Source organism: Pelodiscus sinensis, chromosome 4, assembly GCF_049634645.1.
Source record: "Pelodiscus sinensis isolate JC-2024 chromosome 4, ASM4963464v1, whole genome shotgun sequence".
Lineage (NCBI taxonomy): Eukaryota > Metazoa > Chordata > Testudines > Trionychidae > Pelodiscus > Pelodiscus sinensis.
The window spans coordinates 113,358,176-113,480,071 of record NC_134714.1 but is presented as its reverse complement, the minus strand read 5'-3'; the positions used below and the strand labels follow the sequence as shown (position 1 = coordinate 113,480,071).

The 121,896-nt window shown below is 41.9% G+C and overlaps 3 protein-coding genes and 1 long non-coding RNA gene across 8 annotated transcripts; 2 read left to right on the top strand and 2 right to left on the bottom strand.

The window, feature by feature from the left end:
• Nucleotides 1-2,811: 2,811 nt before the first annotated feature.
• Nucleotides 2,812-6,070, bottom strand: LOC142829232 (uncharacterized). The gene is made up of 2 exons (XR_012903654.1): nucleotides 5,931-6,070; nucleotides 2,812-3,083 (listed from the first exon to the last, which is right to left on the bottom strand). It is a non-coding gene; the product is annotated as an uncharacterized LOC142829232 (long non-coding RNA).
• A 3,739-nt stretch (nucleotides 6,071-9,809) lies between these two features.
• UEVLD (UEV and lactate/malate dehyrogenase domains) lies at nucleotides 9,810-30,603 on the top strand. 4 transcript variants are annotated; one of them, XM_025189837.2, is made up of 12 exons: nucleotides 9,810-9,834; nucleotides 11,133-11,217; nucleotides 12,967-13,032; nucleotides 15,410-15,573; nucleotides 16,835-16,970; nucleotides 18,956-19,080; nucleotides 19,719-19,824; nucleotides 21,903-22,073; nucleotides 23,089-23,262; nucleotides 26,316-26,400; nucleotides 27,082-27,205; nucleotides 27,966-30,603. In XM_025189837.2, exons 2-12 carry the CDS (start codon nucleotides 11,205-11,207, stop codon nucleotides 28,131-28,133), a joined length of 1,332 nt encoding a protein of 443 aa, XP_025045622.1. In that variant the 5' UTR covers nucleotides 9,810-9,834; nucleotides 11,133-11,204; the 3' UTR covers nucleotides 28,134-30,603. The 4 variants fall into 4 exon arrangements, with proteins under 4 accessions (XP_025045622.1, XP_075784228.1, XP_075784227.1 ...); XM_075928113.1 differs by lacking the exon at nucleotides 9,810-9,834 and adding an exon at nucleotides 9,842-10,056; XM_075928112.1 differs by lacking the exon at nucleotides 9,810-9,834 and adding an exon at nucleotides 9,842-10,072.
• A 2,941-nt stretch (nucleotides 30,604-33,544) lies between these two features.
• TSG101 (tumor susceptibility 101) lies at nucleotides 33,545-78,129 on the top strand. 2 transcript variants are annotated; one of them, XM_075928110.1, is made up of 10 exons: nucleotides 33,587-33,762; nucleotides 38,665-38,749; nucleotides 40,673-40,738; nucleotides 41,389-41,552; nucleotides 43,182-43,308; nucleotides 50,857-50,923; nucleotides 56,743-56,837; nucleotides 71,546-71,748; nucleotides 74,820-75,059; nucleotides 77,797-78,129. In XM_075928110.1, the coding sequence occupies exons 1-10, from the start codon at nucleotides 33,721-33,723 to the stop codon at nucleotides 77,884-77,886; spliced, it is 1,179 nt and encodes a 392-aa protein (XP_075784225.1). In that variant the 5' UTR covers nucleotides 33,587-33,720; the 3' UTR covers nucleotides 77,887-78,129. The 2 variants fall into 2 exon arrangements, 1 of the variants encoding a protein (XP_075784225.1); XR_012903653.1 differs by lacking the exons at nucleotides 74,820-75,059; nucleotides 77,797-78,129 and adding an exon at nucleotides 58,781-70,378 and having other exon boundaries at nucleotides 33,545-33,762; nucleotides 71,546-71,683.
• A 2,890-nt stretch (nucleotides 78,130-81,019) lies between these two features.
• LDH-A (L-lactate dehydrogenase A chain) lies at nucleotides 81,020-94,152 on the bottom strand. The gene is made up of 8 exons (XM_075928111.1): nucleotides 93,998-94,152; nucleotides 90,103-90,238; nucleotides 88,905-89,022; nucleotides 85,757-85,930; nucleotides 85,021-85,194; nucleotides 82,814-82,931; nucleotides 82,170-82,293; nucleotides 81,020-81,801 (listed from the first exon to the last, which is right to left on the bottom strand). Exons 2-8 carry the CDS (start codon nucleotides 90,226-90,228, stop codon nucleotides 81,637-81,639), a joined length of 999 nt encoding a protein of 332 aa, XP_075784226.1. The 5' UTR covers nucleotides 90,229-90,238; nucleotides 93,998-94,152; the 3' UTR covers nucleotides 81,020-81,636.
• Nucleotides 94,153-121,896: the final 27,744 nt, after the last annotated feature.

The window sequence follows — 121,896 nt, the reverse complement described above, 5'->3', positions numbered from 1 at the left end:
AGACGTAGCCTATGAGTCTTATATGACTGAGGCCCAGTCATAAAAAGCAGTCTTTTTCAGCACTCCCATGTTACCAGACTTTTTAAATGTGGTACTGGAAGCCTGCCAAGGTCAGTAGCATGTGCTGAATGTTCAGAGTAAACAGAATAAGAGCTGGCTTGCATTTCAACTAATGTATCAATATGCACCATGCTATGGTACTGTCATCACAATCGGTTGGGGCATGGAATTAGCTACTTGAGGGGTGTGTTTTTAAAAAAAATTATAAAAAAATATAAATAAGGAACTTCGTAGAATAAAGCACCTTTGCAGAAAATGTTAATTTCCCCAATTCCTATTTCCTGTCTTTATGCTCCAGCTAGGATTCCATGGTAGCGCTGCTGACGTGATGCATTTAGTTGTCGCATTTAGCCTGTTCAGTCTGGATGGTGCAAGTTTTATTTTAATATTCTGTGGAAGTAAGTAGGTGTGTCACAAGACTGGCACTGGGACACCGGGCATCTTGAGATTGTTTAAATCCAGCATTGGTAGTCGGCAAAAGTAGTTTATGAATAATGGCGCTGAGGCGGTAAAATATGTAGTTATAGTCCTGTCCAAAAGAGGCAGTATAGCATCTGCCACCTTGCTGAATGCCCAGGACCAAGAAAGGTCAAGCCACAATGGGCAAAGAGATTGACCTACCCCTTCTTAGAAGCCAGTGCTGCTGCTGCCTGTATTATCCTGTTCTTCATTTATCACCAAGACTTAATTCTCTGAGGCTGTCAGTCTGTCCAAATTTAGATGTCTTGGAACATCAGTTCTATTGCTATTAGCTTAATTTGGACATTATATCACATACCAATATAGGGCAGAGACTCGTAGAAAAGTTTATCTCAAGGACACTACTAACACATTTCCTATAGTTCTAAGGGTTTTTTTGGATACATTTCATTAGAGGATTCAGTTTAATATTGTGAGAACAAAATTAAAATATGATGAGGATTACACCTTTTCTTTTTTGCACAGTATGAAACAATGAGTTTTCAAGACTGATAGTTTGAAAGGGGGCCTCAACAGATAATGTGTTCTGGACTAGTTCAGCAGTTTCCTAGGCCTGATGGGCTTCTTCCTCAGCATCTGAGAAATTGTAGCTCATGTGCCTTACTTTTCTACCCATCCCTGATCCATTACATATTCCTTTCACAGAAAACACTTCTGAACTATAAAGGATTGACTGGGTAAAATTCAAACCTGATTTTTTCCATTATCTTGAATGTGGGCAGAGCATTGGTATTCTCAAACCTTGTAAACGCACAGCTTTAACAAATGTTCACTGTGAACAGGGCAGCAATTCTTCTGAAAACATCTAACAATTCAATAATCTAACTTCATCTTACATTGTTCTTCTGTACTTTTGTGCATGCGAGAAGGTGAGCAATGGTGTTCTGCGCAGGTTTAGACTTGAATTTGTTGAAAAGATAGTTGCAAAAAATAAGCAAAGAGCAGTTGAAGGCAAGAGATGTCTGCCCAGTAAATATCAGTCATGTGTATTTAAAAGAATCCCCAGGTGTTTCAAATGTTTTCTAGGTTTTGGAGTCTCCCGAAGTTGGTTCATCAAGGACTCGTGACCTCAAAGTGCTGGAAACTCTGGCACCTATTCAGCATAGCATTTAAGCACAAGTAGTTCTATTGACTTCATCAGGACTACTCCTGTGTAAGTGCTTTGCTTGATTGGGATCAGTGTGCTTTAGTACCTTAAGATTCTATCCTGCAGGGTAAGTTTTCCTCACCCCTATTTTCTACATTTAGAAACCACATATGAGCTTGCAGTTGCTATCAGGGCTGGTACCCTAATACAAAGCTAAATATTCCCTCAGAATTTTGATACGAGAAATTGGATTCTCTCTGAATATGTCAAGTCCATATGGAGCCCCCAATCTCCCACGCTCTGTGGGTCAAGGCGTACTGGAGCATAAATAGGCTACTACCAAATGTATGGTCCAATTTGGTAAATGTCATAGTCATGAGATTTTTAAAATAGTAAATTTCATTATTTCAGTTATTTAAATCTGAAATTTCATAGTATAATTTGAGGGGGTCTTGACACACAAAGGAATTGTGGTAGTGTGGGTTTATTATTGGAGGGGTTGCAGTATTGCTGTTCTTAGTTCTGTGCTGCTGCTTTCAGAACTGGGCAGCTGCAGAGCAGTGGCCCCTGGCTAGGAATGTAGCTCTGAAGGCAGAGCCACCAGCAGCAGCAGTTCAGAAGTACGGATGGCATTACATAGTATTGCCACCCTTACATCTGTGCTACTGCCTGCAGAGCTGAGTCTTCAATCAACAGCTGCCTCTCTCCAGCCACCTAGATCTGAAAGCAGTGTAAAAGTAAGGGTGGCAACACCACAACCCTCCTAAAATAATCTGTAATGCCCTACAACTCCCCTTTGGGTCAGCACTCCCAATTTGATAGACACTGATTTTCTCTGTAAAATCTGTATAATATAGGGTACAAGCATACAAAATCCCAGATTTCATGGGGGAGACCAGATTTCACGGTCCATGACATGTTTCTCATGTCTATGAATCAAAGTGCCCTTTCATCATTTTCCATCTGTGTGTGGATTTATTTCATCCGTGTGTGGAATAGTTTTTTAATGTGCACGAAGTCATAGAAACAAAAACTTGTCTCTGGGTATGTTGCTAAGCATCTGGGCAGCATTTGAATCTCTCCTGAGCAGCCATACAAGTGTCCAGCTTACAGGAAAAACTGTGAATTTGGTAAGGCCCTAAGTATATGTCTAACAGCTAGAGCAACTTTTACATAAATTATGATACAGTGGCATTCAATTGTTTTATGTGAAGCCAACAATACGAACAATATGCTTGAGCATGTTGAGGACTGTTACTTGTTAGTCACTGGACACAGCCTGGATTTTTCTTTAAAAACAAATGATGATGTACATCGGTGTGTATTTAGCTGCAGAGCTGCATTTCTAATAGAATGCTCTTGATACCGGTAATAACTCTGCTTTTTGGTCTGTCAGTTGCTGGACTTTCAATTACTTCTTGCGTGAATCATCTTTCTTTTTCCAGCCAGAATTAGTCTATAAACAAACACACAAGGTAGTAAACACACTTGGGAATTAATAGACACATATTCAGTTAAGATAGTGGTTTTCAACCTTTTTTCACTTGTGGATCCCTAAAAAATTTTGAATGGTGGTCCAGACCCCTTAGGAGATCTTAGAGATATCTGTGAATTCCCAAAGAGTCATTGAACAACAGTTGAAATCCCAATTCTGTGGTAATGACAACCTTTTACGGACTAGGGATGTAAGCAACCAGTCGACTGTCTGATAAGCAAAAGCTACTAGTCCCTTGACAGTGGGCAGGGAAGGCAGGAAGGTAGTGGGGATTGGGCATGAGCCAGGAATCAGCTGATTCCCGGCTTGCCCCAGTACCAGATGCTGCTCCTTCACTTTTACATTTAAAAATCAGAAGCCAAGCGGGAGGGACCTGGTGTGAGTGAGGACAACTGATTCCTGGCTTGCGCTGGCCCTCCTGGCCCCCCCCCCTCTTGTGCACCTGCCTTTTAAATGTATTAAGAGCTGCAGTGGGGTTAGGCAGAGCTGTGGCTCCCCACTTATCAACTAATGGATGGAAAATCCATCGCCTAGTCGATTAATTGATTAAACTAAATTTAACATCCATAGTAGGGACTCAGACATAGTCTGCAGACTACAGGTTGAAAACCTCTGTGCTAAGAGTTACCATCAAACTAACCTGGAACCAAATTCAGAGATTCTGGAGTGCAAATGAAAATTCTCAGATGGGGTAAATTGGCATTGCTCTGTTGATTTCAGCGGAGCTGTAGATATTTACATAAATTAAGGGTCAGGGCTGTAATTTTCATGTGTACTCTCTTCCTAAAATGGTTTTCAGAAAGCAACATGTCTGTTGGCATATGCTCCAACAGAGCTCCCTTCCTTAAATCTGAATCTGCTCTAACTGCCAGAAATGAGCAATTGGTAATGATAGCTAGCTCATCAGATAAGGTAAGAAATTTAAAATAAATTAATAAATCACCTGCTCCACTGTATAGTAGAAAAAATGGGGATCCCTACGTAATATTTGGAGTACAATGTTAGTTTGTTTGCAAGATAGTCACTATTAAGGAGCGGATAAAAGAAGTTAGATGGGATTATGACCTGTTGAGCATTAAGGTAGAACCTGTCAATGATATCTAGATAAAATCTTGCACCATAAAGTTCAGGTATGATTTTGAATACCCTAGAGTTTGAGGAAGGTATAGATTGAGTTCAGAGTCAATGCAAATTGAAGCTTCAGTGCACACTTAGTCAGTGAATGTAGCCTTCTATTTCATTTCATTCACATATTGTGTTCAGGAAATAAATTATGCAAATAGTAGATAATAGTATTACTACTCTAGTCTCTATAATCATAAATTCAGAATATTCTGGAAGCCTGTGCCTATAAACTCAAAAATGAATATTTCAGAGTTTGCTAACGTAGCAATAAGAGCATTTATAGCTACCAAGGATTCTTGACTATGTTTATTGTGAACCAAAGATTACATTATTTTAACTGCACAAGATTAGAACAAGCATAGGAAACATTATTAAATCCATACACTATTGCTATGAGCTAAGAGTCCTGGGACGCAAGGTTTTGAAATGTTTCTTAAAATAAAACTAATTTCATAGACCTTCTCCAGTAAAAAAAAAAAAAAAAAAAAAAAGTCATTCCATAATACTAACTAGAGGAACAAAGATACAGATAACACCTATCTTTTAAGTGCAGGTGTACATCAGTTCTTGAACCTTATATAGTGGAGTATAATTGAGTGAGCTGGAAACTAAAACAGCTGGGACTCAAGCTGCTAAATGCCTTTAAACTGGTGGGCTACTGGTGGCCTGAAAGCCACATGCAGCCCATCTGGGTTCTCTGTATGGCCCGAGACACATTTTGTGTACTGTTGCCCACATACAGGGTTGCCAGATTCCAGTGATTTGCATCTGCATAGTTTTTTTCCTGCCGGTATTACTAACGTGACACACACTTAAATCAAGGGCATGTGAAGTGAGGTGCTTGCTGATTGACTTCCTCCTCATCCAATCAAAGCGCTGCTATGGTTCAATCAGCACAATCCACAAATTCCAGGTACACAACCATCTTGGTTACAACAATTTTGTGGTCCACTGAGATGGAGGGCCACTTGTGAAGGTTGCCGATCACTGCCTTAAAAGTTAAAATCAGAAGAATCCTGAACTCAGTAAGTGTCCATGTAGACAGCCAGTGAAACTAGCAGAGACAGAGTGCATTCAGCTACTGAACACCATAATCAACCTGTTACATTCTGCACTGTTTTGGTTGCACACAATGGAATGCTTTGAAGCAATCTAACGTGTCACAAAAGGCCTCATACACTGTGCTTCTGAATCAGCTACCCAGCGTATTCTAGAGGCATTGCCAAATGCCACCATTCTTCACACCCATGTTAGAAAGAAATTATTCAAACTGTTATATTAATTCCCTGGGTATAAATGGTAGTTGGCATTTCAGGAAACTCCTTTAATTCATTGCTGCATTATGTACAAAGGGCAGATTTTAAAGCAGCTGGTCTTACTCAAAAATGCTCCTCATTCAAGATTGGCTCTAAAGTGGATTATTACTTCCTTTTCTATCTTATCTTGGACATTGATTCATGGAGAAAATTGGTTATCATTGCTTCTTGAACTATCTAAATTTATACCCGCTAGAAGAGATCTGCCGCCTCCTCTGCCAAAACCAGAGCTTGAATTGTCATCTAGTGAAATGTGCAGAAATGCTTAATATCTGGCAATATGGAATCTGTTAGCACTATTTGTGATCTATTTTAGTATGGAATGGCTAACATTTTGCTATAGGTTCATATTTGGTTTTATACTCACCCAACCTGATGACTGGTGAAATTTCTCCTTCAGTGACGTTCCCAAAACAAAAATCATCCAGAAGACTACAATCATTGTTTAATCCTTCACAGGAGTTCCTTACTCAAGATGCACTGCTTTTGCCAGACACGTGTTTTGTGCCAAGTGGTTGAAGTAGAAATGCCAGTTCTCAAAGAACTGACTGTATGCAGTCCAGCATGTTGGTTTTATGTGGCAGCTGTACAGTTAAGGACTGTGCACCTGAAGGGAACTGTACACTGCAGTAGATTGTGACACAGTTCATTACATAACAGTTGCCCAAAAAGCATGAAAAAACAGAATAACCTCAGCAAAATAAAAGCAGTGGTGGCTAATTTTGTATATGCTGTAAAACTGAATGGGTCCTTTTCCCTCATTCCCTGTGATCTTGCCCTTTCCATATGTCATGATCATTCAAGAATGCACAAAATACCTGATTTGCAGGGAGATTCTCTTCTCTCTAGGAATCTGTTACTATGAAATTACTTATAGTTTAATTCATTGATGTACTTGTTTACTCCCTGTAATAGGGAACTGGAGGGCGGGGGGGGGGGGCAGGAGGAGTAATATGTCTTCAGTTAGGGATGGAATTTGTTGGCATTTATATTGCAGACCTCCATGCAGATTTCCAAAGGTGGCTTTCAGTTTGTGCTCAGAGTCAGGGGGTTGGCTTTCAGAAAGACATGCTTCTCTAATAGCTAACAGATCCATGGTAGTGTAATATCAATCAAAAGCTTAGGACAAAAGAGACATCAATACTTGGAAAGGAGTCCATTTTTATTTACATATGTGTAACTCCACTAATGTTACATATTTTTTCAAAAAATATTGTGATATGGTACAATCAACCCAAAAGAAAAACTTTTTGAATGGCAAATATTTTTAATTGTGGCCTAATATCTTGTATTCACTTTCATAACAGCTAGATGCTACTGAAAGGCTTAGTCTAGCAGAAGAGCATCAACAGAAGTATTAATTTTGCCAAGAGGAGAACATTCTCTTATTCGAAGGACTGATGATCTTCCTTAATTTTGCTCTCTTTGTAGTCTTTGATTTTCAGCATAGGAAACTGCAGTGTAAGCATTTGCTATTCTTGGCTGCAACTGTTATCAGCCAGCAGGTGTTTGGTTCTCTGTAACTTATATGATCCATCACCCCATAAGAACTATCTGTGGTATCTGGGTTATGTATACTGGGTGCTTCCTATGCAGCATATTGTTGGATGCAACTTTCAAGGAATCTAGGGGGAGTCTGACCTTGGAGCTTAAAGTCTATGAGAGTCATTCCATTGACTACATTATCCTTTGGATCAAGCCCATAGTCCTGTCCCCAAAGTAGTCTACAATACAGAAAAGTGATAACTAGAAAAAATGGGGGTGCAAAATACCTCTTCTGCGATCTTTATATTTACTTTCCTTCAAATTGCTGATAACTAGATTTATTTTGGCTGCAAACATTATGAACCTTGAACTTACGTTCAGTTGGACAATGCATTGGGAAGGAGATGGACTAGAAGATCTACATTCATTCCATTTATGTTTTTATGATTCTATGGAATGGCTTCTGTCAGCATTAAAAAGGCATGCTACTTAGGGATAAAACAATCTGATGAATAGCACTCTTGCTCAGACAGTAGAGCAAAAAGTAATGAGAAGGAATAGACTTCAGTTTCAAGTACAGGATAACAGCAACTGTTCCAGAAATTAGTTTTATCACTAAACAGAAATGCACCAGAAGAATTTTTTGTGTAAAAAAAGATTTTTCAAAAAGAGGCTATGTCAACATTACAAAAAAAGTCGGAAAAAGATACACAAATTGCGAACCACAATTTGTGTATCTTTTTCCACTTTTCTTCTGAAAGAGGCTTTTCCAACATTTGGCCCATCTATACAAGGCCAAATGTTGGGGAAAAAAAAACCCTCTTTCAGAACATCCCTTCTTCCTTGTTGAACAAGGTTAACAGAGATGCCGAAAAAATGTCTGTTTTTCCTAATTTTTTTTCAGAAAAGCAGACTTGTTCCCTGGACATGGTAGAGCTTTTCCGGGATACCCAGAAAAGCTCTGCAAGAGAGATATATCTTCATCCTGATTGCACTCTCAGATATCTAAATGATTTGATTCTGCCCTAAGATAGTCATAACAAATCCTCAAGTTATTTTAAGATTTATCCCTCTACTACTAATCTCAGAGCTGCCCCTACAGCATTTGACTCTAACTCACTGTACTTGCTTACTGTGAGAGATGCAGATTCTGCGCCTGTTAGCAATTGTTCTGTTTTCTATTGATGGTGTAAGATATGATAAAAGGGTGTTATAATTTATGTGGCGCTGCTATACAGTAGTACTCTACAGCCAATATCACTGTCCTTTCTGCCAGAGGCAGAATAAAACATTTTATCATTAGAAAGTGTTCCTGGAAAACACATTAATTTTTATGTAAAAATATGAACAAGAAATTATGGGTTGCTTAGCAAATAATGAAATGGGAGCCTGTTCAAAGCATAGCAACATCAGAGATGTGACATGAGAAAGATGAATGGAAGGGTAAGCATGAAATTAGTAGCTATGTGAAATAAAATGGTCAGCATTTTTGCAGGGCCTTGAACATAAGAAAATAGATTTAAAGCTATCTGAGGAGAATAACAGTGAAGGGATACAAAGAAAAAGTAATATGGTTGAAATAGATAGTGAAAATGATACGTTTAGGGGTAGAATTTAGGATATGCTCTGGCATCAGAGTGGACAGAGTAGCAATAGTCAATGTAAGACTTGACCAGCCTGTGGATTCATTTAACAGTGATGACAGAGAGGCATGGATGGGTTAAGGGTCTGTTATGGATCCATGTTAATAGTTAATATTATATTAATCATGTCTACACATAATATTTTGGGAGGCAAACAAGATTTGAAACAGTTGCCTTTTTGGGTAAATTAAGTACTTTATCACCACAATCATTATTCTACTTCTATTCTATTTCTATTCTAAATATGCAATACTGGAAGGTACTCAGATAAATGAAGGGTTGTGGCTAGCATCTGTAATTAATTGTTTGTTCTATTTCATTATCCTCAGGGAGATGTGTATTCAGCAGTGTATTTTCTGGTAGGGTGTTTATTTGTTCTGGGGATGTTTGCTTTCCATTATGCATACAGCTCTGAGATTCCCCCTGTAAGTTCTTATATAAATAAATGGAATAAATAACCCAAACCACTTTTCATCTGAAATATTGATAATGTGGCCTCTAGATAGATGTTTTTACTTTCTGAAGTTGATGGGTGAATGCATTTTTGAGATATGCAAATCTGAAATCTTTATGAAAAGTCTTCTGTTTTTAGCATGAAACACAGCTTCCCCTAAAAACTATAATTGTATTCAGTTGGCCTCAGTGACAACTACAGCACTGAATCGTATGGGGGTGGGTGGGAAGGTTGGATTGTTAATCAGGAGTACATCACTAGGAATATTTGAACCTCTGATTATTCCACACCCTCCTTGGTGGCATTCAGAAAGCCAGTTAGGTGTCTGGAAATCAGTTTCATAAGCAGCAGAGCATTTCAGGACTGGGCTGCAAGGAAGGCATAAGGCAAGAAGGTTTTTAAAAACAAAACAAGAAGTGGGTGACTGGCAAGGCGTATCCTGTTATGCTGGCTGCTCAGTGGCAAATGTGGTGTTTGCTGTCCCTTGGTGGCCAGGTCTTTGGCTGCGCTCTGACACCAGCTGTTGTGGAGGGCTATTAGCTTGGGAAAACAAGGAGGAGCCAGGCCTGTGGCACCTTACAGACGAGCCGATTGACGTGGGCATGAGCGAGGGCTCAGCTGTGCGGCTAAGAGCCGGGGGCGTGCACCCAGGATTAAGCAATGTAGCAGGAACACGCACGGGGCTGCAGGTAGCCGGCTGGCCTTTGGGCGGCGCTGGGACAAAGGCTGGCGGTACGGGGCGCGCAGGCTGCGGGACTGGAGAGCCCAGCCCGCGTCCACCCACCCACCCTGAGTGCCGGGCCAGGGGGTGGAGCCGGCGGTTTGGCTCCTGGCAGTTGCCGTCCCGGCCGGGCGTAGCAGGAAACGCGGGAAGCAGCCGCCGCCATGGAGTTCTCCGAGGAGACGCTGAGGTCGCTGCTGGGGAAGGTGGGCGGCGCGCGCCGAGCTCCTGTCCCCTCCGCCCCTCCCGCTGGGGAGCGGATGGCGCGAGCCGCTGCCAAGCCTGACGGGAGGGCTGGGGGCTGTGCGGCTCCGCGAGCCCGGCAGAGCGCGGGCATTAGCGGGGCAATCCCGGCTCGCCCCGAGTGGCCCCCATCCCGGCTCTACCTTCCCCTTCCGCCGCGCCTCCGGGTCTCCCCTCCCCGCCTGAGCGCCCCGGCTCGCCCTTCCCCTCAGAGTGCCCCCCCCCCCACACGCCTCCGGGTCTGTGCCCCCCCCCCACACGCCTCACGCGCTCCCATTCCCCCTGAGCGCGCCCCTGGCGCTCTCCTCAGCCCCCCGAGTGCCCCGCGTTCCTGGGTTGGGGTGTCCGTCTAAATTCAAGTTTCTCACAGTTTGGAGCAGAGTGTTTAAATCCTGGAAGTGTGAACAGTCCCACGTTTACAAAACGGTGGGGGGGGATAAGCGGTCTGGGGGTTGGAAGCTATGGAGTGGGAATGGTTCAAAGGAAGTAGCTTGAAGGCGGGTTTTGCCAAAGGCATTCGTGTTCCTCAGAATGTGGCTAACTTCTTAAATAAAAAGTTGGGTTTTTCCTTCACCCTCAACTCAGTGACTCCATAGGTTTTGCTCAACCTCTCTAAAGTAATTCACTTCTGGGAAAGATACTAAACACCACATTTTAATCCAAAATACTTTTTTCAGACACTTTCATATATTTGTGAGGAAATTGTTACGAAAACCCTTAAAAATATAATTGGTTCTGTGAAAGCCAGTATAGAGTTTGCTGTTAGCAAACAATATAATTATACAGCTTCATCTTTTTTCAAATATATTTTACAGACATATAATTGCAGATGTTGGTATTCAGATAAGATTATGCATCCTATGGCCCAATCGGTTTCAGAATTGATTTTTAATGTCAAATCTATAGGTAATCCCTTAGCTGTCTCTTTCTGCCTTCTCTTATTCTTCCGCACCCATCCTGTCCAGTTTAATGAAGGAGGTGGATCTTTGATGTTGAAATATCCTCTTTTTGTTTTGTGTGCAGTATAAATTCAGGGACCTTACCATAGAAGAACTGAAGAATGTTGTTAAGGTCTACCCAAACTTCAGATTCTCCATGGACACGTACAGTAAGCATCTGATCTAGTTATTTTTTATTGTATCTTTCAGCGGTTGGTTGATTGTGTGGAACTGTGCCTTTTCATAAGTTACCTATCTACAATTTAACTTATCTAAATTACTGTAATTTTCAATTATCTTCCTAGCTTTATATCATGTGGCTTTTATTCAGGAATTCATTTCCTACAGTATTTTTTGTAAGTTAATGACACTAAGCTGAGTGGTTTTTTTTTTTTTTTTAAATGAATAAACTAACACATTGGTGATTATACAAACTGATAATTTCCTGGATTCCATATTACTTTCTCACTTTAGCAAGTTTTAAGCATAGTTGATGAATTTACATTAAGAGTAAGCTAGAAGAAATGTCTAGGCACACCAACTTTAGGCCAGGTTTATACTAGGAGGCAGTGTTAAACTGAGGCAGTGGTCACCAACCAGTAGATCAGGATCTACTGGTAGATCTTGGAACCTTTGACAGGTGATCCTAAGAGGTTTGACCAGGAGGCTATCAAGTGCTAGCACTTCATCTGCCCCTCTCAGCACTTCCATGCTGCTCCTGCCCTCTGCCCTGGAAGTGCCTCTCACTCCTGGGAGCCTCTTGCTTGCTGTGCAGGGCATAGGGAGAAGAGGAAGGGGGGAGTGCTGATGTCAGGGTGCCCCTCCCTCCACCCTGTTCCCCGTCTCCACAGAGGGGGGCAGGGATGGAAAGAGTTTGCTGGCTGCTTTTGGGAGTGGTGCAGGGCCAGGGCAGAGGTGATCCTGCCTTAGCCACTCAGAAACCATCTGTGGTAAGCGGTGCCCAGCTGGAGCCTGCATTCTGAATATTGACCCCAGTCCTGAACCCCTCCAGCAACCCCAAACTCTTGCCCCCAGCCTCATTAAAGTGAGGATAGGGGAGGGAGGATGGAGTGAGCAGGGGCAGGGCCTCAGAGAAGGGACGGGAAGGAGGCGGGGCCTCAAGGGATGGAAAGGAGGCGGGGCAAGGGTGTTTGGTTTTGAGGTAGATCCTGGATTGTATTTAAATTCAAAAAGTGATCTTATGCTTAAAGGTTGGAAACCACTGAACTAAGGTATTTAACTCCAGCTCTGTGAGTAGTATAGTTGGAGTCAACATATCTTAGTTTAACTTACTGTGGTGTCCCAATGTGGTGGGATCGATGGAAGAGTTTCTCTCCTGTTGACGCTCCTTATTCCTTGTGACCCAGTAGAGTACTGGAATCGACAGGAGCATGATCAGTGGTTGATTCAGTGCATTCTTACTAGACCGCTAAATCAGCCCTCGGGCTGGAAGCAGCAGTGGCTGGAAATCGACCCTCGGAAGAGCAATCTCATGGTGTCTAGGAAGGCGGTGGGGGGACAGGTCCTGTTCAGGTTTGGGGGGGGGGAACAGGCGCCACTCCCGCCGCTTCCTGTGCACCCCCACATGCGCAAGGCCCTTTCTTGAAGGACACAGGCAATGCTGGGTAAGTCTCTAGTAAAGAAATTAAAAAGTAACATTCTGTTTAAAAAAGTAGCAAAGAGAAAGGTGACCTGAGTGAGTTTAATTACTTACTATGTGCAGTATATACGTTCAAGAAATAAACCTGTGATTAAATATTCACATTTGCTGGTAAATGTTCATTTTCAGCATGCATCTTAAAGTTGGAATCAACAGTTATTTAAAGGTGGAATGAAGCACTAATGGGAATTACTTAGAATATTGTATATTTAAAAAAAATCCTCACCCCACTAAAAAAAAAACTTGTTCTTGATTTCAGCTTTCAAAGATGGATCCCTTAAAGACCTCTTGAATTTTAGTGGCACTATTCCAGTGAAGTATCAGGGTAAGGTTAAGAACTAATTGACTGTGTCGTATACCAATGCCAATTACAATAGTAAGACATTATGTACATTTAATAGGGATGTTCCTGATTAGTCCCATTAAGCTTGGAAAAGGCTTTAATTTCATACACCCAAGATGGTAGAAATGTTGTTTCCTTTGCTAAGGTGCATGACCTGAAGAGTCTCCCGTAAACCACATAAGAGCTGGGTTAAGACTTTTCTCTGACTTGGACGGTGCTTGAAAAATCTACTTGCTTTGGTCTTCAGTGTCTTGGGTCAAATCTTCAGTATCTTTCTTTTGTTTTTTAACAGTAATATCCACATGTAAGCATAGTATGAAATGATCCAGTGCTGGCTTTCTAAAACTGCAGGTGGACAACTCCAATGCCTCTGATGCTGTTCAGAGCTGGTCAAGCTGCAGCAGTTGCTTAATTGCTAGAGCAGAGGTAATCAGTAGGCAGACCCTGTCATGATTATGAGGGTTAGCCAGCAGCCTAGGGGTTAAGGGGTTAACTACACCTAGCCAGGTGGAGTGACCAGTAGGAATGTAGGTGGGACTTTCAACCTCGGACAAAGGAATTTGGTTTTTTTCCTTTGTCCTTTTGTCTCTCTGGGTGAGTTCTCTGCAGCTACAGAGAGGGACAAGCATGTCTCTCTCTCTCCAAGACACCATTCTTCATTTTCTGTAAGTAGGGTAAAGTTTAGGTAGTTTCGTTAGGTTATTGTTTTAAGGATTGGGTATGAGATCTGAGATCTGGCACTGCTTAAAAGATGTTGTGGCTTTTCTTGGTAACTAAGTTCTAGGCCCATGGAGTTCCTCCATGAGTATATTTTGTTACCTCCCTATCTAGTCAGTATGTTTGCAACAGGAATATTGTTGTAATAATAAAAGTTCTTCTTTTCTTTTTATTAACCTGGCAGTGGTTAATTGTGTGCCTTGATTTTTATCTTAGGGGTGAGATTTCCCAAATGATCTTCCCCCTGATTTCTTTATCAATATTTGGGTGGTGGCAGCGGAAGTTTTATTCCCAAGATCTAGGTTTTTAAGATTTTGGGGGAAGTCTTATACCAAAGCCTGGTAGATAAGGCTTTGGGGTACACTTGCTGGCCCCCACTTCTGCATTTATCATGCGAGAGTGGGGAAGGAGCCATGACAGACCCCAGGCCAAATATGGACCCCCAAACTCTTTTGAACAGATCTTGAAATCTTTATTTACTTATAATCAGTAAATTTAATCAGTGTTATAATTTTAAAATTATAGTATCTTGAGTCTGGGTTATACCTTGACCAAGAAATTTGGATCTAGATAAAAAACAATGGACTACTGCAGTCTGTAGGCTTGTTACTTTTTCAGGTTTCATTGCTGCTATTCAGACTCTTTCAACCAGATAGGACACTAAGAATCTGGTCAGTTTCACTCTTGGGGGGCAGGAAGAAGCTATGAGGAGCAGCATAGCTCCAGTGGCTGGAGTGGAAGGCAGTTGCTAGGAAGCCCTGGGATGAGAGGGGGGGAAATGGAGAGTAAAGAGTGCTCTTCTCCTTGCCATCAGCCAAAGGGTTGGAGTGAGAGTTCATTTCTGAAAATATTCTAAGTAAAGTTGATTAACAGTTAAATTCTGTACACTAGTGTTTTATTCCTTTTCGTTTCTGGGGTTAAATTGCTCAGGTTGGCTTTATTAGTGGGGATGGCAATGTGACTCTCTTCAAACAGGATTACATTGAAAAGGTCTTGGTTCACATTAGTTTGTGTCTGGAGTGTCTATGCAGGGTTGTTGTATCCATTGTAGTCCAAACTGCAGGGCACTGTAGATGCCCTAAACGTGGACCCCATATCCTAGCTTTCCACATGTGAGCTCACTGTGTAGACAGGCTCTTTCCTAGATTTGCTCTGAAATAACTAACTACATATTAGAAAACTGATTTACTTAACTAGGTGAATGATTGTGTATTTGAGCCCGTAGTTCTCATGCTGGTGGGTATTGTTAAAAGTCTTTGTAGGGTGTGTTTCAATATGCAATATTCCCAGATAATTAGGACTCTTCCTTGAACTTGTAGTTTTTGAAGTCTAGGCATGGAGCACTTAATATATTGATTCTCCTCATTAGCTCTTTGTTTCCAAGGTCATATTAACCCTAGAAAAGTAAATGGATTGCTGTAAGAAGCTCCTTTGATCAAGTTCTGTTTGAAATCCTGACAATTATAAAGCTTTTTTTTAATCTGATACTTAATATAGCAGAGTTGGTAGGGATAGTATAAATCATTAGCATAAATAAAGCAAATCAAGTATTATCTTTTAAGGAAAACACAACACACAATCATGATTTCAGTATACCTTTGAAATGCAGTGGTCATAATGCTTTTTGTTTTGTATCTAACAGGTAATTCCTATAACATACCAATTTGTTTGTGGATTTTGGATTCTCATCCTTTTGCTCCTCCCATTTGCTTTCTGAAGCCAACTATGAACATGGAAATCTCTGTGGGAAAACACGTAGATGCACATGGCAGGATATACTTGCCCTATCTACAAAACTGGAGCCACGTAAGAAGAAAAATTCCAGGAAGAATATTTATATTACATAAAAATTATGCTCATTTTTTTTCCTCTTCTACATTTGTTAATCTTAAATGTACAGTCAGTGAATATGCAGAGAGAAGCAGGAAGTTGTTTCCATCTAAGCAGTAGCCTTCAATCTGTCCGATATTACAAGGAAATAATGAGGAATAAAAGGGTTTAAACTTTTCTATTAAAGAAAAACGCTAACCAGTGATTGGGTAAACAGAGGTTATATTTATCAAGTGCAGTTTTTCAGTAAAATTACAGTAACTGATATAATTGTCTTATCTCTGGTATGGATATTATTGCACTATGGAGATTGTTTTTTGGACTTTATATACTAATCATTCCTAGAAAAAACAATTTTAGCTGCTAAGTGGATTTCTTTTATCTAATTCATGTATTTAGTTATGATACTGTATCAGAGGCTATTTCTTATGTCCAATAATACTTCAAACAACCAATTGAGTTGGTGTGTGCTATTTTTGTTCAATCCCTAGATTCTCCACTTGTCTAATCCACATTTCCATTGTTAAATATTTACATTTGTATTCATAAGTTCTTAAAAATTAAATGGAAATGCAGGTTAAACCTCTAAAATCTGGTACGCTCTGGTCCAGCAATATCTGGGGTCCAGAAGGATTGAGGATATTGCTGGACCAGTGAGTCCCAGTTGGCCAAGTTTAGGAGTTGCGCTGGTACTGGGGAGTGCAGCCCCAGCAGCAATGGGGCTGACACGGGGAACACGGCACCGCCTGGGCCAAAGGCAGCAGGGCTGGCACCCGGAAGTGCAGCCCAGGCCGGGCCACCACAGCGGAAAGTGGAGCTCCAGCCCGGCCAGAGGCAGCAGGGCTAGCGGCCAGGAAAATAGCCACTGGTGGTAAGGGCATAGCCCTGGCACTGGGCAGGAGTGCAGCCCCGGCAGGGCTTGGGGGGCAGCGGAGCTGGCAGCTGGTTCATGGTTTGGAGGGGAGCCTTAACTTCCCTTGGTCCAGCAAACTCCATGGTTTGGGATGGCTCAGGTCCCGAGGGTGCTGGACCAGGGAGGTCCCACCTTTTTATTAACGGGGGTGCTACTTTTCCTCAATCTTAAAAATTGGTTTTGGTGTGAAAGGTTGGTGTTTATAGTTTGGATAAATTTATAGTGACTCTTAATACCTGTCAATAAATAACTGCATTTTATGGGCATGCTGTTTATGATAGCAAGTAAAGATTGTACCTCTTCTCATATATGTATTTATTCCAGCCGAAGTCAATTATTGTTGGATTAATCAAAGAAATGATTGAAAAGTTTGAGGAAGAGCTACCTCTGTATTCAATACCATCTTCTGACGAAGCCAGGCAGTTAGAACTGCTATCTTATATTGCAAAGATAACTGCAGGTATGTACTTTTCTGCAGATCTGAATCAATATCCATTTTGTCTCTGATTTTAGCCATTTTTTATCTTTTTGAGATGGCAAATAAATATTACTTATAACGTGTGTTGAATATATTTTCCTAGAGTTCGTTATTTTTCTTTACCTTAAATGTACCCTTTCGGAGGTCATAGCTGATTTACGTGTTCTTACAGATAATGATGCTATATGCATTATTTGTAAAATGAAATTTTGCGTGCATCATTCAGTATAGTGAGAACCATTATATTATCAAGAGTATTGAATTAACAGATTGTAATTATGAAATATTCAATTTGTGCAATTTAAAACCATCTTCCAATCTTTTAAAAACACTTTCTGAAGTAGAATACATTGATGCATGTACTGTAGTAGCATCAAAGGGTTTATTATTTGGTTGCAATAGCTGGCAACTGTAGGCACTGAGAATGTACCAGAGGGCTTGCCTACATGGAGTAACGCTGCAGACTAGAGGTGTGTTTCTTAAAACATGTGGTCATGGATTCCTGCTGGTGTGTCCTCAGGAATGTGACCTACAGCTTAGTGAGCTTTTTATGTTCATACTGTTTGAAACAGCGCTAACATTAAAGAGCATTAGGGAACCCTAGGTGCACACCATTGAAGGTCTACATAGACCTTTGGAAGTGCAACACTAGTGTCTCTTTTAGAAATCCCCCTCCCACATTGTAGTCCACAACACTGCTTCTTGTAACCAAGTGCAGACACTGCAAACTCCTGTGGAGAGAAAGTTCTTGTCTCAAAGATCTTCATCTAAACAAACAAAATGGACAAAATGTCTGAGGGGTAGCTGTGTTAGTCTGTAACTTTAAAAACAAGTAGTCTTGTGGCACCTTAGAGGCTAACAGATATATAGGATCATGAGCTTTTGTGGGTAAAATCTACTTAATCAGATGAGTTGAAGTGAAAATTGCATAATCCAGAGCAGGGCTGGAAAGTATGATTGTGTACATGGTTGAGGCTGACCTCATCAGTTAATGTTCATGGTTACATGCAGGTTCCCTGTATACTTGGGGAGCCAGGTTACATGTAGGCTCCTGGTGCACACCAGCTCCCTGGGAGCCTGTCCTGTGCTGCTGCCTGTATATCAAAGGCAGTAGTGTGGGGTGGCAGGTGGGAGCTGGTATGTGCGGGGAGCTGGCTTCCCCTGCACTGCTGCTCTGATACAGAGCTGCCTGCCACTCTGTGTGTAACCATGCAACCACTGAAGTATTCAGCAGTTACATGGTTATTTAATTTCATGCATTTTAATACTCCTAATCCAGAGTTTATATAGCAGCCAAAGCAGTTTCCTGACAATTGTAGGACCCGTGTTAATTAAACTAATTGAGTAGGCTGGATGTGTTCAATTAATAGAATTTGATGTGAAAGTGTGAATGTCAAAGGCAGGGGAAGTTGCCTTTGTAATATCTAAACCAATTAATATCTTTATTCAAACCCAGGTTGACGGTGTCCATTTATCCATTGTCGCAGAGTCTATCTGGTTTGGCCAATATACATTGCTGGCACTTGGTGGCATTTATCACATTAGAGGATGTGTAGTTTTACGAGTCCGTGATGTGGTTTATGTGGTTAGCTCCTGTGATAGTATCGCTTATGCTGTTATATACAAGATGGACAAAGAGTAGCAGGAGAAAAAGGTGTACTGATACTATATTAAATGAGTTGCCCCTACATCACACTACGTTTCAGTAGCAGAGATGAATGGAGAGTTTAGGGAGCATGGTCAGTAGACAAGGCATCTATTTTTGTTCTTTGCTTATGAAAAGTTTAATTTAAATGTGAACTGTAAGAATATAATCTTGTGGAAAAAATGTCTTGCACAATGGAAGCCTTGAAAAATTAGTTTCTATAGCATGACCAATGTATTGGAGAAGATAAAATAATTTTGGTTGATTAGACTCAGGCATTATCTTTCATATATAGTAGATAGTATGGTATTTTTAATTTTAGGTGAAACTGACATGAATTCAAAGACTATGGTGAGTGGACAGAAAAGAGATGGAGGCGTTAACAAAGTTACTGTGATTGGAGCAGGAGATCTCGGCATTGCTTGTGTACTAGCAATTGCAGCAAAGGTATTTTCTTGTCTTCAGTAGAATCTATTAATATTGTCTAGTGCTGACCCTGTAATGCTATTTCATCTAGCTCTTAGTATTTAACACACACAAACAATCACTTAATTTTAAGTACTTTTAATAATTTATGATGCTGCTTCTACAGTTTACTTTTTTCCTATTTAAATATATTAAAAGTAAATTTTACACCTTTCAAATGTAATCATCCTTTATGGTGTCTGACAGAGCTGTTAATTATAAAACATTAAGGGTGAACACGCAGAACACACAAATTTGTAGTACAGGGGTATTGTCAAGGCTGTGATCTGTACTGTGGAGTCCTCTGAGTATACGGTATTTCTGTATTTGCTCAGTAGTCAGAGTTTTGGCCTTTACTTTGAATGTTGGGTGCAGCACTTCTTAAGGGGAGGCTGTTTATGTGGTTTAATATACTATTTGGCAATGAAACTACCAACACAGTTGTCCAATTTTCCATTTAATATTACATAGTCATTGGTGGCTTTGGTTTGGGCGGCGGGTTTTTTTGCAACTCAATTTGCATCTCTTTTACAGTGAGATCAAATCTCAGAAGCATCTTTATCAGAATAAACTGTGTTTTTTATTTTGCTGCATGAGTTAAAATATATGTATGTGTACAGGGTGCTGCAGACCAGGTGGTTCTCATAGACCTCTCAGAAAGTACAGCAAAAGGAGGAACAATGGACCTGGATATCTTTAGTCTGCCAAATGTAGAAATCAGCAAAGGTACTTTTTTTTTTATATATATACAGTAGTGGAACATACTACTGTATGTTCCAGTATTTTATTTTGCTGTATAGTTATTTAATACTTTGAGAACTTGATCACCAAAAAGAGTGATAGAAACATTCATTTTTTCAGTCATTAAATTCATTATGGGTCTATAAGCACACATTATCTTTTTTTTTCACCTAGAGAAGTGGTGTCTGCTGGTTCAGGCTGTTATATGCTGGTATCATGGTCCAGGGAAGTTTGTACTCCTCCTCTCTGATACTGTGATCTGTTCTGGTTTTGTAGACTTAGCTCTCTTGTGATATCTATCTGCATTTAGTTCATTTACTAGATATTTTGTAATATACTTTTTAGTGGCTGTGCATGTTCCACCTCAAGCCACTAGAACAGACTCTTCAATACTGCGTCAGTGTTCTTGATGCTGGACTAAAAGAACAAAAGACCTCTATGTGAAAGGAAGAAATGAGGATAAAGATTTCCCCCAGAATCTGGGGTTATAAGGATGCAGTGGTCAGGCACTATAGTGAAGGCCCCATTCTAAATACTACCTACATGGGGTTGGAAAAAGAAGACAATTTCTTGTTTAGAGATCCAATTAAAAATGGCAGGAGAAGGATGCTTATTTTTACTACTTAGTTTCTTAGGAAGGTATAAAGAAAAAAACATAAATTAATCTGTGGTAGAAATGTCCATTTTGTTAGAGTAGGAGACTGGGAGCTCAGATTTCTGGGCAGCAAGCTCTGTATGATCTTGGGCAAACTGCAGTTTCTATCCATAAATGGGGATAATGTCAACCTCAGATGGGTTCTGTGAGTTGTAACCAGGAAGTCCCCAACTTACGAATGGGTTGTGTTCTAAAAGTTCTTTTGTAAGTTGTTTGTTTGGAACTTGGAACACATTTTCCCAGAGAAACAATGTTATAAATGGTGGTTAGGTTCCCAGGCAAGCCCATGAAAGCCTGTTTTTTAACCCATAATGTAGCTGAAATACTATCTGCAGTGAAAAATAGTAGAAAACAATACTATTGCCATACTAGTAACTAAACAAAGAAAAACAATACAATTGACTAACAATTTGTTTACCTTGAATGCTTGTGGAAAGTCAGGTTTAATTAGAGTATGAGGAAGTAGGTGCAGATTCTGTAGGGGATTTCGGGGCACTTTCGAGAGGTTCATGGTATTCATTCCTTTGGGGCACTTTTCTTAGTAAATGTTTCTAGAAAAGCTTGGACAGTTACCATCTTTTTCTCAAAGTAAATTTCCTTGTAACATGTGAGGGCAGTGTTGACCACTCTGGAAATTCAGGCAAATCTTGAGGAGTTGGGGTCTTGCTCCTCAGACAATGCCATGGCCTCCTCAAGCATCCTAAAGCCCCCCACCTCCCCTGTGGGCTCAGCACCAACTAGGGACGCTCCCAACCCCATCCCCTTGCTGGCTCCTTCCACAGGCTGTGTTTGGGTGGCAGCAAGCAATGTGAGTGCGAGTTGCAGGACTCTGGAGGAGCAGGGAGCAACAGGTAGCTGGAAAGAAGTGGTGGTTTCCCCTTCAAAGCGCTATTCACTCTGGTAGGCTGTGCAACTTCCCTCTGCTTTTCTGGGGGCGCTTGCACTGTTCGTGGCAACTTGCACCTCCTACTTGTTCCCCTGAGGCTATAGCAAAGCTTTTTCTGTATGTGCAGATGTTTGTAACTCTGAGATTACCTATATAAGATACTTTGGAATCTTGGATTAGAAATACTGTAGAAGGGTACAAAGTACACTTATATAGTAGGAAAGTTCCAAAACAAAGCTCTGTGTATACTTGCAACACAGTAGATCAGGGATGATGATACATAAAAAATAGCCTTTTCTGTCTCCCTAATTCAGTTCTACTGTAGGAAAAACTTAAAGGTCTTGTGGCAAGACAAACAAAAGTAGTTATGTGGTGAAGTAAACCTATATGTATTAGGTTTAGTGTGGGTTATTTAAAACATCTTTGTGTCAAATCTGCCTTGACATATCTAACTTGATAAAATGAGATTTTAAAAAACATCCTCAATTTCTTTTAAAAAACATCCTCAATTTCTTTTATCAGATTTTTCTGCTTCTGCTGATTCAAAAGTGGTGGTGCTCACCGTTAATTCTCTGGGTAATGCTCAGTCATATCTTGATGTCATTCAGAGCAACGTGGATCTATTCAGAGGAATCATCCCAGCAGTAGCACGTTATAGTCAAAATAGTGTGCTACTTGTTGCATCTCATCCAGGTTCATGGGTATTTTACATGTATTTGATCTTGTTTGTCCCTATACCTGATTTGTTTCTGATCTATTTAAAGACTACCCTGTTTCTTGGTATATTCTACTGAGCAGGGAGCCAGCACTCTTAAATTCTAATCCCAGTTTTGAGATGGACTCCCTCTTCAAACTTGGGCAAGCCACTTTATCTGTGTGTTTTTCTATATGAAGAGGCTGTTGGTAAGATGTTGTCTTAGTCATAGTTTACATAAGGGTGGAAAATTAGTATTTTCATGTGTTTTGTTTTCTGTATAGTTTTAAACCTCACTTTGTCTAGAGTCTTATGATATGTCTATCCACTATAGTCAGAGTACCTTGCAAATGTTTTTAGTGTAAAGATATCTCTCTCTCTCTCTCTCTCTCCCCTCCTCTCCCCTATGCCTTAATAATATAAACATGCAATAGGATCAAAATTTCTGGTGGATAGCCCCCTATGTTACCAGTAAATACTTTGCCCGTTTGTTTGGAAACACTATCATAATTCCATGATTTTCTGTCAGAATACTGGGTTAATTTAGTTGGGATTGGTCCTGCCTTGGGCAGGGGGCTGGACTTGATGACTTCCTGAGGTTTCTTCCAGCTCTGATTCTATGGAAGGAAGACATAGACGTGAACCTACCCCTTTCCCTCACACTCAAAACATGTTAATATTAGAGCAATTGGAAAGAGAACTCTTTGCTTCATCCAAAAAAGGGAAGGAGGGGAGACATTTACCACATGTCTACATTTTGACATATGAACTAAATTTTGAGAAGGGATGTTGCTGTTTTGGAGCGGGGAGGGAGAGTTTTATTTATTTTGTGACTATTTTACTGGAGCTATGACATTTATTTTCAAAGCCTGACTCATTGTTTTAGCTGTGAGTCCTGTATGTTTGTTTTGAGTTATAAAATGTTCCTGCTCTTGTTTCTTGTGAATGAATTATAGTTTACTGTTTTAAATTTTGGGCATAATTGTTTTCAACATACTTTTGTCCCATGTTTAGTGGAAATAATGACACATGTATCATGGAAGCTGAGTGCATTTCCTAAAAGCAGAGTTATTGGAATTGGTTGTAATCTAGACACTGAAAGATTCCAATATATTATTACAAACTTGTTGAAAGCACAGACCATAGGAAAAGAGGCTTGGATTATCGGCGAACAAGGGGAAGGCAAAGGTAAACTGATGCATGATTATGACTTATGGGCATATGTCCAATGTTCTGGCAATGTACAAAGATGTTCTCTGTGCGTTCCCAAATGGGGAGAAATGTACAGAAATATAGCTTTGTTCATGTGGTATAACGCTAAATTACGTTAAAGATGTTGACGGAGGACGGGAGGGCTGTCAGTACTTCAGGGAATATCATGGTTTTCAGAGGTGCTGTCTCCTAGTTCACATGGATGTTCACAGTAGCTGTGTTTGCTCAACTCCTTTGCAAACTGGCTGTAATTGACTTCCCAAGGTGCACAGCAGAGACAAAAATGGAGCCCAGAAGTTTTGGATCTCAAAGAAGATAGAATTAAGTGCTCTCACAGAAGTGTATTAGTTCTGTTTTAGATTCTCCCTACATTTAAAAGAAGTGATCTATGAAGGATTAAGTAATTAAGAAAACAAACTAGGCTCTTTATCTGGTCTGCTTAAATTTCTGTTCCACATAGAAACATTACACTTAATTTAATTCATGATTGTGCAGCACCTGTTCCTACACAATGCAGCTACTATTAAGTGTCAGGTTTTCCCCCTCTTAAATTGAGTCCTGCTAAGGAGGGAATTTTCTTCAGAGGAGAATTACCTCCCTTTTCCTTTCAAAGGTTGTCCTCAAAAAAATAAAACCATTTAAAAAAAAAAGAGAGAAAAAGAATAGTTAAGTTAAAAAAAAAAAACTATATAAATTGAGAACTGTTCTGTAATGGAGATTTGAGCATATATGAAGAGTGGAAATTGCAGCTAACCTTTGGGATGGACTTGCTGCCTGGATGTTATGTCTAATAAAGGGGGGAGAGAAAATACATTATTTCTTTAGAGTAACTTTTAATCTGTTTTAAAATCTCAGTAACATTTTTCTAGTGTATCTTTCTGACTCATAAAACAACTTTCACTATCAGTGTTTTCATTTTATGGGTTCTTTAAGTCATGACTTCCAGCTGAAATACAGACTCATTTATAAGAAAGCAATAATAGATGTAATCTGTACAGTAGGTTTGTCAGTCTTCATGAATCGGGGCTCTGTCACACTTCAAAGTATCCTTGATAGCTTTGTTGTAGTACGTGGCTTTTCAACTGTCATGCCATTCCCAGATTTCCTTCCATGTGTTAGGCTAAATAATAACGCATTGTGTTTGAATTTCAAAGAATTGAAAACATTATACCACATTGATGCATGCTGGCTCCCCCTGTTCTCTGCCAGTCATGATTTATTGAATCCACCTAACTTAAGGGTGAGAGAATAGCTTTGTCTCCATCCATGGTCCATTCATTACTGAGGGTCTCTGCTGAAAGTGAGTATAGTAGTTTTTGTGGTTTGGTGTGCTGGTGGGTTTTTTTTTTTTTTTTTTTTTTTTGGATAGCTCTCCACTAAGAACCCAATATTCACATATTGAGTTCAGGATTGCTTTTCATTATGCTTGCCAAATCAAATGAACACTACTATGGAGGATGTATTTTCCACTGTTACTTAACAGCTAGGGTGTCCAATCAGTTTTGAAGCAAACTAGCCACACTCAACCAGCCAAACAGCCACATGTGACTAGTGGCTAGCATATTGGACACTGTGGCTTTACAGCAAAGTCTGAGGGGAAAGTATTTATAACCAAATTTTGCAATATTTGGCCTGAACATAAAGGTTGTACTCAGATCTGTTTTTTCTTTTGACCGTATTCCTATTTGAAATTGATAGACAGTGGGGAGAGTGGTTGATGTTTAAGGGAACTGGTAATAAGAGTATGGACCTGTCACCTCTAAGTTACTTCAGATCCAACTTGAGTTGACAGAAAATTGACATGTGTAGCAACAGGTGTGAACTGAATGGGTCGGTTTAATCCTCTTCTTGGTAGATACATTTATGTGTGATTTTTGGTAACAGTTATTGTCTCTCCTTGTGAGCAATTTCAACAGAGATGAAATGGGAATGGAGACTGACCTAGCCTCTTGCTCTTAACGTTAGTCTCTTTAGGGCAATGTTACTTAAACTTTTTAAGACCGAGGAACACCAAACAATTTTTTATGAGGAACACCAAGGATTTTTTTGTTGGGGGGGGGCGTCGCCTGCCCCTTCAAGGGCGGCCATTATAAATTCTGTTCTCCGCGGAACACAGTTTAAGAAACACTACTTTAGGGGGTTCAGACATGCTGACAGAACCATGTGACTAAACTTGAGAAGCTATTTCTTGTGCTATATAAGTGGAGCCCTGCAAATCTGTGGATATTTATCTGCTTTATATCTACAGGTATCCACATCCATGGATCATGGATTTGATGCGGATACAGTTACCATATGCACGCAGGGCTCTCTCTAAGGCTGTCATTCCAGTAATACTCATCAGCCTTGTACATGCACATGCACACTCACCTACCCTCATAACATCATTATGTGTTAAGGGATTGGGTAAAGACATCAAATCCAAACATTTTAATTGTAGGTAAGGCAATAAAAGCATGTAAAAATTTTAAGGAAGGAGAGTTTAAAAAAAAAACCCTTAGAAAGGGAATGCTGAGAAACATTAAGATAAAACATGTTTTATTTAACCTGTATCCCTTCTCTCTTTGCATTAAAGCTTAGGATATCATCTTTAATACATGTGTGGGGGGGTTGTTTGTTTGTTGACAACAGGAGCCATATTCCATCATTCTACATAGTGCACTTACTTAATGCATCACAACAAATTATATTAAATTCTTATATGGAGTCTTTTTTTTTGAACAAGTGCCTCCAGGCAAGTTCTGCCATAGATTTTATAACTAGAGCCCTGCGTGCATACAAAATTGGAATCCGTATCTACAAAAATGATCTGCAGATACCCGCATCCATATCTGTGGATATAAAACAGATAGATATCTGCAAATTGGCAAGGTTCTATTTATAACCTCAACAAGACACCAGCTGAGTTCAGAGCCTGTACTAGCCTATGCTTCAGAAAATCAGTTTAAAATGTTATCATTCCAATATATTATGACAAAAGTGTTTTGTGCTTTGTTTTGTTTTTGTTTGTTTTTTTTAATTTTATGTAGTACCTGCATGGAGTGGTTCTAATTTAATAACATATCAAACTGAAGGAATAGTGAATCATAATTCTCAGGAGCAGTTGGCTAAGAGGTAATACTGTTACAACACTAAACTTAGATTCACATCATCCTGTTCCCATAAGTTTTTGTTTTGGTTTGGTTTGGTTTTTTTTGCCAATCTGCAAAATTCAGAATTTCTGAATAGTCTGACTTTTCTTTACTTCTCGTCTGCATTTTTCACGTCACCAGTATTCCTGTATACCTTGAGTATACAGGAAAAGTGTTTTTAATAGCTAAATACAATTAAGTGGTAATGTTACTAGACTAAATGTGATCTCTGAACTGTTTGCCACATTAACACTAAAGGCCTTGCCTCAGCATTTATTTGATGCAGTAAGCTAGGCTGTTATTAATACATGACACTTACTTAGTATCTTCCCTCTGAGATTCTCAGAGCACTTGATCAGGAATACACTGTAGTGAACAGGGTATATATTTAATATTACTTTTTCCATGGAAAACAGGAAAATGTCTGCCATGATAACTTTGTATTAAGTTAGCAAAGTTTGTACCATTTGCTGGAGGAATTAAAAAATGGTGAAATTTGTAGAACTGGGGGAAATAAAGCACTATTTTAGAAAGCAATTTCTAGAAAACTAGGAGAATTCATCTGGTATGTATGCAGTACTTTGTGTGCTTGTGGAGATACTGTATGTTGAACAAAACATGGGTAACTGAAGAAATTTCTAAACCCACATTTTTCTTTATATAGAGCCATGGAAGTTCTTAAGGGAAAAGGTCAAAAGTCCTGGTCTGTTGGACTGTCAATAGCTGATCTGATTGAAAGTATACTGAAAGATAAAAGAAAGGTTCACTCCATATCAACTCTGGCAAAGGTAAATATGGTATTAATTTAATATATTTTTCTATTGTGCTTTTAATCCTATTACTCATGTTAATTGTGGACAAACATAGATCTTAATCCTGACCAGCCATTCTGCAGATGCACAAGTTAAGTTTTCATACTTTAGGCACCTAGCTTTTAGGATTCGTCTGAAAATGAGCAAAAGTCAATTACTGCCCTCTGTACTGGACTTTCAAAATATAAGCAGTTGAGAGATGCAACATGTGCAGTGCTGTTCTCAAGGCTGTTAACAGTTAGTTTTGGCAAAATAATAAACATGTCATGTTTCCAAGTGCTTGATGTTGATGCAAATCTCTGCAAGAGCCAAACATCTTCAACTCCATTTACAAGAATATGATGTAGATATTCTCATTACTATATTTGTTAAATCAGGGACAAACTTCTCTAGTTTCTGACTTTTCTGATCATGGAAGAGAAGATATGCTTATATTTGACCAACCAGAATCTCAGACTGAAGTTTAAACTTCATTCTAAAAAACTATATTAAAGCTGTGTTTATTAAAAACAGCATTGAAACATTTTTCTGTAGTTAAAGTAACTTTACTTTACAAGGCCTGTGAACATCCTACATAGGAATTAAGCTGTGCTTGTAAGCTAAACAAAGCATATCTTGTGATGAATTATCCTTCCTAATTTGAATTGTTAATTTACTATTTCATAGTGGGCATGGGGAATGGAGATTATTGAAGTTGGTGGTTCTATCCACATTCTTTTTGTATTCACTATTTCAGGGGTGCTGCAATATAAACAGTGAAGTATTTTTAAGTATGCCATGTATTCTTGGAACAAATGGAGTGATTGAAATTATCAAAACACTGACGGAGGATAAATTGGTGGCAAAGAAACTGCAGAACAGTGCAGCATCAATTAATGACCTTCAGCAGCAACTGAAACTTTAAACCCAGTGAAATCATGCTATATCTGCTCATGAAAATGCTGGGTTTGCTAAGGAAAAAAGGTTCCCTGGTAGATACAGGTTTCTTCACACACAAGAATGAAAAGTTTTTTGTTTTTTTTTCTTAAGACTGTAGTTCTTGTTTTCAAAATGAAGAGGATAATGTACAAATGTTTCGTCAATTTAATTAATTTTTTTTATCTGTGTACTTTCACTAAACTATGCACCATATAGGCCTTATTTTCATGTTTACAATTTTTCAATTGTGCCCTTTGCTGGGTCAAAGTGGTTCTAAAACTGACTTAACAGTCTACCTGCAAGTGTCTCTGATATATGTAGAATTTTAGGTTGTGCAGAGCCAGCACAGAAAAGCTGCCTCCCTGACTTCCTTAAGTGTAGATGGCATGACTAGAGCACAATTGCATTCCAGCTAGTCAGTGCAGTAAAGCATAGACTATAAAATGATCCTTGTGCTAAGCAGACACAGTAGTGGTAGAGCACTTTATTGTTTTCATGTAATGAACTTGACATTAGCATGCTGCTAGAGAAATTTGGAAAATATTTTTAATCATATACCTTCCAGCTTGAGCTTTTGGGCATTGTATATGAATGCTGGTGTATGTTCATTAAATTGAGCTTTTTTCCTAGAATTTTGCTCTAACAGATTTGTATTTTTACAAATAGTTAATGTGCTTTCAAGTGGTGTATTAGAAATAACTTTCTTGTTTTAAAAACGAGGGTACTCCAACAATTAGAGTATTGGCACAGATACTGAACATAGTGGTGAGGTGTTTGGTACGGAAGTGGGAATGAAGGACAATCTGACAATTTAATAATATAGAAGTAAATAGAGATTAGGGGCATAATTCATGGAAAATAGGTCCTGATTCAAAGCTCACTGGTGTCAGTGGGCTTTGGATCAGGGTCATAAGGAATAAAGTGACTAAGCAGGGCAACTGAATCTGAGTAGGGAGATACCTATAACTGACAAGATTTGAGAGGTGTACAGAAAAAGCAGTTTACTAGTGTTTAAAATACACCAAAAATGAATGCACATTGGTGCAAATGATTTTATAGACTTCCTAAATAATCTTTGCTTGTTCATTGTGTTAATCTTAAAGAAAAGTAATCATCTTGTGAGTGGACATCAGTATTTAATTGAATACTAATGATACCAAATACAGTGTATAGGAGAAAATGTATACCCAACACTTAAAAGTGCTGGTATATATTTCTTAGAATACCTTTGAAGCTTTATGTTGGTAAAGACCCAATATACTGAATGAGTTAGATTGATGATACGCTTGCTTGTGCCTTATATTTATTGGTACCTTATAAAGGGCTCATTCTTGAAGGGGCTTAATACCCTCCACAAACTTTTGGGCCTGTTGGGTATAACTTAAAAGTCCATTTTCCATTGTGATCCAAGAGAGCAATATTTAACCCATTAATTTCAGTGGGAGTTGTTATGCTGAGTGACCTCAGGATTGAGACCAAATATAGCAAAACTGCATTTTTTTCTTAATGAGACCACTATTCATATTGTTTTAATCAGTGATGTTGTATGAATAGTGATAGAATAATTGAACTAGTTAGTCAAAAAATTGAGCTTCGTGCTCTACCTGGACTTGATTTCTTTTTAACTTATAAAATCTTCCTGAAGGAACAATAACTTTTTTCCTTAAACTGTTGTGCATTTAAAATTGTTCATAAAGAGGGCTATGCTTAATTAGAAGCAATCATTTTTTACCTTAATGTTGTAATATATTTTGTTAAAAGCTGCAGTCCTATTATAATTGGCACCTTTTAGGATATATGGTACTTAGCACTCATAATAATTCAGAGATGGAGTTATTTTTAAACATTAAATGCCATTGTTCTAAAGTTTTCAATTAAGGGATTGCAGCTTTAAAAATACATTACATGGCACTTTAGATAATTTCCTTCCTATGAAAATATAGTCACATTTAGATTAACAGCACTAAAAGGCATCTTATGACATGCATTCTTGTTCTTCAGAAACAATTAAAAAAAAAGTGTGTTTTAGATTAATGTTGATATGTTATCTATATACTGTACTTTTGTTCAATTCTGTTTTAAATAATGGTTCTCATGACTTGTGGTTCTCAAGGTCTCATGCTTTTAAATGAATTATTTATATGAAGGCAGTTTTTGGAAAAGTTACCCAGAAATGCAGTAGACTGTTGCAAGACTATTAGTGATAATGTGCTGTCTAAGGTACTATACCAAAGGATCTCAACTAAAACACATCATGCACCAAGATAATAGATGTTCATTAGCATAATATTAGAGTTGATGTGGTATACTCTTTGATTTGTAATTAATACGTTAATATAACAAAATGCCATTTGTAAATACCCTTGTAGTGAATGGGAGAAATATCTTTTTGCTTACTTTACAGCTGTCAGCAATACAAGGTGAAGATTAAGCGTAATAAAGGATGCAGAACTTGATATGTATGTGGTCTGTGCTATATTAATCTCTATTCTGTCTTATAAACAGATGTCTGTGTGTAAAATTACACTTGAGTTTACAGGGGTTGTCCCCCTGGTTTTTCGCTTTTGGCTTATGGCAGGGATACTCAATAGGCGAACCATGGGCCTAAGCCAGTCCACCAGATGCTATTGAACAGACCCTAACATCTTTTTATTTACTTACTTTTTTCTCCCCTCCTAGCCCAAGAAATTAGGACCTTGAAAAAAATAGGCTACCCCAATAACAGCAAGGCCCAGTCTCTACTTTATGGTATGTAGTAATGTTGTGGCCCATTGCTGTCAATAGTTTATGGGTACCACACAGAGAAGCCCTCTTTTTTTTTTTTTTTTTTTTTTTTCCATCACTGCACCACTGAGAACAAGTAAAGTGGACTTGTTGGCGGCATTGTTCCCTTTGCAATCTGTGCTGTGCTGTGCTGCCCCGAGGGTGAGGCCCAGTCTGCTAGAGATAAAGTGGGGAGATGCACTTTAAGAAAGGGGATGGAAAACCTATGGCCCAGATCCAGCCTGCAGCTTTATTTCACCTGTCTTGGGGTAAGTCTATGCATCACAGGTAGGAAACCCGACCCTGGGCAGCCCCGCCCGCCACTGGATGCGTACGTGCCAGTGGCATGTCCCTGTAGTTTCTCTGATCACCCCTGTGCTTATGGGCTATGTGTACTGCTCCCAAGTGCTGACTCCGCAGCTCCCTTTGGCCTGGAACCATGGCCAACGGGAGCTGGAGGGACAGTGCATCAAGTACCCTGGCCTATAGCTTGGGTGTTGACTAAGCACAGCTCCTGGAAGTGGCTGGCAAAGGCAGGGCCGGCAGAGGACCTGCCTTATCCTCACTACTCTACCAATAGGGAGCCCCTGGAAGTACACACCACCCCACTGAAGCTTGTAGCCCAGTGGTCCCCAACGTGGTGCCCGTGGGCACCATAGCACCTGCCGGGGCATTTATGTGCGCCTGCCTAGTGACCAGGGCCGGCCTGAGACATTCTTGCGCCCTGGACCCCCAGCGCATGTGCGACCCCTACCCCCGGGTACGCAGTGTGTATGCAGCCCCACCCCCACCCATCCCAGCAGCCCCAAAAGGTTGGGGTTCACTGCTGTAGCCCAAATCTATTCCTGCACTCCAGCCTCCTGCTCTACCCTCCCTCTCAGAGCCCGCCCCCTAACTCTTGCCTCAGGCCTGACCCTCAGCTGGCAACCTCATCTGCGCCTGCCTAGTGACCAGGGCCGGCCTGAGACATTCTTGCGCCCTGGACCCCCAGCGCATGTGCGACCCCTACCCCCGGGTACGCAGTGTGTATGCAGCCCCACCCCCACCCATCCCAGCAGCCCCAAAAGGTTGGGGTTCACTGCTGTAGCCCAAATCTATTCCTGCACTCCAGCCTCCTGCTCTACCCTCCCTCTCAGAGCCCGCCCCCTAACTCTTGCCTCAGGCCTGACCCTCAGCTGGCAACCTCATCTGCTCCTGTATCCTAGCTCTCTGCCCCAGCCCAGAGACCCCTCTACCCTGAATCCCTCACTTTTGTCCTACTCCAGAGCCTGCAGCTCCTGGCCTGAGCCCTTACTCTTCTCCTGCCCCCCCATCATTACCCAATCCTAAGTTCTGCCCCCCACACACACACTCCCCACTTCAGACTGTTCAGATGCATAATGAATTTGGTTGTGTGTGTGTGTGACGGGGTGTGGTCACAGATGACCCCTTGGGTGCCTCCTGGGGTGCTGACATGGTCATTGCCACTCGTCTTCCTGCTCTCTGGGGCTCCTCGCTGCCCGGGTCCTGCTGAGCCAGCTCTGCTGATCTCCCCCAGCCAAGGCCCCGAGCTGAGGTCCTTGCCCCCATCAAGAAGCAGTACAGACCCTGAACTACTTCCGGTCCAAGTAGAGTGCAGTTTAGGGCCCAGCCTCCTGAGAGAACACTCTCCAGAGGGGATCAAACCACTAAGAATTAGGTAAGCTCCCTTTAGCAATGAAGGGGGAATGTGCACACTGGTTGCCCCTCCTCCCCAGGCAACAATTGCTTACACTGGGTTTGATAGAAAATAAAAAAGGTTTTATTAAGTTGAAGCAGTAGGATTTAAGTAGTAATAAGTGAAATAGGTTACAAATCAAATAAAACTGCTTGACTAATTCTACATTGAAACCTCTGAGCAAACTTAAACTCACCCTAAAACCTCTTCTCCAGCTGTACTCTAAACCAGGATTCTCCTCCCCACCCTGGGATCTCGGGCTCCTTCCTTCAGGTGCAGCTCAGCCAAAAGACCCAGGCCTCGCCTTTCCTATTCCTTTTGTTAAGGAGTAGAGGCCACTCCTTACCAACTACTGCTCAGGCTTTAGGACAAAAGATTGTTTAACAGTGGCTCATCTAGAAGTTGCAGGTACCACCTTCCATAACTCCCATTCACGCATTTGAAACTCACAAAGTATTCCCAATTCCATCTGCCTAATTTTACACATGCACATGATACATACAACAGAGTCAAATAAACAGAACCAGAAGACCATGACATGAAGATTGATGGGTTACATGAAATAATTTGCTCAAACCACCTTTGAGTTATGTATAGTCATGTTCATGAGTCCATGTCATATGGGGGGGGGCACTCCATCCCAATGTGCACCAATAAGGAGATGAGGGGATGCCTCACTTCCAGGGTGGTGCATATAACAAAATTCATTCTGCACTTGGACAAAAAACAATTACAGAGCGCGCAGGGCTGGAGACTCTTTATTGCTGAAGCAGGCTATCTGCCCGGGAAACGTTCAAAAGCGCTTCGGCCGAGCCACGCCTAAGCTAAACGCCTCCCTGTAAAAGGGCCGCCCCAGACCACTCTGCGCTTCTCCCAAGCTCAGGCGCAGCGGCACGATGCCTGCGCATATCACATGACCTTTCCACAGCGCTCCGGTCACGTGCCGAGGGCCCGCGTTCGGAAATGACGTGTAGGCCGGCGGAAGTGGGTCCTGCCGGAAGTCAGAGCGCTGTGGTCTTCCTGTTTATGCAGGAGGAGGAGCTGCGGGCGCGCGACAGGCCGCTTTCTCGTCTGTGCGGTGGCAACGGCAGCCAGCTAGCGGGGCGCGGCCGCTATGGCGGTGTCCGACAGCCAGCTGAAGAAGATGCTCGCCAAGGTAAACGGCCGCTCCCGAGACTCCGCTGCCTGGGAAGCGCTCGCCCCCTACCCCCCCGGCCTGGTCTCTTCTGGGGCCCCCATGAACCCCTCACAGAACCGGCTGCTTTTCCCGGTCCGCTCCCTTCCCTGCCTGTTCCCGTCCTGGGCGTCGCGCTGGGGCGGGGCCGGGCGAGACCCGCACCGCCCGCCTACGAGAGACACTTTTGGGGGGCGGGGGGGCGTGGCCCGTCTTTGCGGGGCGCTGCACGGATTCTTGCTTGTGGGGCCTCGTTTCCTGGTGTCTCAGCGAGCCCCTTGTCCCCTTCCTCTGCTTCTGCCACCATCCCTCGCCGAGCGACAAGTCTGTGTAGGTCCTGCCGGGTCGTGGCTCCTGGGGCTGATGTAGGAGTCAGCAGAATGCAGCTGCTTTGGCTGTGTGTGTCAAACACTGATAGTTGGGAAAACCACCCATTCTGCCTGGGACCTAAGCGAACTTGGTGTTAGTCACTGGTAGAAAATAATTGGGTCTCCGTCATGCATTGTGCGTGGGCTCTGAGCACTTCAGTTTGACATTGGTTCAGACGTTACCCTCTTGTTAATCTTCTGAACAAGCCATAGGCTTAAACTGTGGCTGAGCAGTCAGGACTCCAGCTCACCTTGAGCAAATCGTTTTTACCTTTGTAGGTCCATTTTCCTGTAGTGCTTTATTATGTTCCTTGGCTGAAAGACCTCTAAATAAATGTAGACTATTAGAGTGGTAAGTGTAGCGGTATGACTATTTTTAATGGGACACCTAGTTGTGGACCTGAGTGATTTCAGTGTGTAAATGTGTATGCAGTTAATGGATAAGCCCAGGCTTATGGGTTAACCAGCATGATTACACACACCTACCTCTCTCCCCGCTGCCTTCTCCTCCACCTCCTGCTTCCCACATAGGCAGCAGCACAGGGGGAGGGGGCGGGCAGGAGTCACCTGTCACTAGGGATGTAAAGGAGTAGTTGACTACTCACTCCCCCACCCCCTTGCTGCCTCTGTATCAGGAAGCAGGAGCCATTGCTGGGGAGAACCGGCTTAAAACATGGTTCCCCCCCCAGCACCATCTCTGTGGTGCCACACATCCCTGCCCCTGTATCAGAGATGGGGAGGTCAGGGGCTGCTCCGTGGTAGCGGTCCTTGTGCACGGGAAGTCCCAGATCCCCCTGGAACCCGCTGTGCACACAGACTTCAGCGCGAGCCGGAACTGAGCCAGGCTGCCTATCAACTAATTGAGTAGTCAATACAAATTTTTAAAAAATTGAATACTCGATTACTTAAATGCCAGCATTTTAATATCCCTACCTGTGTCTGATAGGCAGCAGCACAAGGGTGGGGAGGAGTTCTAGAGATTCTTTCTGATCCTTTATTCAGTCTGGCAGTTATTTGAAAGGACATAAAATATTAAATCAAAAACTGCTTATTTAATACAGATTAGAGTGAAAAGGAAAGGATGCAAACATTACATAATTGCTAGATATAGCTGAAAGTAATTTGAAATTAGACATAGTTGAAAATAACTCAAAATTGGGCAAAAGTCCATCGTTGCAGAAATCAGAATTAATTCCCCTCAAATATCATTCTTTTGTATGCAGTGTCTGTCAGACTCTCAGTATTTCAATTGTCTTTAAAAATTGCTTAAGTGACAATTGCAGCATTTACTCTGCTAACACCAGTAGCCAACTTAATAATTCACATGCCTGTTCAAAGCAAGAAATGATAAATTATTGAACAACCAGAATAATAAAGCAATCACTGCAACAATATTCTTTCTAAATGTAAGGAGGAAAAATCAAATTATTGCCAAAGTTCACTTTTCTGTTTGTTGCTTAAAAAAAGAACCATTTTCCATCAAATATGAAAATGTCAATCCAGAAACTTGAAATTACTATCGAGCAATATATTTTGGAGTGATTTAACATTCTGAATTAAATTATAAGCCTTCAACCAGAATTTGTTGTTTTAAGTACAAGTCAATATCATTACAATATTTTTCTGCTTGATAATAAATGTTTTCTTCTGTCTTCGATGAAAATCTAGGATTGAAATGTCAAGTTATTTCAGGCATAAAAAAATACTATACACATAACACCTTCAAACACAAGTCTCACAACATTTAATCATGACTGTTATATTAATAATCAGCTATTATACTGAGAGGCTAAATGATGTGATTGGGATCATGCAAGAATAAAACCCAAAGTTCTGACTCCTAGTCTTTGTACTTGTTAGCAGCCCTCTTCACATGAAGCTACCTCTTCCTTTCACTGATGATGCCAAGGTCACTGAATTTGCATATTATGGCAGGTAGTGTGTTGGTCATTTTATGACAATTCATCTCTCTTGAATTAAACAGACAAATTGAAGACACTTTTAGTTTTTACTGTTCTGGATACTAAACTCAAGGGTGAAAAGAAAAAATTCAGAGTCTTTCCTCAATGTCTGTTCTCTGTGGTTCAGAGGGAAAAAATTCGAAGGTCAAAGCTTCTTCACAGAAAAGCTTGAGACTTAGTTGTGAAATGAATATCTCTAGTCTTGCAAGATATGATTCAGGGTTGTTGTAAGAGCATTCTCTTGTTGGATATAAAAAAGGGTGATCGTTCAGTGTGGATATTTGTATAAGTAGTTATAGGGCCAGAGAGATCCCTTTGGGTTAGATACAAGTTTGGTACTCAGGGACTATATTTGAACAGATTTGAGACTGCTAAATATGAGTAGTATTCAGTCTGTGCTGTTGACACATGGGCTCTGAAACTTTTTTGAAGTGTTGACTTCCCTCTTCCATTTATAGTTGCAGGGATACTGCCCTCACATCGATGCTTATAACATCCTTGTAGCAACTACTGTAAAAGTTCACATAGAAAAATATTTGGAAATAGTGTATTTTTACCTGTCCTTGTGCAGGTTAGCAGTTACAGATGACACTAGGGTTGTTAAATATCAGTTAATTGATTAGTCGATTAACCTCATGAATTATTGGTTACTTGACTATTTTATAGTTCCTCAGGGTGGGGCTAACAGCCAGTGCGCTGTGGCCCCACTCCCAAGGAGGCACGTGTCATTCTGTGCTGCTGCCAGGCAGGAGCTGGTCTGTGATTGGAGCCAATTTAAAAAACAGCTCTTGAATTATATGGGAGCCTGCCTGTTTCTACAGGTCTTCATGACATCTGTTTTTCCCTGCTGCTATGGAAGCTGGTCTACAAGTGTAAAGGAAATGGTCCATGAGACAGCAGTACAACTGCTACTGTTTCAGCTTAGTATGCTTCTGGAGACTGGAACTACCTGTACCCTTCCCAGGCCCACAACTTGTTGACATCTGCTTGACTTTATGGGGAGAACACAACCTTGCTTCCACTTGCCATTATGCTGAGGTCACCCTGTCTCCACATTATCTCTTCTCTATAGGAGGATTCCTCACACATGCTGCTTAGACACTAAAAAATAAAACACAAAAATACTTTTCGCTAAGTTTCAGTCTTCAGTATAAGCAGCACTACTGAATCCATGCACCCTAGCACTCATTGAAAATTATGCCACTCACTGGCACAATATGAAACTCAAGGCGGGGGATTGGCAGAAACATGTATCTTTTACATGTTGCTTTTAAAGCAATACTGCTGCGATTACCACTATGTCCCTGCACATAAATATATTTTAGTAGCAAAGAGCATTTGCTGTCCCATTAAAAATTGTGACTATGGGCCATGATTACTTTCCACATAAGTTTGTATGTTTTAACAAATATTTCACATTCCACTGTTGAAACCCTGTTCCGTATTTCTCCAACCCATGCCCCAGCAGCCCTCCAAGTACACAATAGGGATGTGAATAGTTACCAGGTGATGCTTACCAGTTGTGGTTAACTGGCCACCCAGCTGACTGGAGCAGCTGCATGGCTGGGGCTGCCACACCACAAGTGAGAGGTGCTCCAGCCTGCCATGCTGCAGCGTATTTAAGCTAACTGCTTAAACATAACATTTAACTGGTTAATTGATTAAACGAGATTTACATACCTAGTTTACACCAGGCTCCTTCCCTCTTCTCCTCTGTTAGCACTGTCTCCCCCAAGCCTTTGCATGGCATCTGCATTGTCGTTTAAATGAATTATTATAATACTCATAATTTTCTATAAATTTCTAATAAGAAATCTTTGTCAAACATTTCCTTAATTTTTGTGTTGCCTGTATTGTTACATATAGTTGGTGACATTTATTTTGAAATAAATTACCAGAATAATTAAAATCAGCATGATTATATTGTGTTGACAAAATTCCGCATATTTTGAAGAATTTTAAAATATTGTGTGCAGAATTTTTAATCTTTTGGAACAGAATTCATTCAAAAGTAGTATGCAATCCCCCTAACGCACTGTAACACACAACATTTAGAACAGCATGATTCCCAAAGACACTGCGGATTGCTATATCTGTGATGCTTGTATAGGTTGAAAGAGTTATTAAAACCACAAAGATGCTTTTTAGTATTTTCCCATTAATTTTTCTTTGCTTTTGTTATGTTTGTCTTTGTACAACAAATAAAAAGGCCTTAATAAGAAATGTAAACTTTTGTGGTATTACTTCATATACTGGAAAATAGATTTGATAACTCATGACTTTTCCACATGGGACAGTTTTGATTCTATTCTTCTGATTTACAACTAGTCTGAATTTTAGCCATAAAATTACTTGCATGTTTTTTGCAAATTAGAAACATGGGCTTTTTAAGGCTGTCTGTTTTGACTGTTATAGGTAACTGCTTCACTTAGAGCCTTGTGAATGCAATTTTTGACCAGTTGTTTTTCCTGTAGACAGTGCATGGTAGAATTTTACAAAACTTATGGCTTTGCATCTTATAGACTGCATAGGCATTAAATGCTTTTGTTTTTCAGTATAAATACAGAGATCTCACGGTGCAGGAAACCACTAGTGTTATTACCCAGTACAAAGACCTCAAACCTGTAATGGATGCATATGGTGAGTTGAGCATAAGAAAATCTTCTATTCTGTTGCTGATTTACGTGTGTAGTGTATTGTCATGGCATTTCTTCAGCTTTAAAGTGCACAAATAGTAAAAATTAGTCGGTAACTGGTACCTTAATCTGGTAATAAGTTTTTACTGTTTTATACTTTAGTAAATAGCAGTGAGGACTAAAACTAGACTATGGAATTTGAGGTTCTCTGGATAAATACATTCTTTTGACTGGATCATATCTGCCTTGGGCAAAAACATGCCAATAGAGACCTCTTGTTGAAAAAGAAATGTACAAAGGAATCTTTTCCCTTTAATGTTGACAATAAGTGCTTTGTTCCTCAGAGCTCAGCTTTTGTTTGATCCTATGGAGAAGTGGTACTGTTGTGAATTGCTCAATAGTTAGTCTGTTGTTCCCATAGATTCCTCGATAGCATGAAAATTCAGCTCCATTGCACTACAGGTAGAACCTCTCTAGTCTGGCACCCTCAGAACCTGACAGGCATGGAACAAGAGAATTTGCTGAACCACGGGAGGCCAGTATTGTCTAGCAGCATTGCAAACACTTCCCTTCCACTGGGCTTTGCAAGATGTTTAGGGATAAATTAGAGCTAAATAACAGCACAGAACAGTGAGAGTCAGGACTGGCAGCTGTAAACAAACTTTAGGGGATTGTGGGAAGTTGGCCCCACCCATGATAAGTGGACATGTGGCTAACTAAAATCATGCTGGTGGACAGATGTTGCTGGACCAGAGTGTGCTGGTCTAGAGAGGTTCAACTGGTATAAGATGGTCTGATTGCTATATTTATTTAAAAAGAACAGTGTGTGGGAAAGTAGTTTCAGAATTTTTTGTAATGCTTGTTATAAATATTTCCTATCAGTGGAAATTTCCTTTCATTAACTTTTTTTTTTAATACAACCATTTATTGCTACCATTTATTAAATGTGAGAGAAATCCAGGGAACACTTCAGGAGAAACTTGTTTGAAGTTTGGAATTAGTTAATTTCTGTATAGAAGATCCAAATGAGGGAGTAAAGAGTCACTGATGATCACCGATAACTTCAATTTGGAGAAATATTCAGAGATCTAGAACAATTAAAAACAGTTAAAGTTTTAAAATGAAAAAAATGCAAACCAGCAGTTATGGAGAAGTAATCTAAAACATTTACCAGGGAGAAAGAACCTGAAATAATCCTGAAAGACTGAGAGGAGAATGGAGAACAGACCTCTTCACGTGATTTTTGTATTATAGTATGGTGTTCAAAATGTCAACTCCATTTTGAACTCTAAATGAAAATGATTGTAGCCTGCTGCATAGCAGTACTTGTTCTTTTCTAAATTGCTTTTTAGAGCTTTAACCCTTAACAGGGTTGTGTGTCAATTTATATGGCTGCATTTTCATATTATCCGTGGGGCTTTGAGTTTGAGACAGCCCTACATTTGTAGGGAGATGTGATTTCCCCTGTTCTGAGTCTAAACTCTCTTTTTAAAAAAACGCCACTCTAGTTTATATAGTTGCAAGGATGTCTTTCAAAATGTGAACAGAATGCAAATTCAGTGCACTGATGTTTGTATGCATCTATAGACATCCTAAAACAATGGTTCTAAAAGACACAAGCTAGTTATGAATCTCAGCAGTGTGAGAAATCTGAAATATCGAGCTAATGTACTTAATAAGGATGTGAATGGGTAATCGAGCTATTGTACTTAATAGGGATGTGAATGGGTAACCTGTTAACCAGTCTTCCCCATCTCTAAAAACAGCTTTATTTTTAGATGTTAATCAGTTGTGGATACTTAGCAATTTATAGATATGTGATAGTTAGAAAAAGTGTGTTTCTTCTTTTCATATAAGTCACATAGGCTTGAGAAGATTTATGTAACTTGAACACAAAGCTAACTCCACAGTATGTATTGTCTTTCAGTTTTTAATGATGGCTCATCCAGGGACTTGATGAGCCTCACTGGAACCATTCCTGTGCCTTATAGAGGTATGCATTATAGCTTCCCTTTGTTTTCAAATTACCTGGACAATTGTTTGGGCTTGTAGATTGTTCAGAGTTAATAATCACTATTCTCTTGAAAACTTTACTGTTATGTAACATTTTAAAAGCTTTGTTTGTTCTGCTGTGCTGTGGAATTCTAACATAATATGCAAGCTATACTTATTTCATGGTTGTATGAATATTCCGCTACTCTACATATCTGATAGTAGGCTGCAACATCATTACTTCACAGGAGTGCTACTGTCAGCATTCAACAACCTTTTTAAAAGTTTGCTTTTGATTTCCTAATCTGGTAGCCAATTGATGGAGAGGGCTGCAAACAACTCACAGATGGAACTAAGGATAATTTAGAGATGGGGACTTGCAGTGTTTTGGGCATGTGTAAAAATACCTTTAGTGGTAAATTATAGTCACAGAGTGTATGGCTAAACCAGGAGCTCCTTGTTAAATATGTAGTTGGTGAAGCTGAATTTAAATACCCATCCGTCAGTGTAATTAAAATCTTGGTTCGTACATTAATTCTGTCATCTGAAGATAATCTAGTCATGAGTAATTATTAGTAGTTTAATTTAAAATTTTCAGGTCAAAATGAGTTGAGGAAGAATAAATTGAGATCTTTTAAAACTTTTCTTTAGGTAATACATACAATATCCCGATATGTCTGTGGCTACTGGACACCTACCCTTTCAATCCCCCAATTTGTTTTGTTAAACCAACTAGTTCAATGACTATTAAAACTGGGAAGCATGTTGATGCAAATGGAAAGATATATCTTCCTTATCTGCATGAGTGGAAACATGTAAGTATAATTAATCTGAAATCCTTCAAACTGATTACTTTTGAATTCCGTTAGATTATCAATTTTCTTAATTCTAGTAACTGTTTCTTTGAGTCATAAAGCACTGGTAATTTTTTTTAATGAACCATCATGTTGCTGGAAAGTTAGTTGACACTGAATGGACATAGGATTGCAGCTTTTAATCAGAAACTGTTATCTGAATATTTACTTTTACTGCCTTAAATTAATTCTGTATATCACTTTCATTGTTAGCCTGCTAGCTATGCCTGCTTAATGACAACTTTTTAGGCTACTTAAGAAGCACAGCATTGGTGTTGTCAGAAGGGGAATGTATTTATGTGCCTGACAGGTTTGATTGGAAATAGATCCTTGAGAGACCAGTAGAGAGAGTACTGAAGGCAAATTAGGGATTTTCAGGGATGTCCATGAAATAAAATTATGGCACTAACTTATGTGAAGGGAAACGGAGAAGATGGGCTGTTTATAGAACAGTCCTAATGTTTAAACCTTAACAGTCTATTGAAAAAGATTATTAAAAATTGACATTTGACAGCTTTGTCTTTATAACTTGTTTATGTTCTAAACTCCTTCAGAGAGCACTTACACTGTTTTCAAGCCATGTCTATAAAACAGGATTTTCACATTGAAAGTTTTTATTTAAGGAACAACAACAAAGGCACTCTAGGAAATTCCTGATTTATGTGTAAAAGGAAGGGCAACATTTAGCATATCCTCACATTTCTGCTCACCTCTGATACCTCTTGGGTATTTGTCCCTTTTTGCTCATTAGTATTCAGCTCTTGCTAAGGAGAGCACTTCACTTACTATTGAAACTTCTAGCTGTTGCCTTCCTGGGAACAGTTGCCCTCCTGGGAATCCCGCTAATTCAGCTAACTGGTTAAACATTAGGTCAACTTAATGTTTAACTGGAATTTACATCCCTAATTTGGAATTTGCCTAACACTGAGCTGCTAATTGAATATAATTGATCTTTTATGCTATTTGCATTGAAAATGAGGCTGTTGAATACAGGATGCTGCTACTCCAATAGTGATCTTAATCTTCATTTGTTTTAAGAGAAATTATGTTGCGGACACACATTTTCTTTTTGTATGATATGAATTTTAGTCCATCTGAAAGTGGAAATATAACTGGAACCAGTTAGTGCTGGTTGGTGCACTGGGGAAGTTTATGCTCAACTCCTTCATGGCCTGCAGCAATCTATTGTGCTGTGCGTGTCAAAATTGCATGTTACGTGTGTAGAAACCATTAGAATGTTTAGTTCTGTGTACTTAATTTTCCTTACCTGGAGGTGGTTTGGTTTTGAAAATAACTAAACTTTTTTTATAGTAGTTTTAATCTTCTTCAGTCATTATAATAATGTAATTCACATGGAACCATATGTGGTCCAGAATTTAGCTCTATATCAGCAGTACTCAAGCCGTGTTTTCTCTTGATTATTTAACAAGCTGACTAACTGGGAATCTACTAGACTGGGTCTGTAAATAGGAGGAAAAAATATTCAGCTGACCAGTAGTATGTGATGAGATGGTAGTAAGTTATTGTTAGGCAATTAAGCTATCCTTGGTACCAAAAAATCAGCAGCTTTTTATCCGCTTTCCCTCATAGCCACAGTCAGACTTGATAGGATTGATTCAAATTATGATTGTGGTATTTGGAGAGGAACCTCCAGTCTTCTCTCGGCCTACTGTTTCAGCACCCTACCAACCATACCAAGCAACAGGACCACCGAATAGTAAGTGATGTGCATGTATATATTTTAAAGCATTTTCAATTAATTAACAATTGTGTTTGCTGCCCTAGGCAATATTTTGTCAGATGATTTATTGTATTATATTTTGTTGAAAGTTGATGCCCCAGTTTGTCACACTTGTAGCTTTTTGAATTACGACATTTGTCTTTTGGCTATGACAATATTTTAATAGAAGGAAATGTATTATCATATTACAGTTGAACTATTAAGTTTGAGTATGTCTACACGGCAAAGTTATTTCGAAATAACTGTCCTAGCGTCTACACAGCCAAACTGCTAGTTCGAAATTAAATCGATATAGTGGAGCGCTTATTTTGAATTTGGTAAACCTCATTCTACGAGGAATAATGCCAAATTCAAAATAGCTAATTCGAAATAAGCACTTTGTAGATGCTTATTTTGAAATAGGGGGCCTCCAGCCCTTCCCAGGGTGACCTGGTGGCCACTCTGGGCACAACCAGGAAAACTTCCTCTCCTCTCCCCTAGCCCCGGAGCCCTTAAAGGGGTAGACTCTGGCCATAGTGCCTGTTCCAGCTCTAGGCCTGCCAGCACAGAGCCAGCAGTCACTGCCCCTGACCCAGTGGCCCCATCATGAGCCAGGCAGTCAGTGCCAGCCAGCCCTCCACTGCTCCCCGGGCCCAGTCCCCCAGCTCCCAGGAGCCTGCCAGGGGCCGGAGAAGGCAGGCACCTTCCTGCTCTAGTGCAGAGATCATGGACCTCATTGAGGTTTGGGCGGAGGCCTCTAATGTCCACAATTTCCGCACTAGACACAGGAACATAGCTGTCTACAGACGGATGGCTGCCAGCCTGGCTGCCAAAGGCCACATGCGCACTCAGGAGCAGGTGCACATGAAAATAAAGGAGCTGTGGCAGGTCTATGCCAGGGCCACAGGGGGCAGGTCCCAAAGAGGGGCAGACACTTGACCCTGTTTTGACGCCCTGGACCTCATCCTGGGGGTCGGGATGGTCCATGCCACCCCAGGGGTCATCGGTCCTGGAGCAGACGGCCCTGACCAGGGCATGGAGGAGGAGCGCCAGAAGCTGTAGGAGCCCAGAGGGAGAGTGCCACGCAGTCAGGACCTCCCGAGCCGTCCCAGCAGGCCCGTCACCAGTGTCATCCGGGCAGGCAACAACATGTGAGTGCCACTGTCCCCTTATTGGGGGGTGGGGAGGGAGACCAGGGACCGCACACATGGGCCTTGCTTACCACAGATCACACAGCAACCTGTGCACGTGGCCCCAGCTGGCTGCCACACAGGGGTCTTGGTCTGTTAGCTACATGCGTGTATGAAGAGACATGACATGCTCCTGACCCCGGGGTGGGACACAGCAGGACACCCTCCTTTCACAAGGCCATTCTACACAGAGGCAGGGGACATCTCCCCTCCACCTCACCCACACTATACACAGCACAGGGGCATGGGTGCGGTCTCTGGGCAGGTCCCACTCCCAGGGATAGCAGGACGTTCTGAACATAGCCTGTGTGCAAGCACACTGGCTCTGATGGTGCAGGGAACCGTCATCCTCACCTTGCAAAGGGGGGCTGGGCTTCACCCACTGTGTCCCCAGGGATAATTGACCACTTCTCTTGTTTCCCCACAGCCACACCAGCTGCGCGTGCAGAGCGCACCACCCTGCCTGGGACTTGCTCCCGCACCCGAGGGCTCTGTAAGACCACCTGTGCAGTGCAGGGGTACCGACAGCAGCACCTGGGGGCACTGTGAGCCCTCACTGCTCCCTCCAGAACTGGGTGCAAGAAGACCTGGAGCTCCGGCAGGAGCAGCTTGCACAGGGCCATGCCATCTGCCAACACCTGCAGGCCCTGGTGCAGAGTGTGCTGCCTCCTGCTGCTCCAGCGCCAACTGCCTTCCCAGCTACCACTCCTCCTCCCCCTCCTGCTTCTCCTTCTACCTCCTCACCCTTCATCCCCTCCCCATCCCCCCAGGGACGCCGAGGCCCCTGCATCTGTGGTACTAGGAGACAGTTGGCCTGGCGTGATCCGCACCGCTGAGCCCTGAGCTTCCCCTCCCCCTTGCTTCCCCCTTCCAGCTCCCTCCTTCCAGGTTTCCCCCTCCCATCTCCTGCCTCCTTTCCCCAGTCTCACCAGAGTTTCATCCCCCCCCCCCCCCCCCCCCAACCCCTGCCCCAGTTTTGTTAAATAAAGACAGTTTGTGTTTATGGAAAAATGTGTATTTTACTGTACATCAGGAAAGGGTTGGGGGGGGGGGCTAAGTGGAAGGATGTGAGGGAGGAATGAGGCACAAGCCCCCAGTGGAGCAGACAGGGAGCCTTAGTGCTTCTCAGGGTGGAAGCTCTCCTGCAGGGCCTCCTGGATGGCGGCCTGCAGCAAGTGCAGCTGGGCTCACAGCAACGCATCCAAGAGAAACCCCAGAGTGCCCAGGGGCAGCTCTGGCTCCATGTTGCAGAGTGCTGTGATGTCCTGAGTGAGGGCAACCAGAGCACGCCGAGACAAAAATGCTTTGCTCTCCCTCATCGAGATAGACAAGCAAGCAGGGAAACCTGAGAACTGGCTGTCCGGGCAGAGGCCCTTTATGCACAGACCTCAGTTAGACTCAGGCAGCAGCCACACAAGGTAATTCCTGACCTGGTGCCCTGCCAGAACTGGTTCCGGCCAGCCTTAAATGTGATTCACAGTCCACTTAGTGTGGACGCGCTATTTCAAAATGCATTATGTGTAGGCATGTTATTTCAAAATAACTTATTTCGAATTAACTACAGCCACTCCCAGAGTTACGACCACCTCCACTTACAACCATCCGCACTTACAACCAAAGCGGTCGTAAATGCAGATCCGAGTTATGAACGGCAATCCGCGCTTACGAACAGCGCGGTCGCCATGTAACTCTACGTGATCCGAGTTACGGACCAAGTGTTGGTCCGTAACTTGTTCGAATCTCGGAGAACGGCTGTATTTCAAAATAAGTCTGTAGTGTTAGACATACCTTTGACTGCTTATTGTCATTTGTAAACATTGCCAGAATTCATTCTTACCTGATCCTTCCTTTCTCTGGCTGCCTTATTTGTGCTTTACTAATTTTCTGTCTTGACGTCTGTCCGGACTGTTCCCCACTCTGGCAAGAGAGTTTTAAAACCTTGACCCAACAGGCACTGGTTACAAAAACTTCCCCCCAGGATTACAATATACAGATTTTGGGGAATCACTGTCACAATCAAGAGTTTTTTTTTTAATCCCTAAAAACCTAAAACCAGGGATGAAAACTTGAAACTACCCATATTCCATGTTCCCAGATTCTGTTGATTTTCACCTTCAATTTTAAAGGTTTTTTTCCCCCTCTCAACTATTTTCCTTTTTTCAACCCCATTTTAAACTCTCTTACTTCAGCACAGAGTATTTTTAAGAGAGGCTTTCTAAACTGTTTTGTAATGCTGTGTCTGAAGGATGGTGTGGGAAAGTATGCAGGCCAAATATTTGTCCGAAAGACGATCAGGCATAGGACGGAGGGGCTAGATGAGAACAACTAAAGAACAATCAAACCAAAGGCACAATTGAGGGGGAAGAGATTAAGAAACCAAACCCATACTTGTTCATCTAGTGGCAGTGTAAAAGTTCAGGGCCAAATTTAGTTCCATGTGAACCCTGAAGTATAAGACTGGAGATGTACCTAACTTCTTTGAAAATACTATGGTTCATATCTCACTTGAGTGATTCCTCTACACTGCTAGAAGAATAATATTGATTTCAGCCTTACGTATATTTTTTGGGAGGGGAGGTAGAGGGATACAAAGTAAGAACTTTAAACACACACAAACACAAGAAACATAAGTGAAAGAAATTTAGAGACAATAGGAACACAAAAATTCATACCATCTCATTGCAAGGGGGAATTACAAATTATTCAAAATACATTGCTGAGGATATTAATAGAGGATCCATGTTCAAAGGTCTAATGTGGTGGGTTGTCAGGAAGTTGTGCAGAACTTTACATGACCAGAGAAAGAAAGGAATAAACAGGTGAGCTGGAAGAGATTATTGTTGGGAGTACGTGGTCCGTCTCTATCACCAGCATCCTTTATTCTACCAGATTCTATGGCCCTCTGCGGTGAGCTCTTGTTTTGGAGATTTTTTTTCTTCACCAAATTGGGACACTTAGTTGGTCATCCATGGAGTTCACTGGCTTGGACTGTTGTCAGATGAGCAGGACCCTACTAAATTCATGTTCCATTTTGGTCAATTTCATGATCATAGGATTTTAAATCTGAAATTTCACAGCATTATAATTGTAGGGGTCCTTATCCAAAAAAGAGTTGTAGGGTAATTGTATGGGGCACAGCCTTCAGAAGTGGGCAGCTAGAAAGTGGTAATGAATGCTGTGACCTCCCTAAAATAACAGTTTCCAACCCATCCACAACTCCCTTTTGAGAAATGCTGGTCTCCCCCATGAAATCTGTATAATAAAAGGTAAAAACACACAAGACTAGATTTCATGGAGGGGTGGGGAATCAGATTTCAAGGTCTGACACTTTTTTTGGGGCCATGAATTTGATATGCTCCTGCAGATAAAGCGTTGACCTTCATTCCTTACAGCTTCTAAGGAACCAGCTCCCCTCCACACCTACTGTGGAACTGGTAGCTGAAGCATTGCCACGAGCAAGCACATGGTGAACAGATCTCTTCTACTTGAAGCTGGCCTAACCAACATACCTGCTGCAGTTTAACAGGGCATATTCCTGGTTGGTCAAATCAGGCTTGTTATAGAAGACTGCAAACATAATAGGGCAGCAATGGTGACTTGGAGAAGGACATTTCTAGCTCAGAGAACAAAACAGGAGCCTTATAGATGAGTTGAGAGTAGTGACAGCATTTCTAGACACCCCTGACCCACAGCACAACTCTCTCCCAAACCCGCGGTGTATTGTGCTCTTTACACCTTTTCTGGGTGCAATCTGCATTTCCTGATTTTCCAGCATTTGAATTTGGGGAATTTAATTTTAGCGTACTGCAATAATGATTTCTACAAGGGTGAAACTCAGAAATTACCAATGCTATTTGGATCCTGTCTAAACATGAAAGCTTATTCTTATGTCATTCTGCTTGCTCAGTCCTGGCTCTTGTCAGGTCCAGAAGCCCCTGGCCCTCTCTCCCCCCCACATACAGCTGCCTCTAATAGAGGCAGCATTGAGGGGGGATAGATGGTGCTGGGGGGAACTGTTTTTTAAGATGGCTCCCCCTAGCACTGGCTCCTGCTTCCTGCTGCCTCCCCCTTTGCTGCCTCTGATACAGAGGTAGCAAGGTGGGGGCGGGGAATGCAAGTAGTTGATTACTTGCTTATATCCCTAATGTATACTAAGGTATTTGAAGTGTATTTCTTTTGGTAAATATGTACCTGCTGAAATTTTCTGTGGCTACATGTTCATATGTTGGTGGGGGAGGCAGTTCAGCAGGGACGGGTGCACATGAGGAGCTGTCTTCGCCTGTGCATACTGGCTCCCATTTGGCCCCTTCACTTGCTGCCTCTATTAGAGGCAGCAGCATGGGAGGGGGACTGCACGTAACTGTGAAGGTTAATTGATGAGCTCAGGCTCATCCGTTTACCATTTGCACTATCACTTCCCTAATATATAGATGAGCTCCCATAGTTTGAAGTGAGAAGTTGTAGTAGCACCTCTAAGATTAGGAGACTCCATGCATTTGGTGATCCTGAATTCCTTGGCAGTTTCTCTGCTGTGGGTGAAACTGTTCCAGTACTGATTCCAGTAGTGGGGAAGCTAGTCATAAAATTAGACAAATAAATGAACTGATTTCTCTCCTGGGTTTTCTCTCTCGTATTCCATCCCAACTGTACTGCTCTGAATCTTTCATCAGCTTCAAGACTTAGCAATACGGATCTGAATTAATAATTTAGCTTCATTAGGACATCCCCCCAATGCAGTTACAACAGAATGCTACTCTTAAGCATAACTTGGCAATAGATATTTTAACTCACTTAAAGATGTGTTCTCAAGTCTGAATAAGTGAAGCTATGTTGATTTCTAGAACATATTTAATATTTTGTGGTATTGATAGTGTCTACCTTGAAACAGGAATAGACAATGGCAAAAATACCCTTAAAATGCAAAATGTGGTTTTCCGTGGTTACATGTTTATATGTTGGCGGGAAGGCAATTCAGTTATGCATAAATACAAAATTTCAGTCATGGTATTTTAGATATAACTGGAAAATATGGTATATTTACTACTTTCTTTTTTCTCCACGCCTACTACTAGATCTGGTAAGACATTAGAAACTGGTTTTCAAGATAGCATACATCAGTCACCCCTCCTCTTCCCATCCTCTCTTCAAAAGTTTTACTTTTTTAAGCTGAGTGATTGGATTTCTCATAGGTCAGTTGGCAGCATTGATCTATCTGTAGTAAGATAATTCAGAAACTTGAAGATCATGAACTGTTCTAATTTTTGACAGGTGTCACTGCAAGTATAGAGTTATTGAAGGATATGAACTGTACTATGCTTAAAAGATGCAATTGTCAACTTAAATGACTAATTTTGCTGAAAATTTAGAACCTGCTATCGTTACAAAAACCGTCTCAGGCTACTATAATTAAATAAATTAGCAAAAGTCACTTGGTTATAGTTTGTTTCACTGGGGCAGCCAATCTGTTTTCTCACCAGGTGTCTGAGAAAAATCTGGACATGTTGTTTAAGAACTTGTGTATAAGCACAAGATGTTTTTGGAAATTAGATAATTTCAAAACATTTGTCAGCAATACACTTCTAATCTTGCTTATTTAGTAGTAATTTTATTTATTTATTTAATATTGGAGATTGCCTATCTCCTAGAACTGGAAGGGACCTTGAAAGGTCATTGAGTCTAGCCCCCTGCCTTCACAGCAGGACCAAGTACCATCCCCGACAAATTTTTGCCCCAAATGGCCTCCACAAGAATTGAACTCACAACCCTGGGTTTAGCAGGCCAATGCTCAAACCACTGAGCAATATTTCTGAAAGTTCTCAGTGCTCAGAAACATGCTGCTTAAAAATTTAAACATAAATTCTTAGTTGAAATGTTGAAAATTTGACTTGTATTTTCGTATTTTCGTTATACCTCTATTGTAGTTGTCTTTTTTAGTATACTGGCTGCATGTGAAAGAATCCTCGAAATATTTCAGAATCTGACTTAAAAAAAAAAATCAGACAGGGCTAGTATGCTGCCTTGAGTGTGTTGGATACAGCTTTCTTTTAAGGAAACTCTTTATCATCCCTATAATAGCTCTGTTTAAGTACACTTGTTGCATTGCCACTAAATAATCTGGCCAGCCGTTGTTTTGTAAAACAATGAATTTGCATATCGTTATCTGACTTTTGTCAATTTTTAAGCCTTTTGTGATCTATAAACATTGAATAAATATGGGGGAAAAATCTAACTTTTTTTTTTTTTGTTTTTTTTTGTTACTGACATTTGATTCCGGCATTTTGCTATGTTCGTGGTGAAACAGTCCATTAACAAAATCTTGAAAAGTAAAATTGTACAAAATTATTATTTTGTTTAGCATCCTACATGCCAGGCATGCCAAGTGGAATCTCTCCCTATCCACCAGGACATCCTCCTAACCCAAGGTAAGTTATGCTTTTAATTAAATCGCTGATGGGTTGCTGTGATGGTTCTGCTTCTAAGAATTCCACACCCCATTTATATCTTCTATTGTTGGAGATTGAGTCCTTGGACTTACTTTAAAGTTGTTTTGATAGCGGAGGGAAAACTTAAATAGGGCTAAACCTTTTTAGTGCTAATTGATCCCAATATATAATTGTTGCATTTGGTTAGAAAAGTCTGCTTACTACAGTATGTTCCTTGCTGAATTATTGCTGCTTTTGCAGTATATAAAAGATTAGTTTTTATAAAGGCAATAAGGTTTTGCCCGGTATCAATTCACACAATTGATCACTGAAGTAAGAAATCATTCTTTATTTAAAACTCTCTTCCAGGCAGATTTGGAGTACTCCTTGTTTTCTTCCCATTCCCCTCAATCTTCACTCTACAAACAATATAAAATTAAAATGAATCATGAATATGTTATTCCATATAAGAAATGTCTGTAATGTTTTAATGGTTCTTAACTATAGGAGGAAAAAGTAGGTTACGCATCAGTGTAGTCTTCTGAAAATGTGCTAAACATTAAAATTCCAGTTTTCAAGTAAATCTGTTTAGATTGTGACAGAGGTAATACACTAAGGCTACGTCTACACTACATGCTTCTTGCGCAAGAAGCCTTTTGTGCAAGAGTTTTTGCACAAAAACTTCTTGCGCAGGAGCATGTCCACACCTCAAAGCACATCGTAAAAGCCATGAGCTTTTGTGCAAGAGATTGTCCACACTGCATGCACACTGTTGCGCAAGAAAACTCTGATTGCCAGTCACGGAATGGCCATCAGAGCACCTGTGCTTTTTCCCATAGTTTGTACACTTGCCTTCTTGTGCAATAGCTGTAGAGCTAAAAGCAGTTATGCCTCAGAAAAGGAGGTTTACCTATGGCGGAAAAAGCCCTCTGTTCTGCTGTTTAACTGCCCATTTAATTGCGCAAGAGCTCATTTGAGGTGTGGACACTCTGCAGGTTTTTGTGCAAAAACCTTGTAGTGTAGATGTAGCCTAAAACTTCAGCTAACAAAGAGCTCTCTAGCTATCTTATGATGCCTTTCTTACCTGGTATTTATAGCTGTTAGTATAAGTAAAACTGGATACCTGGAGGATTTGGTGATTGAATTTTAAAAGAAAATTGCAGTGATTACTTCTGTAAACTTTAAGAATAAATATTGTTAAATGTGTTAAAATTATTTTGAAAATTCATTCTAAGAAATATGTCAGTGTTCTATATGTCCCTAATTGAGTATGGTACTAGTGTTAATAAACGTAGCTTGAGAAAATCAGGTTTCACCCAGTAAATACATTTCAGAAATGTGGGGTTAACACAGACAGGAGGCTTTCATAGTTTTTGTAAAGCCTATTTTGTTGTTTGAAATTTGTAATCTAATACTTTATTTTATAAACAATTTACAGTATAGCCTTACATTTTTGAAAGTCTCCAGCCTTTGCCATTAGTTCATATGCAGAGCATTGCTGTTCGTTTCCCAAAGCAGTGCATTTTTTGTGACAGTATGCCCGGGATGGTGTACCAGCACCTCTTTTCCCATCATACCTTAATTGAATGGTATTCCCCTCTGGCTTACCGGCAGCTATTAGCATTTTCCTGGGGCGGCTTGGCTCCCAACGGAAATCCACTTGGAACACATGGCTTTTAAAGGGGCCGCAACTGCCTTTTGTTTTGTTTTTGTGTGTGTGTGTGTGTGTGTGTGTGTGTGTGTGTGAGAGAGCGAGCGAGAGAGCGAGCGCGAGCGAGAGAGCGAGCGCGAGAGAGAGCGAGAGCGAGCGAGAACGAACGAACGAACGAACTTTGAGCCTGGAGTGTCAGTAACTTTTTTCTTACCAAAAAAAAACCCCCACTGTCTGAAAGTGTCGTCTAAATCTAACTTTTTTGTTAATTATTCATTGTTACATAAAACAATTTAAATATTTAATGTTTTAATTAAATGCAGGGATTAGGAAATTGTTCATTGATATAAAATCTGCACTTTGAGTATTAGCCAAAGTGCATTGAAGTAAATGGACACTTAATATGATTTCTAAGGGCTTTCATTCACAACCTGCTTGTGCATGGGATGGCTTGGAATGTAAACCTTTGATAAAATGCCATGCTGTCACTTACCTTGCATCAATTTGGGCAAGAAATACTTGGTTATTTTTATTAATGCTCTGTTTGTATTTCCTTTTTGTCTTGAAGCAAGTGATAGGCTGCTTTTACTGTAGAGAGTAGTGTAAAGTCTCATTATGAGGAGCAGGAGACCCACGTCACTGCTTCTGGCAGACTTGAATTTATTTTTGACTGATACGATGCTCTTATCCAGTGATCACTTTTTAAAAAATACCTAAAAGATAATAAAGGTGTTGAATTCTTCTTGCAGTACAGCATAATGAATATCTTTTTTGCATTTATTACCTAGTTTGAAAATCCCTCTGTCAACATCTGTAACTTACAATATTTTGGTGAAACAGTCGCTCATTTTAAAAATCAGAATTTATTTGATATTTATGACAGCTGATAGTTCAGTACAGTAATTCTAAGACTTTATTCTGATAGTGTGTAAGATTTACATTTCTCATGATAATAGTTTCCATTTTGAGGGTAAATGAAGACAGATTAAATGTGTTCCCAAACTGGCAATGGCTTTGAAGATTGAATGTTAAATACCTCTGTATTTATTATCCCCTTCTCCTTCCACAATAATTCTTAATGGTACTGTGGTGACTTTTTTTAACCTTTCTGTAATACTATTCTTCTAATGCTTGTTCATGACTGTTCAACATAAATGTGTATGCTTGCTGCATGTACCAGTGCCAGAAAATTTTCCCTAAGCATTACCCGTAAGGGACCAGGCTTAGTGTCCCCTGGACACTTTATAAAGTGCTCCCAGACCCCTCCCTGCTCAGTTCCTTCTTGCCGCCAGTGATGGTGCTTGAAACAGTGAGCTCTAGCCCTAGGGCTTGTCTACGCAGGTACATTTTGTTGCCAAAAGTCATTTTTTGGCGACAAAACAGTGAGAGCATTTACACTGCAATGCGACTTTTGTCAAGAAAAACACCCAGTTTTGGTGACGACAAAAATCTTCCAGCCCTGTGAGGGACTTTTGTCTTTTACCCTCCCTTTATTGTTGACACAGAGCCAGCTGTGGACTCTGCTGTTGGTTTTGTTGAAAGAACTAGCTTCTGCCAGTATCCATCAATATCTGCCCTAATGGCTGTGATCAGTGTTTTGTGATCTCTGCTGCCCTGCAGGCATGTGATCTTTTAAAGCTCTGGGAAGTATCTTACAGCTGAGTGAGTTGCTCCATTTGGGGAACAAAAAAGAAGAAATAATTGGAATGCTTCCACTCTGATCTGCTAGGAACACAGCAGCAGGAGGGCTGGAGAGATTGCTATGCTCCTTTGATATAGCAGCATAGCTAAGGCTATGTCTACACTGGGAAGGTGTGGAGACTAAGCTATAGCTTAGTTAACTTTCCCTATTCACTTGTAAATAGTTTCCCCCCTTAGATAATAACTTGTAAATAGATTAGCAGTTTGTTAGTACCCCTTTGGAACTTGACTTGGAGACTGGGCATGTCCTACTTTCCTGGCTTTAAAGCCTGTGCCACTTGCTGCAGGCCTATGCCAGTCAATGATCTGCATGCTGCCTGCCTCTGCTGCTTGGGGAAGCCCAAATTTTGGACAAGAGTAGAATCAGCAGGTCCTTTCATCCAAGGAGAATGAAAGGATCATTGTAGCTCTCTGCCGTGCTTCATCTTCCTCGTCATCATACGAGGCAATAGTGTTACCCTCCCCTGGTGGTCACACCTGACACAAAAGCCCACCAGGGCCTTTTGAAAAGGGTTACTACCAACCTCCTCTTCCATGAGGAAGAGGTGCAAGAGACCTCAGACACCCTCTTTGTAGTACTGGGCCTGGTGGTGCCAGCAAGGATGGCTTAGGCTGCTGCATAATAGAGTAGTCAAGATTGCCAAGACCTTATAGCAGACTCCTTTTTCTATTCTGTCTATCTCCAAGAGGGTGGAGTGGAAATACTTTGTTTGCCAAGGACTATGAGTATCTCTATACTTGTCCTGCACCAAACTCCCTAGTTCTGGAACCTATCAATCACAGGGAGCGTCAGAGCCAGCCTGCCCCCATCCCGAGGAATAAAGACTTGAAATGCTTGGACCTGTTTAGGTGTAAGCTTTATTCTTCAGCAAGTTTCCAGCTCATTGTGGCAAACCATCAGGCCATGTTTGCCTACTACGACGTCAGTAGGTGGCAGGCAATGTCCAAGTTTGAGGCCTCACTCCCGGAAGCCTCCAGGAAAGAGTTTAAGGCTCTTACGGAAGGGAGCCTCTGTAGCCATTGCGGTTTCCTTGTGGCAGTTGTTGGACAAGAGGGTATTGGAGCTTTGTGCTCTGATCTCAGAACCTCCATATACCTGCTTATTCAAGGATAAGATGCAGCATAGACCTCACATGGCCTTCCTTTGTAAGATGGTGTCAGCATTCCGTTTGGGGCAGGAAATCTTCCTGCTGGTCTTCTTCCCCAAGCCTCATGCTACTAACGAGAAGAGGCATCTTCATGCTCTGGATGTCAGGAGGGTGCTGGCTTTCTACCTGGAGCAAACAAAGCCCTTCTGTGAGTCCACTCAGCTTTTTGCGGTCTATGCTGAATGTATGCATAGATTACCAGTATCTTCCCCGAGGGTCTCAAACCTGGATCACCAGGATATCTGCTGTATAGTGATGGGGTTGTCCATTCACACGTTCACATCTCATTATGCCATCTCGCAGCATACTAAAGATGATGCAGCATTTGGCAGAGCGGTGTTGCTGTCTCCATATCCTTAAACTCCTAACCGCATCTGTGGACACTGCTTACAGTCACCTATGTTGAGTGGACATGAGCAAGCACTCAGAAAAGAAAAGACAGTTTCCGTAATTGGTGTTCTTCAAGATGTGTTGCTCATGTCCATTCAACTTCCTACCCGCCTTCCCCTCTGTCCGAGTTTTTCCCGCACAAAGGAGCTGAGGAGGGAGGGGCCTGGGAGCACACTATGTGCATGCCTCTCCAAGGGTGCTGAGCCCAGTCGCCTACTGGTACTGCTTATTAGGGAAAATCTTCTGGCACCGGTGCATGTGGCAAGCGCACACACCTACGTTGAATGGACATGAGCAATACGTCTCAACACCAATTATGGAAATGAGTAACTGTCCTTTTTATTACATGATGATAAATAAACTTTTAACTAGCTTTTTACGCAACAACCCCACAAAATAAGAAGTTAGTGGTAACAGTTGTACAATTGTAAATTACTAACATTGTGCCCATCAAAATTCCAATACAATTACGTATGTAAATACTTTCTCTTTAAATATTTATGATTCCAAGAGTAGTTCTTCAGGTTGGTAAAATTAATTAAGCCAGTTGAAAGAACTCAAAACATTTAGGACATTTGATTGGCAAATAACTTGTCAGATAGAAATACAGTAGTATCATTTTAAATTATACAAGAAATTGAAGGACATCTTTAAGCTAGAGCAGTAATGTATCCTGTGAAGAAGAAAAAAGTAACGTCTCTACCAGCCTGTAGTTTGAAGCGGTTTATTACCGTTGCTTGTAAAAGTGGCTTCTTATATTTGAGAGACCAAGTTTTTTTTTTCTTAGTATGATAACATTTGTAAAAAGTTTGAGTCATAAGTTTAATAAATAATAAAATTTAATGTGAAGTTGGTGTTCGTGGCTACAGTTCTGCAAATTCCAGCATAATGCTAATATAACTTTTTTTTTTTTTTTTTTTTTTTGCAAGTGGCTACCCGGGCTACCCTTATCCACCTGGTGGTCCATATCCAGCAACAACAAGTGGTCAGCACTACCCGTCTCAGCCTCCTGTGACTACTGTTGGTGAGTAACTTTGAAAGTGTCTCTATTTCTGAATTCTAGAGAAAGCAAAGTTTCCGGCCATAAGTAGACAGGGAAAAAAAATCACATTTATGCTGCAGATGTGAATTGCATCATACTTCTATGATAGTTAAAACCTGAATTTTTAAGCAGAGATACCATGTAACACATATTGGAAAATATTGCTTGTCTTGTTTCCTCCAGTCAGGAACTTGATAAATTGTCTTTCTTCTATCCATAGTTTCTGATTTTTGTGAACTTTTTGAAGACCTATGCAAAAAGCCTCCCTATAATTTTATTTCCCCATTTGATAAAATGTTTCATTTTTATTATATATGTGTACTAATCTATGTATTTCTGGGGTTTTTTTAAACTGTTGTCCTTAATTTAGTTATCTTTTGGATTCATTTAGTTTGATGCAAGAGAACTATCTAGTAAATGGACATAGAGATCTATAACTCTAGTTTAATAGCAATCCCTTCCAAACATTGTGTGTGAATAGCAGTCACTTGTAATATGTTTACAGTCTCTGTCTCCTGCAAAATAAGTACGTAAGTAAAAACAAGAAACCACAAACAAGTTTAAGTGTGTATGTGATCTTTTTAAAAAGTAATGCAGTATCTTTTAGAATTAATTACTCATTAGGCAAACAAAATTATCTTGAAACTGGTTTGAATGAGGTACCTGAGGGAAATGTAAATCTAATCAACAACTTGGTGTAAGCACTTGTCTATTTTCTTGGAACTCACAATGTATATTTGTTTGCACTGTAAAATCTTTTGTGTGGTTTTCATTGTTTTGGGAATGTGAATCGTGGTGAAGGACGGACTGTCATGGTTTTGTAGCCTTTTTCGGAATAGCAGTACAATTCTGGGAGACATTTCATTTAAATAGAGGACTTAAACTATATCTCTTTTTGAAGGCACCATATGCCAGGCTACATTCTTGTTTCAGTATTGTTGGCCTCTGAAGTGGCTCTAGCAATTGCCACTTTAAATGCCAGACTGTATTGGCAGCACCAAAAGCATTCACTTTTGGTTATCAGGAGACTCAGAAACTATGGGATGATGATCATGTGGCAACTGAAGGTAATGCAGTCCACCAGCCAAATGAATGGAGAGAAAGATTGGGGGTGTGGACATGCAGAAGTTGGCATGGGAGATTTAATGCATGGGCTTTTTAACCTTTTCTTACACTGGATCCTCTAAACAGCAGTACCCAGGAGGTTTTCTTGTATGCTTTATCTGTTTGTACTTCATCAGTTGCCTGTACTGCAATTCTTTGAAAAGCTGAGTGACTTCCAGTACTTGGTGGTAGTCTCATAGATGAGCAAGAGGGAATGAGCTGCATGAAAAAGACAGCTTGCTAATAGGTGTGCTCCTTACACCTATTGTTGTGGGCCCTCTATTAATTGTGGGGAAACTTTGCAAGATTATTCCCAAAATAACAATAAAGCTAGCATTTATTCTGATGGTTTGGTGTGGGAGGGTGGTTTGAGGTTGTGCAAGTCTGCGAGTTCTCAAGCTTTGGCAAGACCTAGTGTATTTCAGGACCTTCATCCCTATAGGAGACAATGAATATATATTGCCAATGTGGGACCATTCCAAAGGGACATGAACATGGATTGCCTTCTATAGATTTTATATCGAGTACAGACACTAATTACCAGCAAAGACGTCTGAAGGAAGGTAACTTTTTCTTGATGCATATGGAGGGAACATTTGTCTAAACAGATATTGGAAGAAGACTTGGTCTCCCAAATTATGGTTGAGTATGACACATTTAGGATATATGCATCTACCTCCATTGTGGTCTTGGCTTTTCCAAAATATGGAGTATGACAGAGTGAGCCACATTTAAGGGAGCTGAGGGGCTATTAGGCCACAAAGTTTATAGAGGTGCAGACCAGACAAAAGCATTAATATTTGTTTGTGTTCTTTTAATAGCAGATGCCAGAAGAAAGCAGAAGCAGGTATGGATTTGTGGTCATTCGTATGTTTTCTGGGCAGAAAAACGGGCACTCTCAAGAAGCTTTGGCCCACAACTGGGCATTCGAGTGGAGGATGCCAAATTGCACTGGATAGGAAAGAGCGGCATGATGTGGGATCAGTTAATACCCACTCTGTTTCATGCACGAAGGAGTCTGCCAGATCCTGATGTGCTGGTGATACACCTGGGAGGAAATGATCTGGGGACAACAAAGTATGTGGATATTATAATCCGAATGAAGAAAGATTTAGGATTTATCAAGCACACATTCAAGAATGTCATTCTGGTCTGGTCAAACATTGTGCCAAGAAAGGCATGGAACCAAGAAGAGTCATATAAATTAATGGATAAGAACAGAAGAAAGCTCAATAGGGAAGTTGGCAACTTTATTAGGTTTATTGGAGGGTGTGTGATCAAACATGATTCTCTTGTACCAGAGTCTCCAGGTTTATTCCATCTAGATGGTGTCCTCTTATCTCAGAGTGGTACTGATGTCTTCAACCTGGATTTACTGAGTGTTTTGGAGACTTTGATTTGACTTTGGAGGATGTTTGACATTATTAGCCATGTTCTTGACAAGTAGGAACCTCACCGGGGTAGGGAATAAACCATAAGAGGATTCCCAATATATGGGGATAGTTTGGTAGTGTTTGGATTTACTACCTGTCATGTGTGGGAAGCAATACTGCTTACTGAATACATTTCAGAGGTTGACAGTGTTTCTAGCACATGGCACAGAATATTTGCTATCCTGCTATTAAAATGAAATGTTATTCCCAGATACTAAGGTTTGTTGTTCTGCAAGGTCTACTTAACACTTTATTTTGAGCTTCATTTGATTAATTTATATAATTTGTGAAGAGGGACATTGCTGAATAGTTTTGGCCCCTCTTTTAATACACTATTTTCTGTGTGCAAAATCATTAAATAGTAGGTAGATTTGTCGTAGGACTGAACATATAATAAATTAATTTTCTGAAGCATTTTATTATTAGAGATACAATAATGCTAACTATATGGGCACAGTCAGGATGACATTTACTGGCATAATAAGCAGCTTTAAAGGTATGTAAATTCAGAAGAGAGGTTGTCTGGCACAGCAGAGCACTTGAGAGTTGAGACTTTTGGGTTCTATTTATTTGATTTATTTTGGAAATAAGTCAATTAATTTCTCCATACCTCTGTTTGCCTGTCTGTAAAATACAAAATGATTACCTCAGAGGGACATTTCACAGTTCAGTTGACAGTTACTGTAGAAGTTCAGCATTGTTACTGTGAAGGTATAGACTCTTGACATAATGTCCTTTTTACATAACCAACTATTTTTATAGACTTGAAGTTGTTAAAATATAGTATTTTTTAAAGATTGAAAACAGATCCTTTAACAATTTTTTGCTTGCCCCAATATCTTTGTTTTTTAATGTAGCTCTGGCAAAAATATGTGATGGCTCCAAAACCAGGCAAAAAAGAGGCATTTTTGCTTTTATTTTGCTCCTCCAGAACTGAGGCATTTTTAAAACTTTCTCACATTGTAGATTTTCTTCTTATTTGAAACTGCCTGATTCACTTGAAACTCAGGGTTTTTTTCTGTCTTGAAATTGCTATAAATTGCTTGACAGTATCTCTTTAATATAGTGATCATGTAGAAAACTGCAGCATTTTCCTTCCAGTAATTGTTGAAATATATTTATCTGTCTGCTGTAGGGGGAAAAAAACTTTGGGCCTGATTTACAACTTACTTTTTGCATATAGCCAACCAGCACTATAAAAATTTTTTGTTGGGAGCGGTGAGCTACAAAAAATCAACATATTGTGAAACGTGTTAGCAGATATTATTCTGCATATTTAAGATTTACAAAATTAAATTTTGTAAAAATATTAATATTTCAAAAATCTCCATCTACTCTCCTGTCTCACTCCCTATTGTCAAGATATCATTCATAACATTCATTAATTTGTATTTAAGGTAGTTTTGGTCAATGGACTCAAGGAACCAGTTTTATTTTCTTAAATAAAGGCTCCTGACAGTATTTTGCTAGCACCTTGATGCGACAGTTGCATTTGAAAATTCCTTTTTGCCAGGATTGAGAAAGGAACTGCTTTAACTTTACCAGGTGCCCCTTCACCCCATTTTCTCTTTAATCAGTCTTCACCCAGAAAGGTTTTGGTTATGCAGGGGATTGCCTGCAAAAGGACACTCGTCAGAGGTATTGGAGAGGTGAGTATTAGGAGTAGAGGATTGTTTTTGTTCTTCACTATTCTGACTTTATATTACTCAAATTTCCAGTCTTACCAACTTTTTGGAGGAGGAATGAGGAAGCCACAGTTTAGTGGAAAACACTATAGGCTTGTACTTGAAGGCAACAATAATAGAATACAAGACGTTGTGTAGCCTGAACATTAGTTTGGTGATGCTTGGGGGTAGGAACATTGGAAAAAGTTTATCTGAATATTAATCTCTGTTCTTGAAAATCTCTGAAGGTTTCTGTCCTGTACAGGACAAATATGTAGCTTTAGGAGAAACTGGGACTGACTTCGTCACGTATTAGGAAGGGTTCTGCTCAGTACATACATATTAGTGACTTAGAAGCACTTCCAGCACATATGACACAAGTAAATTTGGTACCTCCATTTGGACTAGAATGTTCCCTGTGGAAATACCTACACTTTGGCAAGGTCTACAGTCATTTATATCTTTGATTTTGGATGAGGTTGATGATTAATGCATTCAATTTGTATAATTTGGTGATTGTGCTTTATAAATAAAGTTGTAGCCTTTACTTTCTAGTCATCTTGTGGTATTTTAATGAACACATGGCATGGAAGGATGAGAGTTTACAAATTTCTATTTTGAGATCAAGTGTCCTTGTGACTTTTAACTCCAGTCTGTTGAAATGTTACTTAATACTAAAAATAATTTCATAATTTTCAACCTTAGTGTGTATATTTATAAAAGTTTAAAAGCACATCAAAATTAAATACCTCTCAAGACTTCTTTATAAAAAGGCGGCAGCTCTTAATATAAATTGTTCAGCCTGATCACACATTTGAGAGTTGAATATGACTTTGTTGATACAGTTTTTGTTAAGGCAGACAGACAGTATGTTGCAGTCACTGTGGCTGAGTATCTGTTGGTTTATATTTTTCAACCTTAGGTCAAAATGTAGTATATAAGGTGTATAGTGGGTATGTGAACGATTAGTCACTTCCCCCTGCCTTGCTGTCTCTATTAAAAAGAGGCAGCAACGAGAGGGAGAGAAGAGGGGGGTACTTCAAAGTGGCAGTGCTGCGTAAAGCCTGGGGCCAGGGCCCGGAGTCAGCGGGGGAGTCCCTAGCTGATCACGGGCTCCACAGGTCACTGCCACTTTGAAATGCTGCAAGGAGCCTGATGCCAGGCTCCCTGTGGCATTTCAAAGCAGCAGCGATATATGCAGTCCCGGGGTCAGCATGGGAGTCGCCGGCTGACCCCAGGCTCTACCCAGCGTTTTTGCCTTTGAAGTGCAGAGGTGCCTTTAAAGGCAGAGGTGCCCTATCGACTAATTGAATAGTCGATGCAAAATGCATCAACTATTCAATTAGTCAATTACTCGATATTTAACATCCCTAGTGTATAATATTGTAAATGTTGTTGTTTGCTATTAAGTGGTAGCAGTGGAGAATGTAGAGGTTTCTTTTGTATTCTCTAGACTTGATAGTATTCTTGGAGTTATTGAGATTAGTTTGCAGAAACCATTGTCGTGTCAGGTGTGTTTGTTCAATTTTGCCTAAGTGTGCTTGTAAGAACACTGCATATGTAAACATCTTCTGCAAGATCTGTTTTAGTTTGCAGAATTCTGCTAGAGTTTCTGTCCTAGTCTGTGTGTAAGTAACCTATTTATCTAATCAGGATACAATATCTCAAAAGAGAGCCCAAATATATTGATTATTCAGATTACAGTAGTTTCTTTAGCATCCGTTATTTTTGTTGATTTTCTCAAAAATAGGTGGTTTGAGTTTTCTGTTCATTAACAACAAAGATATGTGCCTGTTTCAACCATCTGTTTTCTGATGTGTTCTTTTCCTGAATGTGTACCTTCAAAGCTGATCTGGAGCTAGAAGCTGGTCATTGGAAGTTTGTTGACATGTACATATTGAACATATATTTGCAATTTTGCATTGATTTGCATTAGCCCTTGTTGCTTGGGAGATATTCATATCCAGGGTTTATCAAATAGTTCCTTCATAATTGTACCCTTCTAGCTAGATTCTGGCATTTAGCTGCTAACTGAAGTAGGGGACAATGTAGGAATATTAAATTTAAATTAATCAACTAATCGAATAGTTGATGGAATTTGCATTGACTATTTGATTAGTTGATAAGGGCACCTCCACATTTGATGTGTAGCAACAGCCCTTGCTATGTTCCAAAGGCAGAAGCGCTGCACGGGGCCAAGCAGGCAACTCAAGCAGTCCTCCGCTGGCTCCATGCTCTTCATATGCTTTGCTTTTGAAATGTAGCAAGAGCCCCTTAGCTTCCCGAAGCGTGGGAATGGAGATTGCCCTTACACTTGTCATAGGATGAAGGGTTCCTTGAGGCCTCTCCTACATCTTTAGGGCAAGAGATAAATACAGCCTGTCATCTTTGTTTTAATTGTAGCCATATCCTGCTGGTCTTTTTATACTTAATCATCAGTATTTTACTTTAACATATTTTTGACAGGGTTCATGAGTTTAGTTCAGGTTGCTCTTCAAAGTAATCTCACTTGATTTTTGCTCTTCAATTGCTGTGTACTAACTGCATTATATTTATGGCTGGAAAAAGCTCTTCATTTTAAGGCCATGTTTTCAAACTGTTAAAGCCTTCTGAGAAGTTCCATTTGGCTAAAATTTCCCCTTTTTTTACTCATTCTATATGTTTAGGCACACCCATGGACAACTGTAATATCCATTGATGAGTACCCGTCTCAGTACTTCTATACCGTATCTGTATTCTAATGGAGGGTCCTCACCAGTATAGTTAAGCATGAGTAGAACCACAGTTAATCTGCCTGTTTCATGCCAGTGGAAATGGAAATAATTTTATACTTGATTATGTATTGCAAATTGGGTTAAAAGAACCTGACAACTAGTTTAATTGATTATTAGCAGCTATACATGCACCACTGTTTAATGAGGTAGTAGGATTTTCTGAGCTGTCAGATCACTTGTGTGCATCTTGCATTAGACCGGCTTGACACAATGATTTTTCTCTCTGAACTTCTTGATGATTTTCAAGAGCTTCTGCCAGGTAGCTTGAAGTTGATTCTGCCATGTTGGAATGAGTGCCATAACTTCATTCTCTATCCCATTTGATGTGGCCTGTGTTATGTGGTCAGATCAGACAATATGTATGTCTTAGGGCTTTAACTAGGTTCTTGTGTGCAAAACCCAGAAATTCTGTGAGGCTTTCATTAAAGGAAAATATACTCCACTGCTTCCTCCTCGAGAGGTTTTAGGCTCACACTGATCCCTCACGTGGCTTCTATGGTTCCACCTCCTCCTTCCAAAGAGCAGTGTAGAAGGGGAAACTGGATTATTAGAAAATTGGTCTCTAGGCAAATAGCAGATACAGTAAACACTTGCCCCGGTCAATTGACTGCTAATGTACAAATATTTCCATCATCATCAAGTGTCCTATTAAATATTTTCATTAGTTCTTTGGCTTGAGAGTGATATGCAGAGGCCCATGAGGTTTTGACCTCCTTTTTCTCCCCCAAGCCCTGGTGAGGGATTGATATGAAAATAAATTCATGAGGAGCTTGCTGGGGGAAGAGCTTACCTTGCTGAAAACTGGCAAGAGCATCAGGATCTGTTTGCCTTTAGAGAGCAGTTGCCAGTCCTGCTGGATAGCAAATAGTATAATCTATTATTCCTAGTACACATTTCTTACAGTCTGGGTCTCCTTACTATGGTGTCCCACAGTATCCATGGTCATGCTTCGAAAAGATTCCTCAACTATTGGTAGTGGCATCTTGGCTGCTTCACGCTAACCTTGAGTGGTTTTTCCCCCTTTAAGAATCAAATTTAGATTATTTTTGACTACCTTAAAACTCCAGGCCAGTTAAAATGATGCAACAGCCTCTGTTTTGTGTGTTGGCTCCCCAGATGCCCTGAAAAAATGGATGGCATATTAGAAATTAAACAGATAAAGGTGATACTTTTGGGGCACCACTGTCTTCTGGTACCCCTAGTCTCCACTCCCCTGGGGGAAATTATTCCCTAGAAAGGAGTCGTTTATACCACAAGAATATTTTCCTGCATTCCTCAGAGAAGAGGGCTTTCAGAACTGGGACTGGCTACAGCAGCCTTCACTTTCTTTGAAGAGTCAGGCTGCAGCTCCGTTTGGAACACAGCTGTCAGCGTAAGGGTTATAGCCTGCTCCTCCCTGCTGAACTCATCCTGTTTCTCCCTTTTGGCTGGGCTATCATCCAAAGCAACACTCAGCTCAGCACATTCTCACAGGCTAGGGGGACAGTTGTATCAAATGGCAGGAGAACAGAGATGTTCTCAAGTAGGTAGTCCCAAGCCAGTTTTAGGAATGAAGTGATAACTTTCTCAATTGCATATCTTATTTTTTTACATAGAGAATTTTTGTTTGCTGCTGCTGCTATAGTGGTGTGACTTGTAGAGATGAAAAATTATTAAATGTCCAGTTAGATCACATTTATAAGCATAACATTTGGTATGAATCAGATTGAACCTCTAATATGGCACTCTCTGGTCTGGCAATATCCGCGGTCTGGCATGACTTTTGTTAGCTGGATGGCCACTTATCATGGGTGTGGCCCGGTTTCCTGCAGTCCCATAAAATTTGTTTAGTCACCAGTCCTGGCTCTCAGAGTTCTGTGCTGTTGTTTACCTCTAAATGTCTTGTAAGAGCCCAATAAGCAGTGGAAGCACTGGTAATGCTGCTAGACAATATTGACCTTCTGTAGTTCAGAAAATTCTCTTATTTGGCACTGGTCAGGTCCTGAGAGTGCTGGACGAGAGAGGTTTAACTTGTTCTATGTCATTTAAATAGGCCTTTTGGGTTAGCGAGCTTAATATCAATTTCTTTAAAGTAGTGTTTTTAGTCTTGTCCTGATTCTGTTACAAATCTGAAGTTGCTGTAAGGTCACTTGTGAAATCAGACTCTACACAGAAAGGTTAAGTGTCTGAGTGCTCTCAGGGATTAATGGCTATGTGCCATAGAATCTTCCCAAAGCTGAGCTAATTATGGAAGTGACAGAAAATGTTACAGGTTCATGCTCTATAAGGAGCCACATTGACATTAGTCTAAAATGGTACATTACATGTGCAAGGAATTAGTAGGAATCTACTATTTCCTATATTTCATTAGTGTTTTGTCATGGGAATCTTCATTTTTAAGGTTAAGATGCCCTTCCCTGACTTTTTCCCTCCTTGCTTATTATTAAAATGTCATGTTACAAAAATATCCTAAACAAGGGATTTTCTGGAAATAGTTAGTATTGATCATTAACTTTGGTTCTGATTTTTATAAATTGTACATCTTTCTAATATGTATGGGATAGATATGGTGACTCATTGACAGGAACAGAGTTCTAAAAATGAAGTTTTACTGCTTGAAAAGTTTTCTGCTCTTTTGATGTTTGTTATAACTAAAAATGACTAAGCTTAAAAACATCTGATTTATCTTTAGTCTGTTGACCTGGATGAGGGTGTATACATTTGACTCATTTAACAGAGTTTGGTGAGTTTGTATAGGGATTGCATGTGGTTGGGTTTTTTTTTTTCTCCCAGTTATGCTGGTTTCAGTTGGGTAGCTGTAGTAGGGATGTAAGCAATTAGTTGACTACCCAATAAGCAAATGCTTATCAAGTAGTCTAGTAGGATCTTGACTAGTTGCTTCTCCCTCCCACCTCCTTGCTGCCTCTATCAGAAAGAGGCGAGGGGGGCAGAGCATGAGCTTGGTCTGGGGGGAGCTGGCTTAAAACCAGTTCTTCCCCCCTCCCCTCCCAGCACCGACTCCACTGGGGGCAAGGCAGACAGGTAGGCAGTGGGCAAATGGTGTGAGCGGGAATTGACACAGTCCCACTTGTGCCAGTCCCAACTGCTGCTCCTCTCTCTTTGAAATGTACAAGAGCCGCCTGCGGCTCTTGCGCATTTCAAAAGAAGAGGCACAGGGGAACCCGCGCCAACGGGGACTGCTTTGGTCCCTGCTGTTGCAGGTTCCCACTGCCTCTCTCCCTTGGAAATGTACATGAGCTGCCTGCTGTGTTAAATGGTTTCCTTAGGTATTTTCTCTTTTCTGAAGTTTTCCTTGCAGCCACAGGACTTAAGAACTATACAGAGTTCAGCCATGCAAAGGTTTGCAGAGTCCAGTTGCACAGGTTTTTACAGTGATTCTTCTTGCTACGATTGAGGTTCAGTGTATCTCAAAGTATTTAAATGTAAACAAGAAGTAAACAGAAATTACAAAACTTTGTATTGTTCTTTAATAGATTTTGAAGTGATTTGTAATGGAGACTAGAATGATTACTTTTACAGTGCAGGAATATCAACATGAAATTGGAAAGCCTGAAGTTTACTGCATTTTATTTATTTTATATAAATAAATAAAAAAAGCGTGCGTGTGTGTGTGTGTGTGTGTGTGTGTGTGTGTGTACACGTATACATACATACACACACACACACACACCAACACTTTGCCCCAACAAATTGAGAAGTTTTACTTCTATTTTTAAATATGTACGTTAATTTGTTTAGCAGAGGACATATAACTATTTGCTCTCAAAGTGTGATCTGCAAACAATACTATTAATCCATTGAAAGGCTAATGCATTTAATGTTTGATCAAAGAAAGTGACTAAGAAAATTTTAGCGGCATTCATTTACATGATCGTTGACATTTCCATGTGAAAATATTTGCTTAGTAACTTTAATTTACAGGTCACACATCTAGTAATCACTTCTCTATAGTAATATCAATTTATATTGTTTAATAATAATGATTATTCATCCCAAGTTAATTATCATGATTATTACATAGCACATATCAATTTTCTGTCTTTTACATAGTATCTAACCTTTTTTGCAAAAAATATGGAAACGGATGTTGATATATTGAATGTAATTATACAGTAAACTGTATAAGAAACATCGGAGTTTATACATTTTCTTGAATTATATGACACCTATGAGTTAGAGTAGCTGGAGTCAAGCTGCAGCTAGCCACATACTTTTGTTTCCCAGATTAGCTAGATATCTTAACTGAATTATAATAGAAGTTAATTGTATAATTAATTTATACAGAAACATCTTACAGTTGGCTAATTATATCTAGAATGTGTGAATAAAGCAAAAATGGTTATCTGAGAGAGCCAAATAAAATAATATAACCAGGAGAGAAACTTCTGGAAATTTTTAATAGATATTAAGTAATTTTATTAAGAATCAACCCCTAATGTTAGATATGTAGTGTGACACCCTGACTGGTAACTTCATATTATACCATCGCTATATTTTCCTCAGTCTCCTTGGATATAAAATTAACATTTCTCTTGTTATGCAATAATTAATTAAAAATTGATGATTTTCTAAGGTGAGTTGTCGATAAAACTGCAGCCTCTGAGACACATGTTTTTTAACCATTTTTGTCTGAAATCAACTGGCTCAGAGAGAATTTTCGGCCCTTAACCCTATCCAGTCACATGTACATGATATGTTCAGCATTTCCATAGTAGGGATATGAACATGTATCCGAGGACACAGTTAATGAATGGGCCTCTCAGTTACAGGCCTCCCCTCTCTCCCCCCACTACCTCTATCAACTTAAAAGCCAGCTCTCCACGAGCACCGCCTCCCCCCTGACCCCACCTTGCGTGTAAACAGGTATCTGCTGAAAAATTTACACAAAAATACATTTTACCATCCCGATTTTTTAGGGAGTAAGGAAATCTTGGGCAGTCGTCCTTTTCCAATTATATCAACTTTTAAATAAATATTGTATAAACTTCAACTTATATATTCACATTTCATGGGAAGACTTAATCTATTTTTACATTATATAAATAAGCAACTATTGTATCTCCTCTTCTGTATGTCTGAGCAACTTAATAGTTTAGGAAAGGTTACTGCTTATTTTATATCCCATAGGCATTGGATCTTGTTCCTGCTTGTTGTTCTTTTGACTTTCACTGTCCCTTTGTAATTCACTAGAATTTACTTAAAATAGTTTTGATCTTTTTGCTTGGGGTGGATAGGAAGGACCAACATATACTTTTATCTTGCACTATATTCAGGTCCAAACAATTGTATGTTGTTATGCTTTTGTTTGTTCTCTTTTGTAATATGTTTGTGCTTAAGTTGACAAACATTGTTAATGAGAAGAATACTAATAAAATTGCAGTGGTGGAACGAATGCAGGGCATTTCCTAGAAATTGACCGCTAAAATCAGGAGTTAAAATGTATATCTCCCAATTGGTCAATAATCCCACAAGAAACAGTCTCAATCATTAGTACTTTGTTTGTTTGTTTTTGTTTTCAAGAGCTTTCTTTCAAGATATTTGAAAAACTAAATATAGGCAATGTTTGGCAAGTTTTGTCAGATATATACTTGAGTGATCAAAATGAACTGTGACATTTTTTAAAATTCAGTGTTGTGCAGACTTTTGTGAAAAGTGTGTATATGCCTGCGCGTGTTAAGAATCAGAGTATTAACTGATTCGTAGTTCATTATACAGATGGAATACTCTGGTAGTTGCCCATTCTGCCTTATGTGCTCAGCTATACATTTTTAGAGAGAAGAGGAGAGACTTGGGAGAGGAACTGTGCACATGATGAATGTTATGTTTGGACTATTAATTTTAACTTTATAAGAAACTGGCTGCAGTAATGAACGGGAAAATTAAAGGAGTCTCAGCAATTCTGAACTTCTCCATCATCCGGAGGAAAGAGAATGAATTTTCAGTACCTGACGGCTGGGTTTTGAAGTAAAGAAGTTTGTGTGAACCTGCCTTCAGTGAGATTAGCCACTAGAACGAGTGAAGAAATATGGAAGGCGGGAAGCAAAACTCCTGAAAAAAGAATATATCCCTAGAGAAAATAGTCGTGTCCTCACAAGAGACGATGAACCAGAAAGTGAAATCTGAGGAAACAGGAAGGAGAGGCTGGGACCGGACCCTGTGTTCCGAAGGGACATTACGGAATTGGATGCCCTAAGCAGTGAACAAAACAGTAGCCAATAGAACAAAGCAGGCCGAGAGACTTTAGGAAGAGTAGATGGAAATGTACAACGGTTTACTTTATTGTTCATTGGACCGGCTATTCTAAAAATAGCTGAATTTGGGAATGGACCAGTCACACCAATACTTAGATAGTGGGACAAGCAATTTCATGTCTTTTATGGATGCTCACTGTCACCTAAGTAGATTAATCGTTTTAAAGAAAAAGACTAGTAACCAGGCAAAGATTGTAATTCAAAAAGAAGAGTTTTAATTTTAAAGATCAAAGGAAAAAGGAAAAAGATGGATGGCTGCATATGAAAGCTGTGGGGCACTTTGAGTTGATGTTTAAGGTAAAATACAATTTTCATACTAAAGCGCTGTTACTAATATTTGTTGGTGTTAGTGTGACATGAATAATTCATGCTATAAACATACAAGTATTTACCGAAAACAGCTTTTTTTAATAGCGTTAATGGAAATAATGTTGAGTTAAATGAAGTGTGACAGTATTTGTATGTATAAAGATTCCATGTTAAACCAAAAGGACATGTGCAAGACAACCTAATCTGCATGAAGACAATGGGGAAAACCTGCAGATTAGAAAGCATATTAGGAAAACTGCAGATTAGAAAGCATATTTGTGACGGTTGTACTTTAAGAATTGCTTTATACCTACCTCTAAGGAAAGAGACTTTTCAATTGGGAGCATTTTTGTGCATAATTGAAATGTTATATTTAGATTTATATTTGAATTAGATGAGAATCTACTATGTAATAAGATTTAGGACATTTAAAAGTACTGATAGAGAATCATAAAGGTTTCAAGAAACAATCTGTGTGTAATTGAAGACATCAAAAATAAACCAACATTTGTCTTGGATGTGATTTCTATTATTGCTCATTCATTCTTTCCTCCTTTTTCAGTGTCGAAAGCACCAATCAAAGGTTATATTATGATAGAAAAGCAGTCTGCTGTGTTCATAAATAAGTTTATAATATCATTTGTGGGGTGTATCCATTTACTTCTGGCTGTTTACTAGGCGTCCTTGTTGATAGAAAGTTTCAAACTACAGAGTCTCTGAAGACAAATGCACATTCATAGGCCTGCTGTTATAATCATAGTATTTGAATGTTACCTTTTATACTAAGCTTCACTGGAGTTTGCCATAAATTCAGCCTTTAGTTAGAAATTGAAACGGTTTGTGGATTTCAACTGCACTCCATAGTGATGAGATGGTCAGTTCCTTTTGAGAAATGAAAGCATGGTTAGATTTTAATATGAGCTTGAGTGCATGGATACACCTTTACATTTAATTCATGTGTGGTTTTCTGCATTTCATTGTGACCTCTGCATTGCTTCTGAAAATTAACTGACATGGGAAAATTCATTTTATGTTCCTATCTTATATTCTTAAAGCCAGATGCAGGGATTTAAACACTTTCTGTCAAATGGCCCCTTAACAAAGCAATCCAGAAGAGTGAGTGATAATTTTGTGCTTGTGAATTTTATTCTGCAGGTCCCAGCAGAGATGGTACCATCAGTGAGGATACCATTCGAGCATCTCTCATTTCCGCAGTGAGTGATAAATTGAGATGGCGAATGAAAGAGGAAATGGATCGTGCACAAGCTGAGCTCAATGCCTTGAAGCGGACAGAAGAAGACCTGAAAAAAGGTCACCAAAAACTGGAAGAGATGGTAACTCGTTTAGACCAGGAAGTGGTAAGCTAATGGAGAAAGCAATGCCATATATCTTGATTTCCAAAAGTGAACTGACCCATGTATGTGTGCAATCTGTTTTGAGCATAATGGATGTTTCCTTCCAATATGTCAGTTTTAAAATGTCACCTTTTTTTGAGTTGAGCGGGGTGTGTGTGTGTGACACAGTACAAGAAGAGTGGATGGAAATGGAGTCAAGACTATTCAACTCGCTGTCCAGAATATCCAGTTTTGTATTTTATTTAGCATTAGGGAAATTTATACTAGGCATTGTTTTTGCAGTCCTGTCAGTGAAACTGGCAAGGTGCATGACATTAACTAAGGTTTCAGTAATCTAGGCCTTCCTGGTTCATAGATGAGATTTAGTAATAATTTTAGAAGCATCTCAGAATGTTATTAGTGTATATTAAAATGGATGTCAGACTGTTGTATTAAATTAATTCAACATCAAAGCCAGGTGGTTCTTCAGTGTCAGCTTCTTTTTTTCTATCTTTTTCACGCCAACCCCTTTTCCACAATCCCATTTCTTAACCTGCTTACTATCCCCCACACATCCCATTTCTGATGACTAATATATGGTTATAGTGGAGTTCTGTTCTTCCTGCCATCTCTCTGATCTTTTGTCTTCTCTCTTCTCCCCCACATAAATAATATGGAAAAAAGATACATGAGGTGGCAAAATTTAGACGACACACCGTTTTTCAAGATAAGTCCAAAGCAGACTGTGAAGAGTTAGAAAGGGATTTCATCAAACTTGGTGGCTGGGCAACAAAATAGCAGATGACAGTTCAGTGTTGATAAATCCAAAGTATTGGAACATATTATCTTGCCTATGTAAAAAAATGATGGAAATTTAGTGCTGTTACCACTCAACAATGAAATTGTGGCATCATCATGGATAGTTCTCTGAAAACATTTGCTCAATGTGCAGCAGGAGTCAGAAAAGCTAACAATGTTAAGAACCATTAGGAAAGGGATAGACAAGACAGAAAAACATCTTAATACCACTGTAAAAATCAGTGGTACACTCTTAACTGGAATACTGCATACATGTCTGATTTCCCCATTTAAAAATGATACATTGGAATTGAAAAAGGTATAGAGAAGGGCAACAGAAATGATTAGGGATATGGAACAGCTTTCATGTAAGGGGAGATTAAGATGACTGGGACTTTGCAGCATGGAAAAGTGACATATAAGCAGAGAATATAATGATAGTCTATCAAATGATAAATTGTTTTGGACAAGGTGAATAAGGATGTTTTATTTAGTCCTTTAAAGAACCTAAGAAGCAGGGTTCACCCAGTGAAATTAATAGGCAGCAAGTTTAAAACAACACAGTCAACTTGGAACTCATTGCCAGGAATGTTGTAAAGGCCAAAAGTATAAGTAGAGCCAAAGAAAAATTCAGAAGTTTATGGAGGATAGGTCCATCATTGGCTTAGTGCCAAGATAGTCAGGAGTCCAATCACTTGCTCTATATATCCTTAGTTTCTGAATGCCATAAGCTGAGAGTGGACAACAGGGAGTGGATCCATTTGATAATTGCCTGTTCTGTTCATTCCATTTGAAGCACCAGGCATTGGCTGCTGTTAACACAGGATACTGGGCTATAGGGGCATAACCTCACTCACCCTATGACCTACTGAATGTAATTGCTTACCTTCCTTCAGCTGCCTGTGGTGCTTCTTTGTGGTGAGCTGAAGGAGACTGAACAGGAGTATCAGGAAGGAAGTGAACTAAAGTTACCAGGTGGAGAACAGGCCCCTGAATCTCTGTACTGAGACTTCGGCACATCAGGGGCTCCTCCTGGTTCTGTTGCCTTGCTATATTGGGAAGGTGTAGCATCAGCACTAGAAAGAGCCATTCATGTGTCAGTGCCTCAGTACAAAATCAGTCCATTCCCCCTTGCCACTGTTCCAGTTCTTCGGCACACTATGGCAACAGCACGGAGGAGCACTTCAGTCTCCAGTGTCATGACATGGGGACGCTGGACTTGATCCCTTTCTCAGTCTCCCTACCTAATCCTGAACCCTAAAGCTAAGGGCCCACATCCTCCACAACAAAAAGCTTCTTCTGTCTTTCATGCCCACACATCCCTGTTGTACTTGTCATCAGATACTTGCCATTATGCCTCCATAAGCAGCGTGCACTCTGGCCTCGTACATTTTTGCTAATGCTCTTATGGCTTCTGGCCTACATCTCTTCCCCTGGAGCCATCACCTTTCCAAACCCCTCTTGCCATCTTGCTTCCACAGGATCTCTGTATTGAGCCAGTGCTAGTGAATCTACAAGACAGCCCTGCAGCACTGGAGAATGGGAATAGCTGTTAGAACTGGACAGCTGTAGGCTATCTTGGCAAAATTTAACTGTATGTTTTCTTGAATGAAGAGGGATAACTGTTTTTGTGGATTTAACTTTACAAGATCAAAAGATGCAGAAATACATGTAATCCATATTTTGAAACTTGTGGGGATTATGCTTTTTTAACTAGAGGGATTTAAGAAAAAGGGAAGAAAATGGGACAAAATTACAGAAAGGAAGGAACATTTTTCAGTGTTTTCTTTGTAATAGTTAATTTGGTAACTTGAAGTGCATTAACATTTTGGTTAGCCTCTAAAGGGTTATTGTGCTAAAATTGTAAATTAAATTCAGTTATTAAAATGCAAAATGGAGGCATTTCTGTCCTGCTTAACTATGGAGTTATCAGACTTTCCTTAATTTAGCATTTATATATCACTTTTCACCCCAAAAGAGACCAGAGGGCAGTCACAAATGTGATACAATATGTACACTACTCACGTTAACTGCCTCTGTAATAGAGAATGTGAACCAACCAGACAACTGGCAAATTGTGATATAGCCAAAATAGTATAAAATAAGTACATCACTCTTATTCCTACTGGGGATGTTAGGTATAAATTAATTGAATAATCATGAAACAGCACCAAAACTTCACAGTTACATGATTATTTAATAGTCCATGGGGGCAGGGCATCAAAGTAAAATTTGAGAGGTCAGCTAGATCTCCAGCTTTAACAGAGCAAGCATTTTAAATTTTTTTTTTTTTTTAGGCTGAAGTAGATAAGAACATTGAACTTTTGAAGAAGAAGGATGAAGAACTTAGTTCTGCGCTGGAGAAAATGGAAAATCAGTCAGAAAATAATGACATAGATGAAGTTATCATTCCAACAGCTCCTCTTTACAAACAGATCCTGAACTTATATGCAGAGGAAAATGCCATTGAAGACACAATCTTTTACTTAGGAGAAGCTTTGCGACGGGGGGTTATTGACCTAGATGTCTTTTTAAAGGTAGGGTTCTCGAGACTTTTGAAGGTGCATTAAAAATTATGTATTTGACAAATGTTTTGGTGCTGTTTTGTGACTCTGGTCCTAGATTATTAATGTTGCTGCTTTTCTTTGCTGAAGGAGAAGCCAGTAGGTTTAAAATGGTCTGCATTTTTAAAAAAGGGAACCCCAGTTAATAAAAGGAATGTCAGTGCTTGTAAAAGGCCCTAGTTAATAGGATTGTAGAATAGTCCTGTGTCACTAGGCCAGATGTAATGCTGCAGTACCAGTGTCCTCACCCTGCTTTATTAGTGTACCTTCACCCAGATTTTGGAGAAACCAAGTGTAATGGTGAGCAGATATTCATTTAATCTCCACTCTCATTCTATCCTTGAGCCATGCTGAAACAGCCAATTAAGAGTGTGTAGTAGGATGGATACAGAAATGAAATCAGCTCATCAACTCATTTCCCATAGCACAATGCTCCACGTTGTTAATCTTTTCCTTCGTTGCATCGGATTTTCTAGTACAAGCAGAGCTCTAAATGCTTGGGCTGCTTTGGATCAAAACATAGCTTGATACTGAAAGATGAGTAAAAGAACAAAAAATGAAAAACACCTGTTTATTAGGAATTGACTTCAGTTGGGTATTGCAGGTTGTCTGATTACTGAGGCAAGCAAACTGTGTGTGTATAGACAAAGATATACACAAGCCTCTTCTATACAAGAGGATCTGCTCATTACCACTGCTTGTGTATGGAGTTATTTATTTATGAATATGGTGAACATTTGATACAGCTTATTTGATAAATATAGTAGTGATCTATTTTTAAAATGGATAGAGGTGGGAGCATAGAAAAAGGGGGAGGACAGTCACAGCTTGTCAGTTGCTTCCTTAACTGTGGTTGTCGGGCTGGTTTTGTAGGCAGTGATGAGTCTTCAGTGCGGCTTTTGAAGGAAGACAAGGGGCATGTGGGAGACAGCATGGAGGCTTTTGCAGGAGAAGCTGATAAGTGGGCAGTAAGGGCATGGGACATTGACAGAGCAAAGGCAATGATGTATGTCTGAGAGTTACTAGAGTAGGGAGAGTGGGAAGGAGGGATGTGGGGGTTCTCTCGATGAGGAGGCAGTTGCATATGTGGGAAGGCCCACATCTAGGTGCATTTTAATGAGAACATCAGGCTGGTGTTAGACTTACTGTGCGGAGTTGGATCCAAAGCTGAGGGCTTTTGCCATGGGTGATGGGGCTCAGGTTATAGCCCCCTGTCCAGGGCTGAAGCCTTTGGCTTTTAGCCTGCCCCCGCCCCCCCCCCCCCCACCACCACACACACACCTCACCCAAGATAGCAGATATTGGGCAGGTGGGACTCCTCCTAGGGTCATATAGTAATTTTTGTTGTCAGAAGGGGATCACAGTGCAATGAAGTTTGAGAACCTCTGGTTTAGGAAATATTTCTCTGAAGTTGCTTCTATTTTTTGGTATCACTTTGCTTTCCAGTGATGTAAATGCACTCTAAATTGTTGTATTCTGCATTTAGCATGCTTTGAAGCTTTCACTCAATTTAGACACAGGAATTGTAACTTACATCTGATCGACTTTCCATCCCATAAAAAGGTAGCAAACAATAATTAGAATGATGATTCACAAGTATTTAAAACATCTTTTGGCTCTGTGTGTAAGAAATACTTCTAATTAGATGGGAAGTATATTGCAGCTGTGCAGTGACTTTTGATTTTGACCTGTTAACTGAGCAATCAGACATTTTGCCAACCCATATAAAGACCATCTTGAGGGGTAGGAAGGAAAAGCAAAGAGTTTATAATTGCTGATTGTAGTCTTGTCTTAACTTAACTTATAGGTCATGATATTGAAAGAAAGGTTGATAGGCTAAATTTTGTTTAATAATCAAGATTTTAAAAATGTCATGCATTGGGCAAGAAGATACTCCACCTTTTGTTTTGCAGGTGAATAAATCCACAATGACTTTGAAACAAAGTATTAAAAATGCTTGAATTTAAATGGATATAGTAAAGCTATTTGACTTTTATAGATAATTATTGTGTACACATCTTGGTTAATACTCCTTTTATATTTTTCAAGTACAACATCTAAGGGACTAAAAAATTATATAGGCAATCAGTCAGGAAATAAATACCGTTGGTCCTTTTTTCTAATGATAAAAATTTATTGACAATCCAATATGGGCAGAGACTTCAAAACTGGGCTTCATCTTTAGCATCCTATGTCTGAAGAGGCCAAACAATGATTTAACATCTGGTTCTTAATCAGCCTGGTTGTTGATTTCACCAGTGTGGTCTTCACCCCAGCTTTTTACAAGTATCCTAGCTTCTCATGGGATGCACAGTAGTAATCTACAGTGATAAAATTATTTTGTTACGCTTTCCGTAAATCTTAGTTTTTACCAGATTACTTACCTTAATTCATTAAAAGTAAACCCTCATGAATGAAACTTAATTTAATTTGATTGCTATTTCTTAGCAAAGAAAGTGCTGTGGAACTATGTATTGCAGTTTGCAAAAAGTGTAAAGTATTTTGTTTTGGGGCATACCTTGAGTTAGTCTGTTTACTCAGATTTCCTCAAATCAGTATTTGGCCCTGAAAGTCTAAATATTCATTTCCAAACATACACGTTTGGGTCTCAGATTATTCCAAGTATTACAATTTTGGATTGCAGAAAATATCTGTTCTGAAGGCCATAAAGTTGATAGCTACACTAAATTTCATCATCTTTTTTCCCCAGCATGTACGTCTTCTGTCTCGCAAGCAATTCCAGCTGAGGGCGCTAATGCAGAAGGCAAGAAAGACTGCTGGACTCAGTGATCTCTACTGACCTCTCTGACTTTAACTGGGAAGTAGGGCTCCTTATGAAACAGTCTCAGTTTCTTTTAATCATTAGGTGCCCAGAATAAATTATTACATCATTCAAGTGTAAGATAGTTTGAATCAATAATATATTTTCTTTTTCTTTTTGGTAAAGACTAGCTTTTATTAATGCACTTTCTATTACCTGTAATCTTTTTTGTGTTGGTGAATTAATGATAAATAAAACTTGTGCATAATTGTTTTCTTCCTACGTTTTTGTGCCGAATATGCTTTCTTTGAAAACAAATATGTCTTTCTAGTTTGTGCAACTTTTTAATTAACAAACATATTATAATAATATATTGCTGAGATCTGGAAACATCTTTTCTTCAGTGTCCAGAACTAGGAAGAATAAACACACAGTTACTTGAAGAATAGCAGTTCTTATGTCATTTTTAAGTTTATAGTAAAGTAATGAAATCAGGGTGCCCAAAATAAAGGCTTGTCTTCTGTGCTAGATCTTGTCACTCAGGAAAGGTGATTCCTTGCAGATGACCATAGCAAAAACTGTTCCTCCCCCTCTTCCCAACTCCATCTAGGCATTACAATCAAATATCACCCACTGGTAGTCTTGAAATTTGTAAGAACAACTAGACAGAACAGGGAATGTTAACCTCAAAAATTATCCTGAGGTGCTTAAATCTTACTCTGTCACCTCATGGAAGCTTGAAACAAAGCTATTTCCTTAACGAATTGTTTAGGATGCTAGTTACACTCTATAATCCGTATTCATGGATTTTGCTCTCTTCCCAAGTGACTAATTACCACTGTCCTCCTCAGCAACCTGATACTACCAGCCCTAATCTAAGGAAGCAATCTCAAATCCTTCATGGAAGCCAAAATGTAATGCCCTTTCTGGTATACAACCTCTGCACTTCACCCAAACGGAGCTTAAAACAAGAATTCCCTAAGCAAACTGCCCTGTTTTCATGCTATAAAGCCTGAGGGACCTTCCTCTTGTTGCGAGAGGCCAAAGAAATCCACTTGTATCTCCGAAAAGTGTCTGATGGAGGGAAATCTCTTCATTCTTGTTGGGGAGTCTGACTCTGAAGACATCTCCATGAGGAGTTTCAATACAGATGACATGAGTCACTTAATCTGGAGTTGGGCCTACATCCCTTATTCCTTTAGGCTTTCTTTCATACAAGATGGCAGTTTTGGTTGTTTTTTTCCTGTCAGAAAAGTAAAAGAAATAGCCTTTTTTTTTTTCTTCCAAAATCTCCAGTAATTTTCTTCTGACTGCTTCTGAAAAACATGCCTAGCTTCGTTCCATAGAAAAATTCCATCTTGAATATTAATCATGAGCTGTGTATCCTTCCTTCTTGGACCTGAAGTAAGACAAAGGATCCTGCATGTGTGATCCGTTACTTTCAAGGGCTGTAGTGCAATAATCCAGTTTTTTTCAAAGTCAAAGTGTAGCTTCCTTCCTCAAATCAGCTCACTATTACAATTTAGGGCCCCAATTAACGTGGAGTACTTGAAGGTGTTCCCTACAAAAGGGTGATTCTTCCACCCTGTGCACACGCACGCGCACACACACACTCTAAGGTTTTCAGTGATTCTATCAGTGCATTAAGTTGTAGAGAAGCTGCTAACCTGCTTTCTTGTATGCACTAGCAGCAGATACTCCTATTATGGCAAACTTTTATTCCGATTCATTTGCCTGTTAACCATCTGTGTAGAGAGAAGGATGTATGCCATTAACATCGATTGCTGAGTTACTCTCCATTTTCCAGGTAAGTAAAAATCTCTTTGTTTTTCTTTGGAATGTAGTTTGCATTAGTTTATTTTAGCTTAATGGTGAGCATATACTTCAAGAAATTGACTTCAATTGTATTTCAAACCTCACGTGACAAAAGCTTCTCACACCTTTTTACATATCAAAATGTAGAAGACATGCTGTGTACTGAGGCCCTGTGGACTCAGCTGTCTGCTGGGATTTTTATGCAGTAATTAATTAGTGTAAAAAAAATCTAATGGGGTAATTAAATGGTTGGTTTGTGGTGATGGAGCTATAGAAATATTATGGTTGATATTCCAGAAAAGCTTTCTGTACTGTACTTTTCTGTGTCAGCCTAACTTCAGAGGTAAGTTCTTTATAAGAATGGCCATACTAGGTCAAACCAAGGTCATTCTAGCCTGGTATCCTGCCTTTAACATTAGCCAGTGCTATGCTTCAGAGCTTTGAACTAGGAAACTTGGTGTGACCTATCCTGTTGTCTAGTCCCAGTTTCAGGCTGGTGGAGATTCAGGTCCACTTGCACCATGAGATGACATGCCTGCCCCATCTTAGCTAATCAAGATCCCATTAACTTTTTGAGCCCAGGTATGCTTTTTGCCTTGATGTCATGGCAATGAATTTCACTGATGGACTATAAGTACTTCCTTTAAACCTGCTGCTCATTAGTTTCATCTGTTAATCATTAGTGCATGTGTTGAGGGATAAACGTTTTCCTCTTCCCTTCTACAGCACTTGGGATATGCAAAATCACCTGTATGTTTAAGCTTAAAAGTCCATAGAGTTTTTGTACCCAGTGCCATTCCCTATGCCTTGAGATAGTGATCAGAACTGCAGGCAGTATTCAAAGTATGAGTGCCTTGCAGATTTATTGAAGGGCTTTATATTTTCTGTGTTCCTTACTAAACGTAAGCAGGTAGTTTGAGAATTATCTATCTAGAGCCTACCATTTTGTATGTATAGTTGGAATGTTTTCCTGTGTATATTATAGTATTTGACACTGAATTTCATCTACCCTTTTGTCACCCTCACCCATTTGTGAGATTGCTGTGTAGTTAGCTGTGGACTTTTACTAAATTGTTTTGTACCCACATTGTTTGTCCCTTTCTTCCAGATCACTGATGTTGAACAGCAAATAAGCCCAATACAGCTCTTTGCAGGAGGGCTTGCTATTTACTTCTCTCTACTGTGCAAACTGACCACTAAAGGCCCTCCCCTCATAGCCCATGATTTAGTTTGCTCAGGCGCTTTGGATGAGGGGTCTGTCTGAAAGTTCAAAGCTTGTTGACTTCAGAATTTAATAGATTTCCCTTTACAAAAGCCATGTTTGATCCCTAAAATAATTAGGCAAGGAAACAAAAGAAGCAGTTCACAATTTATTTGGTGTCAGGGCTGGTACTACAGTTGAATGCTTGCAGTGGCCTTTGTTGTATACAGAAGTCCTTGTTTTTACATTTCTATGAACCAGAGTTACAGCTATTCCAGTATTAGTGTACACAACATTTCTCCAGAAAGGGTATGCACATAGATTCCAAAGCAATAAGGAAGATACATTTGGACCTGCAAGAAGTTGAGATTTTTAAGCTATCAGAAGAAGTTGGTCAGAGTTGGTTTACCCCCATCCTTTCTGTAATACAAGAAATACTTTGGTCTCTACATTACACAGTTGTAAAACCAATTGCTCTTCTGAAGTGACATTAAACTGAGAGGCAGAGGATGTTAGGCAGTGTTTCACAAGGAGTGCTAGATCTATTTTACACCACTTACTGTAAATGACAAGGCTGTGATCTACCTCTGGCTAAGAAGTCAGATTTTGGTGAATAGGATGTCTCAATAGTTTCATACTCTACTTTCAGGAAACATTGTTCATAGACTTTAGCTTTACAAGTTTCTAGTCAGTACCTAGATTAGAGGACTTGACCTACTCGAACAGTGCAACAGACAAATTCACTAATGTCTAACTTATGTTTAGGACATAAGTTAAAACTGCAGTTCCTTCTGGATTCCCCAAAGTGTATCTGCACTCTTCCTTAGCTTTTCTTCCTCCTCACTCTTAAGGGTCATCTTCACTACATCTGTGATGCCAGCATATCCCAACACACAGGGAACACTTAGGAAGACATCACTGCTTACTCCATACATGCCCTAAAAAGGAAATAGAAGATTATTACTTTGATTACATGGTTTCATTACAACCTTGGTTTTCCTTATTTGAGTATTGGGCTATGTCTACAGTACAAGGTTTTGAAGTGGAAAAGGTAGTGGTCTAAACTGCTAGCAAAGTTTCCCAGGAATTTGGTAAAGCTAGTTTGAAAATTACACAGATTTAGAGGAAAGGCTCTGTACATCCTGGTCATGCTAGAATTATCAAAAATTAAATCTTAGTCACAAGATACAAACAAACAGTACATAGCCAGCACCTACCCAGATTTAGGTGTGCAAGTTTAGATAATAGGGAATAAGTATTTGGTATAAATTAATTTTTATCTCAACACAAGAAGGCTGCTGCTTACCTTAACCATAGTTGAAATTGGGTGCACCCTTCTCAGGTTCTTCATAACGGTTTCAGCTAGATCTGCCACAGAGAGACCAATTGCCCAGGATGTGTATCCCTTCAACTTGATAACCTCATAGGCACTGCAAAAGTAAAGACATTCTTACATGTTCTAAAAGCAAAATGGTGAAGCTTCAGTTTGAAACTTGGGTTTGAAATCTGAAGGCAATGGAAGTCATTTCTAGCACTATGCCTCTGATTTTCAGTAGAAATTGTGCCCTTTTATTGGGTGAAACACTTCTGAAGATTCCATCCATTGAATTCAGACAAGCACCCAAGTATCTATTAAAACAGATTTGAATACTGAGTTCTCTGCACTGAAATATTGAGAGAGGAGTAATGTTCTAGGTAAGAGGTCCTGGGCATACAATATTTCAGCTCACTAAAAACTTTCTCCACTAGACTGCGATAAGTGTTAAATTCTAAGAAATGCCTATTTTAAATTGTACTACTTCTGCATCTTCACACTGGTTACTGTTCTGCTGATACTGCAGCAGATACTTACACTATTATAAAGAACACATCTGCTCCATTTGATGAGCACTATAGTTCTGTGCCATTTAAGAATAAAGCAACTTGTTCAACTGCAAAATTGTTCTTTACCTGTCTACCACCTGTTTGTGGACTTCTTTCCAATGCTCTTTGTCTGCATCCGTTCCTAGGTCAGGGTGTAGAGCCTTCAGGGAGACACCAGCAACATTGACCCCGCTCCAGACAGGTACTAAGAAACACACAATCAAATTACTTCACTATAATAGAGCAGATACTCATTCACTAAACCAGAGCTTGGCAATTTTTTCAAATAGGAGCCAAATTACATCAAAATTCAGAACACATGGCCAATAGAGCTGTAAGAATGCTCATTTACATGACTGAATTTACAACTTTATACTATTAATCATGTCTAATAATAATGAAACGTACTCAGACTAACAGGACTTCTGCTGCTGCTGGGGAACAGTTTGTGGATCTGGGGGTGCAGGAATCTGGGTTGAAGTATGAGTGGCTCAAGGCAGGTGGCTGCGGTGTGTAGGAGGTGCAGGAGGCAGGGCTTGGGGGTAGGAAACACGAGTATGTGGGAGGGCCAGATTACCTTACCTGGCCTGGGCTGGGCTGCTGCATCCTGGCAGCAACAGCTGGATGAAGGGCCAGGCCAGGATTGCCACAGTGCTGCAGGAGGGGGAGCCACCCCCAGCCCTTCCTGTTGTCAGATGGGGGCCAGACCGTGAGGCCTGCCCCAGGATTGGGGCAGGGGAAAGACTGCTGTGGCCTGACAGGGGCCTTGTTGGGCAGGCATCATTTTAAATAAAGTGTCCAACATGTCAATTTTGAGTTCATGGCAGGGGTGGGGAACTTCTTTTGGGTCAGGGGACACTGACCCTCAGAAAAAAATCAGTTGGGGACCACATAAGTGAAGCAAAAAAAACCCCTCCAAAAACCTCCAAGCCTTACTGAGGTGCTTCAGTTGGGGGCCACATCACTTGCCTAGCACTCCAGCCCCACAGTGGAGGGAGGGGCAGGGAGGACTGAGGTTCAAAGCCACAGGTTAACTTAACTCTACTGGGGTCCCCCTAGGCTCTGGAATGGGGCTAAAATGAAGTTGTGCATGGGATAGGGCTTCCAGTGAGGGGAATAGGATGGGGGTGCAGTAGCAGAATGGGAGCAGGGTGCAGGAACAGGCTGAGAGAGTATCTCGGGCTGGGGGGGAATGAGTGAAATAAGTGGCAGTGTGCAGCCACTTCTTCCCAGCAAGCCAGATTTGGCAGGGAGGCTCAGACCCCTCCCCCCCGCAAAAAGACCGTACTGGCACTCTAATCTTGATGAGGCCATGAGGCTGGAGCGCCAACGCAGTCTCCCTGCTTTGGGGAGGGAAGCTGAGCTCAAGCAGTGAAAGAGCCATATCTGGCTCCCTATTGAGTCAATTTGGCTCATGAGCCATAGGTTGCTGACCCCTGCCCTAGACAAATCCTAAATTTCATTCTACCCAACTGTAAACTAACAGTTACCATAACACTTGGTTGAGTGTCCGCTGCTGTGCAGATGCCCTTGTAGCTTAGACATATGAATTTCCTTTTTTAAAATGTTATACTAAGGTCTGTATATTTTTTAGGATTAAAGTCAATCTTGCAAAGCTTGTCCAGATTATGGACTAGCAGTTTGAAAGCTTGAGTCCCGATTTCTTTACAACGCTGGTCAGCTTAAGGTTGAAGGTCAGTTCGGATTTTTTGATTGGACAAGGAATGGATTGACTAGGGGACTATTTAGCCAGTTTCATAAAAGGGGTGAGAAGGAAAAAGAATGTTAATCTCCCCTTCCCAGACAATCACTTGAAGGCATGTTGAACAGTCAGCTACTCCTGGCCTAGACCTGCATGCCAATATAGGTTTTGAAAGAGGCACCAAACATCTGTGAAGACTCAATTACTGGAATTACAATCCACTCCAGTGCAGGTCTTGAGTCCCTTGCAAGGAGGAGCTTCACCCTCTTGACTCCTTGCTGGAGAGTTCCGTGGAGAATTTAGTCTACAGGTTTTGACCCTTCTCGGGTTACAGTAGCGACCTTTTCTAAGTGGAACAGGCCAAGTCAAATATAGATCATCTACTATTACTACATGCCACAGAAGTTAACAGCAGGCAAATTAAGAAAACATGCATTGCCTTAAGATCTACAGAACACTTCTTTGCCAAAGATTGAATAGTGGTATTGTCAGAGAACCTGGTAGAGATAGTCTTGAGCCCCTCGACTATGTTGTGTGTTTTTTAAAAATCAAAACAGAGTAAGGCTAAAAATAAGTAGCGTTTCATACATACCACTAGAGTCTCCATGCTCTCCAATTATCCATCCATGGCAGCTTAAAGAATGGATGCCCAGTCTTTCTCCCATGAGGTAGCGGAAACGGGCAGAATCTAGATTGCAGCCACTACCAATAACACGGTGTTTAGGAAAGCCGCTGATCTTCCAGGCCACGTAGGTCAAAATATCAACTATTAATACAAAAGCCAGTTTACTAAAAGGACTTATTTTTCATTGATAAAGACCAATACCTTGTCAAAGTTTATTCCAACTGATTCTTGTCAGGGTTCTAGCTGCAGAGGTGGGGTTTTTTGTTTTGTTTACTACCCTGAATAGAGCACAGAACTGCGATATGCCTTCCCATTTTATATCTAGATGCCTATTAGCAAAATTACCTTTAGGTGAATGCCAGAGAGGTTTAAATTACTCATTTATTTAAGACTATACATGCCTATGAGATGTCAACCTCTTACTTAGGCCTGCTTCAAGAGCTCTACAAAACAGTTGCAGGCAAGTTTGCCTATTAAGGCTCACCCACCAGTTCAAGGTGAAGGAGTTTTTTTGCAAGGTAGGGGGAAGGGAAAATGACTAAATGCTCTGCTTCCTAAGTTTTAACCCAAACTGAGAACTTAACAGGCGAGCGTTACACCTCCAACCCCCTGCCCAGCCAACAAGAGATTAGCTTTCCCTTGTGAAGCATGGATTCGCAAGGGAACCGAGAAGTCTGTATTAAGCCATCCTAACAAGCCTGACCTGGATTGGATACGACAAGCAGCATACAGTCAGGGCTGTACTTGACAACGTTGGGAATGATGAATTTAAAGATGTTCACGTTGCGCTGGACCAAGTTAAGACGACTCTCCCCTTCTTGCTGGCGAGCGCCAGCGGTGATGATCACCAGCTTGGAGTGTGCGGTCACACTGTAGTCTACAAAGCAAGTGTCAAACATTAATTCCTTCCATGTACTGCTCAGAACAAGCCTGGAGTTCCACTATCCTTGAGTTAGAGCTCATGTGTCTGCAGGTGCTGCGGGACAGCACTTAGCCAAATACAGCACTCTCCTGCTAATCCATTACCTTCTACTGTGCAGAGAAGATTAGTTTCAATTTGTTGCTGCACAAGTTTGATGCTATAGTAATGGGGACTAAATGAATGTCTCAACACTCCTGTGAGAGATGCAGCTGACAGACTAAGTGCCTTGTCCAGGGTCATACAGGATGGCTGTTATAGAGCACAACTGAACCTAGGATACTTGCCCAAGGCCTAGGAGACCTAACCATTGCTCCTGAGTGCCTGAGCATGGAGGGTGTTAAGCACCCTCCTCTAGAGCTATTAAATAAACACTACAGCAGCAGGCACAAAGTAGCTACAATGTTTTCACATGCACTGTCAGAAGCTGACAGACAAGATCCTGCACCAGTGCTGCAAGACTAATCATGTACAACTTTGCTTAGCAGGTCACCTACATATGGAGGGTACCCAACTCATCACCGCCATGCTTTATGGACAGTTGGAAGTGAGACATGTATGCTGGGAGGCCAACAAAAATAGGAAAGGTACCCCCATAGTTCATCTAAAAGCTGCTCACGTCAACTCTAGCACATGGGAAGCTGCTGCTGATAGAGCAGGATGGTGACAGGCCTGTTGGTCTCTGGTTAAAAGCTACTGAGAACAGCAAAACAGAACACCCAAGAAGTGAGAGTGAAGGGGGGGGGGGGGGGGAGTGGCAAAACCATATAGCACTGTCTGCCTGCCATGCAGTGGTACTTGCAGATCCCTCATCGGCTTTCATTCACCCAAGAGCATTACTGAAGCAGACTCGTGTCAGTTGTAACAGGAGTCTCCAACAATGGAAGGAGGGAGAAGAAAGCCCTGTTGGGAAGACTCAACGGGTTACCTTTAAAGAAAAAAGACACATTCCATGAAAGGAAACACTGAGTGCACTGCTGCTGATGGTAGCCCTGAAAGAAGCCCATCTGGACAGTAGCTGAGGCATAAGTAGGGATGTTGTATGTTTCTCTGGCTAGAATAAGTGTGGGTGACATGTCTTAAGATTAGAAAAAAAAAGTGCCTCCGTTCTTCTAGGGTATGTCTAGACTACAGGCTTTTGTTGGCAGAAGTTGTCTCGACAGATACTGTCGACAAAGAGCATCTAGACTACATCCTGTTCTGTCGACACAGCAAGCCGCTTTGTCGACATGAGTGTAGATGCAATTACGCCTTCTGTCAACAGAACTGTCAACAAAAGGTGTTATTCCTCATAGAATGAGGTTTACAGCCATTGACAAAACTTGAGTTCTGTCGGCATTATGTTGACAGAACTCAGTGGCAGTGTAGACGCAGGTATAATTTTGTCCACAAAAGTCCACTTTTGTCGACAAAACCCTGTAGTCTAGACACACCCCTAGAGACTGCGTATGGATGAGGGAGTTATTCTTTGGTTGAGAAAAGTTAGCTATACACTAGCACTTGCCACAGTCAGTAGCTACTTTAAAATGTAAACTGGCTTGACCTAGGCTGTTTATAGCCAACAGGAGTGGCAGACAAGAACACAAGTCATGGTGGGGATTATCCAGCCACAGAATAAGGTGATCAGGGTAAGACGATACACTTATGTTAAGAACCTTTAAAGCAGGAGTCTCCAACCTTTTTAAGCACAAGATCACTTTTTGAATTTCAGTGTAACCCAAGATCTACCTGAAACCCAAATACCCTTGCCCCCACCTCCTTTGTGCCCCTTCTCTGAGGCCCCACCCCTGATCATTTGGTCCTCCCTCCCTCATCCTCCCTCACTTTCACCAGACTGGGGCAGAGGATTGGGGTGCAGGCTCTGGTCTTGGATTAAGGGATTTGGAGTGAGAGGCTCTGAACTGAGCTTGGGGCAGGCATTTGGGATACCTGCTACGTGCAGGCTTTGGGAAGGTGTTTAGATGTAGGGGTACTTGGGGCTTGGGCAGGGCCTTGGGGTGTAGGAGAGGGTTCGTGGCTGAGGTACGAATTTGGGATGTGGGCTCTGGGTGGGCACTGCTTTCCTCAGTTGGCTCCTGGGTGGTGGTGCAGTGGGGCTAAGGCAGGCTCACCCCTGCCCTGGCTCTTCACCACTCAAAAGCAGCCAGCAAACTCCATCCTAAGTGCTGTTGTGCAGCTCTGAACCACTTTTTTTTTTCAGGAAAGGGCAACAGTGACCAGGAATAGAGAAGATCTTCCCTAAGAAGAGAAATTGAGGACTGTTCATCTTAGAGACACAACTAAAGGCAAGGGGATAGGATAGAAGTTTAGAAAACCATGACTGGTGTCAAATGCTGGCAGACCAGGTGTTAAGGGGTCACTTAATGAAAACAAACAAGTTAACATACATAAGGAAATAGGTGTCTCAGTGCAGAATCAATTTCTGGAACTCATTGCCACAGGATGTTGATTTTTTTGAACCCAGTTATACTTCAATAAATTCATGGAGGATAGGTCCATCAGTTGCTGTTAGCTGAGATGATCAGAGCCACCAACCTATGCTTCGGGTATGCCTAAGATCAGAACTGGGATGGCATGAGAAGACTGACCACTTGAAGTTTCCATGTTCTGTTCATTCCTTCTGAAGTAGCTAGTTCTGGCCAGTGTCAAGACAAAATACTGGGCTAGGTAGACCACTGGCCTGACGCAGCATGGCCATTCTTCTGTTCATGGAATCAGAACTGGAAGGAACCTCAAGGGGTCATCAAATGTAGTCCCCTGCAGTCATGGCTAGACCAAGCATCACCTGTTCTGTATGAACAAACAGGTTAATGCCTGGTATTCAATACTAGGACTACAGATCATGTCTAACATTGGGATGAGCAATTTTGTGTCAGAAGTGATGGTCTCCATTTAGAAACTATTAAATTTAAAAAAGTCACAGCACACTAACCTTTGCCAGAGACAATTTTTGGTGTTTTAAGGAAGAGACTGCCATGCTGAAGATCCAGCATCTCTCCCCTCAGTTTGTCCTCTATGACATCAACAAGGGCAAGTTCATCAGCCAAATCCTACAAGAAGCCAGAAGCACAATTAAAGAGCAAGTTAATTCAGAAATCCAGCATGTTAAGATGCAACACTAATCTGTCAAGTCAGACCTTAGAAAGATGGCAGCAGCATAAGTTAAATGTAGTTAAAGAACTATTGCTAGTCTAGATCAGAAAACTGTCATTCTGTGGCACATTTTAGTTACCTGGAAATTCTACTTCTATCAAGGTGCTAGCTTTTGGGAGGGCGGGGAAGTATTGAGATTTGCAGTAGTTTTCCTTTCTGTACTACATCTATTGGTACTAGACTGTGGAGTGCAAATGTTTCAATGCATGTTCACCTGAACAAGACACTTATGAAACAATCAGTGACTATATTACAATAAAAATCATCCATGCCATGATCAATAAATGGTTTGGTCATTCAATTTGGAGAATTCAGTTAAGATTTAGAACAGACTACCATTCTCCATTCCTGTATGTTCTGGGAAAGAAGCTATGTTCTAGAGATTACATTGCATACTCAGTGCACTACACACATTTACATCTCAGTCCAGTATTTCTCATATCTACATTGGAATTGCTTCCACTACACAGTAAAACAAACAATTCAATAGCTCTTGTTTTCTCTTGCTTAAAACCAAACATTAGGAATTCTAGCAGTACAAAAAGTCTTGGAATCCAGGTATTTTTTTCTGCAACTATTCTAGCTATCTGCCCAGAGGGAATAGTTACAGTAAACCCCCATTTATCAGACCTTCCATTATCTGGCTTCAGAAGCAAGTGATCTCTCCTGTGGCCACTAGACAGCACTGCAGCCTCATGCTTTCCTATTCTCCATCTGACCCTGGTCTTAATTAAATCAGATATGGGGTTCTGTATAAAAGAAAGTCAGAAAGCTGGCAATTGTTGGGGAAACATTCTAATAGTAAATGTTATTTATGAGCTCATGTACAGCAAAGGTATGAGCAAATACCTATATTCCATCTAACATATCAGGTAAAATGGCATTTACATGGTGCAAGAGTGGCCAGGTAAATTAATGGATGTAGCTATTCTCTTTCTTTAGTCCCAGAGGAAGGAGAGTTAAGCCCTGACACTTACCTTCATCAGGATGCTGATTGCACAAGCCATGCCAACTGCACCAACCCCAACAACAGTGATCTTGTTGTGGGCATGACTGTGCTCCTCTTTGTGAACATTTTGAATGAGAAGTTCCTTAACAGACATTTTGTAAGTGCTGAAAAAGAAAATTTAACATTAATTTCACCTAAGCATTTGAAATATTACTGTAGCTTTGAAATGAACTCCATGTGCATATAAGCCTGGACCTGTTCCTGGATGTATCACAAGCAAAACAGTTAGTCATCACATAACTAAGACAGTTGGTGATGCTGCCTTCAGGAGAGGCCCGAAGCATACATTCTGGTTGAGAACCCGTGGATCACCAATAACTATAAAATTAAATATTCTCAGGAAGTGGATTATGGTTTGCCCCCAATAAGGTGTTATGGTGGATGATTATAGTCGGCGTAGCACTCCAGTAGCATGCTCCAACAACATCACAGAAGGCTTTGCATTATAGTCCAAGTTTTTGGTTTTTTTTAGTTAAATAAAGCCATTTCTTTCAGAGTAAAGCACTGTCTAGCAATGGGTATTCTATTGCACCAATATATGAAGGGGTTTGCCTTCACTTAAAAATGCTACAGCTGTGTGGCAAAGGCACATCTGTAATCCACCTGCCCAAGAGGCCATGGCCTGGTTGACAGAAGAGTTCCTAACTATGCCACTCCTAGATTTTTCTGACCTCTCAGCAATTTAGTGATGTAATTGCCTAGGTTATATCAGGCCTAGTAGTAGAGTAGAGCTAGACCTCAGGCTGTCTACACTACAAAGTATTTCAGTATACCTTAGGTTACTCGAGGGTGTGAATAATCCACACCCCTGAGCAACCTAAGTACACTAAACTTAAGTGTAGGCAACATTACTTTGGTGAGAGAGCTTCTCCAGCTGCCATAGCTGCCACTGCTCATGAAGGCAGGAGTTAAACCAACAGCTTAGTGTCTTCACCAGAAGTGCTACAGTGGCACAGTTGCACTGGTGCAGCTGAGCTATTGTAGTTGCTGTAGCATAGACACAGCCTGAATGACCTATTAGGGCAGGGGAGGAACACAAAAGGGCCTCCACAGGCCAGATCAGGTCAGGATCAGTGTGAGTTTAAAAAAAAAAAAAAAAAAACACAACCTTCCCAGAGGTGTGTGGAGGGAAACAGGATTTACTGTGTTGTGTCTGTGGGATAGGTTTTTCCCAATGAAATCTACAGATAGGGAGAAAGACACTGGGGTTTTTATTTCCAAATAGCAGACTCCATCAATTAAGTGTTTCAGAGTATGTCAAGATACACAGGGAAGATGAATCACTTCATCTTTCTGTCACATCTCCCAGCAGCCAGAATCACACCTGCTCCTCAGATACAGTTATGACATTCAATAAATAATTCTGAAGTGTAAGCTAAACTAGGCAGGTGGTCCCTTTAGTTCACATGGTCTAGCATGAAAGGCCCCTCAGCAGTGCCTCTATGCAGTACTGTACATATTAATAAGTTTGACAGTTTTCCTAGGTATTGTCCCTACCTGTATGGCCCAGTGAACAAAGAGGCTAGAGTCATTGGCTTGGACATGGAATATCTCTGCATTTTAACATGATACCCACATTTTATGCACAGTCCAGATTTGTCCTCTAAAGCAGGGTTCCCATCCTGTGCTTTATTCCACCCTTGTAGGTCACAACCAATTTTTTAAGTGAACCACTTAAGTTTGGAACTGTTGCTCTAAACTAAAGCATCTCTACATGTGGCAAGTCCTCAGCAAGATAAGACTTAGACAGGAAGCGATACATCATGTTTGGATCAAGGGCCAACAGAAATATTTCATCAACTGTAAGATATACATTCTAGGGATAATTCAACCCAAGGAGTTAGCCAATAATTTATGGCACTATCCCTGAGCTTTATAAAGAATCAAGCATGTGAGCACAGCATGAAAACTAGGGCATACATCTATTGTCTGGTGAAGTCAGTAGTTGATTGACTCTACTTCACATGTGGCTCTGTGCCCATGTTCTGTTTCAAGAAGCTTTTGCTTTGCAAGATGCACTTTTCTAGAAGCTCTTTACAACCACAAGCTTTTCCAAAGGGTCACCTTAAGTAGGAGGCAAATCATTCATACAAGTTTGTGCATATTTAGAGCTAAAAGCAGAGCTATCCCCACAAGGTTTTGAAAAAACATTACAGAAAGTGATGCCATGTAATAAGCAAGCAGTGGAAATTTATAAAATGCCTGCCTCTAGAGAACATAGGACGCATGTGACTCAGCCATAGCTAACAGCACTGGCTCCATTCCTCACTGATCAAAGGAAATAGCTACGTAACTGACCCAAAACACATTGTTTGGTTGGGGTTTGTTTTTTGCAATGGCAGAAAAATTGGCAAACGAATGTCACCACAAACATGAATTGAGCTATTTATTTTTTCCCTTGCACTGTCATGTTTGCGTAGCTATATTTCCTTCCCCCGCAGAGTGCCACAGTAACACTTCTTGTTCTGTCACTGGAAGCCAGGCTGTTGACTGGCTGAGCCTAATGCCTTGCCAGACCAAAGTGCAAGTTGCTGGGGCTGTAACCAGAATGCCTCCCAAGGCTTTTGAAACTGAGCCCGCCAAAGGGCTTTACAAGCAAAGGCAAAGTAGGGAATTTCACCTAGCACAGGCTCAGTAGTTAGCAGATGTGCACCACCATCCCCACCCCCGGCTTCTCATGACAAGCCCTTGCTGCGTTACTGCCTGCAGTGTGCTGTGCTTGATCATCCCCTGGTTTCATAAGGCCAGTCCAAGCACCACGTTCAAGAGCCCAGTACTGTTGCAGCTCCTGTGTGTGCTCGGTCCTGCTCCAGACAAAGGGGTAGCAAGAGGAAGATGAGTACTCACAGCCTGTTAAAGGGAAAGTGAGCTCTGGCTCCTAGCAGTCTGCTGCCCTATACAATGCAAGGCTTGGAGTAACTTTCCTTTCATTTGCATGCCTAAACCACCCAGCCACCTCCAATGCCCTGAGCCAGGGAGCAATCCCAAGAGCCAGGCCAACCCGATTCCCAACTTGGACATGGATTTCACTTCCCCTCTCCAGCCGCAGGCAGACGTTAGCCCCAACCTCCCCCTTCCCTGGAAAAAAAAACCCATCACCGAGCTGGGTTGCCCAAGGAAAATGTCTGAGCGCAGTAATCCGAACAGGAGCAACGAGGCTCACTGCACGTTTTGCAAGCCTCCATGCTGAGCAGTCGAGTCATCAGCACCGCAGGGCTCTTTCCTCTGCCCCACTGGGACAGGATCTGGTCTTCGCAGCTCGGGGTCCCCAAACAAGCCGCGTGGCGGGAGGAGGGGAGAGGATCAGCTAGTCAGGAGCCTGCAATCCGAATGTCCCCCCCCCCCCGCAATCACCCCGCAGGGCAGCGCCGGGGCTGGGCTCCAAGGTCAGCTAACTGCATGGAATTGCCCCACCGCCATGGCTCAATCGATGGGGACAGCGGATATTGCAGCTCGAGGAGAACTCCGAGCGCAGGGCACGTAGCCGCGGTGCCCCACACACCCCTATGAAGCCACAGGGACCCAGACTGCAGCCGCAATCGCGCCGCTGCCCCCCCCCCCATCGGTTCCCAGAGCCCTCCCGGTGCACTAACCCCTCCATCCCCGGGGCTGCAGGCGCCTCTATCCCTACGAGCCGGCCAGCAGCTAGCGGCTCCATAGCGCTTCCCCACCCAAACCCGCGCGCGCCCCTCCCGCCCGAAGCCATTGGCGACCCCGGGGTGATAAGAGTCATCCCCGGGCACCTCCACGCGCCCCCGGTGACTCGGGGGGTTATGCAACTAACCCCCCCCCCCCATCATCCTAGCGGCCCGCCCGTGGGGGCGTCTCTGCCCAGGCGGCAGCCGGGCGAGGCTGCGACGTACCTGGGAGCCGGCTCTACGCGCTGCCACCGCTGCCCGCCGCCACTGCAGTACCGCGGCGGGGCTGGGGGGCGGGGGATCTAAATAGGCTCCAAGGGGCTGACGTGTGGGGCGGGGCCAGCCGGCCTGCCCAGAGCCCGAGCGGGACGTGCCCGCCTGCACGTCTGGCCCGGCGCGCTGCAGAGCGAGGGGCACCGCGCGGCCCGGGGTGTCTGGGGCGCTGGGGGCAGCGCGCGCGCTTCCCCGAGGGCGGCGGCCCTAGTAGGGAGCAAACTCCTGCTGGAGAGCGGGGCGGGCATTGGCCTCCCCCCGCGCTCTTCCCTAAGGCGGCTGGGGGGGCCCCCTACAGCCTGGCGTGGAAACCAGGCTGCTTGCAGAGGGGTCGGTGCGCGGCAGCCTCGCGAAATGCACGTGTGTGGGGCACGTGCTGTGCAGGGCTGTTGGCTTGGAACGATGGGGGCTGCGTGGGGCGCATTAGCCCCGTTTTGCCATTGGGAAACTGAACACCCGGTATCTCTGGCCACTTTACAGGCCCCTTGCGTGGGGGAGCGGCTTTGTGTGGAATAAGGAACCGTGGAAGGATTTTTTAGGTTGGCTTTTTTTGTTGGTTGTTTGGTTTAAGGTTAGAAACACAGGCCCTGACTGCCCTTGGAAAGCTCTATGAGACTGGAGGAGTTAATGAAATAAGAATATTTATTCCTGCCTCTGGAAATTTCCACTACATGCATCTGACGAAGTGGGTCTTTGCCCACGAAAGCTTATGCTCCTACACTTCAGTTAGTCTATAAGGTGCCACAGGACTCCTCGTCGCTTTTGCAGATTCAGACTAACACGGCTACCCCTCTGATACAAGAATATCACAGACACCTGAAACCTGCATAATTGAGATGAGAAGGGAAATTTGGTTTAATTAATGGCTAGCTAATGTCCATGATTAATTAGCATTCTGGGGAGGGATGTCAAAGTGTAACTGTGTATATGGTTAACCCATGTGCCTGGGTTATTTTCTCATACCTTCACAGACTATCCCCTTTCACTAAGCTGTGAGAGGCCAGCCAGGACATACACAGGCCTTGTCTAGACTGGGAAAAATACTTTTTAAGGGCATTGTTATTTAGCATGTATTAAGGGTTGTTTACAATGTGTGGTGTTAGCACCAAATGAGAGCCACTTTAATGCCTTTACAAGTGAGTTTACTGGTTCCTAGAATCATAGAGCTGGAAGAGACCTCAGGAGGTCATCAAGTCCAGCCCCCTGCCCAAGGCAGGACCAATCCCAACTAGTCAGTTGGTTGTGCTCAGTAGTTGTGCCCACAACAAGATAATGTTTTCAAATGCTGTCTCTGTCTAAATTGGGTGTTTAAAACATTCTCGCTATTGATAGCTAATGCATTTGCTAACCACATCTTGCCACTTTGATAGTGATGCCATTTCACACGCTTCAAAATTTCACTTTGTGTGGTTTGCCTCTTGTTTCGATTTCTCCCCATCTGTGCAGCATCTGTAATCTCTGTAAGTGTAACCCTCAGCTGTATCTACCTTGTTCTATGCAAAACTCACACTCTTTGACCATTCATTTCAACTAATTGACCATTCATTTCCAGTTGGAAATGGGTCAATGGAGGGATGATAGGAGTTGCTATAGGGAACTTTCTGGGTGTCTGGCTGGTGAGTCTTGCCCACATGCTCAGGGTTTAGCTGATCGCCATATTTGGGGTCAGGAAGGAATTTTCCTCCAGGGTAGATTGGCAGAGGCCCTGGAGGTTTTTCGCCTTCCTCTGTAGCATTGGGCACAGATCACAGCTGAAGGACTCTCTGCATGTTGGGGCCTTCAAAGTATTGGAAGGCTTCAATATCTGAGACATAGGTGAGAGGATTATTCTAAGAGGGGTGGGCGAGATTCTGTGGCCTGCACTGTGCAGGGGGTCAGACTAGATGATCATAATGGTCCCTTCTGACCTTAAAGTCTATGAGTCTATGAGTCTATGAGTCTTTTCCTAAATTCTGTACTGTTATTAGCAGAGCCTCCCATCATGGCTTTTATGCTCACCAATATCATTTCCTAAAACAAGGTGTTTCTTTAAGGTCACCATGCAACAGCTGACATGGCCTACTCCAGTTTAAGACTAAAGAACTGATAAGAAGCACAGCCCAGAGGCCATGAATGGTAATAGGGCCTCAGAAAAAAATTCCGGTTGGTGGATTTGGGGATGTCTAAATATACAACTAGAGTAAAGAGTTTTGCCACATAATTGTGAAATCCAGAGACAAACAATTAAATATTGTCCATTCTCTTTGTAAATACATCAGTCTAGGAAGATAGATTAGATATTAAAGCCTGCAGGCTGTAACACTAGACATGGTTTGTTCCTTGCTGCTGCATCAGGATTGGCAGGTGCTTGTGACATGTGGCCTGGGGGAGGGAAGGAGTAAATCTGCTGTGGAATGAATGTAGGAAAAAAACAGTGTGGCTTACTACAGTGCTGTCATTTTACATTATTTCAGGTTCACCTAGCATCTTGAGCAAAAGACTTGGAAGAAAGGGTCAGGAAGTTTAGTTGTGCATCCCTGGGATCTCATTTTCAGCACCTTTATGCATCTTGTGTAGCTCATTGCTGACTTTACATTTTTTGCTCATAGAATCATAACGTTAGAAGGGACCACAAGGGTCATCTCATCTAACCAACCCCCTTCTAAGATGCAGGAATTGTTGTCATCCCGCCTCCCCTCGATACTCTCAAAGGAAGGAGCTTCCATGCCCTTTCTGAGCACAGACAGAATTATTGTCTTTTGAGAGATTATGTCGAGGGCCCACCTCAAAATTAGCTGCCCAATCTTCCAAAAGGAATGAGGAGACTAAAAAAGAGGATAGACTTGGAAGGATTCAGTTTTGTCAGAAAACAACAATGTCACTGTGGACTAGTGATGTAAGCGTCTAGTCGAGTCACTACTCAACTACTCGCTTCCCCCCCCCCCCCCCCCGCTTGCTGCCACAGTGGTCCCAGAGCCAGCGTGAGTCAAGACTGCTCAGTCCTGACTTGCACCGCCCCAGAAGTTAACCTCCTTATCGACAAATTGAGTAGTCGATGGAAATTCCATCGACTACTCAATTAGCTTACTAACCGCTGATTGCCGGTAATATTCCTACTGTGAACACACAAAATGATAAAAGTCCCATTGACAGTAATCAGAATGTATAGATAGGCAACGTAAGAAAACTGCTGCTTCATATTAGAATTGGAGCACAAGGCTGGTTTAATTACAAAAAGGGGGTTGATATCTTCTGCTATGTCCCTTATGGAATAATTTGTAACTTTACAGTTAATCCTAACAGCCACATATGTAATTTTTTTGTTTAGATATATAACAAGTTTTTGTTACAAGCTCAAGAGGCGCAAACCTTATATTAAATACATATAATTGCAACTTTCCAAAATGGAGTTGGGTGTCAGACACCAGAGTCAGTAAAATGTATGGGTAGTTAAACTTTATGCTTTTTAATACTAAATGATCATCTGGAGGAGAGTTAGTTGGGAAATAATATTTTTTACCATGTACACTGTTGAACTTTTTAGCTGTCAGAGTAGGGCCTGTCTGTGGTAAGCAAAAAGGGGTATTTTTTAAAGATGATGTTTTAAAACTCTAAAGCAGACAGGGCAAGCTGGCTTTTTAACATTTTAACTGAGGAGAACCCTAGGCTCTGAAAAGAGAAAAGGTTGGTATTTGTGCACTTTTCATCCTGTAGACCACTGTTTCTCAAAGTGGTCCATGGACCCACTCTGAGAATGCTGCTAGCTGACTGCTCCTGTTTGTTTATTTATCGGCTCTGCCGCCACAGAGCCTCACAGCTCCCATTGGCTGCGGTTCACTGTTTGCAGCCAAGGGGAGCTGCAGGAAGCAGCGTGGACCAGGCTGCTATAGACCAACCAAAATAAAAACAGTTTCCAATCGATCGCAGTGCCTCCATTGCAGTGATGTATCCTCTGTGCAGCTGCCTGGAATGTGTGTTTTCCCACAAAGACCAAAATCAGAATCATATTTATTGCTTATAACTCAACCAGCCATTCCGGGGTTAAAAAAATTGCCCTGTATGCACTGAAGTTTGTTTAATGTATTAGCTAACATTTTAAAACATAATTTTTTGATCCTAGTCTAGACAAGTTCTGGGTGGCGATTCAGCCAACTGGGCACCATGACATGTTGATACCTGTCTGGAAGACATTATATTTGCATTTGATTCAGCTGAGTTACTTGGTGGAAAATAGGGTCTCAGATGCCAACATTTTTTCCTGTGGGTGCAATTGTGGGTCTGAGAACACCACCAGCACACACAGGAGAAAAATCTTCAGTCACAATTGACCTGGATTTTCAGCCTTAGATTCAAACAAAGACAGCCTGTGCCAATGCAAACAATATGGAATGAGCTGATGAAGATGCTGTCCTTGCATTTGGATGGTCTCTCTCCCATTCCCCTCTCTAAAGAGAGAAGACAAAATCCAAGTTTCTTTGAGTCACGCTCTGACTTTGGCTAGTTGGATTGAAGTCTGCATTTCCCCTCCTAGCTCCCATACCTTGCTTACCTCGCTGCTCTCCTTCATTGCAATGGCAGTGGGTGAGGTCTATATACATTTACTAAAGTTATTTGAAATCCTTTAAATCTCTGAGGAAGCTTGTCCTGTCTACAGCGTGCCTGGCGTTCAGTCCCCATTTTCACAGGCTTCAAAAATTGCCCCCTTGAGTTAATCACCACATTCCGTGTCCCCTGTTAACAATGAGAATCTGTCCATTGACCTCAATGGGCACGGAATCTGGGCCTGGTTACGTAACAGAAATTAGCTATGCCACATTCTCTTCCATTTGGATTTTGTTTTTTCAACTGAGTGATATGAAGCAGCTTTAACTGTAAACTAAAGCGCACCCTAAAAGCTGAGACTGTCATCACATCAGATGTTTCCAATATTCTGGGTAAAACAGTTACCTAGTGGGAGGCTTTATCTCCATTTTGATACTGTACTATTGGGTTTGAGGTATTATTCAGTCTTGGTGCCTCTGGTCAGCTGCATGTGTTCTCTTTCTGGCTGGAAAACCAACTCAAAGCTGATAGTGACCCTCCTCCCCCTGAGAAAAGACCTGATGCTATGATGTACTCAGTGGCTATATCTAGACTGGCATGATTTTCCGCAAGTGCTTTTAACGGAAAAGTTTTTCCATTAAAAGCATTTGCGGAAAAGAGCGCCTAGATTGGCACGGACGCTTTTCCGCAAAAGCACTTTTTGCGGAAAAGCGTCCGTGCCAATCTAGACACGGTTTTGCGCAAGAAAGCCCCAATCGCCATTTTCGCGATCGGGGCTTTTTTGCGCAAAACAATACTAGCATTTGCGCTAGAGGGCTTTTGCCCGAACCGGAGCAGCATAGTATTTCCGCAAGAACACTGACAATCTTACATGAGATCGTCAGTGTTCTTGCGGAAATTCAAGCGGCCAGTGTAGACAGTTGGCAAGTTTTTCCGCAAAAGCAACTGCTTTTGCGGAAAAACTTGCCAGTCTAGACGCAGCCAGGGTCATTATGCCATTGTGATCTGGGGGTCCGGTCTGAAGGTCTTGTTCACACCGCAGTCCCAATGAAGCCCTGTCTACACAAGGAGGCAGTGTCCTGAAGAAAAGATCAGGGGTCTGGACACCAGGACATTATGAGTTCAAATTGGATTTTTTTTTTAAAGATACGTTCTGGGGATTATTTAGAAGAAGTTTCACAGCCTGGTATATTCGGGCAGTCCAGATTAGATGGTCACAATGGTTCCTTTTGGCTTAGGAATCTAACTTCTGGCTTGCCCATTGATTCGTTCTGCATCTTGCGGTGAGTTTCTTCAGCTTTCTGCCTCAGTTTCTCCATCTGTAAAATGAAGATAATATTTAACTACCTCCTAGTGATATCTTGAGGATTAAAAAGTTGTAACAAACTTCAAACATAAAATCCTATAAAATTGCTAATTATTATTATCGAGAGATTCTGGAATGGTACTTTTATCTCCTGCTGTTTGGTGCTTTAACATACCTTAAGTAGATTAGACTAGACCAGATCCTAAAATGGACTGAGTGAAATCAGATAAAAAGGATCTAGATGTGCCTTTTATTGTCTGTCAGTTGGTTATGTGATGGCAGGGAGTGGATTTGATTCCTTAAGGGATCCCTTTCAGTCCTATGTTTCTAAAACCAAAAATTACAACACAGTATTCCCACTTAAAAGGTTTGTACTAACCTAAGAGAACCAAAGCTCAAAAATGAAACCCTTCTTAGCTGTCTCTAACAGATTTCTTATGCATCCAACTGATCTACCATAATAAATAATCTTTACAATTTCATCTTTCTTTTTCTCTGCTCCTGAACATGAAAATATTCTTGTGGCAGAGCCAAGTAGAATTACAAGGATCCAGTGCTTTTGCTATTTATTAGAAGGAGGTGCTGGCTGAAGTCTTAAAACATTTTTTTTTTTTTTTTGCTCAGTCATGGGGTGGAGTTAGCTGATGCAATTCTCATCTGTACATTTTGAAATCTTATTAAAGTACAAAAATAAATATCAGAGAAATGTAATTGAAATGTATCTTCAGTGGTGAATTAATACATAACTGACACAACCTGAAAATACCACACTGTCTGGGTGAACTTTTCAGTTATATCACCAGAGGTCTTTACTGAGATGGCCTGACAGCCTCTTCACCAAATTATACAGCAAAAAAGGGATTTGTTCACTGACACCGTGTAGCCTGGTGGATAAAGCAGGGGAGTAGGACTCAGGAGATTTTATTCCTGCTCACCTGACACCAGACATATCACTGCCAGTTGGATGGCCAAGTCACATACAAAAATAAATGGGAGACAAACTATTCAGAGCTAATAAGTAATTTCTCCATATCTTTCATTTATCTGATCAAAGTGTTCTCTCTGTCACTGGTATGTTTATAGACCTTAGACCACTGTAGTACCCATGTTCTTCTTGAATACAAACTATATCCAGGCCCATATTAAGGGGGGGTGGGCTAGCTGGACAGCTGCCGGGGCACCAACATATGGGGGGCGCCCTGATGGCAGCTGGCACATGGCACTCCTTAGAGCTGCCATCAGGCGTCCCGGGACTGGGGGCCGCATGGTGCCCATTAGAGCTGCCATCAGGTGCCACACTCCGGGGGCCAGGACCCACGTGGCGCCTGATGGCAGCTCTAAGGGGTGCAGCCCGCTGGGGGGGGGGGGCTGGACTGCACATTCACTGTGCGCCAGGGGATGGAGCCATGCATGTGTCACGTGCCCGCTGCCCGGGGCGCAGGAATGGCTCAAGCCGGCCCTGACTGTATCGATCCCATCAGAGAATCAGAGTGCCAAACATGTCCCACCTCTTCAAATCATATTTTATTAACTTATAATATTTGGAGTTTGTACTAGGAGTAATTATATCCTATATGTCAGAAAGATTATTAGATAGGACTCTGGACATACTTTTATCCTTCTTCCCCAGACCCCCTGTCTAAGCTATGTGTATATTGATAATCTCCACATAGGAGCTTCCAGTACTGCCCACTTTAAAGGACAACAAATTGTCTGGTAGCACTTTATAGACTAACAAAACATGTAGATGGTATCATGAGCTTTCGTGGGCACAGCCCACTTCTTCAGATGACCAGATTGTAGGATGTTCAGAACCAAAAATAAATAGGGAAGGAGGGAGGGGGGGTGGGAAAGAGGCAGTGGGTATATAAATATCAAAGGGAAAGCCCCCAACACTTTAAAGGAGTAAAGTGGTGCACAAGAAGAACCATAGGAAAGAAACTAACATACTTCTAGACAAACAACTAATGTTGCTTTGATCATTTAGAAGGCAAATGATTTGGAATGGCAGATATCTCACACTCCAGCGCTCTGGCAAAAGAGGTCACATGCATGACACTATAAGGCTGCAATGTTGTGGCAGAGGCAGTCCAAGATTCAATTAAACAATTTCATTCAAAGTTTTGCATTTACGGCACATATCAAAATCCAGACTAGCCATGCAAAGCTGTAACTAAGGACAACAGTATTCTTCAGTGAATCTCACTAACCTCCTTTTAAATAAACACTGATACTAATTCTCAATCAGACCATCCCTGTTGACAGCGTTGTTAAGCAAGCCACTTTGTTTGCAGTGTTGCCTTCCGTTTCAGGCTTTGACTCATTTCCCAGATTTGCCTGAGGTGCCTCTACTCAGACAAGCTCAAAGGGGATTTCTGTGACTTGATTTTCCCCATCCATAAAATGGAGTAATGTATATTTTCCTCTGGGATGGGAGCTGAAAAGTTTTATTGACTCATGTTTCTCAAACCCTTTGAGATTGGCTTGATGGGGCTAGAGAAGTGCCAGGAGTTCTCCCGGCTTCATTTCCAGGGCTCAGTGCCACACCTAGGCTACGTCTACACTGGCCCCTCTTCCGGAAGGGGCATGTAAATTTCAGCAGTCGTCGTAGGGAAATCCGCGGGGGAAATCTTCAAAGTAAGAATAAGAGCCTCCGGAAAAGGGCACTTTTTCCGGAGGATCGGGGCCAGTCTAGACGCTCTTTTCCGGCTTTTTTAAAAGCCGGAAAAAAGCGGCGGACATTTTTATTTAAATGCCGCGGGGGATATTTAAATCCCCCACGGATTTCCCTACGACGACTGCTGAAATTTACATGCCCCTTCCGGAAGAGGGGCCAGTGTAGACGTAGCCCTAGGGTTCTTTAAAACGGCTGCAGCCGGGCTGGCTCAGCCATAATAGCAGGAATTGTCAGGGAACCATTGTCAGGCAGGGAAAAGAAAGTTTGCTGGTTTGGTTCCTCTTCAGGTAACAGAACCTTTTTAAGGCATTGTTAAAGGCTTTGCTCTGGGAGAACAGTATGCAAAGGTAACTTCTTATTATCTATTTGTACTGTTAATGCATAGGGAGCCTACCCGTGGTCTAGGACAGTGTTCCTCAACCAGTGGTACGAGTACCCTTAGGGGTACTTGAGAGAAGTTTGGGGATATATCAACACAACTGAAATTTGGAGAAAACTGATTTTTTGTTTTAAGTTTAACAGTGCTTTATTATTTTTGTACTTTTCATACCCCAAAATTTCATCACCTGCCCGGCTACAATTAAGTTGTTTAAACAAATGTGTTGCAATGGTAGAAAAAAAATGTATCTGAAAACTGTAGATATTTGGGGGTACTTATAATTTATTTTTTTGAAAAAGGTGTACTTTATATATATATATATATATATATATATATATATATATATATATATATATATATATAAAAGGTTGAGAAACACTGGTCTAGGAACCTGTCATGCTAGGCTCTGCGTGAACACAGAACAAGGGCAGTCCCTGTCCTATGGAACTAGCCATAATAAGGCAGCTAAACATCAGTTAAAATACATGTATTTTTGGCAGTAAAATTGCCTGGAGTAGAAATGGAACCATATTCATAGGGAAGGTTCCTCTGTCTCTTTAATAGTTCTGCTGTAGAACCAGCCAGGCAAGGGGATAGTTAGCAGGAAAGCTTTTAAAACCTCTTGGCTTTCTGCTGCATCTACCTAGCATTGCTTTATGTAAATAATTAGAGATGAGGTTTTGGGTTGTTATACGTGGGAACCAGTGTTTCTTCTAATTTTTTTGTCCCTGTGTGGAATAAATTTTGCTATGTGCAAATGTACACTGCCAGTAGAAACACATGCTGCCAGCTGTGGGTGCTCTGCTAATCATCAGGGCAGTATTTGAATGTCCTGTGTGCCACACAAGTGCTCAGCTTACAGGGAACACTGACAGACACACACCGGCTATGTCTAGATTGCATCCCTTTTTTGGAAAAGGGTGCAAATTAGACGTATCGCAATTGCTAATGAAGCGGGGATTTAAATCTCCCCTTCTTCATTAGCATAAAAATGGCTGCCGCTTTTTTTCGACACATCCATATGTACTAAGCAGCTGGCTGGTGCATGCACTAACAACCATGGTGTAAAGAGCCTCAGAGGAGTAGCCACGTCAATCTGTAACTTTAAAAACAAGCAGTCCAGTGGTACCTTAGAAGGCTATCAAAAATACACAGCATCATGAGCTTTCATGGGTAAAACCCCCTTCATCAGAGGATTTGGAGTGGAAAATGCCAAGAATGCAAATATGTTTTAAAATAGATATTAGTGTTGTACACAAAAAATTGGCAACACCCTGACTGGCTGGTACTGTAGCATATGTAGTCTAACCTTTTGGAGGCTCTGACTGTGGAAAGATTTCTCTTTATGCATGTGTGCGAGGAAAGCTCTTTGCTAATTGGTGCAGTAAATCTGTTTCTCACCATCTTTACCCTGCTTTGGTTATTGTTTCTCATCTTTTGAGGCCCCTTTGTTTACGCTAGTGCATTCGATTAATTGTATGCTCTGTGAGATGGTTTAAAAATGTAGTGCTTCTAGGTCAGAAGGAAGGTGAGTTACAAACTCACTTAGTGCTGTATTGTTGTGGATCCTCAAAGGAACTGTCAGGATTTTGACTTGGATCTGTACAATCCCTTGCCTTGGCGTCTAGTCCTCTTTTTTAATTAACTACAAAATCAGCTGGGTCAACTGACCTCCTGACACCTTAGTTCCTGCAAACTGAGGTAGAATGTTTTCAGTTTAGGGAGAGGGTATTGTCTCTAGAATTTGCTTCAGCCATTAGGTAAGTAGAGCCCATGCTGTGGCAATAAGAATGCAATGTAAAGTCTGTTTGCATATTCAGGCGGGTGATGGCTAGATGTGTTTGTTGTTTTCTATTGTTTAATTCCTTCGGGCCTGAGTCCATCTATTTGATTGACATTGGCCCACCAATTCTTGTATTGTTTCTAGTTGTGCATGACTATGCTGAGGGAAGTACGTCAAATGCACACATCTATTTTCCTTTAAAGCCTTTCTGGCTTAGTGTTATAGGGGAAGCTTCAGGGAGTAGCCCAGTTAGTCTGTACAGGATAAATTGAAAAAACCACAAATAATCTGGTATCACTTTAAAGACTAGCAAAACATGTAGTTGGTATCATGAGCTCATGATACCTTCTACATGTTTTGTTAATCTTTAAAGTGCTACTAGAGTAGTAGTTGTTTTAGGGGGTCTTGATCGTGTGAGGTGCAGAGTTTTGAAAGATGAGAACACTCAGTGCCTCTAAGGCAGTGCTTAACACCCTGTGGGCTCTTGGTTCTTTGTAGTCGTTCCTGCTGCTTATCTGTACTGCTGTAAAATTATTCCCCCCTTCATAAGCAGTCTGCTGTTTGCCTCTTTACATTTATCCATAATAGTCATCCTATAAAATATGCATGAACACAGCTTTGGTGTATGCAGGATTTGAGTGCGAGAAGGACATATGTTCAAGGGAGAATAAGGAATCATTTGCAGTGTTTCAGACTCAGGCAAAGGGTTTTCAAAGGTCGTTTTCAGTGTGTGACTGCTGTAAGAGATCTTGGATGTATAAGTGAAGTGAAAATAACCCATTGGAAGGTCAGAAAAGGCACATCTTTTGCAGTAGGACAACTCTGTATTTCACACTTTCATTTTAAGGCAAACAACTGGATTGTGGTAGGAAGCCCAAGAGGCTACCAGAATAATTGAGTGGAGGGAATCCTGAGGTTTAACAGATCTATATACAGTAATAGATTCTTTACTCCAAGCAGCACTTGTGAAATACAGTCTGCTTGGGAGTCCTTCTCTTTCTAGAACTGAGAGCTCATGACCACCTTTATGAAAATATTTCAGATAAGGTTAGTTGTTTAGGAATTAAATCTTGGTTTGCCAACAGGATGGACAATAGGAAAAGAAATGCTTCTATTATTATTGGAGCCAGAAGTTCATATTGATCTATTTTCAGGTTAGTCAAGCTTTTGACTGATCCCAGAGCTAAGGAGGAATTTCAGCTTGTCATACCGAATGTTCTCTGTCAGTGTCGGTACAGGCAGAGAGGTTTAGAGAGAGCATTTATAAAGCTTCCTATTCAGATCTGCAGTGGCATGCTTATTTTTAATATATAAATTAATCATACCACAGCAGATGTGAAAGCAAAGAATTCAGTGAGTCTGTGCACATGAAACACTCCTTGACTTCTCTTGGTTAATGAGGTGATACGAGCCCTATTTCCCAAAGGCAGCATAATGCTGCATTGATAAAAACCATATATTCTATGTTGTCGAGGCAAAGGGAGCTAAATATATTTAAAGCAGGAGCCAATTTAGAAAAGATTAGATTCCCCAAAAGGTGAAATGCTCACTTGGCACATGCTTCAGATGCATCAAAGCCCCCACATTCTCTCTGCTCTGCTCCTAAAATTACTGCAGGTTAGATAGCTAATGCATTGGCCTTCCCTCCTGGATCACGTGACCTAAACAGCAGTTAAGAAAACCTGAAGTGAGATGGGTTTTGCTTCTCTAAGCCTCACTGTCTGAGCATGATTCATGAGCTGTGTTAGTGTGGTTTGTGTGTGCTATTCAACTAACTGGGATTCTTTCTTTCACCCAGCATAAATGACAAACTTGCTGAACAATGTATCTGTGCATTGAGCAAGGTGTGTATACCCTCCTGACTTCACCTGGCTGAGCTCAGACCTTGAAATGCTGTGGTAGTTAAGCTGGTTACGTAGAAGAACATGCATATTCTGGGCCTATGCACAGCCATGCCATTCTTAATTCAGCCTCACCGTACTCACATATTGGGCAGAGGCTGTGAAAATGGACACGTGGCAGAAAGCCTGCCTGACACATGTCTGCACTGCACTGATCTATCGATCTATGCAAAGTGTGTGCCGCAATTTGCGGACATTTTTCCGATAGTTTTGTCGGAAGAGGCTTTTCTGAAATGTGCCATGCCTACACTGGGCCAAATTTCGGAAAAGCCTCCTCTTTCGGAAGAGCCCTTCTCATGGGAGGAGGAAGACAGGGCTTCCGAAAGCGCGCGTCTTTCTTCCACAAAAAGCAGACGTGTTCCCTGGACACGGCGGAGCTTTTTGGGGACATTTCAGATCTTCATGAACAGGAGCCAGTGTGCCCACAAACACCATTCATAGCTCACTCTTGTTTGTTTCAGTTTGCAAAAAGGATGTGGGGTTCTGGAGGCAGCCTGAGTTTCTGGCAGACCTGGGTGCTGAGCAGAGTTAGTTACAAAATGGATATAACCTTTCTGCTAGGTACAGCCTGGTTCAGGGCCAGGATCAAGGGGATTCCTTTCTGTCCATCCAATACAGAACAGGCTCAAATTCCCCCCCCCCCCCTCGCCCTCCAGTAAGCTGGGAAATTCACACACCACCCCCGGGCGCCTCTGGGAGGCAATGCTTTCCCACTCTCAAGCACAGAGTCTGAGCATGAAAAAAAAAAAAGTTTTACAAGGGAAGGAAGTAACTTGGCATTAATTTGGGAAAACACCACTAAGAAGGTTCATAAACATAAACCAGGAGTAAAAGTCCCACCCCAAGGAGGCTGAGCAGTGTCCTTTTCCTCTCAGGTTCCTAAGTCTAGAAATGTAAATGTCCCCTTCACGTGCCCAAATCTTCTCTGCACCCCATTCACAGTCACTGCCCTTGGTCAATGCAGACCCAGAGCTCAGAGGTGCGTCCTCAGAGTTCACCTCCCATCCTGAGTGGGAGAAGGTAAAGAGGCATCTTACTCCACTGGTCACTTGCCATGCGCAGCCCTACTGGCTGCTCATTGTACCTCTCTGCTGCTGCCTCGCTAGCTGTCAGCCACCATCCATGGCCATCCATTTCTCAGGTTTGACTTCTAGCCATCACTCTGGACTGATTTCAGCTCCCAGTGATTTCAACTCTCAGGCCTAATCTATAGGTTAGATCGATCTAACCTATACAACTTCAGCTACACAACTAGCATAGCTGAAGCTGACAAACTTGCTGCAATGTCTTCCATGTGGTAAGGTTGGTAGGGGCTGCTCTCCTGCCGACTCTGGAACTCCACCAGGACGAGAAGAGTAGCCAGAGTGGATGGGACAGCACTTGGAGGTCGATTTACCATGTCTAAGCAGATCTGATAAATCGCGCTGCAGTGTGGATCTACCATGTGATGAAGACAAGCCCTTGGCAAGCAGCATAGAAGAAACACAGCTCCAAGACAATTAACATAAGAAGACGACTCCTAATGATGCCTATTTAGCTCTGTTCTTCAAACATTGTGGGGGTGGGGAAGGAGTCCACAAAATACAAACATTTGTAACCATATGTAAGCGGGGAAATGGTCCGCTATTGTGGGGAACTTCCCTGGCTTCTATACACCCCGGTGAAATGAACCAGCGAAAGGATCTGAGTCACCGCTCCCACTTCCTTTACCCCACGGCTCCCTGATCCTGAGGGCTCCCCCTCCACTCTCCTGAGTAGCAGAGCCCTTGAAACCCCAACAAGGCTGGGCCCAGGTTTCCTGGGGCTTAATCTCTGACCTTGTAGTCACTAGGGGCAGGAGTTAGGGTGTCCCCACTCCGAGGTGCTCTCTTTACACTGCAGGCCTTCTTGGCCCAGTGACCACTTCATAAGGTTCAAAGCAAATACAATTTATTAAACAACAACGGATTAAAGAGAAAAGAAGAAGAAAAAAATGAGAATGGTTAAATGAGAACACACAGCCCTGCTTTGTAGCACAGGGACATCAAAACAGCAGCCTGCAGAGTATAAGGACAGTCCACAGTCTCTTTCTTAGAGGCCCTGGATATGCTGCAGGGGGGGCTACAGGCTGAACACACAGTCTCAAGCTCGAAGTGGCCAGACCCCTCTCCCAGTCCAGAGCCTTTCCCCACACTTTGCTGGTCCCAGGTGCTCACCACATCCAGCTGCAGGCTGTGCTGCTTGGCCAGTTCCAGCTCCTTGTGTTGCTTCTCTGTTCCTTTTTGCTCTCTGAGCCCAGCCAGTCTGCTGCTCAACACAGGGTCTGCTCTCCTTGAGTTGTGTATGCCTGACTCTGCTGCTGCAAAAACTGCCCCTCAGCACAGCTTGCACTCCTCTTAGCAGTGTCTCAGCTCTCTGTTCCTTTTGCAGGACTTCTTCATACAGCTTGCACTGCTCTTTTCGGCTCTCTGTCTTTTGCAGGACCTCTTCTGCACACAGCTTGTTCTGCTCTTTCAGCTCCCTGTTTGCTCAGAGAGAGCCAGAACAATCCCCACTTACAACCTGTCAGTCAGGCTGAGCTGGAGTGTTGACTGCTTTCCATTGTCTCTGGGGTCTGTCAGTCTCATGAACCCTTCCCCTTCTGATGCTGATAAACCAAAAAACTCCCACAGAGTTTTAGTAAGGGGTAACAGTCCCCTTACACATATTTCGTATTGCTGCAGTTAATGCAAACATAGCTGGTGTTGGGTCACAAATTAAGTTGATTACAATGAGTGAAATACCACTCCTGCTGCGGAATCCCTAACAAATCTAGGCAATGCAGGAACAAATTGTATTTACAAAGACATACTCAAGGTCTCTCCCCACTTCTAGCTGTAAGGGACACATTCCTGCCGATCCTGCTTACATGGCTTAAATCCTGCTTACATGGTTAAACCAGAATTTCTGATCTGAGAGCCCTTGCGCTTCAGGGGAATTCCAAACCCAAATCAGGATTAGCTTTTTGCAAATGGCCCTGGTCTGACCTCAGGCTTTGTTTCCACACTCTGTGTCCAGGCTTGATGGGTTGCGCCTTGCAGACATGTGTCCCAGAATGTCACTGCAATGTTGCTTGATGGTTTGGTGTGGCAGAGCTATCAGAAGGAGCAAAAGAGCACAGTCTTTTGTTATTAGATAGGTCAAAAAGTTTCAAATAAAAAACCCCAATAGATATGAAAAATCATGATTGTCTGTATTTCTCACCAACTTAAAAATATTTTAAGGTCTAATTTTAACTCTGCACAATTTTAAGTGGAATTTCATGGAAGTTTAAAAATATTCATGTATCTTTTTTTGTAATGGGGCCCTAAAGCAGTGGCCCACAAACTAGGGGGTAGTATGGAGGAACATACAGGAGTAGGGGTATGTGCAACATGGCCTGGGGCCAGCCCCTGTAGGGAGGAGGGAAGGAGCACTCCACATCCTGCTCTGTCCCCAGGGCAGCTCCACTTCTAGCCCTAGCTCCTTCCCTCATTCTGGCCCCAGCTCTGTCAACTCAAGCTCTTCTGCCATGCCAACAGTGTAGTAATGGGGGGAGGGAGATTTGGAAAGACTCCTGTACTGCTACTGGGGGCGGGGATGTGACAGGAAAAGTTAAGGCACTGCTGCCTTAAAATCCTTGTAAATTACTATGGTTTGCAACTCCACCAATGGCCCCTAGAAATGAGACTTTCACATTTCCATGGCTTTATTCCAGCCTGCTTACACACAGGTTATTTGTTGCTAGTGTACGCTTTTGATGGGCACAGGGGTTGTACAAAATGCAGTACACACGCCTGTCATGTTTCACCTCTAGTTCAGCTTAAAAAGAAATAATATAGAACAGTATTAAAGATAGGATTCTGCAGAATTTACTCATGCAAATTTCCAATTAAGGTCAGTGGGGTCAGTTAATTCCTGGTCTGACTCCTGAAGTCAGGGGCATTACTAGAATAATAGAATCATAGAATATTAGAACTGGAAGGGACCTCAAGAAATCATTGGGTATATCGACATTGCATTCTTCTTTCGCAAGAGGAATGCAAATGCAGCCAATCGAAATTGCAAATGAAGCACAGATTTGAACTTACCACACTTCATTTGCATAATTGTGGCCAGCCCTATTTTGAAATACCCTATTTCGAGATAAAAAGTGCTGTGTAGTTGTGGTTATTTTTTGGGGGGGGGACCTTCTTTTGAAATAACCCTTACTCATTAGAAAGTGAGACAGAGCTGAGGCAGGAGGGATAGCTCAGTGGTTTGCACCTTCATCTGCTAAGTATTGGCCTACTAAATGTAGGGTTGTGAGTTCAATCCTTGAGGGGGCCACTTAGGGATCTGTGGTAACTCTGTCCGGGATGATACTTGGTCCTACCATGTGGGAAAGGGATTGGACTCAAAGATCTCTCAAGGTCCCTTCCAGTTCTAAGAGATAGGTATTTCTCCATATTTATAACCCCTCCCAGCTTGGTATCATCTGCAAACTTAATAAGCATACTCTCTATGCCAATATGTAAATCACCAATGAATATATTGAACAGAACCGGTCCAAAAACAGACCCCTGAAGAACACCATTTGTTAGGCCCTTCCAGCATGATTGTGAACCATTAATAACTACACTCTGAGAATGTGTAGCAAGCCAATTATGCACCTACCTTATAGTAGCCCCATCTAAGTTGTATTTGCCTACTTTATTAATAAGATCATCATGCGAGACCGTATCAAATGCCTTACTAAAGTCTAGGTATACTATGTCCACTGCTTCTCCCTTATCCGAAAGACTTGTTATCCTCTCAAAGAAAGCTATCAGATTGGTTTGACATGATTTGTTCTTTACAAGTCCATGCTGGTTGTTATCTATCAATTTATTATCTTCCAGATAGTGATAGAAATGTAGCCGTGTTAGTTTGGTGTAGCTGAAACAGGACTATGTAGCACTTTAAAGACTAACAAGATGGTTTATTAGGTGATGAGCTTTCGTGGGCCAGACCCACTTCCTCAGATCAAATAGTGGAAGAAAATTGTCACAACCATATATACCAAAGGATACAATAAAAAAAAATAAACACATATGAAAAGGACAAATCAAATTTCAGAACAGAAGGGGTATGGGGAGGGGGAAGGTAAATGTCTGTGAGCTAATAATATTAGAGGTGATAACTGGGAAAGCTATCTTTGTAATGGGTAAGGTAATTAGAGTCTTTGTTCAAACCTAAGCGTAAAGTGTCAAATCTGAGCATGAATGACAGTTCAGAGGATTCTCTTTCAAGTGTATTCTTAAAAGGCTTTTGAAGCAGGATGCAGGTAATTAAGTCATTGAGACAATGTCCTTTCTGGTTGAAATGGCAAGAAACTGTTTTTTCTTTGTGATCCTGTCTAATATCTGTTTTGTGGGCATTGATCCTTTGGCGAAGTGTCTGAGACATTTGTCCAATGTACATAGCAGACGGACACAGACCATATCATGCTGATGATGATTTAGCATTTCCTTTGGAGACATGACTTCTGAGTGCCTGAGCTGATTTGATACAGTGCACAAACATGGATGACTCAAGATTGTACTGTAGGGTTACCAGATGGGTTTCAAAAAAGTACCGGACACACGTGATCTCAGAATGGGATGGGGGCAGAAGGGGGTCTGGCCGGCGGGAAGCAAGGCTGGCCAGAAGGAGGTTGGGGGGAGTGGGGCTGGCCGGGGGCAGGGGAACCGGCCGTCGGGGAGTGGGGCTGGCCCAGGCGCACGCAGATCCTAGGGTGCTGCCCATCCTGCGCATGGTCCCAGCAGGATGCACTGGTGAGTCCGGCCCCGGGGTGTGTCTACCAGCCAGGCAGTACGCAACTACGTACTGATACTCATGATAATAATAAAACTTACTTAATTAGAACATTTATATGTCCCGTATTTTCTCAATTTGTTTCCTGGACAGAAAGTTCAAATACCGGACTGTCCGATTCAAAACCGGATACCTGGCAACCCTATTGTAATTTTGTAATTATATTAGTAGTTTTGATGCCAAGTTGTTTGAGGCCTCAGTCACGTACCTGGAATCTTGATTCTATGTTTTTGCAACCTTATTTGTTCGTGTGCACACAGAGACTGCCAAATGGGTGCAAAGATAGTGCACTGAAACAGAGTACAGGCAGTCCCCGGGTTACATGGATCCGACTTACATTGGATCCCTACTTACAAACGGGGTGAGGCAACCCCGCACTAGCTGCTTCCCCCCCAGCAGACCAGGGAGACGCGAAGCTAGCGGGCCCCCTCCCTCCCCCCAGCAGACCAGGGTGACGCAGAGCAGCTTTTCTCAGCAGACACCTCAGCTTGAGAATAAAGGACTGAGGGAAGTGAGGTGTGGGAGAATAAAACTGAGCTCTGGAGAAATGTTTGGCTAGAGTTTCCCCTATAATATGTACCAGTTCCGACTTACATACAAATTCAACTTAAGAACAAACCTACAGTCCCTATCTTGTACATAACCCGGGGACTGCCTGTAGTTAAGCATGGAACTTCCCAAGCAGGTCACAATCCTACTTCCATTGAAATCAATGGTTCAACCAAGACACTTAGTGCAAACAGATTCCATGCTGGGCCGAGGCCACAGAAATATAGATGCGCAAATAAGTGTGCAGAGTTCTAGGAGTATGACTCCCGGTATAAGGCTGTTTTGAAAAGCTGGCCCTGTGGTGGTCTGTCATCCTGTCTGTCTGGGTCTGGGGCAGAGAACTGCCTGTTGAACAGCATTTACTGAAATGGGCTCTCCACTAGAGTATGGAGCTGTTGTTACGCTAATGAGCTGGAAAAGCTGCATATGAAAACGAGATGACATATTTGTCCAGTCAAATTACCTGGAAGAAGAGTTAATTTGTGGCTGCTCAATGACAATCTAGAGCTGCTGTAGCAATTCTAGCCCTGGTGGAATGGGAAGCAGGAATGGAGCCGGACAGCAACATTTGTGGGAATTTGGATCCAGATTTTTGTGTCTGGCCCATCTATAATCAAAACCTATGCAGTACCAATGATTTCTGCATGTGTTTAGCAACAGTACCTGGGATTCCTATGTTATACAGGACTGTGACTGTGCGCAGGGATATTCAAATCTTGGTTGCATACCACGTGTGTGGGGTCTCTCTCGCTCATGGACATGCAGCTGATTTGACAGAGCATTTCCTCCCTGCGCCACTTTGGGAAGCAGCACCTCTTGGGAGGAAGTGAAGTGCTTTGACAGGATGGGAGGAGACAGCTTGAGCTGAGTGCTGAGTCACAGCTGGGAGGAAGGGGGGAGGTCTCACAGCAGCAGAGTACAAGAGGATAATAACCCTTTGATTCTGTGTGTAGTCAACACAGGGAATGGTGTTTGGACTGTTAATATCAGACAAAAGTCAGCACTGAAGGGTCCAAAGATCAAAGAGTCGGTCTAGGACATAAGCAAACCCCTGTGGTGGTTTTGGTGTGTTTTTATTAGCTTTAGTGATAGAGATACAGACGTGTTAGTCTGGTCTAGCTGAAACAAAAGACAGGACTGTGCAGCACTTTAGTCTTTAAAGTTAGTCTTTAAAGTGCTGTGTAGTCCTGTCTTTTGTTTCTATTAGCTTTGTGAGCACAACGCGCCATCGGATTCCCTGAACTTAGCCAAGTGAGTAGTGTCCTCAATTAGGACATGAACTGCTGTGTGCTAAAACACACAGGCTTATTGCAGAGAGCAGCATCCCCATCAGACAGTATCGCTAGTAAGAGATCTCTTTGAGGAATGGAAATTTAAAACACGCCTGGATTTTGTGCCATTGAGATTGCCATGCTTGGTTACACATCTGGTATCTCCCCATGACCTCCAGCAGAATGATGGGGTCAGCCCAGAGGTCCTTCCAGCCTTCTTAAATTGACCTGATCTGAGTTGACTCAGGCAGTAAAAGGCTGGTTGGTGCAAAAAGAGTACCCAGATTTCTAAACCCCCGGAAAACACATCCCCTCCCGGGAGGTCCTTCTGAACTGGCTGGGGAATGTCCCACTGACACTGCTAATTTCTGGGGTGCATCCGTACTGCTGTTTTTTTTTAAAGCCGAAATAAGAAAGTGAAGGGGGGAGGGAGAGACTGGCACTGTTCCCCGAGGCAGTCTGTATGTGGGGATGCAGACAACGGAGCATGTGCAAAGTCCGCTTCACTCAGCTCTTCCTGCTTGCGTGACTGCCTCCGCTGCGAATAAACCATTTCAGAAATATAGACCACTGCTTCATAAGCCTTCACCGTCCCTGGAGAGCAGCCACACAGCTCCCTCCAGGCATAAAGCTGCACTACGGAGACATGCACCAAAGTCAGTAGGGTTTCTCCGGCTCTTCACTGGGAACAGTGTCCTGCCCCAGTAAGGTATAAATGGACCATCCGTTGCTGAATATTTTAGTTCACAAACAGCATGACATAGTAAATATTTGCATGGAGCTAATTTGTCGCCATCCTAGGGATACTGGATGTTCTCCAAATACAACAGAACAGTTACTGATACAAAAAAGTGACTGATTTAGTTTTCTTGTACATTTTGGGGTGGATCATGTCTAAACTAAAAAATAGTTTACTCGGCATAGTCAATGAAGTGGGGATTTAAATAATCCCCACTTTATTAAAATAAAAATGGCTGCCATGCTGTCCCGATGATCAGCTGATCCGGCACAGCGCGGCAGTTCAGACGCGGTGCGGTTGACAAGGGAAGCCTTTGTCGACCACTCCAGTATGCCTCCCCTGGGGCCAACTCACCTCTCCTGCAGCTCAGGGAAGCCGCCATGCTCCTCCTCTGGGGCTGACGACAGGCGTAATGGGAAAGGGAAGTGGCAGGGAATTTGGCTCCCCATTTAACTTGGTGCCCTAGGTGGCTGCTAAGTTTGCCTATAGGCACGGGCCGCCCCTGCCCAGTCCCTGAGCACCATAGGTAATCCCCAGAAAAATGAATGATGACTTAGGCCATTTCTATACTTAGAATCTTAGGGAGTGTCTAGACTACAGGGTTTTGTCGACAAAAGTGGACTTTTGTCAACAAAAATATACCTGCGTTTACACTACCGCTGAGTCGTGTTGACATAATGTCAACAGAACTCAGCAGTTTTGTCAACAGCTGTAAACCTCATTCTACAAGGAATAACGCCTTTTGTCGACAGAGTTCTGTTGACAGAAGGTGTTGTTGTATCTACACTGTCCTTTGCGGCTTGCTTTGTCGACAGAACTGGATGTAGTCTAGACGCTCTTTGTCGACAGAAGCTTTGTCAACAGTATCTGTCGACAAAATTTCTGTCAACAAAAGCCTGTAGTCTAGACGTACCCTTAGAGTAGCCGCATGATGCTGATGGGGGAAAGGTCTCTCGTTGACGTAATAAAACCAGCTCACCAAATGGCAGTCGCTGTGTTGGCGGGAGACGCTATCCTGCCAACATAGTGTTGTCCGCATCAGCACAGAGATCAGTGTGACCGATGTCACGCAGTATGGGCATTAGATTTATTCACAGCTCTGAGTGACCTACGTTACACCAACTAGTAGTCTTGCGGCACCTTGAGACTGACAAAAATATCTGTATGGTATCATGAGCTTTCATGGGCAAAATCCACTTCTTCGGATGAGCTTCACTCCTGTTAGTGTAGCTACAGACTTTGCAGCCTTAGGCTTTCTGCAGGAGAGCATTCAGAAGAAGCAGCAGCACCACACTGCCTGTGCGGGGTGGGAGCCAAGGGCTGGTGTTCCCAGAGCAGGTGCAAAAGCACCTGAGTGTCACGTGCAGAGTCAATTCCTGATCTTCCTCCTAAAACCACAGTTTCTGGGGTCGATTTTTCTGGTTATTCCATGAAAGGTAACTGCCCCTCTAAGATCCCCAGAATAATGAGGGGGGAAACGGAGCAGCACATGCCTTTTGTCCCTGACCCCGATACTGTGATGATGCTTTTGCACATGTTCAACCCTAGATTTGGCAGGACTCTGTATGAAGTTATATGCAGGGTCCCATCTAGTCCTCCCCTCCCTTTCTCTTGTTGAAGGAATGGTAATTTCCCAAACCTGTCACTTCACCCAACAACACCCGCTCCTCCTCCCCCCACCATGCTGCAGTATGAGACAGTTCCAAATGCACTCAGCTGTTCAGCCTACAACAGAGGGAGGAGACTTTCCGACACAGGCAGGGTGGCCGGTGGGCAGTAAGATTGTCAGCAGCCTACCTAGGAGTCAGCCCCTCTGGCTGGGGATGAGTGGACAAGCATGTCAGCAGTTGCATAACCCAACCCCTTGTTTTGATAGGTGGCAGTTTAATCACTGAGCCTCCATTTATTTAATGAAGTCTGACCACCTGGAGCTGGTCTCAGAATTGAACACCCTCAGTCAGTCAGTCTACTGCCTCCCTCCAGCATGTTTTGTGCACGCTAGGGATAAAGTAGCATCTACAAATACATTCCTGGGGTTTGGCCCCCGTGTAGTGTAGCAGAGTTTACCGGTGGGAATGAATAGGGTGCTCGCCAGCCATTTATCGTTGGCTATCTGGGTGTTGTGCTCTTCATGCCTGATCAAGCCATGGACAGTGAGGGGGCCACAGGAGTGGGCCTCCTTCACCTCCGGGGGCCGCAAGATGGTTGTAACCAAGACAGTCTCCTGGGATAGGGTAGTTTTGCTAATTGCGCTTTCATATACAGAATTTGCAGGGTGTGGCCTGACCTGCAGCAGCACTTTGATTGGATACAGAGGAAGTGCTCAGCTCTCACAGTCAGTGGTGTGTGCAATCAGCAGGCATCTCGCTTCACGTGCTTTGTGCTTTACGTGCCTGTCCCTTTAGTAACACCCGTAGGAAAAAAATGACATCGACGGCAGCAACCACTGTCATCTGGCAACAGGAAACAAAATGTCTCATGGGCCACACACCCAACCCCAATGTCTGCACGTGGCCCATGGGCTGTCGGTTGCCCACCTCTGGTGAAGTGATGGGCTAACAAGTGGCAGCATGGACATTGAGTCAAAGCCCTGCTGGGGAAGGCAAGCTTCAGCTCCGCCCCTTCCACTCGAAGCCCCACCCCTGGAGACAAACCTCGACCACTCCCAGCCCAGCCCGGCCCTCCCCAGCAGCTACGTGGAGAGCCAGGGCTGCCACAGCCCGGGCCCTGCCCTCCCTTCCCTGGTGGCCACGTGGAGAGCCAGGGCTGCAGTCCCCAGCCCGGCCCACTCTGGTGGCCATGTGTAGAGCCAGGGCTGCTGCACCGTGGCCTCAGTTCTTCCCCATGGCTGGGCTGTCTCGAGCCGGGATGCCCTTTCCCAGTGGCTGGGTGGAGCTGGACTGCCTCTTCCTCCCCCAGCAGCCAGACAAAGCCAGGCTGCTGTGCCGTGGCCCCAGCCCTCCCTGGTGACCAGGCTGTTGAGCTGGGCTGGGCTCACGCACCATGGCCCTTGCCTTCCCCGGCGACAGCCCCAGCCTTAGACAGTCGGGCGGGTAGGCAGTTTTGGGAAGGCTGTGCCTTCCCTAGCCTATATTACTGACCGCCCAGGAGTGGCAGCGAGTAATTTTCTTTCTGCTGCCATGCTTAAACCTTCACAAGAAAGCAGAAAAATCTTTAAGGATTTAATTTCCTGGCCTATGAAATGTATAGGGCTAAGAGGAACAGTTCTGAGTAAAGCAAGATTGCCGGCTCAAGTCTCCATTTTCCCTCCCTTACAAAATACACCTGGGTCAACACAGCACTGCCATGTGCCTTTTTCACACAGGGACATGCTAGTTTTTAAAAATCAGATCACTTCCCAGATATGGTGTCTGTTCCCTGCTGTCACCCAAACCGTGTTTGTGCCTGGCTGTCGAAGTCTGGTAGGAAAAGATCACTTGTTTTCTAGGGTATTTTTTTGTTGGCTGAGTAGTTCCTAACAAAAGTGGATCATACAAGGCTGCCTGCAAAGCATGGCCTTTGCACCCTGCACGTCTGAGGAAGTGCAGTGCTCAGTCATTATAGATAAGCTGGTTTTATAGTTAATCTGATGGGAAGTATGATTTTACAGTCATTAGGCAGGGGTTAGAGCCACACCCATCGAGTGCAGGAAAAATGTTGGAGATTTCTCACCGGGAACTGGCTATTTCTGGGCCATTGCATCAGAGCTTTCCGTTCTAATCACGAGATGGCTGCATTTTGTGCAGCGTTTTTCAACTTGCAGTATCCAACCTGTCCCGCACTGAGAGAATGTAAAACTACAAACGGTATGTGGTAGGCAACTAGTGCTTTTGTTATTGACACTACAGTATAAACTAGAGCAGTGGTTCTCAACCAAGGATACATGTACCCCTGGCTGTCCCTAGAGGTCTCCCAGGGTACGTCTACACTGCAACACAATTTTGAAATAACTAGCGCTATTCCGAAATAACTTAGTCCACGTTTACACTGCAGGCAGTTATTTTGAAATAGTGTCAAAATACTGTCAAGCTGGAGGAAGAATGCTCTATTTTGAAATAAGTGCTGTGTAGACACTCCCATTTTCTAAATAAACTATTTCGAAATAAGATACGCAATGGATGTAGCTCAATTTGCGTTGCTTATTTCGAGTTAAGCCCCGCAGTGTCGATACACCCCCAGGGACTATATCCATCCATCTATCTCTGCATCATTTTACAACAGGTGACATGAAAAGCATGAGCAAAGTCAGTACAGACTACATTTTCATACAGAAAATGACATGTTAATACAGCTCTCTATGTTGTACAGTGAAACGTAAGTACAGTATTTATATGCCCATGGATTTATAATTATCTGGTAAAAATAAGAACAGAAGCAATTTTTCAGGACTAGTGTGCTGTGGCACATGTCTGATTTGCTTAGTGAGTCATTTGTAAGTGACATGACACTGGAGGGAACACAAGACAAGTTAGGCTCCTGGAAAGGTTGAGCGCCAGGGAACTAGAGATGCCAATGGAGACTGGTGCCCATTCTGAAGCGCTGGGCATGTGCCTCAAAAGAGAGAGTTCCTACCCCGAAGAGTTTCATGGTCTCTGTCCAGTTCATAGACCAGGATTCTATTTGGGCCTGATCTCCTTACTGGGTGTTGGACCTGAGTAAAGACTGAAAGGAAGGGCTGACAGATGGCTCCTTTGCTGGTAGCTTTGGAAGCGAGAGAGGCCAGCAGCTGACTATATCCAAGAGCCTGAACAATGCATTCCCCCTAACGCTGGTCCCTCACTAGATAAACATTGGGATGCAGCTGGGACAAATATGGGGAACATGTAGGGCCAGACTTACCCCACATGCCCCTACACACAAGATCTCCAGCGCCCCCATGCCCTGCCTACTGCTGGCCTTTGTGCATACAGTTTGAGAGAAGCAAGGTGCCCCTAGAATGCTGGTGCCCCTGGATGCCTCCTGGGCCTCATTGGAAATATGGCCCTGGGAACATGCTGGAAGCTGGACAGCTGATGCTTGGGGAGATCCCAGAGAAAGGAGCAGCTATCCTGAAGGCGTGGGGAGACACCGGCACTGGCAGAGCGGTGGAGTCAGATCCATGGCGTACGTGGGTACTGGTGAAGTGATAGGCAGCTCTAGGGGAAGGCGGGGTCTAGGATGGTGCTGTGGTTACAGAGCAGGGAGGCCAGTAGGGGACCAACAATGCCTCGGAAGTATCCAGGTAAGGCAAGGGGCTTCTCTCGCTGATGGACAGAACAAGCTTTCACCCTTACGCACTCAGAGGCAGCGAGCCAGGGCGAGGACGTGTTTGGCTCAGCAGCAGTAGCCTGGCCCTGTCTGGTTAGGAGAGCTGTAGGGTAGCTTCATGGAGTGTTCTGGAGCAAGCCAGGCATCTAGAGAAGGAAGCTGAGTTGGACACGAACCCAATCAAGTGTTTCAGCTGAAATGTCTAAACAGAGCTTGGGCTGAATGAAAGCCCAGCTCGGTCACAGGAGGAGGGAGGTGGGTAATTCCAATAGTTGGAAATGGTGGAGTAGCTGGTGATGTCAGGTCTCTGGAAAATAAAACCATGGAGATGAGAAGGAAAAGCAGCTTCAGCAGTTTCGTGCTGAATTCTCTTGCTGCCTCCCAGACAGTGGGAGCAATACAGGGCTTGGCAGAGAACGGGTTAGATCTGTGCTCATAAGAGCCTAGTGGTTGGGGCTCACTGAGGCACCTTTCATGTCATTTTCTGAATTGGTGTGAGAACTCATCAACTTGCTCATATTGTAGTAACATCCAATGAGGATCAGAGCCCATTCCACTGGGAACTGTACAGACACCTCACCTACAACCGACGTTCCCTCTAATGTTTCCCCAGCCCTGTGCAGAATGTTAAGTGCACCAAGGCATGTACAGATCTGCATCACAGAAGAAACACATATTGCTGGCTGTGTGCACTCTGCTCATCAGCAGGGTGGTATTTGAATCTCTCCTGGCAGCCCTCCTGCCCTCTCAAGTGCGCAGCTTACAGGGAACCCTGCCTGCAACCGGACAGAATAAGCAAAGGGGTGGTTGTTTTAAAATGAGGCGATAAGGCTGTTTTGTTTAAGTTGGCTAGAAGGGTGTACGAGAAACTAAATACAGGGACTCTGAACTTTGGATGTATAAATTTAGCTCACTTTACTGTGGCCTGTATTGCAGTTCTCTCTCCCTGGGTAGATTTACTGCTTGCAAGTAGACACCATCCGCTGTGCTGCCTGTGGAGCCAGCACTTTATTGATCTGCCCTCTAGTGGACACTGTGGTAGGGATATAAAATATATAGAAAGGATAGAGCAGGCCGGCTGGGTGGCAGAGTGGCACTGTATGTGAAAGATAATGTAGAATCAAATGAAATAAAAATATTAAGTGAATCAACATGTTCAATGGAATTGCTATGGATAGTAATTCCATGCTCCAATAATAAGAATTTAGCAATAGGGATATATTACCGACCACCTGACCAGGACAGCGATACTGACATTGAAATGTTAAGGCAGATTAGAGAGGCTACCAAAATAAAGAACTCTGTAATAATGGGGGATTTTAATTACCCCCATATTGACTGGATACATGTCACCTCAGGAAGAGAAGCAGAGATAAAATTTCTCAGTGGCTTCTTGGAGCAGCTGGTACAGGAACCCACAAGGGGAGAGGCAATTCTTGATTTAGTCCTGAGTGGAGTGCAGGATCAGGTCCAGGATATACCCGTTACAGGAATGCTTGGGAATAGTGACCATAATATAATAACATTCAACATTCCTGTGGTGGGAAGAACACCTTAGCAGCCCAGCACCCTGGCATTTAATTTCAAAAAGGGGAATTACACAAAAATGAGGAGGTTTTTTAAACAGAAATTAAAAGGCACAGTAA

Bases quoted from the DNA above. Each gene is read 5' to 3' on its own strand.
- UEVLD (XM_075928112.1), top strand. From the start codon at position 10,031: ATGGAGTTCTCCGAGGAGACGCTGAGGTCGCTGCTGGGGAAG. The intron at 15,574-16,834 runs GTAAGAAGAAAA...TATTTATTCCAG, and splicing joins ATCTACAAAACTGGAGCCAC to CCGAAGTCAATTATTGTTGG. The intron at 23,263-26,315 runs GTAAACTGATGC...AATTTTATGTAG, and splicing joins CGAACAAGGGGAAGGCAAAG to TACCTGCATGGAGTGGTTCT.
- TSG101 (XM_075928110.1), top strand. From the start codon at position 33,721: ATGGCGGTGTCCGACAGCCAGCTGAAGAAGATGCTCGCCAAG. The intron at 56,838-71,545 runs GTGAGTAACTTT...TTTATTCTGCAG, and splicing joins GCCTCCTGTGACTACTGTTG to GTCCCAGCAGAGATGGTACC. The intron at 75,060-77,796 runs GTAGGGTTCTCG...TTTTTTCCCCAG, and splicing joins ACCTAGATGTCTTTTTAAAG to CATGTACGTCTTCTGTCTCG.
- LDH-A (XM_075928111.1), bottom strand. From the start codon at position 90,228: ATGTCTGTTAAGGAACTTCTCATTCAAAATGTTCACAAAGAGGAGCAC. The intron at 85,195-85,756 runs GTCAGGCTTGTT...TTGTATTAATAG, and splicing joins GCTTGTCGTATCCAATCCAG to TTGATATTTTGACCTACGTG. The intron at 81,802-82,169 runs GTAAGCAGCAGC...TTTCCTTTTTAG, and splicing joins CAATTTCAACTATGGTTAAG to GGCATGTATGGAGTAAGCAG.